The 132,225-nt window shown below is 45.7% G+C and overlaps 1 protein-coding gene across 3 annotated transcripts; it reads left to right on the forward strand.

The window, feature by feature from the left end:
* Positions 1 to 45,165: 45,165 nt before the first annotated feature.
* On the forward strand, positions 45,166 to 111,528 carry LOC141058191 (dispanin subfamily A member 2b-like). Of its 3 annotated transcripts, none has more exons than XM_073554341.1 (3): positions 45,166 to 45,261; positions 108,390 to 108,690; positions 109,952 to 111,528. In XM_073554341.1, exons 2-3 carry the CDS (start codon positions 108,448 to 108,450, stop codon positions 110,162 to 110,164), a joined length of 456 nt encoding a protein of 151 aa, XP_073410442.1. In that variant the 5' UTR covers positions 45,166 to 45,261; positions 108,390 to 108,447; the 3' UTR covers positions 110,165 to 111,528. The 3 variants fall into 3 exon arrangements, with proteins under 3 accessions (XP_073410442.1, XP_073410441.1, XP_073410443.1); XM_073554340.1 differs by lacking the exon at positions 45,166 to 45,261 and adding an exon at positions 80,886 to 80,972; XM_073554342.1 differs by lacking the exon at positions 45,166 to 45,261 and adding an exon at positions 98,032 to 98,131.
* The last annotated feature ends 20,697 nt before the right edge of the window (positions 111,529 to 132,225 follow it).

A 132,225-nucleotide genomic window follows, 5' to 3' on the forward strand; every position in this document is an offset into this window, starting at 1 on the left:
TAGATCACACATAAGGAAAGTCACAAACAGGGGAAATAGAAAACTTAGCTCTCTCTGTGCAAATGCTCCAGCACAGAGTCCAGCAACCGACTGCAGCCTTCCTCCTGAATAGCTGCCACCAAGTTCAGTAAGCGCTGCAAAGAACTCCCTTCGGTGACTCCTTCCACATCAGGACTCAGATTGAGCTGAGCAATCTCTCCAGCTCCTTCCACCACCAAGGTTGGTTGCAAATGAACAACTATCACCAACAATGATTGAATACCCTGAGACTCATTTATAGAGCCTAACACCTGATTTATAATTACTATTAAACCTACCACTAAGGTGCGATACCACTCCCCACCACCGGGCAACTTAGAATGAAAGACAGCACGTGTGATAATTCCAATGGCCACCGGGGGCAATCACGTCACACATTGTACTTGACAAAGTAAAAAAAATTCACTTTGTCCAATTTAAAACTGTCAGATCATGACAAAAACTATGCTACAGTTAGGGGTCAAAGAAGAGTCGCAAAGTGAGTGGGCCAGCCCAATAGTCCTAATACCCAAGCCTGATGGGTCTCTAAGATTCTGTAATGATTTTAGAAAGCTTAATGACATTTCAAAGTTTGACGCCTACCCCATGCCCCGGGTTGACGAGTTGATAGAGTGATTTGGGCAGGCATGGTATTTTACAACTCTGGACCTCACAAAAGGTTATTGGCAGGTACCCCAAGGCCTCTTTCACACATCAGGTTTTCTGCTTCAGGCGCGATCCGGCGCTTTTGACTAAAACCGGATCCGTCGAAATGCAATACCGGATCCGGTTTCCCCCCCATTGACTTGCATTAGAGCCGGATCGAGCCGGATGGCCATGCGTTTCATCCGATTTTCGCCGGATCCGGCAATGTGACGCGATCCGGCGTCTGGAAAAAACGGTGACTGTAACGTTTTTTGTATCCGTCGAAAAAGGCGGACACGCCGGATCTGGCGTGTCCGGCTTTTTCATACAATGAAAGCCTATGAGCGCCGCAATGCGCCGGATCCGGTTTCTTTGGTCTGAGCATGCTCAGTAGCTCTGCCCACAGGACATATATAAAAGCAAGACAATGGGACCCTCAGCCACACCCAACATGCCACCCAAGCCAAGAACCAGGAGCAGGAGAAGGCAGCAGACATCTGCAGCAGCACCATCAGCACCACCCCAAATTGAGCAGCATGCTGAACAACGGGAGGGGAGTCCAGCAGCAGATGAGACGGTAATTATCAAATCCCCCATTCCTCCAAACTAGGGCTATGGAATATCAAGATATTCATTGGCCCTTTGTTTCTCTTTATTCAACAGCCGCCCAATAGATGCAGCAGCAGCAGCAGCAATGGCAGCAGCAGAAACACCACCCACAGCCATGGAGTCTGGCCATGAGGAAGACAGCACATCTTCAGGGAGCCCTCCCTCGCATCGTCAGCGTTTGACGGTAAGTTTTTATTTCCAAAATCCATCATCTCTGTAATATATGTGTATTCATTGCCTTTTATTTCAAAACAGGAATCACAAGATGAAGAGGAGCTCCCAGAAGAAGAAGGAAGGGGTGGACAGACACTTGGAGTGGGCTCACAATTGGTAAGTTTTTTGCATCAAACGCAGAAACACAACATCACACTACACACAACACATAGAAAACAATGTTCTGCAGACCACACACAGCAAACAAATGCCTACATCCAAAGACATAACATTTTTTGTTTTCTTCTCTAGTCTTCCCAATCTGGTGCTCGGCCAAGAGGTCCTCGCAGTGCCTCCCAGGGTCGTCCGCGACAGCAACGCGGCGGTCACCAGCGTGTAAGTATAAATATTTTTGCTTTGTTTTTTTTGCACTTTTTATTTCATTTCTTTTGTGGAGGCTAATTATGTTATTTTTGTCTTTTTCTTTAACAGCCTTCACAGCGTGCTCCCGACTCTGACGGTGAGGATGGAGGGATTGATGTGGACTGCCTCATTGATCTCGTCAGAGAAAGGGAGCCGCTCTGGAATATGGCTGACCGACGCCACGCTGACCTGATCGTTACCCGACGACTCTGGGAGGAAATCTGTTCGCTCCTTGTGGACTGCTGGGAGGACCTCGAAGCTCGGGCCCAGATTAAAGAGCGTAAGTATATACAGTACCGGTTGCTTGATTTAAACCAGTGTTTCCCGAACTCCAGTCCTCATGGTCCCCACGGATCATGTGTTCAGGATTTCTATTTACTTTGGAAATCCTGAAAACATGACCCCTGGGGACCATGAGGACTGGAGTTTGGGAAACACTGATGTTGTATACTAACCACTTTGTCCTTTCTCGTTTCAGGGGAGAGAATTGTGAAGCGGTGGCGGTCTGTGAGGGATCGTTTCAAGAAGGAGTTCAATAAAGAGATGCGGGCCCCGAGTGGATCTGGAGGACGCAGGAGCAAGTACAAGTACGCACGAGCCCTGTCGTTCCTCCGGGAGACAATGCTCACCAGAAGGTAAATATTACACACCACATGTGACAAAAAAATGTTTAGATGTAACTTTCTTTTTTTCAGCCAGGGCCATACCATGTCACTATTTTAATTGTTTTTTTTTCTCTTTATTCCACAGCACGGTGAGCAGCACTCGGGAGCCTGCACGATTGGACCCTTCTGAGGCGATCCCTGAGGAGACCGGCACCGAGGGACACTTCGACCGCCCCGGTACATCTGCACCTTCCCAGCCTTCCCACACATTCGACCCATCTGTCCCATCCACCAGCACAGGAGCATTGTGGCCGCCTACATTACATGAAGCTGTTGGTGAGGAGATCGCTTTCCCTTTACCCCACCCTTCTGCCCCTGCCACCTCTAGTACACCTGCGGGTACTGGGCGGCAGCGGCAGAGGGGTCAGGAAAAGACTTATGCGCCAGAGTTCTTGCATCTGAATGCATCTTTCCAGAACTGTCTAAAAGTCTTGTCAGAGCAAATCTCCGCAGGCTATCAGCAGATCAACTCCAGCATTCTGGAGGTGAAGACACTTCTGCAAACCATGCATTCAGAAGCAAGATCTTCGCCAAACCACACCTTTTTCAGGTCTGTTGTGGAGCGCATGGAAACGCTCTCTCCTGCCCAGCAGATGCATGTAATGCATTCATGCCACGCTGCTCTCCAGCAAGTTACCTCCCAACCTCCTCCTCCCACCACAGTAGTTCCTCCACCTGCACCCCCTCCAGCCACTTTCCATCCTCCCCCTCCTATTACATCTACACCCCCTCCAGCCACTTTCCATCCTCCCCCTCCTATTACATCTACACCCCCTCCAGCCACTTTCCATCCTCCCCCTCCTATTACATACCATCCACCTCCCCAGCACCATCCACCTCCCCAGCACCAGCAACCTCCCCAGCACCAGCAACCTCCCCAGTACCAGCAACCTCCCCAGTACCTGCAAACTCCCCAGTACCAGCAACCTCCCCAGTACCAGACATCTCCCCACTTCCAGCAACCTGCCCCGTACCAGACATCTCCCCACTTCCAGCAACCTGCCCCGTACCAGACATCTCCCCACTTCCAGCAACCTGCCCCGTACCAGACATCTCCCCACTTCCAGCAACCTGCCCCGTGCCAAACTCCTTCCCCATACAACTTGCCATCAACATCATCTGCTCCTACAGTCCCTGCCCAACCCTCCACTCCACCACCCACCACCTCTTCTGCTTCCCACATGTCCACCCATTCTGTAGTTTTTTCCACACCTTCACCTCTAACTGTTCCTTCCCCACCACGATCCCAGTCCTCTCTCCACACTCCCAGTGTCGAAGTGTCCCGCAGCCCCTACAGCAGTATTTCCACCACACACTACACAGATTTATAATGTGTGTATTTAAATAAAAATGACCTGTTTTATGGTTTCAAAGCTTTATTAAACAAGTTTATTAAAATTTTAAAAAAGTTTACTAAAAAAAACATTTTTCAATAAAAGTTAAATTATTTTACACTGGTTGTCTGTCATTTCTTTCTGCGGTGAAAAAGGTTAAATACAGGGTATTTAAAAGGTGAAATGGTATTCAAAACCAGGTATATAACTGTGGGTAAATTTTAGCTTTTTGCCACAGTTGTGTTCCTGGTTGTGTTTGAAGCAAAGTATTTCACCTAAAAAGTTGTGTTTATTGTTGGTGATTTCATAACAATGTACACAACTTTTGTTAAAAGGTGAAATACTTTGCATAAAACACAACCAGGTACACACCTGTGGCCTAAAGCTAAAAATAGAGACCATGACAAGATAGCCAACTTTGGTTGGCAAAGGTATATACTGTTGGTACAGAAGGTACACAAGTTTGGTTGGGCACAAATCTTTCACACTCTGTCATCCTGCCAGTGTACTCTGCCTTGAGGTGACATAAAGTATAGTGCAAAATTGTGCCTCATTACTGAAACCGTCACAGAACTTCTAGTGGTAATGTCATGGTAATCTTGCAAGGTGGTTTCTTCAGAGGTGTCCTCAATGGAAATGGGTTCCTTGCAGATAACAAAATTGTGGAGTACCACGCACGCTTTGATCACCTCGTCCACAGTTTCTGTCTTGAGGTTGATCGCAGTCAATAGGACCCGCCATTTGGCTGTCAGAATACCAAAGGTACATTCAACCATTCTTCTTGCTCTTGTGAGGCGGTAATTAAAAATGCGTTTTGGTCTTGTCAATCCTCTGCTAGAGTACGGTTTCAAAAGGTGTTCTGACAGCTGGAAGGCTTCATCCCCTACACAGACAAATGGCATAGGTGGACCAGATGTTTGCGGCAGCGGTCTAGGTGGTGGGAACTGGAAGGTGTTTCCATACAGTTTACGCCCCATGGCAGACAGTTTGAAAACTTGAGAGTCATTGGAGCGGCCAAAGGCCCCAATATCAACCGCAATAAATTTGTATTCCGCGTCAGCGATGGCCATGAGGACAATTGAAAAATATTTCTTGTAATTGAAATATTCCGATCCCGATCCAGCTGGCTTTACAATGCGGATATGTTTCCCGTCCACAGCGCCCAAGCAGTTGGGAAACTGACATATCTGTTGAAACTTGTCAGCAATTTCAATCCACCTCTCTGTTGTGGGCTCTGGTAAAAACTCTTCAGCTAAGGAGTCCCACAGTGCACGGCATGTGTACTTCACTATTCCAGATATGGTGGAAATCCCGAATCTGTACTGGAAATGCAGTGACGAAAGGGATTCTCCAGTTGCAAGAAATCTGTGGGGAATTAAAAAACAATAAATTAGTTTTAAATCACAGCATTACATACCAAAACTGAGCTATAACACTTGGAGATACAAACTACCACCAACAAGATTGCAGTGAAAGTGTGCTCTGATGCGAGCATATCCAATAAATGTGGCTTACCTTAAAGTCACCATCAGACGCTCTGCGGGTGAAACAGAGAAGCGGCAATAGGTGTCCGCTTTTCTTATGAGGTGTGCAATGCGCTCCACCAAGTAATCAAAATTCTCTATTTTCATCCTAACATATCCAAAAAATTTATCCGGGTTTCGTCGAAGGTCCATGCAGAGTGTAGAATAGACCCCACGCGTCATTCTCTTGGCTGTGATGGGGTGGATCCACAAACGTCGTCTACGATGCCTGATGCGCTGCTGTCTCGCTCTCTCCTTCTCCAGAACAATCACCCTCAAACGATTCGCCTCCGCTATAAAATCCGCCAAATTCTTCAAAATATTTCCAATGACAACATCCATCTTCGCCAGTAACTTGCTCTTCTCTCCAACCTGCACTTTCTCCTCTACAACCTGTCAAAGAAGGGCTGTAGGAACATGCTATATATAGTTTTCCAGTAGCCAATCCCGTTCGGAAGGCCACAAGGGTCAATTTTAAAAACCGGATCCGGCGTAATCCGTCGAAAAACGGATAGAAAAACGGATGAACCGGATGAGACGGATCCGGTTTTGTCTGTCAAGAAAAAGACGGATCCGGCAGAAAACCGGATCCGTCACATCCGGTTTTACTAAACATTTGCCGGATCCGGCGTTCCGGTACGACGCCGGATCGCGCCTGACGCCGAAAACCTGAAGTGTGAAAGTAGCCTAACAGAGGAGGTGAAGGAAAAAATGGCTTTTGTAACACCCGAGGGGCTGTTCCAGTATAAGGTGTTACCCTTTGGGTTGCATGGTGCACCAGCAATGTTCCTGCGATTAATGGATATCGTTCTCCGTCCCCATCGCCGCTATGCCTCAGCCTATCTAGACGATATTATTGTGTACAGCACCGACTGGGAAAGTCACTTAGCAAAAGTACAAGCAGAGATAGATTCTCTGCGACAAGCAGGGTTAACTGCCAACCCAAAGAAGTGTTCCATAGGGTTGGAGGAAGCTCGGTACTTGGGTTACGTCATTGGGAGAGGAGTTCTCAAGCCTCAAGTAAACAAAGTGGAGGCAATTCAGAACTGGCCCCGTCCTCTCACAACAAAACAGGTAAAAGCCTTTTTAGGTTTGGTGGGATATTACAGGCGGTTCATTCCCAACTTTGCAACCCTGTCCGCGCCTTTAACAGACTGCTTAAAAGGAAGGAAATCTGTGATGGTCCACTCGAATGATCAGTTAAAGGGGGCCTTTACAAAGTTAAAAGAGGTACTGTGTGGTACACCAGTCCTGATCACTCCAAATTTCAAAAGAGAGTTCGTTGTGCAGAATGATGCCTCTGAGATAGGGCTCGGTGCCGTGCTGTCTCAGGAGGTTAACGAGGAAGAGTATCCCATTAGTTTCCTAAGCCGGAAGCTTACTCCAGCTGAAACCAGATACAGTATTGTGGAGAGAGAGTGCCTGGCCATCAAGTGGGCACTGGAGTCATTGCACTACTATTTGCTGGGGAGAACATTTCGGTTGGTGACAGATCATTCCCCTCTTACGTGGATGAGTCAAGCTAAGGAGAGGAATGCCCAAGTCACCAGGTGGTTCCTGTTCCTGCAAAATTTTAAATTTTCAGTGGAACATCGGGCAGGAAGACTACAGGGGAATGCAGATGCCCTCTCCAGAGTTCACTGTGTCATGTGTCCACCCCTCTAGGGTTGAACATAGGAGGGAGGTATGTGGTACAGTAAAGGGTGTTTTACTGGATGGGAGATATATTTCTCCCAGCAGATTAATGTTTTTTCCTAAAGACAGGACCTGCGATGATGTCATGGTCACGTGATCAGCCCATGTGATGTTTACCTCACTTGTAGGAGGGGTTATGGGCTATGTAATGGAGGTTGGTATTTGGCATATGGTGAAAGTAAAGGGGCCAAATAGTATTGCACGCCCCACTTTTCAGTTTTTGACTTTCCACAAAAATGTAAAATAACCAATAAATTTTGTTCAACTTCACAATTGTGTTCCACTTGTTGCCGATTCTTCACCAAAAATTTACATTTGGTATCTTTATGTTTGAAGCATGATATGTGGGAAAAGGTTGAAATGTTCCAGGGGGCTGAATACTTTTGCAAGGCACTATATATATATATACACACATGTTATTGAGACATATATATATATATATTTACATTTCATAGAGTTCTAGATAGCAGAATAGCCACTATTTCAGTTGCCTGCTTCTGTGAAATCATTCTAAAACCCGACATTAAATGCCACATGGTTTACATACAGTAATCCATTTCATTTTATGTATTTTTTTATATGTCCCTGACTAACAATTAAATTACGGCTTGTGTGTAAAATTTGGGACGTCTAGGTGTTAAATTAAGGGGTTAATTTGTTGGAAAAAAATGTGTGGGCTCCCACGGCAAAATCGCAACCAGAGAGGTAAAGCAAGTGAGGGCAGATTTGTATAGCTTTGAGAGAGACCATTGCTTTTGGCCCCCCCTTGGCTACCAAAATCTGCCCTGTTGTGAGTTCATTTTCCCCTTCACCATTGAGGTCTGATGAACTCCCTCTTCTGGTGAAGGAAGGTAGTGAGGCTGATCACCAAGCACCTGAGCAGGATGATGATGACTGGGTGACGGGAATTGCTGACTGGATATAAGGCAGCCGACGCCCTTCTACCTTGCTGGTGATTTCTCTGAGGGATTCTAGGAGACCAGTCTGATTCCTGCTCCTCAAAAGCTAAGTTTTCTGCTCTGCTTTTTGCATTTGTGTTTTGGTTTTGTTTTGCCTTGTTTTTCTGGATTTCTGCCATTCCCTGCTGGGGTGAGCTGAATTCTTCAGAAAATACCTGAGTACTGATATAGTCTTTTTGAAGCCTAGCGTCTTCAGGGCCTTTTTCCCTATCAGTCTGTTGGCTCTTGTTTTGATAGGGTTTTTGCGGATTGCAGACAGCAGCTTTTCTATCCTGTCCTATTTAGTTAGCTTGGGCCCCATCATTTGCTCAGCCTATCTTTCTATCTGTGTTAGTGTTTTTTTATCTTACTTCACCGTCATTATATGTTGGGGGCTGCCTATTGCTTTGGGGTCTGCTCTGGGGCAGTTTAGATTTCCCTTTCTGTCTTTAGGCTATTTAGTTCTCCGGCTGTGATCGAGGGGTCTAGGGCATCGTAGGAACCCCCCACGGCTACTGCTAGTTGTTGTTGATAGGTTCAGGGGTCTGCAATCCGATAGCTGCCAACTTCTCTGGTTTTCTGTACTTAGCTAGTATTTCTGTTCTTGCCTCCTACGGTGACTCATTCATAACAGAATCACCAGCCATACCGCAGATCCTAGGGTACTCAATAGCAGGAAAGAATTGTAAAAAAAAAAAAAAAAGTGTGTATATTTTTTCCTCTATATCTCTGAGGCCATAGGGGGAATTTTTTTTTCTCTCAATGGAGATAAAGCAATTGTCTGATCATGTGGAGCAGTTCACCGTGGAAGTGCAGGGAATTTCCGCCTACCTTGCTCATTCACATGCTGCTGAACCAAAGATCCCTACTCCTGATGTGTTTTTTGGGGATGGGTCTAAATTTTTGAATTTCAAAAATAATTGTAAATTATTTTTTGCCTTGAAGCCTAACTCGTCAGGGAGCTCCGCGCAGCAGGTTAAAATTGTCATCTCTTTGCTGCGTGGCGATCCCCAGGATTGGGCGTTTTCTTTGAAACCAGATGATCCTATTCTGACTAATGTGAACGCATTTTTTCAAGCCTTGGGGTTGTTGTATGACAAACCTAATGCTATTGATCAGGCTGAAAAGACCCTGTTGGCATTGAGCCAGGGTCGAGATTCTGCAGAATTGTACTGTCAAAAATTCCGAAAGTGGGCGGTCCTTACTACCTGGAATGATAATGCCTTGGCAGCTCTCTTTCGGAAGGGTTTGTCAGAAGCCGTAAAAGATACTATGGTGGGATTTCCTGTTCCCTCTGGTCTTGACGATTCTATGTCATTAGCCATTCAGGTTGATCGGCGTTTACGTGAACGCAGGACTGCACGAGAGGTGTTGCCACTTGTTGAACAAGTGTCTGAACCTATGCAATGTGATAGAGTTTTGTCCAGGGAGCAACGTCAGGAGTTCAGAAGGCGTAATAAGCTGTGTTTTTTTTGTGGAGATGCCTCGCATATTATTTCTGTCTGTCCTAAACGAGAGAAACGTTTTGCACACATGTTTTCTGTGGGTGGTATTCAACCTAAGTTTCTTCTGGCAATTACTCTGATCTGCTCCCTGTCCACATTTTCCGCCAAGGCTTTTGTGGATTCGGGAGCAGCCCTGAACCTAATGGACTTGGATTTTGCTAAACATTGTGGATTTCCTATGACACCTCTGCGGATGCCTATCCCTTTGAGGGGGATTGATGCTACTCCTTTGGCGAAAAATAAACCTCAGTTTTGGACCCAGGTGGTAATGCGGGTCGCCCCAGACCATCAAGAAAATTGCAGATTTTTGGTGTTGCATAATTTGCATGATACCATTGTTCTGGGGTTTCCCTGGTTGCAAATTCATAATCCAGTTTTGGATTGGAAATCTGTGTCTGTGGTGAGTTGGGGTTGTCGGTGTGCCCTTAGTGAGGCTCCGTTTTTTTCCACCTCTCCTCAGTCGCATGATGTTCCTGACTATTTGGCGGACTTTTATGATGTATTTAGTGAGAATGAGTCTGCGTCTTTGCCTCCTCATAGGACTTATGACTGTGCAAATGAACTGAGCCGGGGTGTAAATTTCCCAAGGGTCGGCTCTTCAATTTATCTGTACCCGAGTACAAGGCTATGCGATCCTATATTAAGGAGGCATTGGAGAAGGGTCATATTAGACCATCCTCTTCACCCTTAGGTGCTGGTTTTTTCTTCGTGGCCAAATGGATGGTTCATTAAGGCTTTGTATTGATTATCGTGCCCTCAACAAAATTACTATTAAATATCAGTATCCGTTACCCCTGATTTAGGATCTATTCTCCAGAGTTAAAGGTGCTTGCTGGTTTACCAAGCTTGACCTCAGGGGGCGTATAATCTTATCCGCATTAAGCATGGGGATGAATGGAAGATGGCGTTTAATACTCCGGAGGGACATTTTGAGTACCTGGTGATGCCTTTTGGGCTCACTAATGTCCCTTCTGTCTTCCAGTGCTTCATGAACGACATTTTCCGAGACTTTGTGGATACATTTTTGATTATCTATCTGGATGATATTTTGATCTTCTCCAAGGATTGGGATTCTCATGTGGAACATGTTCGGACTGGGTTCCGGATATTGAGGGAGAATTCCCTGTATGTCAAAGGATCGAAATGCCTTTTTGGGGTACAGAGGATTTCATTTTTGGGATTTATTTTGTCTCCGTCAACTATTGAAATGGACCCGGCCAAGGTACAGGCCATTTATGATTGGGTTCAGCCCACTTCTTTGAAGGCCCTCCAGAAGTTTTTGGGTTTTGCTAATTTTTATCGGAAATTTATAGCAAAATTTTCTAGTATTGCCAAGCCATTGACTGATCTGACTAAAAAGGGTGCTGATGTGTTGAATTGGTCTCCGGAGGCTGTTTCTTCCTTTCAGGAGCTGAAGCGAAGATTCACTTCTGCACCGGGTTTTGCGGCAACCTGATGTCTCACTCCCGTTCCAGGTAGAGGTGGACGCTTCTGAGATTGGTGCAGGAGCTGTTTTGTCCCAAAAGGATCCTGTAACATCTAAAATGAATCCCTGTGCTTTCTTTTCCCGAAAGTTCTCTCCATCTGAACGTAACTATGATGTGGGGAATCGGGAACTGTTAGCCATGAAATGGGCATTTGAGGAGTGGAGACATTGGTTGGAGGGAGCTAAATATCAAGTCGTGGTCCTCACTGACCACAAGAATTTGATTTACCTGGAGTCGGCCAAACGCTTGAACCCTAGACAGGCTAGGTGGGCCTTGTTTTTTACACGTTTTGATTTTGTGGTCTCTTTTCTTCCTGGCACTAAGAATGTCAAGGCTGACGCTCTCTCTAGGAGCTTCTTTGCTGATTCTCCTGTGGTGACCAAGCCTGCTACCATCTTAGGCGATGGGGTAGTTCTTTCTGCCATCTCGCCCGATTTGAGACGTGCTCTGGAAGAGTTCCAGGAGGACAAACCTGAGCGTTGTCCCAGTGGAAAGTTGTATGTTCCTGACCAGTGGAAGAAGAGAGTGATGTCTGAAGTTCATTGCTCTGCATTGGCTGGTCATCAAGGTATTTTTGGTACTAGAGATCTGGTGAGTCGGTCTTTTTGGTGGCCCGCCTTGTCTCGTGATGTCAGGAATTTTGTGCAGTCCTGTGGGACTTGCTCCCGGTCTAAACTTTGTTCTCGCTCTAGTGGGTTGTTGATGCCTTTGCCGGTCCCCAGGAGGCCATGGACCCATATTTAAATGGATTTCATCTCTGATATGCCTGTCTCTCAGAGAATGACTGTTATTTGGGTGATTTGTGATAGGTTCTCTAAGATGGTTCATCTTGTACCACTCCCTAAGTTGCCATCTTCCTGAGTTGGTGCCCCTGTTTTTGCAACAGGTGGTTCGCTTGCACGGGATTCCTGAGAACATTGTATCTGACAGAGGAGTTCAGTTTGTGTCTAGATTTTGGATGACTTTCTGTTCCAAGCTGGGAATTCAGTTGTCCTTCTCCTCTGCTTTTCACCCTCAGACCAATGGGCAGACGGAGAGAACAAACCAGACCTTGGAGTCGTATTTGAGATGTTTTATTTCCGCTGATCAGGATGATTGGGTTTCATTTTTGCCCTTGGCCGAATTTACTTTAAATAATAGAGCTAGTTCTGCCACTTTGATGTCACCTTTTGTTTGCAACTTTGGGTTTCATCCTCGATTTTCTTCAGGGCAGGTGGAGCCTTCTGCCTGCCCAGGTGTTGACACTGTGGTGGAGAGAATGCACCAGATCTGGGACCAAGTGGTGGATAAGTTATCTCTCTCCCAGGAAAAGGCCCAGTGGTTTTCCAACCGACATAGGACCATTGGTCCCCAGTTTAAGGTTGGTGATATGGTGTGGTTATCATCAAAAAATATCGCTATGAAGGTGGCTTCTCCTAAGTTTAAGCCTAGATTTATTGGACCTTACAAGATTTTGGAGATTATTAATCCGGTCTCTTTTCGTTTGGCTCTTCCTGTCACATTTAAAATCCATGTGTTTCATAAGTCCTTGTTGAAGAGGTTTGTTGAACCAGTAGTTCCTGGAGTGGCACCTCCCGACCCTGTATTGGTTGAAGGTAACATGGAATATGAGGTAGAGAAGATACTGGATTCCCGTCTGGCTAGACGGAGACTCCAGTATTTGGCTAAGTGGAAGGGTTATGGTCAGGAGGTTAATTCCTGGGTCTCTGCCTCTAATATTCATGCCAAAAGATTGGTGCGTGCCTTTCATCGGGCTCACCCTGATCGCCCTGGTGGCGTGGATGAGGGTTCGGTGACCCCTCCTCAAGGGGGAGGTACTGTTGTGAGTTCATTTTCCCCTTCACCATTGAGGTCTGATGAACTCCCTCTTCTGGTGAAGGAAGGTAGTGAGGCTGATCACCAAGCACCTGAGCAGGATGATGATGACTGGGTGACGGGAATTGCTGACTGGATATAAGGCAGCCGACGCCCTTCTACCTTGCTGGTGATTTCTCTGAGGGATTATAGGAGACCAGTCTGATTCCTGCTCCTCAAAAGCTAAGTTTTCTGCTCTGCTTTTTGCATTTGTGTTTTGGTTTTGTTTTGCCTTGTTTTTCTGGATTTCTGCCATTCCCTGCTGGGGTGAGCTGAATTCTTCAGAAAATACCTGAGTACTGATATAGTCTTTTTGAAGCCTAGCGTCTTGAGGGCCTTTTTCCCTATCAGTCTGTTGGCTCTTGTTTTGATAGGGTTTTTGCAGATTGCAGACAGCAGCTTTTCTATCCTGTCCTATTTAGTTAGCTTGGGCCCCATCATTTGCTCAGTCTGTCTTTCTATCTGTGTTAGTGTTTTTTCATCTTGCTTCACCGTCATTATATGTTGGGGGCTGCCTACTGCCTATTGCTTTGGGGTCTGCTCTGGGGCAGTTTAGATTTCCCTTTCTGTCTTTAGGCTATTTAGTTCTCCGGCTGTGATCGAGGGGTCTAGGGCACCGTAGGAACCCCCCACGGCTACTTCTAGTTGTTGTTGATAGGTTCAGGGGTCTGCAATCCGATAGCTGCCAACTTCTCTGGTTTTCTGGACTTAGCTAGTATTTCTGTTTTTGCCTCCTACGGTGACTCATTCATAACACTGCCCCCAGACACCGCAGAAAAGGCGCATCTATAAGATGTGCCTTTTCTGCCACTTATCCTCTCTATTCCCATTGCCCTGTAGCGGTGGCTAATGAGTTAATATTAATGGCTTAATGTCATCTTGCAATTGGAAGGTGACATTAAGCCGATTAATAATGGAGAGGTGTCAATTAGATACTTATCAATTATTAACCCTAGACTATTAAACGGTTAAAAAACACACACAGGTATTAATGAAAAATTATTTTAATGAAATAAAGACACCCAGTTTTTGACAAGATTTATTGCTTTGCTAATCCAAAACTAAACCATCGACCTGTAACAAAAATAAAACAAAAAAGCAACCATATCCTTACCTCTCCACTGCTCAGTCACGTCCCCCGCTGCAATCCATCAGAAAGGGTTAAGTGGTTTACACAGGGACCGGTGCTAATGTGACCAGCCCCATGTAAACCACTGCCAGAATGAATTATTTCATCTCTGCGCAGCCTCCCTGGCTGCCCTGAGATGAAATAATGAGCATGGGAAAGTTTCTGCATTTTTTCCCGCGCTCATTAGTTCACCTCAGGTCAGCCAGGGGACTCCGTGCAGCCTCACTGGCATCACTGGCTGACCTGAGGTGAACTGATGAGTGTGGGAAAAAAAGCAGAAACTTTCCCACGCTCATTAGTTCATCTCATGGCAGCCAGGGAGGCTGCGCAGAGATGAAATAATTCATTCTGGCAGTGGTTTACATGGAGCTGGTAGCATTAGCACCGGTCCCTGTGTAAACCACTTAACCCTTTCTGATGGATTGCAGCGGGGAACCTGACTGAGCAGCGGAGAGATAAAGATATTGTTGCTTTTTTGCTTTATTTTTGTTACAGGTAGATGGTTTACTTTTGGATTACCAGAGCAATAAATCTTGTCAAAAACTAGGTGTCTTTATTTCATTAAAATAATTTTTCATTAATGTCTGTGTATGTTTTTTAACCGTTTAATAGTCTTGGGTTAATAATGGATAAGTGTCTAATTGACACCTCTCCATCATTAATCAGCTAAATGTCACCTTCCAATTGCAAGGTGACATTAATCCATTAATATTAACCCATTAGCCACCGCTACAGGGCAATGGAAATAGAGAGGATAAGTGCCAGAAAAGGTGCATCTTATAGGCGGCATTATGATTAAGATTTTTTTTTTTCCAACAAAACTGTAAGATTAAGGCCAGGATCACACATGCTAGAAACTCGGACTAGTTTCACATGTCAATATCCAACACTGCCGCCTGCACTCGGGAGTGGCGCTATTGAGATGCGAGACTCGTCCGAGTTTCTCGCAGGTGTGATCCCGGCCTAAATCAAATTAATGCAAGCATATTATCCATCGTATTATGCCACAGCGCCGGTGCCTGCATGATGAATGTGAACTTTTTTGTCAAACAATATTCTATGCAGTATGTAAAATAAGGGGGCAGGTCAGTGAGGGGTCAATGACCTGTCATAAGCCCATACAGATGCATATGTAAGCAGTGCACGACCTAGACCCCCCCCCCCACAGGCCGCTCCGGAGCACGAGAATCACATTAACTGAAAACTACAAATACAGATTAAACAAAAACCACAAGACAGATTTCATCACCAGGTATTATTGTAATCAGTATAACGGCGCCAACATTACACTGTCTGTAATTTACTGAGCACAATCCTGCTTTCAGGTTTCCTTTAAGTAACATGTATTAAAAAATATATATTGCTTTGATTGTTTGCTAATGCAATTTCTTGTCACAGCAAGTTTTCCAGCTTCCAGCTCAGGTCACTGTGGTCATACAGTTCTCCTATCTGTTAAAGGTTGTCTTTAGTGTACGATAGTGTGACATTTTGACTACATTAAAATGCAGTACTAATGGTGCGGCTTTAAATTGCAGCATCCCTGTACAACTGCAGTCTTTTCATTGTTTCCCTGTACAATCACTTAAATGGCATCTGTCACAAGGTTTTTGTTACCTAATTTGAGAGCAGTATAAAGCAGTGGCAAAAATCCTGATTCCAACTATGTATCACTTACTGGGCTGCTTTCTGTAGTTTTGATAAAACCATGGTTTCATCAACAGGAGATGATCACAATAAGGACTATTTAGCAAGATGCCAGATAGTCCAACCACACTTCACCACTGATTGGAAGCTTTCTATCTATTGTGAGGCAGTGATCCCTGTTGCAGCAAGGGGGCGCTGTGTGTTCTCCCCAGGATACGCATGGAGGCGTATTGAGTCTATGAGGATGCATTGCAGTCACAGGTGTAGCTGGGATTGCAGTGGGGAAGCAGTGATCGATGTCACAGGTAGGGGTCGCTGTGTGTTCTCCCCAGGATGTGCATGGAGGCGTATGAAAGCGATACGTGTGCATGGCAGTCACAGGCGTAGCTATGACTGCAATGCAGACTGATAATAAAAGTAAGTGTTAGTCTTGGACATGTTAGTGTCCAAGACAGAGGTACGGAAAACCTGCTCTGGATGTTGTGTTTGAAGCAGACTGCAGGATAGTAGTTTGTGCAGTCTGTTCCATTCCGGACCCTGGCTTTCCATGTGGCTGAAAGCCACAGGTTTCTGTGATAAAAGCCCTGCAGGAAAGGGTTAGCTAAGGCCCTGTCACACACAGTGATCTCGCTAGCGAGATCACTGATTTTGTATTTTGTGATACCACAGCGATCTCGCCAGAGAGATCACTGTGTGACACGGGGATCAGTGACCCCCCCGCTGGGTATCGCTCATCATGCAGCATCGTCCTGGGCCATTTTTTGATCATTGCTCTCCCGCTGGCCAGCACGCATCGCTGCATGTGGCAGCGGGAGCCAACGATCAGCGACGCTCCCAGCGCTCTAAGTAGGCGCTGGGAGCTGGTCTCTAAGGTAAATATCGGGTTACTAAGCGGCGCGCATCACTTAGTTACCCAATGTGTACCTTAGAAACCTGCGTGCAGGCAGCTCCCAGCGCGAGCACGCAGGTTTCTAAGGTACACATCGGGTAACTAAGTGTCGCGCGCCGCTTAGTAACCCGATATTTACCTTAGATACCAGCGTCCTCGCTGGTGCTGATCGCTGGTGAAGCTGCCTGTTTGGCAGCTCACCAGCGATCATGTAGCGATGCACCAGCGATCCTGACAAGGTCGTATCGTTGTCGGGATCGCTGGTGCATCTTTATGTGTGACGGGGCCTTAAGTGCTGAGCAAGTCTGAGGAGTCTCAGGCATGTCAGGGCCGAAGTGAGTTGGTGCTTGTTGCAATGCAGAGCATTTGGTGTGCAGAGCACAGAACAGAGCAGAGCCATTAGGCCTGGCACCGACAGCATACTGAGTGGTGCTGCCATCCACGGTGACTGGAACCGGAGGCGGATATCCTGTGCCCGAATAAAGGACTAGCAACCAGGAGGATATCGAGGTCTGTGTACAGCTGTGAGCAGAGACTGTGATACAGTGGTGCAGGACACCCACGGGAACTAGTCAGTGGAGGACTAGCGTGTGTAGTGACTGCAATCTAAAGGATGCCGTGTACTATGTAGTGCTATGAACTGGTGCGAATTGAACTGATATTATGCACTGAAGTTTTATGCACTGAAGTTATATGCATTTGCATGGATTGGAACCTATCCTGTGTGAAGATAACACATTAAAGAGACTTTTATGTTTGAACTTTGTGGGTCACTGCCTCTTCACTGCGTACAGTGCTACTGCTGCCTCACACTATGGATAGTGCAGACAGAAAGCTGCCAATCAGTGGTGTGGGTGGGGTGATACAAAGCTCAGCATTTACAGAGCCGCTAGATCTCCTGTGGATATAACAGTTTTTAATAAAAACTACAGCACGCAGCAAAGTAAGCGATGCATTGCTGGAATCAGAGTCTCTGCCTCCACTTCATGCTGCTCTCAGATGGGGTAGCAAAAACTTGGTGACAGATTCCCTTCAGTCATCTCTAAGTAGTGTTTTCATTTTGCAAAATGTTTGAGAAATTACACATACTTTATCACTGCAATCATAACCTGTATAATACAATCCGCTAGTAATTTAAAGAGAACTTGTCAGCAGATTTTAGCCTGAGGAAGAAGTCCTATGTGACTCTGAAACGCGTTCACTTTAAAACCTGTTTGAATAAAAACGTTTTCAAGGATCTTTTCGATATCCTGGAATCTTCATCAGCAAAGGTATAGACGCTATTTTCCTGGATCAAGCATCTTCTATATTGATACCTTCTAAGACAATATGTCTCATTATTATTTTATTTATTTTACACATTTATACAGCCCCATTAATTCCACAGCACTTTACAAACATTATCATCACGGTCCCCATTGAGGTTCACACTCTAAATTCCCTATCAGTATGTCCAGGGGCGGACACTGACAGCTTGGGGCCCCTGTGCAAGAAATGTATCTGGGCCCCCTTTCTTTTATGGCGTCAAAGCTACATGTGTGTATGTGTATATATATATATATATATATATATTGATATTATACAGCCACACACACATACATGTATATATATTACATAGTCTCCTTTATTATGTATATTGCCATCCCTTACACAGTGCCCTCTCTTATGTACAGTACCGTCCCTTACATATTGAATTATATAGAGCCCTGTTTTTTATTACATACCGTCCTGTCTTGTTAGCTGTATAATGCAATATTGGATGATGGAGCATGGGAAAGCTTCCTTTCTAATGAAGGAGCTGATGGACTTGTAGTTTGGTCACCGGCTGCTCCATCAGCAGTCATTTTCATTTTATATCTAAAAAGAGAGGGGACTATGTAATAAAAGAGGGCACTGTAAATAACAAAATTAACAAGAATACACTATGTAAGAGACAGCACTATACATAACAGCAGAGGAAGCTATATAATAAGGGACGGCACCATATATACTAGAGAGGATGGTATGTAATAAGGGACGTGTTATACATAATAAAAGAGGAAACTATGTAACTAAGGATGGTGCTATACAGAATTATTGAGTCCACTATATACTAAGGGACTGTGTTAGACATAATAAGCGATAACTGGTGTTTTCCCCTCAAGCTTTAAACATGCCTCAATCACACCTATCCTCAAAAAGCCCTCTCTTGATCCGTCCTCTGTATCTAGCTATCGCCCTATATCACTTCTCCCCTATGCCTCAAAACTACTGGAACAACACGTCCATCTTGAACTGTCCTCCCACCTTTCTTCTTGCTCCCTTCTTGAACACTTGCAATCCGGCTTCCGGCCACACCACTCCCCTGAAACTGCCCTAACTAAGGTCACCAATGACCTACTAGCTGCCAAGGCCAAGCGACCCTACTCTGTCCTCCTCCTCCTGGAGCTGTCCTCTGCCTTTGACACAGTGGACCATTCCCTATTACTATAGACCCTCTCATCTCTTGGTATCACAGACTTGGCCCTATCTTGGATTGCGTCATACCTAGCAGACCGGATATTCAGCGTCTCCCACTTGCACACCACCTCCTCACTGCACCCCCAATCCGTTGACGTCCCGCAAGGTTCAGTCCTTGGGCCCCTGCTCTTCTCCATTTACACCTTTGGCCTCGGACAGCTCATACAATCTCATGGCTTTCAGTATCACCTCTATGCTGATGACACACAGATCTACATCTCTGGACCAGACATCACCTCCCTACTAAACAGAATCCCTCAATGTCTGTCTGCTATTTCATCCTTCTTCTCCGCTAGATTTCTAAAACTTTATATGGACAAAGCAGAATTAATCATCTTTCGCCCATGTCATGTGACCCCCCCAACGGACCTATCCTATTATCCTATTAAAGGAAACAGCTGCCCACTCTCTCCAGTCCCACAAGCTCGCTGCCTTGGGGTTATCCTCGACACTGATCTCTCTTTCAAACCACATATCCAAGCCCTTTCCACTTCCTGCCGACTTCAACTTAAAAATATTTCACGGATCCGTACATTCCTCAACCAAGAATCTGCAAAAACCCTAGTCCATGCCCTCATCATCTCCCGCCTTGACTACTGCAACCTCCTGCTCTGTAGCCTCCCCTCTAACACTCTCGCACCCCTCCAATCTATTCTTAACTCTGCTGCCCGACTAATCCACCTGTCCCCCCGCTATTCCCCGGCCTCTCCCCTCTGTCAATCCCTGCACTGGCTCCCTATTACCCAAAGACTCCAGTTCAAAACCCTAACCATGACATACAAAGCCATCCACAAACTGAGTCCTTCATACATCTGTGACCTCGTCTCGTACTTACCTGCACGAAACCTCCGATCCTCACAAGATCTCCTTCTGTACTCCCCTCTTATCTCCTCTTCCCACAATCGCATACAAGAGTTCTCGCGCGCATCCCCCTACTCTGGAACTCTCTACCACAACATATCAGACTCTCGCCTACCATGGAAACCTTCTAAAAGAACCTGAAGACCTACCTCTTCTGACAAGCCTACAACCTGCAGTAACCACCGTTCCACCAAACCGCTGCACGACCAGCTCTACCCTCGCTTACTGTATCCTCACCCATCCCTTCGTAGACTGTGAGCCCTCACGGGCAGGGTCCTCTCTCCTCCTGTACCAGTCGTGACTTGTATTGTTTAAGATTACTGTACTTGTATGCATTATGTATACCCCTCCTCACATGTAAAGCGCCATGGAATAAATGTGGCTATAATAATAAATCATAATAATAATGTCTTCCTCCACCTCCCCCTGTTCCTAAGGCCATTATAAGTCCCCCTTCCTAACATCCCAATCCCCCACACCCCTCATTGTCCTCCTCCCCTTGCATCCCATTATTGTCCTCTCCCCCACCCCATCATTGCCCTCTTCACCACCTCCATCATTTTCTTCTCCCCCACCACTAGCTTTGCTTTCTCCCCCACCACTCCCATTATTGTCCATTCCACCACCTCCATAATTTCCTCCTCCTCCACCACCCCCATTATTGCCCTTTCCACCACCATCAGTGCATTCACTCCCACCACCCCATCATCATTTCTTTTTCCCCCACCACCCCATCATTGCCTTCTCCCCATCACTCCCATCATTGCCTTCTCCCCATCACTCCCATCATTGCCTGCTCCATCACCCCATCACTCCCATCATTGCCTTCTCCCCATCACTCCCATCATTGCCTTCTCCATCACCCCATCACTGCCTTCTCCCCATCACTCCCATCATTGCCTGCTCCATCACCCCATCACTCCTATCATTGCCTTCTCCCCATCACTTCCATCATTGCCTGCTCCATCACCCCCATCATTGCCTGCTCCATCACCCATCACTCCCATCATTGCCTTCTCCCCATCATTGCCTGCTCCATCACCCCATCATTGCCTTCTCCCCATCACTCCCATGATCCCATCAATGCATTCTTTCCATCACCCCTCATGGCCTTCTCTCATCACCCCGGGCATCATGGCCTTCTCTCCTCATCACAGTCTTCTCATGTGCGCATCTCCTCCAGGGCCAGGCTCCACCTACACACACACAGACACACACACAAACATACATACATACACACACACACACACACACAGACACACACACACAGACAGACAAACACATATACATACACACACACATACACACAGACACACACACATACATACATACATACTGTGAGAATCATGTGGGAATAGTGGATGAGGGCAGGTATATCTCGCCCAGATACCTTTCCTATGTGGCCTAGTCTGGTCAGTATTTCACCTGGTTACTAATGAATAATGGGAGGCGGATATAAAAGTATGCCAGGTGGTTGTGTGAGTGTCTCAGCCTGGGGACACAGAGAGCCTGTCTGTGTGAGAGACACACGTGAATGAAAGCAGTGCCCACTGTAACTGTGGTTTGGCTGGACGGGAGAAGCCCGCCAGTTGGTAGTTAGGTTTTACCTTGTTTAGTTAGTGCCGGACAGGCAAGGATTTGTTTTATGTTTTTTTTCCTTTATGCATTGCTTTCACCTTTAATAAACCTGACCCAGTGTCAGTTATATCCGGACCCCGGCTGTGCGCCTGAGTTTCATGCTGAACGCACGTGACCTTTGACCCCAGCAAAGGCGATCCCGGAGTGTTTTATCACAATACACACACACATACACACAGACATACACACCTACATAGACAGACATACACACAGACACACACACACATACACAGACATACACACACAGACATACACCCATACATACACACAGACACACATACACACAGACACACACACATACATACACACACAGACATACACACACATACATACACAAACATACACACACACATATACACACATACCTATACACACACATATACACATACACACACAAGTGACTGTCTGATCAGCAGCTGCAGCCACCGTCCAGCCGGTGCCACAGGCACAGTGAGTGAGACAGTCAGGCTGTGTGCCCACGATGCGATTTTTAAGCATTTTTGCCGTGATGTTCGGCGCGAAAACGCTGCAAAAACGTTTAAAAATCTTGTACAGAACGCACCCCATGCATTCCTATGGCATTCCGCACATGCTGTGCTAATGCTACGCTTTTTTCCGCCACGGAAAAAATCGCAGCATGCTCATTCTTTTGTGCGGAATCACAAAGAATTGCCGCGATTCCGCACCCATAGGAATGCATGAGAATCGCTAACTTCCCGCATGTGGCTATGCCCACCATGCGCGAAGTTAAGCGTCTCATGTGCGGTTGGTACCCACGGTGTGGAGGAGAGGAGACTGTCCTCCAGGCCCTGGGTACCATACCCCTGTAAAAAAAAGAATAAAAAATAAAAAATCGGGGTATATTTACCTTTCGACGTCCTGCGCTGCCTTCCCGGGCCACAGCGTTCCCAGTAATGCTTTGCGGCAAGGTCCTGTGATGACGTAGTCTCACGTGACTCTAGCGGTCTCGTGAGAGCGCTATAGCAATGCGAGACCAACGTCATCACAGGTCTCGCAAGGCATCGCTGGGAACGGGAGTATCGCTGAGTCTGCGCGGGACGTCAGAAGGTAAATATACCCCGATTTTTTATTTTTTAATTATTTTTTACATTCTTTCTTTTACTATTGATGCAGCATAGGCGGCCTCAATAATAAAAACTTGATCACACTTGTCAAATACTATGTTTAATGAGTGTGACCAACCTGTCAATCACATTCCAAGCGATGCTTCAAATCGCTTGGAAAGTGCTTGAATATCGCACGTGAAAATCGCGGCAAAATCACGAACATAATCGCGGTAAAATCGCACCATTTCTGGGAAGGAGTCCGGTTTTCAGTGTCCGGATTTAAACGCAATGTGGGCACATAGCCTCAGTCTGTCTCCTCCTCTCCTCCCCCACAGCAGCAGCGCAGCACAGCGTGACTGACGCTGATATCATCTCACCTCACGGCTGGCTCCTCTCCTCCTTGCGCCTGGCTCTGCGGCGCTCCACATGGCTAATTTGAATAATTAGCCATGCGGTGCTGGAGGGGCCCCCTCTCCCACCGGGGCCCCGTGCAATGCACGGGCGGTAGGTCCGCCCCTGAGTTTGTCTTTGGAGTGTGGGAGGAAACCAGAAAACCCAGAAGAAACCCACACAAGTATGTGGAGATCAGACGAACTCCTTACAGGTGTTGTTCTTGGCGGGATTTGAACTCAGGACTCCAGCACTGTAAGGTTACACTCCTAACCACTGAGCCCTCATGCTGCTACTTGAATTTGAAGCTTTAGTGCATCCCCCAGCCTTACCAAATAGGTCAGGCATCTCGGTTCATCTTCTCAGAGCTTGTATTGTGGTGAATATGGTCCTGAGGATCTTTCTCGATAATTTAATAATTCCTTTAAATTGGCTTAGAGATTAGCTGTTGAGAAAGGGAATTAGGATTTTGGTGAAAGGGAAGAGTCAGATTGTCATATAATAGGACAAGGATCAAAACACAAAGCTTGGACTGTCCAGTGGCTCTCCTGACCCGAGCATGGTAGCATGTATTTCTACGAAGCTGTCATGCTCAGGTCAGGAGAGCCGACGGCGAGTCCTAGCATCGCGTTGTGATCCTCTTCCGAGTTATATGGGTGCCTGACTCTTCCCTTGTGCTGCTTTGTTGTTCTTTGGTCATCTAGGGTGTGCAGGGCAGTAATCATGGGTGAGGGGTTGTTGTTCTCCCACACCCTGACACCCCACAAGTAAATAATGTCCTGTCTGTTATGGTGTTTGCTGTTATGCTGTTTTGTGTAAAGTGTATAGCACTCACTTTTGGTTCTGAGGACTCCGCTTGTTCCACAACTCCGGATCCGGATGCAACCACACATTCAATGACAGACTCTTTATCCATTTTCAACAGTTCAACATTATTCTCCAGTTCAACCTTAGTCATGGATACAGCACAGCATGTTAGATTGGAAACAGTTCCTTCAGCCTGCTCAATCCCTTTCCTCATTGGCATTTCTTGCTGCTGGGATGTTCCACCCGGCTCCACAACTTCCCAGATTCACAACCCATTGTGGATACCTGTCCATTTTCCCCTTTGGGGACAAAAGCAAGTCTGGCTCAGCCATACCATTTTCAGGCCGTTGGCCTCGGATATTACAGAATGGACCATTGAAATTTGTTGCGGCCGTTCTCATGCTGTTTCCTCAGTATTCATGTGACCTTCAGCCCTCTGGCCCCAGACCGCTGCTTCAATAACTTATTTACTTCAATCAACACAATCTCCATCTGTGAAGAATATTGAAGATATAATAGCATGTCAAATCATTTGAATCCTATTTGGCAGGGGATTACAAAACCCCCTTCTCAGGTGCAGCTATAACCGGACACCAGGTGGTCAAGCTGTGAGTGACATATCTCACACCTTGAGTAGCTAAGCTCAGAACAAAAGGCTTTCTTGCAAAATAGATGCCATGTGGTCTAACTGCTTTGTTGAGTCAACTATGATTTCATAGGGAGAATATGGACTTATTGCATGTCCTAGTCGCATCGTTTACATTTTCGAGATCTCTGGACCAGACCAAACGCCTTCCAGGGTCTCGATCCGTTCTAGCATCACAGGGTTGGAAGATATGTAGAATGGCTAGTAGGAACCAGATAGCAAATATTTGTTTAGTCTCAATGCATAGCAGGGGCCTAGCCGGAACTGATGACACCAAAATCACCTCCTTAACCGTCCATTAAAGAGTTATGACCCAGGTTAAGTTTTGGCGTTTTTAGCTGCTAGAGACAAGGGGAGGGGATTTTGGTTCATTGTTGAGGGCAGGAGAGGAGTGACCCAAAAGGAATAAAGGCTTGTGTAAGGCTGGTTTCACATTTGCGTTAAAACAACGCTGCGCCCTGCGTCGTTAAGCCCCGCCCCGAGCCGGCTCCCTGCCCGCCCCATCCGGGATCACCGCCTACTTTCGCATTTGCACGCATGCGATCGGCGCACCCTATCTTTAGCATAGGGTGCGCAGATCATGCGCTGCCAGTGTGAAAGTAGCGTGCTGCGCACTTTTGACGGTGCGCCGTGCGCGCCGAAATGCAGCATGTTGCATTTCGGCGCGCACGGCGCACCGTCAAAAGTGCGCAGCACGCTACTTTCACACTGGCAGCGCATGATCTGCGCACCCTATGCTAAAGATAGGGTGCGCCGATCGCATGCGTGCAAATGCGAAAGTAGGCGGTGATCCCGGATGGGGCGGGCAGGGAGCCGGCTCGGGGCGGGGCTTAACGACGCAGGGCGCAGCGTTGTTTTAACGCAAATGTGAAACCAGCCTAAGGCCATGTGGTGTCCCTCTTTGTTATTCTTGTGGTTTACTTCTAAAGGGGGGGCCATTTCGAGTAACATGCTGTGAAATACTTGGGAACCAGTTGGCAGCCCATGCTCCCTGCAGCCCAGCACACACATTGTATAACATCAAACCAGTAATTGACATGATCCTTCTGCTTATATTATTTGTCCTACTGCTATTGTATTTGCATATCTGACCATTGTATATGTAAAACTATTGTGTATATAGTGTATTGTCTAGATGTGTAGTGTGTCATTACAGCTATTAAATATATAATTTAACCTTGGGCTGCTCTTTTATCTCAATCCACATGTCCTGTTCTTGATTTAACTTTCTATGCTACCGGGGCTGGTTTCTGGCTTAATATAATCCCATTAATGGATTGGACTTATATCTAACGAGAAACTGGTGGCAGTCCTACCGGGCTGACAAGGCGCTGTTTCACTGGTGCTAGTGAAAGGGGCCTCTCAGCCTGTCAGGGTTGTGGGCGAGTGTGGTGCCACGTCATTGACTGCGTGGGCCACATCCTCTCACTCACAGGGCCTCCCTGGGCCGTGTGGACAGGGGGGGTGGCTGTGTAAAACTGTACCAAGCTGACTTATGTGTCCCCAGGGGGTACAGAACATCACGTTGGTGAAAGTGGGGAGACTGCATTACGTGATCCTTCTGATGTTATAGTGACGTTAGGCAGGGTGGCGAGGTGCAGGTTCATCACACCAACTCAGGAAATTCTTACCCTTATATTACTGTGCCTTTCCCTAACTGGAGCCATTGTTATCTATGTTTATTATTGCTTTGCGCTACTTAACTACATCCTGATTCTACTGTTCCCTCCACTGCACTTCCCAATTCTAACTGTACTTATCACACTATCTTCTTCCTATTCTTATACTTTCCCTATACCTAATACAGTAACACATCGTCACAGTACCTTTGAGTCATCCACATGTTAAATACTTATAACATCCTATAATAACATTATACATGAGTAATCTATAATAAAACCGTTATAAAAATATATAAGCATGCTACAGAATTATTCGCATTTTTTGCAAAAAGCGTACCTGTTTTATTAGGAAGGGGCGAAGAACATGCTTGTCTCTGACATACTCTTACAGTCAGGTCACCCCCCCACATTAAAACTTACTTATGAACATGGGAGAAACCAAGCAATAAATGTTTGCGTTTCCCAAATTTCCTTGCTTGGAATGAGAAAATCTGTCATAAAAATGACATATGTGGAAAAATGCTAATTATTATTATTATATTTTTTCAGCTCTTTTGTAACAAATCAATACAAACTGATGGGGTTAAAAAACTCACTACATCCCTAGATAAAAACCTAAAGGGTGCAGTTTTTAAAGTGAGGCTTCTTTTGGTGTTTGTAACATTCTACAACTTCTCATCTGCTACCGAGATCTCAACTGCACATATGCCGCTTCCAGCAGCCATTTTCACCGAGTTCACCACATTGAAAAGCATGGAAAATGCGGGGCTCCAGGCTTTCACAAAATTTTGGAGATTTCATCTCAGTAAATTTTTCATGGACCGGAAATCTGGATCTGCATAAGTGCCGTCCCTGGTGCCAATTTATTGAAGTCCTGCACACAGGACGCTGACTCACACTGTGGACTCGCCGCCCACACAATGATGGCGACGGTGTGGTATTTTAAGGAGTCAGGTCACTGAATGATCATTGAACAGAGCAAATAGCAGAGGAGGCTGGTGGCGGTGGAGAACCAAATGAAGACCCTGCCCCATGTCCCGCCCTGAAGCACACAAGATGTCATTTTCTAAAAACTTCACAAGATGAGTATTCATTAGCCACTGAGCGGATCTCTTTACATCAGGTATCAGATTAATCAGCAACACAGTGCCATTATGGCCATGCCTTTCGCTTATAGGGCTAAATCCTGTTGACAGGTTCTCTTTAAATATTGTCTCCACATTATCCACCCTTATGAACTATAACTACACTGTCCCCACTTCAGGCTTTCCTTATCTCCACACTGCACTTCATGCTGCGCCCTCCTGTTTTTTTTCCCTCACGTGGGCCATCTCTACAATACCCCTGTGGTACCAGCAGGTACGCAGGATGCAGTGACGAGACACGAGACGGTCTTGTGTTTTTGGCAACAACTTTTATAGGTTTATAGGTAACTATCCGCAGGGATAGTCTAAGCAACCGAACAAAATAACAGGGATTGTCCTCGCAGGGACTCAATACAAGCAAACACGGAAATATAAGAACACGACTAAGTCAGTCAAAGCCGGTCACTATAGGGCCGCGGTATGGCCGACTACGGGTCCTTATCTGTATAGTGTCACTCAACCGTTTCGATGTCCCTCGGCGTCCTGGACGTTGGTTCTTCGACGTAGTAGCCACTGGGCCCAGCCGACGAGGATCTGAGGAAGACTTCGGGCGTTCCTGTGCCCAGGCAAGGTGGGGGCACAACAGGCCCCGGAGGAGTTCTTGGACAGATGGGCAACAGCCCCCGGATCGGGGCAAACAGCGGCGATGCGGGGTGGCTTCTGGCAGGCCACCTGCGCAGCCAGCGGCTGCAACGGAGGACCCGCGGCAAGCAACGGCCCGGCCCTTGCCGTGGGCGGGAGCAGGACAGTGGTGGCCACCGACGGCACTGAACTAGCCGCGGCCACGGGTGGAAGCAGGGTGGCTGCGGGCGGCGGGAGACAGGCCACAGCCGTGGGCTGAAGTGAGGCGGCAACGGCCGCTGGTTGACGCGGAGCAGCGGTTCTTGGACGGTCGTCTCGGCACCGTCTCACTGATGTCCCGGGCGAGCGTCTCTGCTGCCTCTGTTCTCCTTCCTGACTCCAGTAAGTTGCCCTGGCTCTCAGTCGCTCCCACGGTCTTCTGCTCCCTCTGTACCGCTCTGCTGACTCATCGTGACTCCCTTTCCCCGCCCCTTTTATATAGGCTCCTCCCCCATCCCATCTGTCAGTCTCACTGGTCCGTTTCTGAACTCTGTCCCCCGGAAACAGTTTTCCCCGGAACCTAGGTGACGGTCCCCTTGTTTCCGATCCGGACACTCGGCGGGGACTCTCTCTCCCACACTCCCCCACCCTGTATGCTCGCCAGTCCTCGGGCGAGGGCTTTAGTAGACTTGAGTTAGTCTTTTGAGATGACAATTCTTGTCGCCATACAAACTGATCCTGTTTGAAGCGTTCAGGGGGTTTGCCGGCTGTTGACCACTCGGAGCGTCTAAGTTCAGTTGTTGTGGAGTTTTCTGGGGTGGTGGATGGTGGTAGGTCAGTTGATTCTGGTGGGGTGGTTGGGCCCACTGCGATGTCACCACTTGGATGGCCCGGGGATGCGGCTGGGAAGTCCTTCTCCTCATCCAGATCCCAGACCGTTGATGGGGGGTCGGGAACCAGAGGGATTGGCTCGGATCACAGGGGATCAGTGGACGTACAAGGACGTAGCATGTTACGGTGCAGAACACGAGTGACAGGCGCACCCTTTTCTTTGGATTGTATTTCATACACAGGCCCCTCGGGGCTTAATCGGCGCAACGCTTGGTACGGGCTTTCCTCCCACCGTGGTTCTAGCTTGTTTTGGGGGCGTCGATCTAGTACGAGTACCCGATCCCCAGTTTGAAAGTCAATAGGTGGCGGTAGCGCTCCCCCCTGGTGTTCTAGGTCCTGGAGCTTTGTATGGATGATTCGGTGGAGGGTTTGTAGTCAGTGCCGGTGGCTCCGGACCCAAGAGGATACTCCGGTCCAGGGTTGAGGTTCCTCCGGGTTTAACTCCACTTCTGTGATTCCTTTGCCTTCTCGTCCAAACAGCAGTGAATAGGGGGTATAACCGGTCACCCTATGCACCCAGTTGTTGTAAACCCTCACCAGTTCAGGGACATACTCAGGCCAGCGGGCCTTTCGGTCGCTTTCCAGGGTATGCAGCTTTTGAATTAGTGTCCGATTAAGTCGTTCGCAGGCCCCATTCCCCTGCGGATGGTATGGCGTAGTCCGAGACTTATCGATACCGTAGAGATGATGTAATTCTTCCATGACTCTTCCTAGGAAGCACGCTCCCTGATCCGAATGTATTCGTTGCGGGCAGCCGTACACTTGGATGAAGTTTTTACAAATCGCATAGGCGGCCGACTCTGCAGTTTGGTCTCGGGTGGGGGTGACCATAGCGAATTTGGTGAAATGGTCCACCATAACGAGACAATGTTCATACCCCTGGTATGCGGGACCTATGGTCAGATAGTCTACCGTGAGGAGCTTGAGGGGAGCTGATGTTACGATGGTTTGCACCGGGGCTCGTTGTGCCGGTGGTTTAGTAAGCTCGCATGGGCGACAGGTTCGGCAAACTTCTTCCACAGCAGCGTGCAAGCGTGGGTGGTAGACTATCTGCTGTAGCCATTGCAAAGTCTTTTGAGCCCCGAAGTGAGCCCCTTTTTCGTGGGCTTCATGCGCCAGTTTGCCAAGGTGGGCTCCGGGCACGACCACCTGCCACGTTGTAGCAGACGTCGTCCGGGACACGGCCTTTCGATATAATAGCCCCTTTTTGATGACTAGTTTTTCCCATTGGTGCAACATCAGCAACATATCCTGGGTCAAAGTCTGTCTCTGTGAACCAGTGGGCAATTTACCGGTGGCCATCCATCGGCGTAGGAGTCCAATTTCTCCATCTTCCTGCTGCTGTTGGATCCACCTGTCACGTGGATGTTCCAGCATCCCCCGAGGGGGTCCTGGCTGGGGCGCTCCCTGCACGGCAGCTGTAAGTGCGGCAGCGGTGAGGGCGAATGGCGTCTCCTCTCCTTCCAATTCGTCGTCTCGATTTTTCCCTGGGGTGGTGTGTCGGATCCTGGAGAGGGCATCAGCGTGCACATTTTCAGCCCCTCTCTTATAGATGATCTTATAGTTGAACTTAGCCATCCGAGCCACCCACCGCTGCTCCAGAGCCCCCAGCTTGGCATTCTCTAAATAGGCTAGCGGGTTGTTGTCCATCCGCACCACTACCTCAGAGCCCACCAGGTACTCTGCGAACCACTCCGTCATTGCCCTCACTACCGAGAGGAGCTCGAGCTTAAAGGAGCTGTAATTGTCAGGGTTGCGTTCAGAGTCATGCAGCGACCGGTTACCATAGGCGATCACTTTTTCCCGGCCGTCCTGAACTTGTGATAACACAGCCCCTAGTCCCTGGAGGCTCCCGTCGGTATGCAGTAAGAACGATTACGAGAAATCCATAAACACCAACACCGGGGCTTCCGAGAGTGCAGCCTTACGATCTTGAAACGTGTCCTCTTGCGGTTGCTGCCACTGGATCTTCTGCCCATTCGTCCCGGCAGGAGCCCCCTTTAGCAGGTCCTGCAGGGCTCGGGCTCGGCGTGCAAAATTCTTCACGAACCGACGGTAGTAGCCTGCCAACCCCAGGAAGGCTCGCACGTCTTTCACCGACTCGGGGGTAAGCCACCCCTGGATGGCGGCAACCTTTTCCAGGGATGGTCTAACACCCTCGACATGCCCCAGATATTCGATCTGAGTGCGAAACAGGTGGCATTTCTGGGGCTTTACCTTGAACCCATACTTCTGCAGCCGGCCGAGCACCTGCCCCAACCGCCGTAGGTGGTCCTCGAACATGGTGGAATAGATGATGATATCATCCAGGTATATCAGCGTGGTTTCGAAGTTGAGATCTCCTAGACACCGCTCCATCAACCGTTGGAAGGTTCCTGGGGCATTGGCCAGCCCGAACGGCATACGATTGAACTCAAACAGCCCCATGGGAAGAATAAATGCCGTCTTGGCTCTGTCTTCTTCTGACATCGGCACCTGCCAGTACCCACTGGCCTGGTCTAGAGTTGAGAAGAATGTTGCATTTCCTAAGGTGGACAGACTCTTCTATATGGGGCAGTGGATATGAATCCTTGATGGTGCAGGCGTTCAACTTTCGATAGTCCACACAAAAACGCAGGGTGCCGTCTTTCTTGCGTACCAACACAATGCGGGCCAGCCAAGGGCTCTGGCTTTCTCATATGACCCCCTTTCGGAGCATTTGGGCCAGTAGGGTTTTCACCTCTTGGTATAGCTGTGGAGGGATTTGCCGATATCGTTCCCGGATGAGGGCCGCTCCTGCCGTGGGGATTCCATGCGTGATGGCCGTGGTGCATCCAAAGTCATCCTCATGGCTGGCGAAGACACTGTAATACTGTCTGAGAAGTGTCTCCACCTGGAGAAGTTGGGCTGGCGTTAGGCCGGAGAGCTCGGCCCGCATTCTCTCCAGGATGGTTCGACCTTTCTCCTGGGTCGAGGATTCGGCAGTCTGTAGGGTCTGTATGGTTACTGCCCAAGGATCCTCGAGCAGCACCTTCAACTGGACCATAAGGGCTGGCAGCACCTCCTCCATAGGCCTTACTAGTTTGGCCATTTAGGCTCGGGGCTTCAAGACGATATGTTGGTCTTCCAGGTTGACGCAACGCACCAGGATGGTCCCTTCCCGCACGGTGGCCAGGGAACGAGCTACCAGTATGCCAGGATGCAGGCGCTCCGAGTAGCATGGCTCCACCTGCATCTCCACCCCCTCCAATGGCATTGGGGCACGGATCGGCAGGGCCACCACCATCTGCCCTGGGGGAAGCACGAGCAGGGGAGCCGCTGGTGCGATGACTTTTGCCAGCACCTCGCCCTCCTGGCAATCCTGGAGCACTCGTGCCTGCCACACAGACTGCTGGAAGACCCGCCCTTGGGCCGTGCAGGAACCCCACTGGCTCAGGGTCTCCTGCGTGGGGTCATTGAGGAGTATATTGCCGAACTCCCGTAATATGTCCATACCCAAGATAACTGGATGGCGGTCGCTAGTTTCTCCTTGGGTCAGGACCACTCCCCGGCGGCCGAGGGGTGTTGTGTGTTCATTTTTCCCTTCACCGGTGAGGTCTGATGAACTCCCTTTTCTGGCGAAGGAAGGTAGTGAGGCTGATTACCAAACAGCTGAGCAGGTAGATGATGACTGGGTCACAGGAACTGATGACTGGATATAAGGCAGCCGATGCCCTGCTGCCTTGCTGGTGATTTCCCTGCTGGATTCTTGGTGACCAGTCTGATTTCTGCTTCTCAAAGCTAAATTTTGCTCTGCCTTTTGTACACTTTAGTTCTGGTTTTGTTTGCCTTGTTTTTTTGGAGTTCAGCCATCCCCGGCCGGGGGTGAGCTGAATTCCATTTTTGTCTCTGATCTGTTGATCTCTGGCTCTGTTTTCAGAATATACCTGAGTGCTGATATAGTCTTTTGAAGCCTAGCGACTTCAGGGCTTGTTTCTCCTATCAGTCTGTTGGTACATTTTTGGATAGGGTTTTTGCGGATTGCAGACAGCAGCTTTTCTATCCTGTCCTATTTAGTTAGCTTGGGCCCCATCATTTGCTCAACCTATCTTTCTATCTGTGTTAGTGTTTTTCATCTTGCTTCACAGTCATTATATGTTGGGGGCTGCCTATTGCTTTGGGGTCTGCTCTGGGGCAGTTTAGATTTCCCCTTTCTGTCTTTAGGCTAATTTAGTTCTCCGGCTGTGATCAAGGGGTCTAGGGCACCGTAGGAACCCCCCACGGCTACTGCTAGTTGTTGTGGATAGGTTCAGGGGTCTGCAATCCGATAGCTGCCAACTTCTCTGGTTTTCTGGACTTAGCTATTATTTTTGTTTTTTCCTCCTTCGGTGACTCATCCATAACAGAATCACCGGCCATACCGCAGATCCTAGGATACTGAATAGCAGGAAAGAATTGTAAGAAAAAAACAAAAAAAAGGTGTCAGAATTTCTTTGTGTATATTTTTTCCTCTATATCTCTGAGGCCGTAGGGGGAATTTTTTTTTTCTCTCAATGGAGATGAAGCAATTGTCTGATCGTGTGGAGCAGCTCGCTGCGGAAGTGTGGGGAATTTCCGCCTATCTTACTCATGCACATGCTGCTGAACCAAAGATCCCTACTCCTGATGTGTTTTTTGGGGATCGGTCTAAATTTTTGAATTTCAAGAATAATTGTAAATTATTTTTTGCCTTGAAGCCTAACTCGTCGGGGAGCTCCGCGCAGCGGGTTAAAATTGTCATCTCTTTGCTGCGCGGCGATCCCCAGGATTGGGCGTTTTCTTTGAAACCTGATGATCCTATTCTAAATAATGTGGATGCATTTTTTCAAGCCTTGGGGTTGTTGTATGATGAGCCTAATGCTATTGATCAGGCTGAAAAGGCCCTGTTGGCATTGAGCCAAGGTCGGGATTCTGCAGAGTTGTACTGTCAAAAATTCCGAAAGTGGGCGGTCCTTACAACCTGGAATGATGATGCCTTGGCAGCTCTCTTTCGGAAAGGTTTGTCAGAAACCGTAAAAGATACTATGGTGGGATTTCCTGTTCCCTCTGGTCTTGACGATTCTATGTCATTAGCCATTCAGGTTGATCGGCGTTTGCGTGAACGCATGACCGCACGAGAGGTGTTGCCACCTGTTGAACAAATGTCTGAACCTATGCAATGTGATAGAGTTTTGTCCAGGTCGCAACATCAGGAGTTCAGAAGGCATAATAAGCTGTATTTTTTTTGTGGAGATGCCTCGCATATTATTTCTGTCTACCCTAAACGAGAGAAACGTTGTGCTCACATGTTTTCTGTGGGTGGTGTTCAACCTAAGTTTCTTCTGGCAATTACTCTGATCTGCTCCCTGTCCACATTTTTCACCAAGGCTTTTGTGGATTCGGGAGCAGCTCTGAACCTGATGGACTTGGATTTTGCTAAACGTTGTGGGTTTCCTATGACGCCTTTGCTGACGCCTATCCCTTTGAGGGGTATTGATGCGACTCCTTTGGCAAAAAATAAACCTCAGTTTTGGACCCAGGTGGTAATGCGGGTCACCCCAGACCATCAAGAAAATTGCAGATTTTTGGTGTTGCATAATTTGCATGATACCATTGTTCTGGGGTTTCCCTGGTTGCAAATCCATAATCCAGTTTTGGATTGGAAATCTGTGTCTGTGGTGAGTTGGGCTTGTCGGTGTGCCCTTAGTGATGCTCCTGTTTTCTCCACCTCTCCCCAGTCGCATGATGTTCCTGACTATTTGGCTGACTTTTATGATGTATTTAGTGAGAATGAGTCTGCTTCTTTGCCTCCTCATAGGAGTTATGACTGTGCAATTGAGCTGAGCCCGGGGTGTAAATTTCCCAAGGGTCGGCTTTTCAATTTATCTGTACCCGAGCACGAGGCTATGTGATCCTATATTAAAGAGTCGTTGGAGAAGGGTCATATTAGACCATGCTCTTCACCCTTAGGTGCTGGTTTTTTTTCGTGGCTAAAAAAGATGGTTCATTAAGGCCTTGTATTGACTATCGTGCCCTCAACAAAATTACTGTTAAATATCAGTATCCGTTACCCCTGATTTCTGATCTATTCTCCAGAGTTAAAGGTGCTTGCTGGTTTACCAAGCTTGACCTCAGGGGAGCGTATAATCTTATTCGCATTAAGCATGGGGATGAATGGAAGACGGCGTTTAATACTCAGAAGGGACATTTTGAGTACCTGGTGATGCCTTTTGGGCTCACTAATGCCCCTTCTGTCTTCCAATCCTTCATGAATGATATTTTCCGAGACTTTGTGGATAAATTTTTGATTATCTATTTGGATGATATTTTGATCTTTTCCAAGGATTGGGACTCCCATGTGGAACATGTTCGGACTGTGTTCCGGATTTTGAGGGAGAATTCCCTGTATATCAAGGGATCGAAATGCCTTTTTGGGGTACAAAGGATTTCATTTTTGGGATTCATTTTGTCTCCGTCAACTATTGAAATGGACCCGGCCAAGGTACAGGCCATTTATGATTGGGTTCAGCCCACTTCTTTGAAGGCCCTCCAGAAGTTTTTGGGTTTTGCTAATTTTTATCGGAAATTTATAGCTAACTTTTCTAGTATTGCCAAGCCATTGACGGATTTGACTAAGAAGGGTGCTGATGTGCTGAATTGGTCTCCGGAGGCTGTTTCTTCCTTTCAGGAGCTGAAGCGAAGATTCACTTCTGCTCCCGTTCTGCGGCAACCTGATGTCTCACTCCCGTTTCAGGTAGAGGTGGACGCCTCTGAGATTGGTGCAGGAGCTGTTTTGTCCCAAAAAGATCCTGTGACATCTAAAATGAATCCCTGTGCTCTCTTTTCCCGAAAGTTCTCCCCATCTGAACGTAACTATGATGTGGGGAATCGGGAACTGTTGGCTATGAAATGGGCATTTGAGGAGTGGAGACATTGGTTGGAGGGAGCTAAACACCAGGTCGTGGTCCTTACTGACCACAAGAATTTGATTTACCTGGAGTCGGCCAAACGCTTGAATCCTAGACAGGCTAGGTGGGCCTTGTTTTTCACACGTTTTGATTTTGTGGTCTCTTTTCTTCCTGGCACTAAGAATGTCAAGGCAGACGCCCTCTCTAGGAGTTTCTTTGCTGATTCTCCTGTTGTCAATAATCGTCTAATTCACCGCACACTCAGAGGGATTTATACAAAAAAATAAGTGCTCATTTTATTATATACAAAACATGTGGGAGCCAAACAAGAATATATAGCACGAAGTAGAAGCGATATAATTAACACGACGTTTCGGCTCAGTCCGAGCCTTTATCACTTTTATCGCTGCAAATAAAAAGAAATCCATCAGAGAATGTAAACATAGAGAGAAGAGATTACAACACCATACAAAATCCAAAATAATCCCAATATATTACAGTAGTAAAAATATATACAAGATATATACAAATATACATTGTGATAGTACATGGAAAACATGGATATACAAGAAGACAAGGCTCAGTAAACTAGCACCATCTTAGGTAGAATAGAAGAAATTAGGATTACCTGAATTGAAATTCGGATCTTTGAATAAAGAGGAATAGAACTCCCAAGAGAGTAGCCCAAGAAAGATGGCTGAAAGGAATTGTCAAAATCATGATTAGTCGACTCATATGTGTAAATGTCCTACTGTCTCTAGAAGGTCATACAAGAAATCAGCATAAGGGGAGTATAGTGTGTTGCTATAATACAAATGTGCTATAGAGGGGATGTGATAAGTAGATCCCTGTAATGGGCAGTATGTAGTCCATGATGTCCATATAATCCTAAGTACGCAATATAATGTGTAGTATGATACAGCACCTAAGGAAATAAAAGTTGCTACATGCATGTTTAAATGGTGGCATTGCTCCCATGGGATAACATGTGCTATATAGCTTGTACCTTATTTGCTGACTGTTGTTTGCTAAAGCGTCCCTACATAGCGCTATCAAAAAAGGGGGGGGGACCTGTGTACAATACCTGTTGATAGGGTGCTATACAGCGGCGCTCCCACGCCTAGCTGCAATGGCGTCATGCTAAATCCATCAGGGTTAGGTGGTATTTATATGAGAACCCGGTGGCAGCGCGCGACCGGAAGTGGAACATTTACACATATGAGTCGACTAATCATGATTTTGACAATTCCTTTCAGCCATCTTTCTTGGGCTACTCTCTTGGGAGTTCTATTCCTCTTTATTCAAAGATCCGAATTTCAATTCAGGTAATCCTATTTTCTTCTATTCTACCTAAGATGGTGCTAGTTTACTGAGCCTTGTCTTCTTGTATATCCATGTTTTCCATGTACTATCACAATGTATATTTGTATATATCTTGTATATATTTTTACTACTGTAATATATTGGGATTATTTTGGATTTTGTATGGTGTTGTAATGTCTTCTCTCTGTTTACATTCTCTGATGGATTTCTTTTTATTTGCAGCGATAAAAGTGATAAAGGCTCGGACTGAGCCGAAACGTCGTGTTAATTATATCGCTTCTACTTCGTGCTATATATTCTTGTTTGGCTCCCACATGTTTTGTATATAATAAAATGAGCACTTACTTGCATAAATCCCTTTGAGTGTGCGGTGAATTAGACGATTAATGGTAATAGGACCTACTGGTCCGTTACACCTGCACCTCGCCATTGGACTTGAGTGCACGCTAACCTCCTGGTTACGATTCTCCTGTTGTGACCAAGCCTGCTACCATCTTAGGCGAGGGGGTAGTTCTTTCTGCCATCTCGCCCGATTTGAGACGTGCTCTGGAAGAGTTTCAGGAGGACAAACCTGAGCGTTGTCCCAGTGGAAAGTTGTATGTTCCTGACCAGTGGAGGAAGAGAGTGATGTCTGAAGTTCATTGCTCTGCATTGGCTGATCATCCAGGTATTTTTGGTACTAGAGATCTGGTGAGTCGGTCTTTTTGGTGGCCCGCCTTGTCTCGTGATGTCAGGAATTTTGTGCAGTCCTGTGAGACTTGCTCCCGGTCTAAACCTTGTTCTCGCTCTAGTGGGTTGTTGATGCCTTTGCCGGTGCCCAAGAGGTCATGGACCCATATTTCAATGGATTTTATCTCTGATATGCCTGTCTCTCAGAGAATGACCGTTATTTGGGTGATTTGTGATAGATTCTCTAAGATGGTCCATCTTGTACCACTCCCTAAGTTGCCATCTTCCTCTGAGTTGGTGCCCTTGTTTTTGCAACAGGTAGTTCGCTTGCACGGGATTCCAGAGAACATTGTGTCTCACAGAGGAGTTCAGTTTGTGTCTAGATTTTGGAGGACTTTCTGTTCCAAGCTGGGAATTCAGTTGTCCTTCTCCTCTGCGTTTCACCCTCAGACCAATGGGCAGATGGAGAGAACAAACCAGACTTTGGAGTCGTATTTGAGATGTTTTATTTCGGCTGATCGGGATGATTGGGTTTCATTTTTGCCCTTGGCCGAATTTGCTTTAAATAATAGAGCTAGTTCTGCCACTTTGATGTCACCTTTTTTTGTAACTTTGGGTTTCATCCTCGATTTTCTTCAGGGCAGGTGGAGCCTTCTGCCTGTCCAGATGTTGACACTGTGGTGGAGAGAATGCACCAGATCTGGGACCAAGTGGTGGATAAGTTGTCTCTCTCCCAGGAAAAGGCCCAGCGGTTTTCCAACCGGCATAGGACCATTGGTCCCCAGTTTAAGGTGGGTGATATGGTTTGGTTGTCATCAAAAAATATCACTATGAAGGTGGTTTCTCCTAAGTTTAAGCCTAGATTTATTGGACCTTACAAGATTTTGGAGATTATTAATCCGGTCTCTTTTCGGTTGGCTCTTCCTGTCACGTTTAAGATTCATAATGTGTTCCATAAGTCCTTGTTGAAGAGGTTTGTTGAACCAGTAGTTCCTGGGGTGGCACCTCCTGACCCTGTATTGGTTGAAGGTAACATGGAGTATGAGGTAGAGAAGATACTGGATTCCCGTCTGGCTAGACGGAGACTCCAGTATTTGGTTAAGTGGAAGGGTTATGGTCAGGAGGATAATTCCTGGGTCTCTGCCTCTGATATTCATGCCGAAAGATTGGTGTGTGCCTTTCATCGGGCTCACCCTGATCGCCCTGGTGGCATGGATGAGGGTTCGGTGACCCCTTCTCAAGGGGGAGGTACTGTTGTGAGTTCATTTTTCTCTTCACCAGTGAGGTCTGATGAGCTCCCTCTTCTGGCGAAGGAAGGTAGTGAGGCCGATTACCAAACAGCTGAGCAGGTAGCTAATGACTGGGTCACAGGAACTGATGACTGGATATAAGGAAGCCGACGCCCTGCTGCCTTGCCGGTGATTTCCCTGCTGGATTCTTGGTGACCAGTCTGATTTCTGCTTCTCAAAGCTAAGTTTTGCTCTGCCTTTTGTACACTTTAGTTCTGGTTTTGGCCTGACTCCCCACCTCAGAGAAAGCTATACGTGGGTTCACTCGGATCTGCTCCTGCAATGCCTGTTTTATTAACGGGTCCCGGAGTCCAGTCACTAGCAGGTCACGTAGGGTAATGTCGATAGGTCCTACCCCTACTCTGTCCTTCTGCTTGATGGCTGTGTACAACTCCTGGAGGACATTCATATATTGGGTGATGGTCTCCCCCTCTCCCTGCATTCGACTGAACAACCGGGTCCTCAACTCTCCCACGTTTGTCGGATCCCCATGGGTTTCTTCCAGAATCTGCAAGACCCTAGCAAGGGTGTTGCGGTGTCCCGGGGGTCTCAACATTACTGAATTCCGGGCTTCCCTATCTAACGCCATGAGAGCTACCTCAGCTTCCAAATCAAGGGTCATTGGATGCATGCGAAAGAGTCCCCGCATGCATTCTGTCCAGCTCCACAACAGGGTACTGGAGCTGGAAAACCGTGGCAGGTTGCTTAGCATAGCCCCCAGAGAGAACACGACAAAGCCGGTCACTATAGGGCCGTGGTATGGCCGACTACGGGTCCTTATCTGTATAGTGTCACTGAATCGGCTCGACGTCCCTCGACGTCCCGGACGTTGGTTCTTCAGCGTAGTAGCCGCTGGGCCCAGCCGACGAGGATCTGAGGAAGACTTCGGGTGTTCCTGTGCCCAGGTGAGGTGGGGGCACAACAGGCCCCGGAGGAGTCCGTGGACAGATGGGCCGCAGCCCCCGGATCGGGACAAACAGCGGCGATGCGGGGTGGCGTTTGGCAGGCTACCTGCGCAGCCAGCGGCCGCAACGGAGGTCCCACAGCGAGCAACGGCCCGGCCCTTGCCACGGGTGGGAGCAGGACAGCGGTGGCAGCCGACGGCACTGAACTAGCCACGGCCACGGGTGGAAGCGGGGCGGCTGCGGGCGGGGGAGACAGGCCGCGGGCTGAAGTGAGGTGGAAACGGCCACTGGTTGACGCGGAGCAGCGGTTCTTGGACGGTCGTCTCGGTGCCGTCTCACTGATGTCCCGGGCGAGTGTCTCTCCTGCCTCTGTCCTCCTTCCTGGCTCCGGTAAGTTGTTCTGGTTCTCAGTCGCTCCCACGGTCTCCTGCTCCCTCTGTACCGCTCTGCTGACTCATCATGACTTTCTTTCCCCGCTCCTTTTATATCGGCTCCACCCCCAGCCCATCTGTCAGCCTCACCGGTCCGTCTCTGAACTCTGTCCCCCGGAAACAGTTTCCCCCGGAACCTAGGTGACAGTCCCCTTGGTTCCGACCCGGACACTCGGCGGGACTCTCTCCCACATCCCATCTATTTTGTGTCCCCTCCCTATACTATGCTCCATGACTTATATCATACCCCCTCTCTATACAGTCTCCCTTCTTGCCCTTCTCTATATTGTCCCATGTCTACACTGCACCTCCTCTCTGTACTGCTTCTCTCTATACTATGCCCTTCTCTTTATACTATTCCCTCTGTCTGTACTGATCTCCCTTTTTATACTGCCTCATCTATACTATCGGCCCCATACTGCCACTTTCTATACTATGCTCCCTCTACTCCTTCTTATACTGCCCCTCTCTACTGTGCCCTCTTTACCCCTTCCCCTCACCTATAATAAATGTCCATTGAGTATTCAGTTCTATAGAGTACGTATGTTTCCCATCAACGTCAGCGTTGTTTGCAAATGTGGGGGCTTTGGTGCTCCCTTGGCATAGCCAGTGGCTCAATGCATCATTACGCCTCCTCAATTTGCATACTGATCACTATGTGACATCCTGATTGACAGTACTCAAGTGAACTCAATCAGCAGCTGTGCACTTCAGCATGGACATAATGCTATTGCGGGCTCTCATCACCGGCTCCTGTCTGCAGTATAGTACCAAGTGGCAGCTGCAGACAGGATCCAGCGATGAGCGCGTGCACTGACACTGTGTGATTGGCACGTGGTTAGGCTCCTGCAGTGTTGATGCTGAGGTGCAGAGCTAATTAGGTACTGTCCATCAAGATATGATAAAGTGCTCAGTATGCAAATTGAGGGAACACAGGGGTACACCAACGCTGGGTCATGCCAAAGGTGCGCCAAAGTCCCCTATTTTGCATAATAAATAAATGGCCTTTTTATGGCAAGTAAACCATGAAAATCTATACTACAGGAAAGATTTTTCTAGGATCTAATTCTCCTACATACTTGTATAAGAGGTTTAATTAGCGATTTGGGGGTGATAAACCCCTTTTTAAGACCCAAAAGTGGCAAGACAAGAAGGGGTTACACTACAATAAATACTGTATGTCAGTAATGTAATTGAACATAAATATTTGCATGTATGTTGGCCCATGCTTGAATCTGCATGGATGACTGGAGAAAAGAAAACAGCTCTGGTAAATGATTACACGAATCTTGCTCCAGGATGCGAGTCTCCAAGAGCTGCTCATGGGGTAACTGTATAATAAAAGGTTACACGGCGGGTTATAGCTGCGCACACACATTTAAATAGATACACTGCTCAAAAAAATAAAGGGAACACTTAAACAACAGAATATAACTCAAAGTAAATCAAACTTCTGTGAAATCAAACTGTCCACTTAGGAAGCAACACTGATTGACAATCAATTTCACATGCTGTTGTGCAAATGGAATAGACAACAGATGGAAATCATTGGCAATTATCAAGACACCCTCATAAAGGAGTGGTTCTGCAGGTGGGGACCACAGACCACATCTCAGTACCAATGCTTTCTAGCTGATGTTTTGATCACTTTTGAGTGCTTCTTTTGCTTTCACACTCGTGGTAGCATGAGACAGACTCTACAACCCACACAAGTGGCTCAGGTAGTGCAGCTCATCCAGGATGGCACATTAATGCGAGTTGTGGCAAGAAGGTTTGTTGTGTGTGTCAGCATAATGTCCAGAGGCTGGAGGCGCTACCAGTAGACAGGCCAGTACTCCAAGAGATATGGAGGGGGTCGTAGGAGGGCAACAACCCAGCAGCAGGACCGCTATTGTGCCTATGTGCAAGGAGGAAAAGGAGGAGCACTGCCAGAGTCCTGCAAAATGACCTCCAGCAGTCCACAAATGTGCATGTGTCTGCACAAACGGTTAGAAACCGACTCCATGAGGATGGTTTGAGGGCCCGACATCCACAGATGGGGGTTGTGCTCACAGCCCAACACCGTGCGGCCCTCTAAAGAAATGCTACCCCACACCATTACTGACCCACTGCCAAACCAGTCATGCTTAAGGTTGTTGCAGGCAGCAGATCGCTTTTGCCCCAGAACACCAGGATTGGAAAATTCGCCACTGGCGCCCTGTGCGCTTCACAGATGAAAGCAGGTTCATACTGAGCACATGTGACAGACGTGACAGAGTCTGGAGACGCCGTGGAAAGCGATCTGCTGCCTGCAACATCCTTCAGCATGACCGGTTTAGCAGTGGGTCAGTAATAGTGTGGGGTGGCATTTCTTTGGAGGGCCGCACAGCCCTCCATGTGCTTGCAAGAGGTAGCCTCTCTGCCAATTAGATGAGATCCTCAGACCCCTTGTGAAAGCATAAGCTGGTGCGGTTGGCCCTGGGTTCTTCCTAATGCAGGACAATGCCAGACCTCATGTGGCTGCAGTGTGTCAGCAGTTCCTGCAAGATGAAGGCATTGAAGCTATGGACTGGCCTGCCCGTTCCCCAGACCTGAATCCGATTGAGCACATCTGGGACATCATGTCTTGCTCCATCCACCAACGTCAAGTTGCACCACAGACTGTCCAGGAGTTGGCGGATGCTTTAGTCCAGATCTGGGAGGAGATCCCTCAGGAGACCATCTGCCGCCTCATCAGGAGCATGCCCAGGCATTGTACAGTAGGGAGGTCATACAGGCATGTGGAGGCCACACACAATACTGAGCATCGTTTCCTTGTCATGAGGCATTTCAACTGAAGTTGGATCAGCCTGTAATTTGATTTTCCACTTTGATTTTGAGCATCATTCCAAATCCAGACCTCCATGTTATATTCATTTTGATTTACATTGATAATTGTTATGTTATATTGTTCTGAGCACATTGCACTATGCAATGAATAAAATTTTGCAACTGGAATATTTCATTCAGAGATATCTACGATGTGGTATTTTAGTGTTCCCTTTATTTTTTTGAGCAGTGTATATATATTACATAGTCTCCTTTATTATATATATTACCATGCCATATTACACAGTGCCCTCTCCTGTTATGTACAGCACCGAACCTTACATATTGGATTATAGTGCCTTGTTCTTTACTATAAACCTCTCCGTACCTTCCCCCAAGGCATCACTGCTTCTTTCTTCTTCGCCGGCAGCTTTTTAAATGACACTGGTGTAAGCTGCATGCTGGCATCATCAAGGCACACGCGGCTGTGTCACTGAGAAAGCGCTGGGCAGGAAGTCGAGGATGGTTTCTCCTGTAGGCAGGGGAGCTGCAGGAACACTCTATTCCCAGCACGCCACACATGATGAAGATGCCCTCATTATTAGTGCCCTTCAAGGGTCCCTCTGCACCTCCGGGCCCCGGTGCAGCTGCATATGTCTAAGGGGTTAAACAGATATGGACGGTGCCAACACTAATCATTTGTGATACAGCAAGTTGTCAGCTATAGTGGACCGCCGACAGCTGCTGGATTGTCACCTGTATGGGGATGATATTCTCTTATATCTCAGGTCAGTAAAAAGACGTATTGGCTGTCATGAAGGGGTTAAGGGCGGTGGCGATAGGTCATATAGGAAAAACGTGGTGACAGGTTCCCTTTAAGAGGAAAACCTGTTTAAAATAGTGCCTCAGGAGCTGTGCAGGAGCAGTGACACCACACACCTACTAATAACGTCATTGATGGACTTGGCTGTACGCTGAATAAGAATATCACAATATCTACCAATACTTCATGTTTATTAGATCCATATTTTTGCACGTTATTTTTATTCAGGGTGCAGCCAGTCCCATCAGTGTTGGCCTTATAAACCAGGGTGTCTGTCCGGGTGGGGTGCACTTATGTTCACACTAGGTATTTTTTCAGCGTTTTTTTTTTTTAACGCAAACTTTCAGCTGCGTTTTACAATACCACCAAAGTCAGATTTCCCAAATGTCATGCACACAACTAGGTATTTTTGTCTTCAGGATTTTGTGCTTTCTGTTTTTTTTTTTTTGCACAATAGAGCGTGTCACTTTTTTTCAGCCTTTTTCACCCATTGGAAGTATTAGATGGTGAAAAAACACTAAAAATCGCAGGTATCAGGTTTGGCAGCGGTTTTTTTTTTGTGCCAAAGCCTGATTAAACAAAATGAGACTTTTTTTTGCGCTAAACTCTAAACTTTATCAACATGCACAAGAGACAAATGAAGCGTGACAAAAAAAAACACTAAAAGGCGCAGAAAAAAAACACAAGAAAAACATAAACAAAACCTGCCTAGTGTGAACATAGCCTAAGGGTACCGCGATCTCTGCGCTTTGGACGGAATGGAAAACCCGCTCCGCCCAAAGCCCCGCCCCCTTCTGTAGGCTCATTGAACACATCCGGAATCGCTGCATCGTATACATAGAGTAGGCTATGTACCTTGCGGAGACTGAGCGTCTCCGCAAGGTATACAGACATGCTGCGGTCTAAAAAGACTTGCCGCATGTCTGGTTTAGCGGGTGTGTCACCCGTGTATTAGGACGCATAGTGGAGACGGGATTTCATAAAATCCCCTCCACTATGCTGGAACATCCAGATTAACAACCCTGCGGATTAAACGCTGCAGCTGTACGCAGCATTCAATCCGCAGCACATACTGAATGTTTCCGCTCAGTGGAAGCATGCCCTAATAGTACCGGGCATCACTACTAGGCTGTAAACCAGACACTGTGCATTACCGGTATGTCACCAACGACGTATACAAGCCTTTTTTATGTGCAATTTTAATACTAAGCAATCATCCCCCTCCGTGAATCGGTAGGCCGTGAGTGGCGGTCTCATCCGTATTTTGCACCTGCGTTGCCTCCATCTTTATTGCATGGGTTTGCTGCCTCCTGGGAATGCATTATTTCTGTGACTTGGGCAGGTAAATACTGCTGCCCTTTTTTTTTTCTGCGTAAATTCTTGAAATCTTCTCTGTCAGTAATGTGTACCTGTCCCTTTAAAAAAAAAAAGCAACACTTCCTGCAGAGTAGGAAAACCCTTATCAGAGACTGGGTGTGCTCACTTCATCTGCAGCAGCCAGCAGGAAACAAGGTACAGGAGAAATCTCTGCTCTCTCCATGATGAATACTGCAAATGCATGAGATTATGTTATAGGGCAGTTTCTATTGCATTTTTTATATTTAAAGAAGAGACACCATGGCCATGTATTTCTATCTATCTAATTTTTTTTTTTATTCCTCTTGCTTAAAAATGGGAAACCAACCCTGAATGAAACCTCTAAAAACAGCTGGTGAATGCATCACATGAGCCCTATCAGTATAGTGTGTTAAATAGATGAATTCCCTATATAATTAGTATGGCTTCTCATTGGGGCATATTTACTATTATTCACCTTAATTTAAAGGGAAGGTGCCATCAAAAAATTTTTTTTTTTTTTTTAAATGTTGAGAACTAATGTTTAAATTTTGTTAAATAGTATCATTCGTTTATAATTTTAGGAAAATATGAACAATAACGTTAAAAGGTTTAGTATTTCCACTTGTGAACACTAGGGGGAGCAGCTACTGAAATTTGATAAAACCATAGCATACAACTAGCTCCCATCACAGCACTGCAGCAATCATGGGCAGAGAGTGTGTGTGTGTGTGTGTGATGTCATGTCACTCCTCTCCTCCTGGGTGACTGCTAAGGCATAAGGCTGGGTTCATGCTGCGTTCATGCAGTCCATTTAATGAATTGCATTACACCACAGCAATATATGATGTAACACAGTCCGTTAATGCTGCCATTAACGAGTGCATCGCTAACGCATGCCATAATCGTCACTCTGTGACGCACCCTCGGACACGATCTGCAGCATCTGAGGGTATGTCACTGCTCGCACAGATGAAGCATCTGTGCTAGCGGTATAGCATAACACGATCACGTTATGCTACAGTGTTAATGCAGTCTGTCAACACTATGCGTTGAACGGACTGCATTAATGCCATATGAACCTGGCCTAAGAGAGGATGAGATTTAGGAACACAGTGAGCAGCGGTTTTTTGTTGGTGACTGCAAAGATATACTGACAATTAGACAGAGGATTGCAGGCAGCAAGGATTCTGGGAGATGTATGGGGAAGGAGGCAGGGTAACAGCAGCACAGAGTATTTCAGGAGAGCAGTGTGCTGGTCTATGGGGGGGTCACAGAAGGAGATGTATGGGGGAAGGAGCAGGGTGACAGCAGCACAGAGTATTTCAGGAGTGCAGTGTACCGATATATGGGGGAAGGAACAGGGTGACAGTGTAGGGTCGGTGGGCTGGGGGGGTGGGTGGTCCCACTGTATACCACGCAGTGATGCACAGACAAAAGATGGAGGCAGATTTCGGGTGCAACAGGTCCAAGTTTATTTCCCGCCGTCTGACTGACGGCCCTCAAGGTACACCGCAAATTCTCTTCACGGCCCTCAGTGTCCAGGCCCCGTTACACACACTGTACTTATCACCAGGGACATAAATACACGTACCGTCCCCTTTTCGCTTAACGACGTTCCTGTCAGCTCGGTCACTGTGGCCGCCTTAGGCCCGTACACCAACAGTAATTTTTCTGGTCAGGTATCGCCTTCAACTCGGTATATGCTTCCCCGGGGCCTCGTCTGTACTGTGGTACTTCATGTCAGGACCACCCCCCTGACTTTCTTTCTCCTCACTCCCCCTGGTTGGGTTTTCCTCACAGTGCAGCAACTGTCACAGTCTCCTTGTCACTTGAGCTCCCCCTGGGGACTGGAATCTTCTGGAACCCTCCTGTCAAATTTATAGCTTTCCCGATTCCCTGTAACTCCGCCCCCCCATGACCAATGGTTCCTTAGCCCTAAGCTGATGTCAAGTCCTATGCTCACACTCCTCTCTGCCCTCTAATGTCCATTCCAGGTAGTGCACGTCACCTACACTTTCCTTGCTGTTTCCCCTCCTGTCATAACTGACATCCTGCCTGACAAGTGCAAACCCCTTTGAAACCTGACCAGTCAGTCTGTCCGTCAGGTCACATTCCCTACACTCCCCCTTCCTTTGTCTATTGTCATCCTCGACAATCATCTTCCCCTACCAGATAATTGCCAGCAACCTCCTTCCTCTTTCTGGGGTGTCCGTGGTGTCGGGGACCTGACCTGGGACTGTCTGCTTCACATCTTCCATCTCTCTGTCTCTCTCTTGGTTACCAGTCAATGTCGGCGTCTCGGTCTCCCAAACCTTCTCAACTCTTAAGGTACTGTCACACTTAGCGATGTACCAGCGATATGACGCGGTCAGGATCGCTCGTACATCGCTAAGTGGTCGCTAGTGAGCTGCCACATAGGCAGATATCACTAGCGACATCGCTGGAGACGGGGGTCGCTACTTACCTGTCACACCAGGCGATCCTGCGTCCTCCCGCCCGGCTCCACGCGTCGCTCGTCGTCACAGCATGAAGCGCCGCATGAAGTTGACGACGAGAAACAGTCCAGCCCGTTCTCGCGCGATCAGCGATAACCGGGGGGGGGGGGGGAGCCGGTCGTAGGTAAGTATCAGACATGGCGATATCGCTAGCAATATCGCTATAACGTCACTAGTTATAGCGATATTGCTAGCAATATCTCTTAGTGTGACAGGCCCTATAGACCCTTTGGTCTCATGTTTCCTTCGCTCACAGACAGACCTTCCCTTACCCGGACCTGTTGCATTTTCTCATGCCTAGTATACTTCAAAACAACTTTATACCAGCACGAGTACCCCTTTTTTTTTTTTTTTTATATATTTTTTTTCTTCCCTATTTCTTTAAAACCATTACACAACAAAAAACAATAAAACATAACAGATTTTTCTCCCCTTCCTTTGACATGGACACTTCCTTCCTCATTACATCCCTGCTTTGCCAGGCTTAATACAACAAAAACTTCAACTTTTATATAAAATTTTTTTCATTAACTTGGACGCAAACTGTCCTTGTAATCTGCACAACGGTGCAACGAAGTCTCAAAAGGTCAAGCCACTTCCTGGTGGCCGGTAGCGAGGGGCCCCACAGCCGTGGAGCTCCCAGGATGTAGGGCGTGTCCTATGAGTCTTTGCTACGGGGGCTCGCGGTCCTCTAGTTCGGCGAGCACGGCTACCGCATAATAGCCGCGGGGGAAGTACTCCTTATAGTAGGCCACCAAGTCCTCCTCGTGTAGAGCCCGGCCGTGGCGAATAGAGGCCACGTTGATATAAACTTTCTGGCTGGTAGTCAGATCACGTATGAACCCGTATCCTTTTGGTATATTGGTGTACACGAGCCGTCCCAAAGATCGTGTAGCCGCCATGCCAGCCTCCCCCTTTGCATGGAGTAGGTTCCATACCTCCTGCTCCCTGGTTTTCTTTTTCACCATGTCTGCGACCCAAATGGAGGGTCAGGTGGGAGTCCGGTGGGCGGGACTTAGCCAGGGGTGAAAACAGGGCAGAGGCGGCGGATGATGTCAGCGGCCCAGCAGCCGCTGGGGCCAGGTGGCGGATAGGGGCAGTCGGGTTTTCCAAAGGTTGGGCAACAGGGCCTGACAAATAGGACGCAGCCAGTCCCAACGCCGGCATGGCCGTGGCCGCAGGGTGAACTGCATCCGGAGCCGGCATAACCGGAGTAACGGCCGGTTTCGGGGAGAATGTCGCCACTCGCAGGGGGAACGCAACAGCGTCTTCTGGAGACAGGCTCCGCACCGGCGACACCGGGCGTGGCGTCACCGGGCGGGGTGGCTCGGGGCTAGGAGTGGAGACCTCACTCAGCTCCGCATAGACAGTGGGGGTTTCCTTGGCCAGACTTTTGGGATCACAGGAGGCCGCGTGCTGCGGCTGAGTGGTGGGGGCCGCTTGCGGAGCCGCTGGCAGCCGGGGGAACGCTCACCTTCCCCGGCGCCTCGGTCTCCGTCACTTCTTTCTGAGGCTGCTCCTGCAGTCTCAGCTCTTCACTCCACTGTCCGGTGGGGCTGCAATCAAATGGCGCCAAACAGCCGTAGCCAATCCTTTCCTCGGTGCCACTCCCTCAGCTGGGTGGGGCAACGGCAGGCCTTTCCACCCACCTGCCAGGGTCCAGTATGTGGGAGCGTCGGCCTCCTGGTACATATCGCTGTCCCCCAGGGGTACGTAGGAGGGGTCCCAGTCCATCCAGAACGACTGCAAACACCCGGACCTCTCCTCTGCGCTGAAGCAGTACCGCCATCTTGCTCCAAACCTGGTACCGCCCCGGATCCTCTGCTGGCAACGCAGATACGCCACATCGCTCCCAATTTGTAATCCACAGGTGTTTATAATCTAAACAGTGCAGTCCAAGTCCGTTTCCATTCCTCAGAGGCAGGCCTGCAGCAGAAGATATTGTATTAGCGGCATTGATCCTGCCGACTATGCTGGGCTGGGGGGGGTGGTCCCTCTGTATACCATGCAGTGACGCACAGACAAAAGATGGAGGCAGATTTTGGGTGCAACAGGTCCAAGTTTATTTCCCGCCGTCCGACTGATGGCCCTCAAGATACACCGCAAATTCTCTTCACGACCCTTCGTGTCCAGGCCCCGTTACACACACACACACACACACACACACACACACACACACACACACACACACACACACACACACACCCCCACCCTGGTTTTTCCTCACAGTGTGGCAACTGTCAGTCTCCTTGTCACTTGAGCTCCCCCTGGGGACTGGAATCTTCTGGAACCCTCCTGTCAAATTTATAGCTTTCCCGATTCCCTGTAACTCCGCCCCCCTATGACCAACAGTTTCTTAGCCCTAAGCTGATGTCAAGTCCTATGATCACAGTCCTCCCTGCCCTCTAATGTCAATTCCAGGTACTGCACATCACCTACACTTTCCTAGCTGTTTTCCCTTCTGTCATAACTGACATCCTGTCTGACAAGTGCAAACCCCTTTGAAACCTGACCAGTCAGTCCGTCCGTCAGGTCACCTTCCCTACAACAGCAGCACAGAGTATTTCAGGAGTGCGGTGTGCCATTATATGGGGGAAGAAGCAGGGTGACAGCAGCACAGAGTATTTCAGGAGGGCAGTGTGCCGATATATGGGGGGGCACCCTGTTCGGAGCGTGGATCAGGCAGGGATTCTACATAGAGCGCTGTGTTTTATACACTTGGATGGACCGCCTGCTTGTCTGCGTCACAGAAATCCAGGAAACGTTTCTGCTAATTGATGGCTTGTTCTGATCCACACTTTGCAAGCAAAGACTCCATTCCCCTCCTCCAGATCCTGTCCTGGTGATGTGTGAAAGCGAGGCGACAGGCACAGGCTGGGGGGAAATGTAGCCATATAGTAACGATAAAAATGAGACCGCTCTCTTCAACTGCCTCACCAGCCCTCCCCTGACTACACCTAATTGGAGGTCATGCTGCCCCCTCTATTACCCCAGACCCATTACAGGTGCTCAGCCAGAACCTCCCTAGAATTGGTCCCCTTTCTGCACATACCACCATAGAGATCACACATAATACCACCATAGAGTTAACGAGCAAGGCCGAATATTCCATCAGAATAAATCCCCAGGTCTACGTCCTTCTAAAGAACCTAATAACTATAACATAACAGAGAAAAAGGAGTACAACAAGAGAAATACTTTTTTGTATAAATATAAATGTTTATTGTACATACAAAATATATAAAGGGTAATACATAATAAGATAATAGTGCACCAAGGAACATGCGGGCAAAATACAAGGGCCACCCCTCTGGGAACACGATCCTATGCAAGCAATTACTCCGGTCAAGTGGCCAGGAGAGAAATTTATATGAAAGGCTGGTCAGAAAATTCCCATCATGGGTCGCAATAATAACATAGTATATCTCAAATAGCCATGATAAACAAAATGACAATTAAGCTTACCGGGATCGGAGAAGCCAGAGAGGGAGCCCCTGGGCCAGATGTCCACCCCCGACGCGCGTTTCGCAGGTCCCAAAGCCTGCTTTCTCAAGGGGATAGTAAATGGTGAGGAATAGGACCTTAAAATAGCTCATGTGATAGGTCACGTGATGTAAAAGAGCCAATAGCAGTGGTTTGTAACGGCGCATGCGCGGTGTGCGCGCCAGGTCCTCAGCACAGCCCGGGCATCATGCCATCTCATGCACAGACGGGACAGAAACTATCCCGGTGTGCATGGAGGCATAGAGACGCCCTGCGGCCAGAGAACGCAGGCGCCCACCTCCGCGGACGCGCACAACCACCATGGCTCAGCAAGATCTGCCACCATACAACATAATAATAATAAATGCAAAGCAGCCATAAAGTACATAATACATATAAGGACAGGTAATCCGCCCCAATAATAATATTACAGATAAACATCCAAAAAATAAGAAAAGACCACAATCATAATATAACAAAACTAAAGATATAGAGGCAGACTAAATTCTAAGGACAAAAATAAATACAAATGTATCCACCAACATGACAAAAACACAAAATAGACAATGAGAACGTAGTACAAAGTGATATAAGGCTCAATACAAAAATAAGTAAATAAGTAGAGCTGCAGAAAAAGTGGGGAAGAAATCATCACAGTATGTCCATCTGTTAGGTATTTTTCCAAATTTCTGCAGCCGTTTCAAGTATGAGAGTTCTAAGTATATCACAGAAAGGGAAGGGAAGAATCCTATAATCACACAAAAATTGGAGAAGTGAAAGGATAAAAACAAAATGAAATAAAAACAAGGACATATGGCAATGATAGAACCAACAATTGATGGACATAAACCAATATTTCAGGAACTAGATCTCCTAAGAAAGGTGCAAAACTGAGATGTTCATTTAAGCCTTTAGGGGCCATAGTATCCAATAGAACAATCCAACGAGTCTCCATCTGGGCCAAGATCTTTTTATAATTACCCCCTCTAATCCCCAGATGGAGAATGTCAATGCCACGTATTCTGAGAGACCCAGCATCACAATTGTGATGGGTTTTAAAGTGGCGAGGGATTGTTTTAAGTTTCGAGGGATCCAAAACTGCTCTTGCAGCGCCAATATCACGGACGTGTTCGCGTACTCGTACCCGTAGCTCCCTTGTTGTCAAGCCAACGTATATTCTGGGGCAGCCACAAGTGGCATAATAAACCACATTGGTGCTGCCACAGGACATACGCTGGCGAATGTCGAAGGTACGCAGACCATCCGAAGCGGTAAAATTGGTACTACGTTGGACATTGGCGCATGCAAGGCAGTGGCCACAAGGAAAAAAACCCGGAATCGGACCACGAAAGCCAAAAACGTTGCGGATTGCCGGAACATAATGGCTTTTAACCAATAGATCACCCAGATTCTTAGAGCGTCGAGATGTCATAGCGGGGAGGTCACCCAAAATGGACTCAAGGACCGGATCAGCTTTTAGAACATCCCAATGTTTAATGAGAATCTGACGCATGTTTGTCCATTGGTGGTTATAGGTAGTGATAAACCGGATAGGACCGTCAGATCCAACCTTATCTGGACCCTTCTTGGAGTGCAATAGGGTATTACGTGGAGTTCTCCTCGCCCGATCATAACCTTGTTTGATGGATCTGCCACTGTAAACCCGGGCCCGAAAGCGTTGTTTAAGGTCGGCAGCCTGGGTCTCAAAGAGGGCATCGGAGGAGCAGATGCACCTCACTCTTAGGAACTGTCCGACCGGGACAGCCCTAATGGTGGCCGGATGATGTGCAGATTCCGCATGAATCAAAGAATTAACCGAGGTGGGCTTCCTGAACACCTCCGTCCTGACCCGACGCAAGTGGTCAACCTCCAGGTATATGTCCAGGAAGTCCACTCTAGTATTACTATGATGGTAAGTTAACCGAATATTAAGGGAGTTATGGTTAAGTTGATTCATGAAGTCCCCGAGCTGCTGCACCGTCCCGTCCCACAACATCAAGATGTCATCAATATAGCGGAGCCAGCACAGCACATGGGAAGCGGCCGGCACGCCCGCGTCGCCAAAAATAAATCTCTCCCAGGAACCCAGGAAGAGATTTGCATACGCGGGTGCACAGGCCGCGCCCATGGCCGTGCCCCGCTTCTGAAGGTAAAAAACATCCTTGAATACAAAAAAGTTGTGGGACAAAACATAGTGCAGCAGCTCGAGGACAAGCTCACACAACGGGCCATCCAGATCGGAGGCCCCCAAGAAGAGACGCACCGCATCCAAGCCATGGGTATGGTCGATGCAGGTGTAAAGTGACTCCACATCAGCAACAACAAAAATGGCCTCATGTTCCACAAGGATGCCGTCAACCCGTGCCAGTACGTCCGTTGTGTCGCGAACAAAGGATGGCAGGGTCTCTACGATAGGTTTCAAATAGAAATCGATAAACTTACAGACCACATCACATAAGCCACCAATTCCCGACACAATAGGACGCCCCGGAGGGTTGAGGGCATCCTTGTGGATCTTAGGTAACAAGTAAAACGTCGGCACCTTTGGATTAGAGACAACCAAACCATCAAAAACCTTCTTAGAAATAATATTGGATTCATAGGCCCCAAATAAGATCTTTTGAAGCTCAATTGAGAAGGAAGCCATGGGATTTGATGTTAGTTTAATATAGGTACTTGAATCACGAAGCTGCCGGAAAGCTTCACGTTCATACTTTTCACAAGGCCAGACAACGATGTTCCCTCCCTTGTCTGCAGATTTAAAAACAACGTCAGGAAGAACCTGCAGTTGTTGGATTGCTTGACGCTGTTTAAAAGTTAAATTATCAAAACTCTTTCTAGTAGATAATTTCTTGAAATCATCCATAACGAGTTTTGTAAAAATCTCGATAGCTGGACTCAGACAAGGGAGGGAACTTAGCCGATCTGGGCAAGAGTGCAGCAGGAAACCTACTTGTCTGGGGTGCTGCCTGTTCCTCAAGTAGATCCTCGAGATTCCGTAAGGCTTCCATCTCAAGAGTATTCAAAGGTGCCGACGTTTGACCACGATGATGTAATTTCCTCAATAATTTACGAGAAAATAATTGTAAATCTTTCAAAGCTGTAAAAAAATTAAATTGGTTAGTGGGTGAAAAGGAAAGACCTCTACTGAGTACATCAATCTGTGCCTCAGTCAGGACATGTTGAGAAAGGTTCAGTACCTGTGGTTTATTGTGAGATCCAGTTTGAGTAGACCTCCCACTCGACGTCTTGCTCTTTGTAAATAGGCGTGTGGCTACACGTTGATTCAAAGAATCACTGGGTGACAATCCCTCATTGGGAATAAGTTTACTAGAAGATTCACCCTCAAATGACTTATTTGAATGTATCGAAGTAGACCTTGACCTAGAGAAAGATGTCTTTCTATATCTCGATCTTGAACGTTCATATCCATGACGCCAATGATAAACACGGGACTGCTGTTTGTCTTTTCTTTTTTGGATGTTTATCTGTAATATTATTGGGGCGGATTACCTGTCCTTATATGTATTATGTACTTTATGGCTGCTTTGCATTTATTATTTTGTTGTATGGTGGCAGATCTTGCTGAGCCATGGTGGTTGTGCGCGTCCGCGGTGGTGGGCGCCTGCGTTCTCTGGCCGCAGGGCGTCTCTATGCCTCCATGCACACCGGGATAGTTTCTGTCCCGTCTGTGCATGAGATGGCATGACGCCCGGGCTGTGCTGAGGACCTGGCGCGCACACCGCGCATGCGCCGTTACAAACCACTGCTATTGGCTCTTTTACATCACGTGACCTATCACATGAGCTATTTTAAGGTCCTATTCCTCACCATTTACTATCCCCTTGAGAAAGCAGGCTTTGGGACCAGCGAAACGCGCGTCGGGGGTGGACATCTGGCCCAGGGGCTCCCTCTCTGGCTTCTCCGATCCCGGTAAGCTTAATTGTCATTTTGTTTATCATGGCTATTTGAGATATACTATGTTATTATTGCGACCCATGATGGGAATTTTCTGACCAGCCTTTCATATAAATTTCTCTCCTGGCCACTTGACCGGAGTAATTGCTTGCATAGGATCGTGTTCCCAGAGGGGTGGCCCTTGTATTTTGCCCGCATGTTCCTTGGTGCACTATTATTATCTTATTATGTATTACCCTTTATATATTTTGTATGTACAATAAACATTTATATTTATACAAAAAAGTATTTCTCTTGTCACCGCGTACTCCTTTTTCTCTGTTATGTTATAGTTTATTGGAGTTGGTGAATTTGCTTGCTGGGAGGCTCACCAGGTGGTGATGTCATCCCGTGCATTTTTATGCACACTGGCTTTGTTTCTAGAACCTAATAACTGTAAGATACAATATTTTTACGCTCCAGGAAGACATCCAGGCCTCTCTTGAACCCCTTGACTGAGTTCGCCATCACCACCTCCTCAGGCAAAGAATTCCAGATTCTCACTGCCCTAACAGTAAAGAATCCTCTTTTATGTTGGTGGAAAAACCTTCTGTCTTCCAGACGCAGAGAATGCCCTCTTGTGACCATCACCTTCCTTGGTATAAACAGATCCTCTGAGAGATATTTATATTGTCCCCTTATATACACTGTTCAAAAAAAAATAAAGGGAACACAAACAGAATATAACTCCAAGTAAATCAAACTTCTGTGAAATCAAACTGTCCACTTAGGAAGCAACACTGATTGTCAGTGTTGTCAATCAGTTTCACCTGCTGTTGTGTAAATGGAATAGACAACAGATGGAAATTATTGGCAATTATCAAGACACCCTCAATAAAGGATTGGTTCTGCAGGTGGAGACCACAGACCACATCTCAGTACTAATGATTTCTGGCTGATGTTTTGGTCGCTTTTGAATGTTGGCTGTGCTTTCACACTCGTGGTAGCATGAGACGGACTCTACAACCCACACAAGTGGCTCAGGTAGTACAGCTCATCCAGGATGGCACATCAATGCAAGCTGTGGCAAGGAGGCTTGCTGTGTCTGTCGGTGTAGTGTCCAGAGGCTGGAGGCGCTACCACGAGACAGGCCAGTACACCAGGAGACGTGGAGGGGGGGCCGTAGGAGGGCAACAACTCAGCAGCAGGACCGCTACCTCTTCCTTTGTGCAAGGAGGAACAAGATGAGCAATTCCAGAGCCCTGCAAAATGACTTCCAGCAGGCCACAAATGTGCATGTCTGCACAAACGGTTAGAAACCGACTCCATGAGGATGGTTTGAGTGCCCGACATCCATTATTGAGTGTGTCTTCATAAATGCCAAAAATTTCCATCTGTTGTCTATTCCATTTGCACAACAGCATGTGAAATTGATTGTCAATCAGGGTTGCTTCCTAAGTGGACAGTTTGATTTCACAGAAGTTTTATTTACTTCGAGTTATATTCTGTTTTAAATGTTACCTTTTATTTTTTTGAGCAGTGTACTTACACATGGTTATTAGATCGCCCTCAGTCGTGTGGTGTGTGGGTTTTTTTTTTTTTTTTTTTTTTTTTTTTTTATAAATCCTAATTTTGCTAATCTCTGGGTATTGCAGTTCCACCACTGCTCAGTATTACAGGTCAGGATTAGATACACTGGCTGCAGGTGCAGTGAATGATAGGGTTTGTCCTAGTATATTGGGACCCCTGAGGCTCCGTGGTGTGGATGGCTATGCGGAGCTTCAGGGACGGACATGATGAAAGCGGCGCCTGGAGTGTCAGGGCTTGGCTAAAGCGCGGTGGCGCTGCCCCTGGACGTGATCAGTCAATTACGGCTGCCCACGCTGGTGAAACTGCCCCCCCCGATACTTACCTCACCGCTCCACTGCCTGCACTATTTCTCCCCCCCCCCGCCTTCCATCCTCTGTCTCCCGTCCTTCATCTCCTCCTATAACTGCATGGCTTGTGCAATTATAAGGGGAAAGTGGGGCTCACAGTATACACTGTGGGCTCCACAAAAATGGCACATATCTCTTCCCTCTGCTGTGATCTGGACAGCCCAGGGTGCATGCCAAGATGACAGCAGGGAGCACCTCAATGTGAGGTGTAGGGTTAAAATTCAACTGCTGTCTCCTATGCCCAGGGCAGCCATATTTGCAGAGATTACATGTCTTACACTCCTGCAAAACAAAATGGCAGCCCCCAGTGGCTGCAAAAATAACTAATATTTTTCTCACTTTAATATTTTCTTATCAAAAATGATTGTTTACATAAACAATCACTTAATACAAAATAAAAAAACTGACACCTTCCCTTTAAAAAGCTCAGACCTAGACAAGATCAATTGTATCAGCGACACTTTTTCATAAACTTTTGTCGTATAAAAACATCTGGAAAATTTACGTCTGCATAGAGTAAACCTCACGACAGCTCTCAGATAATGTTGAGCTGTGAAACATTGGTGAATGATATCAAATATATATAGAACTTTTTTTTTCCCAATTAATACAAGATGACTGAGTTCAGCAAGAAATGTTACCTTTGGGGGAGGGGAGCGGGTGGTCCTAGAGCCTTAGAGATCATGGCGCGCACAATGTAATGTGTCGGGCTTGACAGGTGTGTGCAAATAAAATGTAATTGCTTGTATAGCTTTGATTTCCACACCAAACCAGCATATAATTACATGTTTTCGTGGTGATTTGGCACATAGTCTACTTATCTGGAACGTGCTTAAAAGGGCAAGAAAATTGCATTCTATGAACACACAATATATTCTTTTCTGAAAGGGAACCTGTTATACTGGAAGCCCTCCCCCCACAAGAAATAAAATAATAAAGGGGGGGTGTCTCTTGGCATCATAGACCTGAAACAAATTGTTTTATTCAAGTTGCATAATCTATTGTGGAGAGTAATCGAGGGGTCAAATAAAGGTCTGCAAGTTAGCTGTGGCACTGCCATGAGCTGTTTAAAGGATTTCATTGGTGGATGTGGAATTTGGTGGGCGTCTTTAGTATATTTAAACCACATCTTGCAGTGAATTCTCCCATATCGGAGTTTTGGAAGAAAAGGTGATTACCTGCCTCCGGAATGGAATATTTGCTGCATCAAATCGTGTCCCGGGTCGGAGAAGAGGATGGAGTGGACTGGCTGAGGAGATGCCTTGCTATAAAATCTTTAGTGGCAGCCTCCAATGCTATCCCTCCTCTTCATGATCCTCGCACCCTTCTACAGCCACCGTGTCATGAGCCTCTGGCGTTGCAGAGTTCAAGCAGCGGCACCAGGAATCGGAAGCCACGGACCTCTTCCTCAACCCCGCTGACTTCACCGCGACCTGGAAATCGCGCAGAGGCAGTGTGCGCAAAGTCTTGCAGCCTCTGGTCTCAAGTCTCACAGCCTGGTGCGAGACTTCGACCGATGTCATGCGCCGACCCCGTCATCTAAGGTCGCTGGCAAAGCCCATGATCGCTGCAGCTGTAAAAGCGCTGCAGTGGCTTTGACACATCAGGCTGTGGCGGCCTCTTTTGATCAGAGCCATCCTCCCAGGATCTAGCGCCTTACACCGGATATCAAGCTTCCACGTCGGTCGAAGATGAGGACAGGTCAGCTGCACTCGCCCTGTGCTCAGGGCTCAAGTGCTGGCTGCAATGCCGATCAGGACCTGGACGCTGGAGCTTCCGACAGGGGTGAGATATTCAACGTGCCCCTGCTGTCCTCCAAACACAATTCAAACCCTTATTTAAAGAAGTTTTAACTGAAGCCTTGTGGGAAGCTTTTATTTCCCCTTCAGCCCAGAAAGATTACCTGGAAAAGGATTCTGTCTCTATCAATACGAATGTAGCTCCTCAAAATCCTTTTAAGGAGGTGCTTGAGTGCGAGCTCTCTCCTCTGAGCTTTCACTTAAATGTCTCTACTAAGGAGCACATTTGGGAAAAATCAATATGTTGATATTTGTTCTTTATTCGGACTCCCATGACAGCACCACGAGAGAGGGGATCCGCCCTTCGGGAAGAGGAAACCTACAGATACAAAAGGGCGGCACCTCTCCCACGCATCAGTTGGTTTCCTGTACCTGAGGGGATGGGATCCTACAGAAGACCGGATCGCCGGCCGGTACAGGTAGCGAGGGGGTCTCCTACCTTGGCCTGGTGCGGAGCTCCTGGAGGACGCCACGGTGGCCCAGGATGGGTGGCACGGCGGTGGTGGATACAGCAGGGAGCAGCTTCCGGAGGAGGTCCGTCTCCATATGTGCGCCGCCGCCGGTAAGTATGCCCCCGGGGGCTCCCAGCTCCGGCGGCGCGATCGCGGTGGATTGAGGGGGGCCGGCACAGCTGCAGGGCGCTGGGGCCGGGGAGCGCTCCATGGTGGAGTGCCTGGGCGTCCCGCGTGACTTCCGATCACGTCGGAGTCGCGGTGACGTCAGGAGGCGGAGCCTCGGGGCGCCTCGGGTCGGCGGCGCCACTGCGCAGGCGCGGGGACCCAAGATGGTGGCACCCATCGGGAGGACGGCGGTTCCCCTGCCCAAAGCAGCGCCAGCTGGGGAGGGGGGCCCTATTAGTGGGGAGGGCGCGGCAAGAGGAAATCTGCTGTCAGGAGGAGGGGTATATAGGCAGGACCCAAGATGGGTGCCTTGCCTTGGCCACATTATTGCAAGCCAGTAATGGAGAGTGATCAGGAGCAGCAGCAGCAACGGTGGCAACAGCGACAATCTTCACTGCCGCCCCTAGATGACCTTAGGCAGGTCAAACAAGAAGAAAGAGGCCCATGTCAGTAAGGCGTGTCCGGGACGAAGTGACCAGTCCAGTCATAAAAGCTCCTCTAGGCAAACAGGAGCAGCGACTGAGAAAAATCCCCCTCATTCTCCGGTACTTGATTGTGGCACTGGTAAGTGATCTTCGTGAATGTTCACTCAGTGACGGGGCCTCCTTCTGTGTTTTTATTCTAGGGGAAGAAAGCTACGAGTAAAACCAGACACCGGGAATGCGCACTCTGTGCATGCCCGTTACCAGATTCATGCCCCAAAAAGTTATGTTCCCCCTGTATCCAACAGACAGTGGTGGAGGAGTCGCCCGCAGTAGCGGCGTGTTTAAGGGATATCGTAAGGGCAGAGATGAAGGAAACCCTAAAATCCCTGTCCCAACCAGAGAGTGTAAGGGGTGAGGACCTGGTGGAGTCGGATTCCTCGACTGAGTGGAGGAGAAGTAAGGGCTCCCATATATCATCTCCCTCATCCTCCTCAGAAGAAGACGACTCTGGTCTGTTTTGCCTGCCGCTCGACCGAGTAGACAAATTGGTAAAAGCGGTCAGAGGAACAATGGAGGTGGAGGAGCCGAAGCCTCAATTATCCATGCAGGATGTGATGTTCGGGGGGCTGGAGCAGAGGAAGCGTAGGGTCTTCCCACTAAACGAAAAGATCCAGGATCTCATCTGCAGAGAGTGGAAAAAGCCAGATAAAAGAGGGTCGCTACCACCAGCCCTCAAGCGGAGATAGCCCTTTGACGATTCAGCAATGAATACTTGGGACAAGGCCCCCAAATTAGATGCAGCTATTGCGAAAGCATCGAAAAGATCCTCGCTACCCTTTGAGGACATGGGGTCCCTTAAAGATCCTCTGGACAGGAAGGCAGATACCTTCCTTAAAAATACCTGGGAAATGGCAGCCGGTTCCTTAAGACCAGCAGTAGCATCGACTTGCATGGCCAGGTCCATGATGGTCTGGTTGGACCAGTTAGTCACAGTTAAAACAAGGAACATCTAGACAGGCAATCCTTGGGGCCCTACCAATAATCCAGGATGGCGCAGCCTTCCTAGTGGATGCCTCGGCTGATGCAGTCAGAATGGCCGCCAGGGCAGCAGGACTCTCTAATGCGGCTCGGAGAGCCCTGTGGCTGAAGTGCTGGCCGGGAGATATTCAGTCCAGGGCGAAACTCTGTACTATCCCGTGTGAGGGGGAATATTTATTCGGAGCAGTCCTGGACGAATTACTGGAGAAGGCCGGGGATGATAAAAAGAAATTCCCAAATCTTTGGTCCGCATCTTACCGACGTCCGTTTAATAGGAGATTCGGTCAGGGTAGAAGGCGTAACCCTTCACCTAATAGAGACCGTCCCAGATGGGAGGATAGGAGAAGAGGTACGGGCTTCATGTTCAGACGCTCGTCGAGAGAGCGAAAAAGACAGAACCAATGACTAGCAATTCCCGTGGGGGGTAGACTGTCCTTCCTCCCAGCATGGCTACAGGTCACCAATAGTGACTGGGTGCGGAATGTGATTGGAGTTCACTCAAGTCCCACGGGATACCTTTAAACCAACACCCTTAAGGTCTTCACCCTTCGAGCAAGCGGCTTTAGAAGCAGAGGTCTTGAACCTGTGTCTAAAAAACATTCTGACAGAGGTTCCAGAGTCTGAGAGAGGAAGAGGATTCTACTCTCCCTTATTCCTAATCCAAAAGCCGGATAAAACATTCAGAACGATTATTAATTTACGTTTCCTTAATGAAGTTTTGGTTAAACGCACCTTTAAAATGGAATCCATTAGTTCTACAATAAAGATGCTGTTTGAAGGGTGTTTTATGGCGGTAGTGGACTTAGAAAAAAAAAAAAAAAAAAACATACTATCATGTGCCCATCCACGCAGATTTCCAGCAGTTCCTGAGAGTGGCGGTATCAATAGATGGTATAATCCGTCATTATCAATATAGAGCCCTTCCCTTTGGTCTCTCAGCAGCGCCCCGGATATTTACAAAAATAGTGGCCGAAGTTATGGCTCATTTACGGGACGTTGACATCTTAGTTATCCCATACTTGGATGATTTTTTGATTGTGGGAAATTCAGTGGACCATTGTCTATCTCAGATAAAAAAAAAAAAAAACTAAGTCCAGATTAGAGAACCTCGGATGGATAATAAATTACGAGAAGTCCCGATTTCAGCCCTTAAAGATCCAGAAGTTTCTAGGCTTGCTGTTAAATTCATAAACCCAGCAGTGTCTGTTACCCGTAGATAAATTACAGCAGCAGGTTCTTCAGGCAATCTATAGACCCTCCATGACCCTCAGGCAGGCCATGTCCCTGTTAGGCTCCCTAACCTCATGTATCCCAGCGGTTAAGTGGGCACAATTCCACACTAGGGCCCTTCAGAATGACGTCCTGGTTAATAGCAGAACCTTAGAGGGCTTCTTGCAGGGTCAGGTATGGCTAAGCCCCTCAACTATTACATCTCTTAGGTGGTGGCTCGATGTCAGAAATTTAGCCTCGGGGGTGCCCTGGGTGATACAGATAACCCGCGTAATAACCACAGACGCTAGTCCTTGGGGTTGGGGGGGGCCCATATGGGGGACATAGTGGTACAGGGACAGTGGGACTCCGATGCTGAGATCTCATCTAACCAGAGGGAGCTGCTGGCGATTGAATTGGCCATTAAAAAACTCATTATGTATCTACAGGGCCATCATGTGAGAATACTCTCGGACAACCAGGTAGCGGTAGCCTATGTCAACCACCAAGGTGGAACCCGCTCCAACGCCCTGATGCGGATAACGGAACGTCTCCTTCAGACAGCAGAGAAAGATTTTCTATCTTTAACCGCGCTCCACATCAGCAGAAAAGACAACATGAAGGCAGACTTTCTAAGCCGCAGGGCCCTAAGGCAGGGAGAATGGGCCTTAAACTCAGACATCTACAACCAGATTGTCCGCAAATGGGGTCAACCGGAGGTGGACCTCTTTGCCACCAAGGAAAACAGGAAGGAAAAAACTTTCTGCTCCCTAAATCCCAGGGATAATCCACTGGCCGTGGACGCCCTCCTAATAAAATGGGACTTCTCGCTGGCTTATGCCTTTCCGCCTTTGAACCTTCTACCTCTGGTAGTGAGGAAGATCAGGGAAGACGGGGCAAGAGTCATATTGATTGCCCCCTTCTGGCCCAGAAGGACCTGGTTTGCATGGTTGAGGACCATGTCAGTAGGCGATCCTTGGGTACTGCCGAACCTTCCAGATCTCCTCTACCAGGGGCCAGTCAACCACCCACAAGTAGCGGCACTCCGTTTGATGGCATAGTGTTTGAGAGGACACTATTGAGGGATAGAGGGTTCTCAAAAAATGTAATTGATACACTCCTAAAAAGTAGGAAACAAACCACCACAGGTATATATGCTAGAACCTGGAGGCGATTCCTGTCCACCTGTGAGTTTAATATCAGGGATGGAATACCCGTAAAACAGATTCTAGAATTCCTCCAGAGGGGTCTCGAGTTGGGCCTTTCCACTAGTACAACATCCAACACTGCGGAGACACCATCACGTGTTGCTCAGTGCAGTGATTCTAGAGCACTGCCCCCATCCCTTATGGGAAATATGCAAAACAGAAGCCGCGGAGACACCATCACATGTTTCTCAACGCAAGCAATGACTAGCCAGGTCTTTACCTGGGAAGGAACAACCACGGGAAGGGCAGTCTCCAATGAAGGAAACCACCTATGCCAAAACATGGTATCCATCCACAGACAGCGGTTTCGCGGTATTTGCCCCTCATCAGTGTGGAGTAGGAAACTGGCTAGTAGGAGCAATGCCTAGGTTTCCTTCATTGGAGACTGCCCTTCCCGTGGCTGTTCCTTCCCGGGGAAAGACCTGGCAGGTCATTGCTTGCGTTGAGAAACATGTGATGGTGTCTCCGGCTTCTGTTTTGCATATTTTCCACTAGTACATTGAAAGTACAAGTTTCAGCTTTAGGGGCCCTATTTGCATGCGACATTGCCGGTAACCATTGGGTAGCGAGATTCATTAAGGCAGTTACCAGATCGAGACCCATACTCAAAGATAGGTGTATGCCTTGGGACTTAAATTTAGTCCTGACAGCCATGACAGAGAAACCGTTTGAACCTCTGGATTCTGCTTCACTAAAAATGATATCACTTAAGACAGCCTTTTTGGTAGCAATAACATCTGCACGTAGAATAAGCGACATACAGGCACTTTCCAGATTGCCCCCTTACACAGAATTCTTACAGGATAGAGTAATCCTAAGACCAGACCCGGCATACCTTCCCAAGGTAGCATCTCATTTTCATAGGACACGAGAGAGTTCTGCCTTCCTTCCTCCCTAATCCAACCAATCCTAAAGAACAAAAACTTCAGGCTCTAGATGTTAAGAGATGCCTACTTAAATATTTAGCAGCCACAGATCCTTGGAGGAAGGAGAACGCATTATTTTTATACTTCCAAGGTCCCCGGAAAGGGTATAGTGTGTCAAAGCGCACGTTAGCAAGGTGGATTAGGGAGGCTATCTCTCTTGCCTACACAGCAGGTGGCGGTCCGGCTCCACAGAACCTGAGGGCGCATTCCACTCGTGCCATGGCATCATCCTGGGCAGAGAGATCGGGAGTATCAATTGACCAGATATGTAAGGCGGCCACCTGGTCATCTCCTTCCACCTTTTTTAACCACTATCGGTTAGACATGGGTGCCTCCTCAGATCTCACCTTCGGGCTAAGGGTGCTGCAGGCTGTAGTCCCTCCCTAAATTAGTTTACATCTCAGTAATTCTCTCGTGGTGCTGTCATGGGAGTCCGAATAAAGTATTAAGTTACGTACCGGTAACGGTATTTTTCGGAAGCCAATGACAGCACCACGAGAGAGGGGATCCGCCCTTCGGGAACAGGAAACCTACAGATACAAAAGGGCGGCACCTCTCCCACGCATCAGTTGGATTACAGAGCTTGAGAGGCTACCATGGTTAGTACACCGCATATACACAACCTATGTGGGAGATAGGTTGTGTATATGCGGTGTACTAACCATGGTAGCCTCTCAAGCTCTGTAATCCAACTGATGCGTGGGAGAGGTGCCGCCCTTTTGTATCTGTAGGTTTCCTGTTCCCGAAGGGCGGATCCCCTCTCTCGTGGTGCTGTCATTGGCTTCCGAAAAATACCGTTACCGGTACGTAACTTAATACTTTTCTCCCACAAAAGGAACGGCTGTATAGGCTTGAGAAGAGGGAGGATAAGTCCAACGCTGAAGATAAGAAGCGCAGAACTTATAAATCTTTCAATAATTGGATTCAAGCCTTCTCAATCTATTCCGCAGTCCTGGGTGAAAGGTGTCCTAATCTATGCAGTAATTAATTTCAACCCATAGATATAATTTTAGAGGACTATTGTAATTTTGGAGGCGTTGCCTGGCTGAATTACGACGAAGCATTCAGGCAAAAGTTAGCGGTCCATCCAGAGGTCAAATGGGGAGTTAAAGATGTTGGCCTTTGGATTAACCTTATGCTTCCACAAAGACATTCATTGGCTAGACAAAATGCACAGCTAACTTTTCAAAAAAAGTCTTTTGCTTTGCTTTTAACGAGTCTTCATGTAAATGGTCAAGTAGCTGCAGATTTTGCCATGAATGCTCTTTCTGTGGAGATTCACATCCCATGGCAAAATGTTTTTAAAAAAACAATCTTCACAACAATCATCTCCTTGGTACCCTAACTGTAAAAGCACAGACACCAGTTAAGCTGGAAAAATCAATGTTTTGCTTTGCTTTTTTTTTTTTTTGGCTAAACATTTATCCTGATCGGGCGAGCAGTGAACTATTTAATGGTTTTTCTAATAGTTTTTATATCCTCCCCCACACTTAAGGGGTTGGGTTGTAAAATAGTTGTCAATCTACCTTCCCTTTTAAGATTTCCAGAAGTGGCAAAGGAAAAGATGTATAATGAAATCGAGCTAAGTAGAGTGGCAGGTCCCTTTTTTTTTTTTTTCCCCCCTCTCCCTCTTTCTGGTTTTAGAATTTCTCCACTGGGCATTGTACCAAAAAGGACTCTGGCTCTCTTCGGTTAATTCATCATCTCGGTTAATTCATCATCTATCTTTTCCTCACGGCTCATCACTGAGTAATGAGGTAGATAAGTCTGTGTTCAGTAAGCTAGTCTTCATTTGACACAGCAATAACTTAATTAAAAAATTTGGTCATAATGCATTAATGTCTAAATCAGACATGAAGTCGGCATTCAGACTCCTTCCTGTACACCCGGACGGATTTAATTCCCTAGGTCTTTATTTTGACACTAAATTTTTTTTTCTTTGATCAATGCTTACTTATGGGATTCTGTCTTGTTTGAATTGTTTCTTGTCATTCCTATACTGGGTGTTGGAGTCTAAGGCTGCAGTCACACTAGCGAGAAATACGGACGAGCATTATGCAAGAGAAAATCACATAGCACTCGTCCCAATATTAATCTAAGGGGCAGCTCCCATCAGCTTTTTTTTTTTTTTTTTTTCCCCCCGGCCGTATTATACATGCTGAGAAAATCGCAGAATGCTGCGAATGTCACCGTATTACGCCAATGCAAGTCTATGGGGGCGAGAAAAATGTGTGACTTGCGAGAAATACGCACCGGTGTCCTCTAACAAAAGCCGGCAATTCAGTGCCTGATACAGTAAAATCTCACTAACATGTTTAATAAAGAATATATACATGCATAGACACACATATACATGTCATTTAGAGAGAAAAAATAATATACACGGTGTTCCAAATTATTATGCAAAAAATATTTCCTCATTTTCTCTAAATTACCTATATGAATTGCAGTCGTTTTCCAGTCATCTAATATTCTAGTATAATTGCAATGTTTTTGAACAAACTGGCTATGAAAACAGTATATTTTTAAAAATAAGAAACACTCAAAATGCATGTTCCAAATTATTATGCACAGCAGAGTTTTCAACCTTTTTATTGCTATTTTGAACAAAAAAAATGGTCAATTGTGAAATTATAAGCATTATCAGCTTATTACAAAATGAAATCAAACAGTTTTCAAGTCAAAACTTTATTCTAGGTGATGTTACATTTGCACATAGGACCCCTTGTTCGAAAGAAGCTTCTGAACGCTCTCGTCCATTGAATTTGTCAGTTTTTGGGAGGTTTGTTCTTCAATTGTTTTGCATGTGGACAGAATACCCTCTCAGAGCTGTTGCTTAGATGTGAACTGCCTCCCGCCATCATAGACACTCCTTGTGATGATGCTCCAGAGGTTCTCAATGGGGTTGAGGTCAGGGGAAGATGGTGGCCACACCATAAGTTTGTCCTCTTTTATGCCCATAGCAGCCAGAGATGCAGATGTGTTATTTGCAGCATGAGACAGTGCATTATCATGCATGAAAATGATCTTGCTGCGGAAAGCACAGTTCTTCCTCTTGAACCATGGCAGGAAGTGCTGTTTTTTAGAAACTCCACATAGATTATGGAGTTCATCTTTACCCCTTCAGGGATCCTAAAGGGGCCAACAATCTCTCTCCCCATGATTCCAGCCCAAAACATTACTCCACCTCCTCCTTGTTGGCGCCTTAGCCGTGTTTTCATGGGGTGTCCATCAACCAGCCATCCTCCACTCCATCCATCTGGACCATCGAGCGTTGCACGGCACTCATCGGTGAACAAAACAGTTTGGAAGTCAGTCTTCATGTATCGTTTGGCCCACTGGAGCCGTTTCTGCTTGTGTGCAGTGGATAGAGGTGGTCGACAGGATGGCTTACACACAGCTGCAAACCTCTGAAGGACCCTGCATCTTGTTGTTCGGGGGACGTTGGAGGCACCAGCAGCTTCAAAAACTTGTCTGCGGCTATGACAAGGCATTTTTGCAGCTGCTCTTTTATCCTGACGCAATTGCCTGTTGGAAAGAGTCCTCAATTTTTCCTTATCAGCACGCACAGGTGTGTGCTGGGAATCAGCTACATACTACTTGATTGTGCGATGATCACGATGAAGTGTCTTGGCAATGTTGATTGTAGTCATGCCTTGACTCCACAATTTGTTGCTCCTCAGCAGCCGACACATCCTTTTTCTTTCCCATTTTGGCAAAAAATGTAGGCTGCTTAATAATGTGGAACAGCCTTCTTAAGTAGTCTTGCCTTTATTTGGACACACCTGCCAAACTAATTTGCACAGGTATCTGCAATTGCTTTCAGTGATATAAAGAGCCCTGACACACATCACCATCAATGAGTTAAAATGACAAACTTTCTAACCTTATCACTCCTAAACTCTTTTGGCATAATTTGGAACACAGTTTATATATATATATATATATATATATATATATATATATATATATATATATATATATATATATTACTGTTGTGAGTTCATTTTTCCCTTCACTATTGAGGTCTGATGAACTCCCTCCTCTGGTGAAGGAAGGTAGTGAGGCTGATTATCAGACACCAGGGCAGCTAGATGATGACTGGGTGGCTGGAATTGAGGACTGGATATAAGGCTGCCGACGCCCTTCTTCCTGGCTGGTGATTTTCCTGCTGGATTCTTGGAGACCAGTCTGATTCCTGCATCTCAAAGCTAAGTTTTTCTGCTCTTCTTTGTACTCTTCTGTTTTGTTTTTGTTTTGCCTTGTTTTTTGGGAGTTCTGCCATCCCCGGCCGGGGGTGAGCTGAATTCCATTTTTGTCTCTGATCTGTTGATCTTTTGCTCTGTCTTCAGAATATACCTGAGTGCTGATATAGTCTTTTGAAGCCTAGCGACTTCAGGGCCTGTTTTTCCTATCAGTCGGTTGGCTCATTTTGATAGGGATTTTGCGGATGGCAGACAGCAGCTTTCCTATCCTGTCCTGTGTAGTTAGCTTGGGCCCCATCATTTGCTCAACCTATCTTTCTATCTGTGTTAGTGTTTTCCTCTTGCTTCACCATCATTATGTTGGAGACTGCCTATTGCTTTGGGGTCTGCTCTGGGGCAGTTTAGGTTTTCCCCTTTCTGTCTTTAGGCTATATAGTTCTCTGGCTGTGATCGAGGGGTCTAGGGCACCGTAGGAACCCCCCACGGCTACTGCTAGTTGTTGTGGATAGGTTCAGGGGTCTGCAATCTGATAGCTGCCAACCTCTCTGGTTTTTCTGGACTTAGCTGGTATTTTGTTTTTTCTTCCTTCGGTGACTCATCATAACATATTACACGCACACTATGAACCCATTCTGGCAAGCACTTTTATTGCTATATGGTCTTCCATCCTGGTATGTGCTGCCCCCCTCCTATCCTGGTATGTATGGTACCCCCTCATCCCTATGCTGGTATACATGGTACCCTCACCCCCCCCCCCCCCCCAATCCTGGTATGCATGCATCCCCTCACCCCTATTAAACTGCACACATACAAAAAAAACAGACATTTATACTCCTTTCTTTCCTGTGCTCCAGCGCTGTCCTGTTCTGTTGGAGGCCGGGGGAAGAGCGCCGAAGTACGTGCATGCCCATACCACGCTGTCTGGCGCCATATTGCTGAAGACACACTGCAAATGTCTTCAGTAAAATGGCGACGGATAGCGCTATGCGAATGCGCGATTCTCTCGCACACTCCTGCTCCGGAAGAAGAGAAACACTGCGGCAACACTCCTCCCGGTGAGGTAAGTATGGTGCCGGAGATTGCGGTATGCAGTGTCTATGCATACGGCCATCTCCAGTGCCATACTCGTTACCTGTAATGCTGGATGCCTCATACTGTCTGGAGCCAGACTGCGCAGTCTATAAAGGCTTCAGACAGAGTGACGCTCCCAGTGTGTGTATATATATATATATATATATATATATATATATATATATATATAATATATATATATATATTGCATATTTATACTTCATAGTGTTCTACATAGCATAATAGCTGCTAAATCAACTGCTGGCTTCTGTAAAATCACTACAGAACCTGACATGAAATTACACATGATTTACATATAGTAAACCATTTAATTTTTTAATGTCTTACACTAATCTAATTAGTCAGTGTGTAAAATTTGGGACATGTAGGTGTTAATTTGTTGAAAAAATTGTGTGGGCTCCCATGTCTTTTCTGGCACTTGGCCTCTCTATTCCCATTTAGTGGTGGCTCATGGGTTAATAATGGGTTAATGTCACCTTGCTATTGAAAGGTGACATTAAGCCTGGTTGTTAATGAAGAGGTGTCAATAAGACACCTATTCATTATTAATCCTGAAGTTGTAAAGGGTTAAAAAAGACACACATTAATTACAAATTCTTTTAATGAATTAATGACATCAAGTTTTTGACAATTTAGTATGCTGTCAATCCAACAAAAGCCCTTGCTCAGTGTAAAAAAAAAAAAAAATAAATAACACTAACAATCTAACAATATCATTAACTCTCTGCCGCTCAGTCAGGTCCCCCACTGCAATCCATCACAAGGGGTTAACTAGTTTACAAAGGAACCCTTGCTAATGCTACCAGCCCTGCAGTAAACCACTGCAGATTGAATTAAATCATGTCTGCGCAGGCGCCCTGGCTGACCGGAGATGAACTGATTAGCGTGGGAATGTACCTGAATATTTTCCCACGCTGTCAAGTTCACCTCAGGTCAGCCGGGGACTTTGTGCAGCCTCAGTGACGTCAGCGGTTGTCACCACTCCATTATTAACCAGGCTTAATGTCACCTTTCAATAGCAAGATGACATTAACCCATGAGCCAAGGGAATGGGAATAGGGAATGGGAATAGAGAGGCTAAGTGCCAGAAAAGGCTCATCTTATAAATGCGCCTTTTCTGGGGTGGTTGGGGGCAGATGTTTGTAGCCAGGGGGGGCCAAATACAATGGTCCCTCTCTAGGCTATTAATATCTGCCCTCACTCACTGGCTTTCCCTCTCTGGCAGAGAAAATAAAGCGGGAGCCCACACAGTCTTTAAACTAATTTACCTGTTAATTTAATACCTACATGTCCAAAATTTTACACACATACACTAATCAAATTATTAGTCAAAGACCCATAAAAAATGAAATGGTTTACTGTATGTAAACTGTCATTTCATGTCGGGTTTTGTAATTTTACTGAAGCCGGCATTTGATTTAGCGGCAATTATGCTATGTAGAACCCTATGAACTATAAATGTGTCTCAATGACGTGTGTGTGTATCTTTTGTGTTTTAACCTGCCATTGGGATCCATTATGTCCATTTTGCAAGCTGACGAAAAATCTCATCATACGGCTGTCACACGGAAGCTTGAATGTGAGAAAATCGCATCCTGGCTTTACAATCGGTTGGCATACGGATCACTGCTCATGAAACATTTGTGCGATTTCTGGTCCGTGAAAAACTGACTTTTATACGTTGTGCGTGACTCCAGCCTAATCTATTTCTCAAAACATTGGAATTCTCCACTACCTGGATGATTTTCTTTTTATTGGCCCCAACTTCCAATGATGGTCTGCAAGCCATTAAAAAATTAATTTTAATGTGTCATAATTTGAGTCCGTATTGCACGCGAAAAGACATTTTTTTTTTTTCCAACTAATGTAATAGAATTCTTAGGCATAACCCTCGATTCCTGCAAAATGGAATGCAGACTTACTGAAGAGAGAGATTTCAAATTGTGCAACGCCCTTCCACTTTTTCTATCAAAAAAAGTAAGATCACCCTGAAAGAACTACAATCTTTATTAGGACTTTTTTAAATTTTGCTCTGCGGATTATCCCAATATGTCGTCCTTTCTCTCTCTAGGTGCCTTCATGATGCGACAAAAAGGCCTTTCTTCACTAGGCTTGCATATGAGTCAGTTCAGACCTGAAAGAAATACCAAAATTTGGCATTTTTCTGAATTTAACGCGAAATCATGCTGACAAACCCCAGTTGCATTAGCAGACACTTTTCCTTTTTAACCCCTTACCTACAATGGACGTAATATTCCATCCATGTGACCCTGGACCTAATTACCATGGACGGAATATTACGTCCCAGCGATCAGCGGTGCCCACGTGGTGAGCGCCGCTAATCGCGGCCGGGTGTCAGCTGATTGTGCCGGGTGTCAGCTGTGATAATGTGTCAGGGGCGGTCACGGACCGCCCCTGACACGTTAACCCCTTGCACACCGCGATCAAACGCGATCGCGGTGTACCGGGGGTTAAAGGGAAGCATCGGCAGGGAGGGGGCTCCCTCCTTGCTTCCCTGAGCCCCCCCACAGCAGCGCAATGTGCAGCGCTGCTGCGGGGGTCTCTTTCCCTACAGGCCCCCGGATCCAAGATGGCGACAGGGGCCTTCGGGGGCCTGTAGGGAGCTGACTTCCTCACTGCCTGCAAAGCGCAGGCATGAGGAAGTCTGCAGAACTGCCTGTGACAGATTGCTGATCTGTCACAGTGATCTGTGATGTGACAGATCAGCGATCTATCACAGGACAGTGATGTCCCACCTGGGACAAGGTAATAAAGAAGAAGGAAAAAAAAAAAAAGTGTTAAAAATAATTTAAAAAAAATCGCTAAATAGTAAAAAAAAAAAAAAAAAAAAATTCCCCAATAAATTCATTTTTTCAAAATAAAAAAAACAAGTACACATATTTGGTATCGCCGCGTCCGTAGCGACCCGCCCTATAAAACTGTCCCATTAGTTATCCCCTTTAGCGAACCCCTTAAAAAATAAAAGCAAAAAATGATTTATTATCATACCACTGAACAAAAAGTGCAATAACACGCGATCAAAAAGACGCATATAAATATCCATGGTACCGCTGAAAACGTTATCTTGTCCCGCAAAAAACGAGCCGCCATACAGCATCATCAGCAAAAAATAAATTATAGCTCGCAGAATAAAGCGATACAAAAATAATAACTTTTTATGTAAAATTGTTTTCATTGCAAAAAACCGACAAAACATAAACGACCTAAATGAGGTATCGCTGTAACCGTACTGACCCGAAGAATAAAAACGCTTTATCAATTTTACCGCACGCGGAACCGTGTAAACGCACCCCCCAAAAGAAATTCCTGAAACGCTGGTTTTTGTTCATTCTGCATTCCAAAAATCGGAATAAAAAGCGATCAAAAAATGTCACGTGCCCGAAAATGGTACCAATAAAAACGTCAACTCGTCCCGCAAAAAATAAGACATCACATGACTCGGTGGGTCAAAATACGGAAAAATTATAGCTCTCAATATGTGGTGATGCAAAAACTATTTTTACAATAAAAAGTGTCTTTTAGCGTCTGACAGCTGCCAAACATAAAAACCGCCATAAATAGTAAATCAAACCCCCCCCGTTATCACCCCCTTAGTTAGGGAAAAATAATAAAACTAAAAGAAAATGTATTTATTTCCATTTTCCCATTAGGGTTAGGGGTGTGTTGGGGTTAGGGTTGGAGTTATAATTGGGGGGGTTTCCACTGTTTTGGCACATCAGGTGCTCTCCAAAGGCAACGTGGCGTCTGATCTCAATTCCAGCCAATTCTGCGTTGAAAAAGTCAAATGGTGCTCCTTCCCTTCCAAGCTCTGCCATGCGCCCAAACAGTGTTTTACCCCCACATATGGGGTATCAGCCTACTCAGGACAAATTACAAAACAACTTTTGGGGTCCAACTTCTCCTGTTACCCTTAGGAAAATAAAAAATTGGGGGCATTTTTGCTGAAAAAAATGATTTTTTTTATTTTCTCACCCAGGCGTTATAAACTTCTGTGAAGCACTTGGGGGGTTCAAAGTGCTCACCACACATCTAGATAAGTTCCGTGGGGGGTCTAGTTTCCAAAATGGGGTCACTTGTGGGGAGTTTCCACTGTTTAGGTACATCAGGGGCTCTCCAAAAGCAACATGACACCCGCAGACCATTCCATCAAAGTCTGCATTCCAAAACATCACTACTTCCCTTCCGAGCCCCGACGTGTCCCCATACAGTAGTTTTCTCCCACATATGGGGCGTCAGCCTTCTCAGGACAAATTGGACAACAACTTTTGGGGTCCAATTTCTCCTGGTACTCTTGGGAAAATAAAAAAAATGGGGACTAAAAGATGTTTGTGGCAAAAATACGATTTTTTTCATTTTCACGCCCGGGCGTTATAAACTTCTGTGAAGCACTGGGGGGTTCAAAGTGCTCACCACACATCTAGATAAGTTCCTTGGGGGGTCTAGTTTCCAAAATGGTGCCATTTGTGGGGGATTTCTACTGTTTTGGTACATCAGGGGCTTTCCAAACGCGACATGGTGTCCGATCTCAATTCCAGCCAAAAACGTCAAATGGCGCTGCTTCCCTTCCGAGCTCTGCTATGCGCCCAAATAGTCGTTTACACCCACATATGGGGTATCAAATTGCACAATAACTTTTAGGGTCCTGTTACCCTTGGAAAAATAAAATAAAAATTGGGGGTGAAAAGATCACTTTTTTTTTTTTTTGAAAAAATATTATTTTTTTTAATTGTACCGCTGTACGTTATAAACTTCTGTGAAGACCTTGTGGGTTCAAAGTTCTCACCACACATCTAGATAAGTTCCTTGGGGGGTCTAGTTTCCAAAATGGGGTCACTTGGGGGGGGGGGGGGAGGGGTTTCCACTGTTTAGGTACATCAGGGGCTCTCCAAACGCGACATGGCGTCCGATCTGAATTCCAGCCAATTTTGCATTTAAAAAGTCAAACGGCGCTCCTTCCCTACTGAGCTCTGTCATGCGCCGAAACAGTGGTTCCCCCCCACATATCAGGTATCAGCGTATTCAGGACAAACTGCACAATAACTTTTGCAGTCCAATTTCTCCTGTTACCCTTGGTAAAATAAAGAAAATTGAACCTGAAGTATTTTTTTTGTGAAAAAAAAGTTAAATGTTCATTTTTTTTTTTTTAAATATTCAAAAAATTCCTGAGACGCACCTAAAGGGTTAATAAACTTCTTGAATGTAGTTTTAAGCACCTTAAGGGGTGCAGTTTTTAGAATGGTGTCACTTTTGGGTATTTTCTATCATATAGACCCCTCAAAGTGGCTTCAAATGTGATGTGGTCTCTAAAAATAAAATGGTGTTGCAAAAATGAGAAATCGCTGGTCAATTTTTAACCCTTATAACTTCCTAATAAAAAAAAAATTTTGGTTCCAAAATTGTGCTGATGTAAAGTAAACATGTGGGAAAGGTTATTAAGTTTTTTTTGTGTGCCGTATCGCTGTGATTTAAGGGCATAAAAATTCAAAGTTGGAAAATTGCGAAATTTTCGCCAAATTTCCGTTTTTTCACACAAATAAACGCAAGTTATTTGAATGCAATTTTACCACTAACATGAAGTACAATATGTCACGAGAAAACAATGTCAGAATCACCGGGATCCATGGAAGCGTTTCAGAGTTATGACCTCATAAAGGGACAGTGGTCAGAATTGTAAAAATTGGCCCGGGAGTTAACGTGCAAACCACCCTTGGTAGTGAAGGGCTTAATATCACCATCTTTTTTTTTTTTTTTTTTTTTTCCGCCAGTGGTCCACATTTAGTCAAAACGCACCAGATGCGGAATCAACATCCTGGCCAGTCTTTATGGGACATAATTCTAATTTAATCCCCTACCTTATGGAGCATTCACTAGCAGAAAGATCATGGGCCGATTTACTTGCCTGCATGGCAACAATGGATACATTTTTGTAAAGAGAATGAAAAATTTTAATTTTTCAACTTGTAGGTCTATGTCTGGTCTAAAATTTGCGGAGTTCTTAGGCCTTAGTTTATCTTATTTAGCGGTGGCCAAGATGTTTGCCAGAGTCTTTTTAAAATTATTGGGGAAAAATCTCTTAATGGGATTATTTCCAATAAAACTATTTTTAAAGGGTTTCAAACAGAACAATTTTAAGCCAGATGCTAGACACCCTATAACTATTTCTCTTCTAAAAGATCTTTATCACTAAGGAAAGTATGATTCTTCGGCATTAAATCAATCTTGTTTTGTTCCGATTTTTTTTCGGTGCCCTTAGAATAGGTGAACTAGTTTCGGTAAAGAAAACTGATCCATCTGGGCTCATGCCATCCAACATTACATTGCATGATTCTTGCGTTACTCTATTCATAAAATCTAAAACTGACCAAATGGGTAGATAGTCAAGATTAGTAATAGAATCTAAAACCGACCCAGTTGTTTGCCCCGTAACAAACATAAAAAAGGCTACAGAAGAGAACTAGTCTACCTGGCCCACATTATGTTTATAAAGACAGACTGTTGTTGGTGTACTGTCAATTCACCTCTATACTCAAGAAATGTGTAATCATTTTAGGAAAAGAGAACCTCAAAATAACATCTCATTCTCTTCGTATCGGAGCAGCCACAGCGGCTGCCAGATCTGGTTTGTCCAACTATAAAATTATGGAATTAGGCAGATGGGATTCATCTAGGTTTAAACTTTGTTAGATGTGATTTTATACAAATGCTAACTGTTAAATTCAATTTCAGGTCCGCTTATAGTCTGGATAGTTGGACATTCCTTTTATTTTTTGGGCACAGAAGAGTTAGCCAGCGTTCATATACCGAAAACTTGTCTTTCAGTCCAAGTCTTTTTTGGCATAGTATTGTTGTCATTAAATGGTGGCGTAATTTTGTTAACCCCTTACTAACTGCTGACGTGATGGTACGTTAGCGGTCAGTATCCCTTGCTTTGAGGTGGGCTCTGGCGGTGAGCCCACCTCAAAGCCGCGACATGTCAGCTGTTAACAAAAAACTAGCACATCGCCGACCCCCCCCCTTTAATGATTGGGGTTTAGCAACGCGTTGCCTTGACAACCAGAGGTCTTGGAGACCTCTATGGTTGTTGCCGGCAGATTGCTATGAGCGCCACCCTGCGGTCGGTGCTCATATCAATGCTGTATTTATGCTACATATAGGCGATCTGATCATCACCTCTATGTAGCAGAGCCAATCAAGTATGGCATGCCAAAAGTAAAAAAAAGTGTTTAAAAAAAAATTAAATAAAAAAACAAAGATTAAATCACCCCCCTTTTTGCCCCAATCAAAATTAAAACCTTAAAAAGATCAAACCTACACTTCTGGTATCACAGCATTCAGAGTCGCCCGATCTATCAAAGAAAAGGATTAACCTGATCGCTAAACGGCATAGCGAGGAAAAGAAATCAAAACGCCAGAACTTTTTTTTTTTTTTTTTTTTTTTTGCCGTGACATTGTATTAAAATGCAATAACAGGCTATCAAAAGAACATATCTGCACAAAAGTGGTATCATTAAAAATGTCAGCCTGGCACGCAAAAAATAAGCCCTCACTCAACCCGAGATCATGAAAAATGGAGACTCTACGGGTCTCAGAAAAGTGCGCTTTTATTTATTTTTTTTTTCAGCAAACTTTGGAATTTTTTTCACCAGTTAGATAAAAGAGAACCTAGACATTTAGTGAACCTAGCAAAAAAGTCAAACAAAAAACAAGTGTGGGATTGCACTTCTTTTTTTTTTTTTTTTTTCCAATTTCACCATACTTGGAATATTTTTCCTGTTTTCGAGTACAAGACATGGTAAAACCAATGGTGTCATTCACAAGTACAACTCGTCCCGCAAAAAATAAGCCCTCAAATGGCCATATTGACTGAAAAGTAAAAAAAAAAAGTTATGGCTCTGGGAAGAAGGGAAGCGGGAAATGAAAATGCAAAAACTGCTCCAATCATTAAGGGGTTAAAGAATACAGAAAGCTGTTTAACCAGCTTCCTCATCCTGATTTAGTCACTTTTCCATTTAGGTGGGGAGCGATCATGGTGAAGTCAAAACCCTAGATTTATTAGCTTTCATGAGAATGGATGTTTCTAATCTTAAACAATCTTGTCCAGGTTGTTTTTTTATGAAATTGTTATCAGATTAATTTGGAAAGGAAATAAATTATCATTCTTAGAAAAAAAAATATGCAAGAGAATTAAGAGGCATGGTGAAATTCTTGATTTTATTAAATTGTTTCCTGTTTAGACGTATGGAATTAGGTTTTCTACCAGGGATATACAGGAACGACATGGTGCATTTGTCTGACATCGGACTGGACATATTTAACCTAGGTTTATAATCAATAGTGGAAAAATGGCTGTGAAGTGGGGGGGGGGCATGCCTTGGTAAGGCATGGCATTAGGGTAAATCGCCCTATATCAGGGTGGATTGGTTATTGGTTAAAGTAATGATTATTCAGAGAATTTATTGCATATTGTTCTAAGTAACCCTAAATAGAACATCACGGCCATTTCTTCCAAGTTTCTGTGTCTCTTGTTTTTATTTATGCATGAATGGGTCTTGTGATGCCATGTTTCCTGTTTCTGGAAAACGAATTCCAAAATCTGTACATTGCACTCTCCCTGTATGGTAGTCTGTGCTGAACGATCTGATGGTTGACATTGGACCAACCTCAATGCCTGATGTACACTTACTGTAAACTTGCTAACCAAGCCTTAGTGTCTTTGAATTCATGAAATTATGGCAGAGGTGCTGAAGTTGAGCCATACAGACATATCCTCAATTTGGAGGTATGACAGGCAGCAATGGTACACAACAGATCTTTTAGAAGAAATATAGTATGCTGGAAGCAGGGTAAAGGGGTGGTCTGGTCTAAATCGATAAGGCTAGTTTCACACTAGTATTTCCTGGAGCTGCGGAGGGATGCACACGACTGCTGTCAAGCTCCACCTATGGGCGCATGACTCTGCATGCGACCTGCGTACCCCATCTCTAGCACTGGGTGCGCAGGTATGTGTTTGCCGGCACGTGCGTCCTTTTGATGGTGCGCCGATCGCACCAAAATGCCACACTGTGCGTTTGGCGCACCGTCAAAAGGACACATGCGCCGGCAAACACATACCTGCGCACCCAGTGCTAGAGATGGGGTACGCAGGTCGCATGCAGAGTCATGCGCCCATAGGCGGAGCTGACCAGAGGAGGCATGGCAGGGGCGGAGCTTCACGACGGCTGTGCGCATCCCTCCGCAGCTCCAGGAAACGCTAGTGTGAAACTAGCCTAAGTCTGCAGTCCCTCTGTATGATTGCAGACTTATGAATCCCCCGGTGCTTGCACTGCAGGAATTCACCAATTTGTGACCAGGGACTGAAGGGTATGTATGTGTTTAACTATTCTCTTTTCCATTAGGTCTATGACATCATGTGATTAAAAAACTGTGTAGCTGAATCCTTTTACCCTCCTGTGTTTAAACAGGAAGTCTATTTTTCCCTGCATGAGTCATCACTGCAAAAGCCCACACGGAAAGGAGGGAGCAGCTGGGTCAGGAGATGGAAGAGGGGAATGATAAATGCAGGGAAAAGAGACTTTCTGTTTCTACATAAAGACTAAACTAGGTGGAAAGGCAAAATGAGTAATATAAAATGACTGCAATATATTAAGAGGACAAAAATTTTGATTGGAGACCTTATTTAAGCATCGCTCATGTATGTTCGGCCCACTCCATGTAATTTTTATCACCAAAAAAATACTTATGACCCCATTGATCAGTCCAAATTGACTAGAGAACACACTTCAGAACCACTAAACAAATACTAACAGCTCACATGCAGAGGCATAAGTCACTGTATACTATCATAAGGGAGGGCACTATATAATAAAGACACTACTGTATCTAAATATTAAGGAAGAACGCTATATAAAATAAAAGGCAATTCTAAAGATACTACTGGAGAATGCTGTATATAATTAAGGACTATACTCAGAGGCGGAGATACCATTGGGGCAACAGGTGCGTTGGCACAGGGGTCCAAGGCTTAAGAGGGCCCACTTGAACCTCCAAACCAGCAATCTGCTTCTGTCACAGACCTATTAAATTACAAGGGGGCCCTCTTCTGTGTCAGTACTTGTCAATGCTATACATTCTACTGGAGGACACAGTATGTACTAAGGGAAGACCTGATGCATGCTATTGTTGGACACATGCTTTACAGGATAAGGGCAAGCACTGTATGGAGTAGTGTACCTAGGAATTCAGCAAAGGGAGGGGATGTGACAAACACCTGAGTGGGCTCCCAACCCAGATAGTGCAGAGACCTGTTTATATAGTATATACGTTTTCACTGTTTAACTACACCTACCATTATATACTAAACAATAGTAGAGGTATGCAGGGAGTCGTCATTGCACCATCAAGATTGTTTTCGCAACTGCTACAGTGCAGATTTTCTTCTCTTACTGTCTTAAGCCCCCGTCACACATAGCGATCTCGTTAGCAAGATCGCTGCTGAGTCACAAGTTTTGTGACGCAACAGCGATCTCACCAGCGAGATCACTGTGTGTGACACTGACCAGTGACCGCCCCCCCCCCCCTGCCGGTTATCGCTGATCATCCTGGAATGGCCAGGACTTTTTTTTATCGCTGGTCTCCCGCTGGCCAGCATGCATCACTGCGGGAGACCAGCGATCAGCGCGCTGGTAACTAAGGTAAACGCATCCATTTTTTCCTCAAACATGGAGAAATTTTAAAAAAAATCCTCCCCCCCCCCCCCCCCCTTCTCCTGTTTAACAGTCTCTTAAAAATGACCCACACCCTGATGTCGTCTGACCAAATACTAAACATGTGAACTTAGCATTAGGGAGCGCAAATTCTCCACTGCTAAAATTCTCTCAAATGCTAAAGCTACCGCCTGCCATGCTAGAGGTTGTGAGTTTGAATCCTAGTCAAAACCATACTTCAAGAGGAGCAAATGAATTTTAAGGACCGTTTCACACGTGTGTGTAATTCTTTCGGCACACGTGGCAACTGTGTGCCGCATCAGTACCTCATGAACGGGCACCAGGGACGAAGCGCTACAGAAAGTGATATTCTAGGTGCGGAAGACTCTCTTGTCATTCTCCCCTGCTAGAGATGCGATTATCGCGAGCAGCGAGAGAATGATGAGGGTTGTAGACAAATGATACCAGTGCCTCTTGCCAAACAAAAGTTCTTGCATCAACAGCTCTATGCAGACTGCCCTATGATGTTGGGGTATTTTGCAGAAAAGTTCTTAGGAATGCTATGTAAAAAGCAGGTGTGGCATTTTCTTAAACTTTGTCAATGTTTGCCAGCTGCAGGTGTGTTCGTTACACGATATGTACTCATTCAACTAACACTTCCTCGTGGAGAAGACTGGTTAGTTCAGTAATGGTGTTCCTTTAATGTGTATTGACACGTCTTTGTGTTCATGCTTCTATAGGCAAAGGTTTGGCAGTCGTGGGCGGGGAGAAGCCGGGGAAACGCCTGTACAACTAGTGCAGTCTCAGGCCTCGGAAGCTTGCAAAAGGTATATATATATTTTTTTTTTTCCTCTAATAACCCAGCACGACAGCATACAGGAGGATGTTGCCTCACCCTAATAGGGACAGGCAATGTAAAAAAGTCAAATGGCCCCTCCCACATCCCCTCATCAGTGTTTTTTCCTGTCTCTATGGAGATGAAGCTGTCATCCTAGAATCCACTATGCCACCAGCAGACACTGGGGGAAGATTACTAGCCTGGCAGCAGGAGATCACTTCGTCCTACCTCTAACTTGCAGATGCTGCTCCTGTCTCCTGTGGACTCTCCCCTCCAGTCTGTGCTTTTGGGTAAGGTCTGGGGGTCTTCAGGCTGGAGGCCTCTCTGAGCTCTATAGCCCATCTCCTCCCTCCTCCTCATGCTCCGGACTTGAGAAGCATGTGACACCGTGTGCTGAGACTTCCAGCTTGTGTCCTAGCTGGAGCGCATGTGACGCGGTCTGGTCACCGTAAGTGACGTCAGACAACAAGCATCTTTTGATGAGGTCAGTTCTGGTTTCTGAGTTTCACGGTGGAACACAGATGTGCAAGACCTGGAGGAGGCAAGCAGTATAACCGCTTGTGATCGCTGCCTTGCTCTCTCACCTAGATAAGGGGAGGAGTCCCACTAATGTAGAGGAGGTGCCGGGTCCGGTTGCCTATATAAGAGCCCTGGACAGGAGACAGACTAAAGGTGGGTCCATGGAGAGTTTGGTGGGATGGCTAGTGAACCACCAGAGGTCAGATATGCTTCCATCTACAAAGACGTTCCTAGGGGTTCTACTGGATTCTCATAGGCAGATATTCTCTTTACCAAAGCAAAAACCGATCCAGGCATCCTACAAAGCAAAAGATCGATATCTGTAAGGTTTGCTAGATCTGTCCTCGGCTCCATGACATCTTGCATCCTGACAGTAGCCTAGGCCCAAGTGTATATGGGACGCCCTCACACCCAGGGCTGTGGGGTACTCGGTACTGGGCCCGGTGAATCTCAGTGGGAGTTGTCACGGTAGCTGTGACCCGGCCCGTGGCCCTGGGCGCCCATTGTAAATGTTCAGTGTGAATGAGTAATTCGTGACTCCACCTGTGGTGTTCGGCAATGTAGATGTTAGGCCGACGCTGCAGACAGATCCTCTGGGACAGATGGTGTGGTGCAGCAGTGATGGTATAGCCCTCTACAGGCAGGGCTGTTGTCCCAGGGCAGAGTAGATGTGGTGACACTTAGATGGTGTAGTGTCAGGTGCAGGGGATGTAGCAGTGCCGGGCAGGTTGATGCAGGAATTAGTGGAGGACACCAGGGCATGTAGTTCCAAAGCTTTACTCAGTCTGTTGTACAAACAGGTGCCCACTTCTGTGCCGGGTCCTCTGGGTCTGGGACTTGGTCAACCCCCAGGCCAGATGGAATACTCCTTTCCAACACTCCGCCAACTTGTGCCTTTCTGAACGTCTCCTCTTATAGCGCCTTTAGATGAAGTACTCCTAGTACTGAGTTACACTGGATTTCCTCTTGTCTGATGTTCCTATCAACTCTACTTGTACGGCAGACAGCTGTAGCCTGCTTCGGGGACTCCGTGCTACTGAGTCCTGGCTCACTATCCAGTTGCTGTGGTGCCCCCAAGTCTTGTGTGGGAATAAAGTGGTCACTACTACTATTCCTCCGGTGTCTGCTGCAGGACCATTAGTATCCGTACAACCTCGGGGACCGGGCCCCAGCCTTGCGCTTAGAACTTCTAGGAAGGGTTCTCTTCTCACCCACGTCCTCTGTTCTCTTACTCCTCACGTTCCGTACTAATCCTTTCTTTCTATGGAGAGTCAGGCTTTCAGTCTATGTTGTCTCCCTCTCCCGCAGACCCAGGTCACTGGGATCTGCTGCAGCACTTCCATCCATCCCTCTCTCTAGGGATCTTCTCTCTCCTTCCAACTACTGACTAACTTAAACTCTTCCCGCTCCTTGAAATGTAATCTAACTCCACTCATCTCCCAGCACGTTTCGTGTTCCAAGCAGGGAGCCACCAATGGGTGCATTGTTGCACTCCAAGCAGGGAGTCGCCAAAGGTGCTTTGCTACACTACTTTGTGGTGTGGGGTGCAGGTGTTGGAGCGTGGTCAGGAGTCTCCACCTTACCTGGATGGTGGGATACCACACCTCAAGAGGAGGTGCAGTACCTCTGTGGCGACTGAGCCTCAGGGGCACCACACATACTATAACCCTCCAGACCCATATTCCTACAAATTGTGATGGATCCCCAGAGTCCCTGAACAGACAAGGAAATCCCAATACCTGCCTAGGTAAAAGCCTCTCTATCATGGTGGATAAGCCCAAGTAACCTAAACAGGGAAGTCCCTTGGATCCAGGACCCTCTGGTGACTATACTGGTAGATGCCATCAAGAGGATGAGGAGCCATTGTCTCCCAAACCTCCTTCCAGGGACTCTGGTCAGCAGAGATCAGCCAGCAATTTCTGATCCAAGACTCCTATGTGAAAGTCTATTCAGGCAACGTAACTATAGTCACGCACTTCTGTTACCAAGGAATCATGAAACGCGAAGACCTGAGGGCATTCTCTGCAAGAATATTCCTCTGGACCAAAGAACATCTTCTCTCCTAATCAGCCCTTCATATAAAGGGATCAGTCAATGTACAAGCCAACTTCCTGAGCAAGAGAGATATTCACCCTGGAGAATGGAGTCTAAATTCATAAGTCTTCCAGGAAGTGGGGTTACTCAGAAGTAGATCTTTTTGCAGGATGCCAGAATGCAAATGGATCGCCTTCCCAGGGCTGTGGGGGTGCTCTGCATCGGGCCCGTTGATCTCAATGGGAGTTGACCCGGTCTGTGGCCCTGGGGCTCCATTGCAAAAGGGGGTAAAAGAACAATGAAATAGGATTGATGAATGGTTCGTGACGACACCTGTGGTGTTCGGCAAGTGAGATGTTAAGCCGACGCTGCATGCAGATCCCAGGGCAGTGTAGTTGTAGGGGTAGCTGAGAGGCGCAGGCAGTGTAATAGCTGGTACTCGGATGTAGCAGTGCTGGTTGTGTGGGCGCAAGAATCAATGGAGGACACCAGACCTTGTAGTTCCGAAGCTTTACTCAGTCTGTAGTACACACAGGTGCCTGCCTCTGTACTGTGTTCTCCGGGTCAGAGGCTCAATCAACCTCCAGGTCAGATGGAATGCTCCCTTCCAACGCTCTGCCAACATGTACCTTTCTGAGCGTCTCCTCTTATAGCGCCTTTAAGTGTGAAGTACTCCCAGTACTGAGTTACACTGGAGTGCCTCCTGACAGATGTTCCCAAGAACTCTACTCGTACGGCAGACAGCTGTAGCCTGCTTCGGGGACTCCTGAACCCCCGGCTCACTATCCAAGTTGCTGTTGTGCCCCCAAGTCTTAGATGGGAGTAGTGCATTTACAGCCCACTACTCCACCGGTGTCTGCTGCAGGACCATTAGCATCCATACAACCTCGGGGACTGGGCCCTGGCCTTGCGCTTAGAACTTCTAGGCAGGGTTCTCTCCTAACCCACGTTCTGTGTTCCCTTTTACTCCTTCGTTCCGTATTAATCTCTCATTCTTATGGAAGTTCAAGTTTCAGTTCAATGTCTTTCTCCTTCTTTCCTTTCCCGTGCCAGCAGACCCAGGTCACTGAGATCTGCTGCAGCACCTCCTTCCTCTATCCCTCTCCCAGGGATCATCTTCCCTCACTCCTCTCTGAGTGACTTCCTCTCGAGACTGACCTGTAATCCGCTCTCATGTATTCTAAACTCCACCCGCCTCCCAGCACGTTTCGTGCTCCAAGCAGGGAGCCGCAATGTGGCTTTGCTGAACTATCGTGTTGTGTGGGATGCAGGTGTTGGAGCATGGTCAGGAGCCCCCAACTTACCTGGATGGTGGGACACCACACCTCAGGAAGAGGTGCAGTACCTCTGTGGTGACTGAGCCTCTGGTGCGCCACACAAAGGTTACCCAGTACTTCTCTTTCAAGACAGATGATGGCTGCCTAGGCATACGCCTTCCCTCCAGTCCCAATTCTGCCAAGAACTCAGCAGAAAATAAGAGTGGACCAAGGTAATACTGATGACACCAATCTTGCTGAAAAGCAGGTGGTTTAGCACCTTAAGCAACCTGAGTGTGGCTGGTCACTTGATCCTTCCACCAATCGGAGACCTCCTTCACCAGGAGCCAATCTACCATCCAGACCTTGAGAGTTTATATGTGGCGCCCCTGAAGGTTGTCGCCACAGAGGTACTTCACCTCCTCCTGAGGTGTAGTATCCCACTCCCAAGGTAAGATGGTAACACCTGACCAGACTCCAGCACCTACATCTAGCACAGACACCTTAGAACAGCAGAGCACCCTTTATGGCAGCTGCTTTGGTTCATGAAGGGTGTTGGGTGGAGCTTAGAAATACTAGAGGGGGAAAGCTGACAGGAAGTTGGAGCAGAATCCTCTTGGAGGGGAAGGAGGGAGAATCCCCTCAGAGGGGGAGGAAGACAGAAGTTCTCTGCAGGGGGGGATCTGAGAGAATCTCTCGTCAGTGAGAATCCCTGGCTGGGGACTGACTGAGGACGTGCTTGCAGCAGTCTCCTGTGAGCTGGAGCTGTTGACATGGAAAGAGAGAGAAAAATCAGTTGTTCAGAAGGAAGATGGATAAGAATGGCACGTGAGGAGGAGACAGACTGGGAATTAGGGCTAGTGCAGAGCCCTTTCCTAAGTTCAATGCGCCAAGGTCGGACGCCGGTATCCGAGGCTGTTTGTGATACTAATAATCCTGCAGCAGAAACTGGAGGAATAGAAGCTGTGACCACTTTATTCCCACCTAAGACACATTGGCAACGTGTGTGAGCCGGGACATGATTGTATGGAGTCCCCGAAGCACGCTACAGCCACGTGTCATACGAGTGGAGTTATAAGGAACATCAGCAAGGAGGAACTTGTGGAGCTCAGCACCGCAAGTACTTCAGATAAACGCTAGAAAGGAGACATTCAGAACAGGCAGACGAAAGGGAGTGCTGGAGGGGTTAATTCCATCTGCCTGGGAGTTGGCTGAGTCCCTAATCCAGAGACTGTGGCACTGAAGCGGGCACCTGTCTGCACCAGAAACGTGTGTAAAAGAATTGCCTTCTTCCTACTCAGCACTACTACATCTCTGTGCCTAACACTACATCATCTACCTCAACATCCATTACTACTGCCCTGGGGATACAGCTCTACCTGTGGAGAGCTATTCAATCTTTGCTGCCTCATACCATCTGTCCCAGAGGATCTGCACTGCAGCGTTGGTTTAACACCTTCATTGCAGAGTACCACAGGTGGCGTCACGAATTATCTGCCTATAAACTTTTATTCATTCCACCTATCTTACATGGATGCCCAGGGCCACGGACCGGGTCACTGCCACCGTGACACATCTCTTTTGAGACACCGGCCCGGTACAGAGTAACACCACAGCCCTGGGGGGGTGATTCATATACCTAGCAATGTGGCTTCTGAATTCTAAATTATAAAAGCCAGGGCCTCTCAGACAGGGTCATTAAGATCCTTCAGAAAAGTAGGAAACCAATAACGAATGCTATATCTATCCCACAACCTTGAAGACTCATATCGCGGTGTCTGAACATCTAAATCCTCGGTAATCAAACATCGCTCAGATCCTTGACTTTCTGCAAGAAGGACTTGCAACGGGTCTGAAACACAGTACCCTCAAGGTTAAGGTGGCAGCACTAATGTCCTATTTTGACCAGAGCCTGGCTGAACATCGTTGGGTGGCAAGATTCATGACAGCAGCCTCCTGCCTGCATCCCAGAACGATCAATCTAGACCTCTCCTGGGACTTTTTTTAAATATCGTCCTTAAGGGGCTGACACTGCACCATTTGAGCCCTTTCAATAAAAATAGACTGTCTTGGAAAACCGCTTTCTTATTAGCAACCACTACAGCCAGACAGGTGGGTGAACAGACTCTCTCCATAAAATGAACCATACTTAAGAATACTGGAAGACTGACTTGTACTTCATCTCGACCCGTTGTTTCTGCCTAAGGTAGTCTCAGAGTTTCGCAGATCTCGGGAGATAATTCTACCCTCCTTCTGCCAGAATCTAACAAACAAGAAGAGGAATTCCACACTCTGGACATAAGAGAGGTTCTTCATTATCTCCAGGAGACGCAGTATTGGAGGAAAGTTTATTCAGCTTTGACCAGAAAAAGACTTCCAAGATGAGGGAGATTTGATGCATTTTTTTTTTATTACTTTCTGAAAAGTCAAAAGTTTACATACACTTCATTAATACTTGGCATCATTGCCCTTCATCTGAGTGACTAGGCTTCCAAGCTTTTCCCTTTTTCCTCCAAACGTAACAATAGTCATTATGCTTAAAGTTCAATTTTAGTTTCATCAGACCACAGGAGATGTCTCCAAAAATGTAGGGCTTTGTTCCTGTGTGCATTTGCAAACATTAATCTGGCTTTGTTTCTTTTGGAGTAATGGCTTCTTCCTGGCAGAGTGGCCTTTCAGCCGATGTTGATACAGTACTTGTCTCACTGTGGATATTGACACAATCTTACCAGCTTCCGCCATCTTCACAAGGTCTTTTGCTTTTGTCCTTGGATTGATATGCACATGTTGGACCAAAGCACGTTCATCTCTGGGACACAGAACCCGTCCCTTCTTGAGCGATGTGATGGCTGGACATTCCCATCTTGTTTATACTTGCATTTATTTGTGCAGATGAAAGAGGCACTTTCATGTATTTTGCAGTTGTAACCAAGGACGAGCCACACTTGTGCAAGTCAGCAATTCTCTTCCTGATATCTTGGCTGATTTTATTTAGACGTTTACATGATTCTATATTAAAATACATCCACAGGTGTGTTTTTCTAATCAACTCAGATGTTGCCAAAAAAATATTTATCTAAAAACATGTGACTTGCTATCCCGTCCACAGTACCTGGGCCCCTATGACCGGGGATGGGATAGTACGTCTTCGCTATCAGCGGCGCCCCCAGGGGAAGCGCCACTGGTCGCGGCCGGGTGTCAGCTGATAGTGCCGGGTGCCAGCTGTGATTATGTCAAACATGATCGCAGTGTACTGGAGGATCAGGGAAGCATTGGCAGGGAGGGGGGCTCCCTCCGTGCTTCCCTGAGATCCCCGGAGCAGCGCGATGTGCACCGCTGCTGCGGGGGCCTCCTTCCCTGCAGGCCCCCGGATCCAATATGGCCACGGGGCCTTCGGGGGCAACTCTCAAACCCCCGGGACAAAGTAATAAAGTTAAAGTGTAAAAATTATTAAAAAAAAAAAAAAAAAAATCGCTAAATTAAAAAAAATTCCCTAATTCATTTTTTTTTTTTTTTAAATAAAGAAACAAGTACATATATTTAGTATCGCCGTGTCCGTAACGACCCGCCCTATACAACTGTCCCACTAGTTAACCCCTTAAAAAATAAAGCATTTTTTTGCTTTTTTTTCATCATGCCATCGAACAAAGTGCAATAACGCGCGATCAAAAAGACATAAATAACCTTGGTACCGCTGAAAACGTCATCTTGTCTCGCAAAAAAAAAGCCGCTACAGTCATCAGCTAAAAAAGTTATAGCTCGCAGAATAAAGCGATGCAAAAATAATTTTTTTTTGTATAAAATTGTTTTTATTGTAGAAAAGCGCTAAAACATAAGACATAAATGAGAGCGCTGTAATCGTACTGACCCGAAGAATAAAGCTGCTTTTTCAATTTTACCGGACGCAGACCAGTGTAAACGCACCTCCCAAAAGAAATTCATGAAATACTGGTTTTTGTTCATTCTGCGTCCCAAAAAGCGATCCAAAATGTCACGTGCCCGAAAATAGTACCAATAAAAACGTCAACTCATTGTCACGTGACCCGTCCTGTGTGACGCGACCCACAGGCCGGTAACTAATACAACAAGACACGGGGAAAGGGGAAACTGTTACAATGGTGGGCCCTGCGATAGGGAACGGGGACGCGGAGACCTCCTGCACTCCCCTGAGTCAGTGTCCCTAACACTCCTAATGTTCCCTATGCCGGTTTCGCACCGGGCGCCGATCAGGAACCTATCGCCCTAGCATACCCTACACCTATCCCTTACTAGGGAACTGGGTGGCGCAGGCACTGGCCCCACCGCTGTACTAATACACACTAAGGAAAAACACAAACAGGGACACACCACTTAGCTTTACTCTGTTGCTCTTGCTCCTAGCAACAGAGTCCACCACCAGAATGCAGCTTTCCTCCTGAATGGCTGCCACCAAACTTTCAGAGTTGTCAGGAAACCCCCTTTGACTCCTTCCACACCAGCGCTCAGACAGTCCTGCAAGGAACGCTCTCCAGCTCCTTCCTCCACCAAGGATGGTTGAAATGAACACTCTCTCCAACACTGATTGCAACACCTGAGACTCTTTTATAGCAGAGCCAGAGCAATCACACCTGTTGGTGATAATCACATGCAATGACACTCGCCACCACCGGGGGCAAAAACCCAAACTTAAGCACAGCTTAAGAAAAAAAACTTACCTGTGCTTTTTTTCAGTCATGATCCAGCATGGATCATGACACTCGTCCCGCAAAAAAGACCTTACATGACTCAGTGGGTGAAAATACGGAAAAATTATAGCTCTGAAAATGTGGTGATGCAAAAACTATTTTTACAATAAAAAGCGTCTCTTGGCGTGCGACAGCAGCCAATCATAAAAACCCGCCCCCTATCACCCCCTTAGTTGGGGGAAAAATATTTAAAAAAAAAAAACGTATTTCTATTTCACCATTAAGAAATGACGTGGAAGTGCAATAAGGACTGCGCTTGCTTCTGGTAGAGTAAAGGGTTCTTTATTCAGCCAACGCATTTCCTGAGCCTGCTGGCTCACTTCATCAGGGCAGATTACATTGGAAGACAGTGAAACATACTTATAGAGAAAAAAGGCGCCAATACAGGGTCAAACAGAATCAGCAAAGGTCAAAAAAAAAAAACCAAACAATGAAACTTTATTACAAGCATAAAAAACACAACAATAAGAGTATATATAGAAAAGAAAAAATAAATAAAAATATGTAAAAGTACAAAAAATTAAAATATAAAACAGAGTGCTATGGATCACGGGATTAAAACATGGCTATAGTTAAAAAAAGGTGAGTCCTCAAGGGGTATTAGAACCTGGCTCATAAAATGCAAATGGAAGGTATTAGTCCACTAGACCATTAAGCTTGACTGTGGTGGTGTGAAGAATAAATTGAGGGGTTGTTTGTCACTTTATTTAGAGAGCAAAAAAAAAAAAAATATATAAGCAAAGGTCAAAAATGGTAAAGAATAAAAACAATGAAATTTAATCACAAACATAGAAAACACAACAATAAGAGTCTATATAGAAAAAAAATAAAATTATGTAAAAGTACAAAAAAATATGAAACAGAGTGCTAAGGATCACGAGGTTGAAACATGGCTATAGTTAAAAAAGGTGAGTCCTCAAGGGGTATTAGAACCTGGCTCATGAAGTGCAAGTGCAGACTATGAAGTGCAAATGTAAGGTATTAGTCCACTAGACCATTAACCTTGACTGTGGTGGTGTGAAGAATAAATCTTTTCCCCCTCTTCTATCAAATAAAAGCATCATTGATAATATTGAGACCATAGGGACCAATTGTCTTTAATTTATAAATCCAATAGACCTCTTTTCTATTCAGTGCTTGGGTTCTATTGGAAACGTGTTCAGGGATGTGTTCTATAGGAAAAATGATAGCTTTAGAAAAATCTCTTTGGTGAAATAAATCAAAGTGACGTGACAAACCGTGTTTTTGGTACCCAGTTTTAGTGTTGTGTCTATGAGAATTCATTCTACAGTGAAGGGGTTGTGTGGTTCTGCCAACATACAATTTAGGACAAGGACAAAGAATGACATAGATGACAAAGGAAGACACACAGGACAGGTGGTTAGTGATGGTGAATTTTTCTGAGGTGAATGGATGTGAAAAGATGAATGTATTATGAGCAATATTACTGCATAGGCTGCACCTGGGTTTCAGGCATCTGAAAATGCCTTGTGTCAAGCCAGTGCAGTTATCAGGAGTACACTGGGTCAATCTGCTAGGGGCCAGATGGTTTTTTACTGATCTGGCCTTCCTAAAAGTGACAGTAGGTCTATCAGGCAGAACTTTATTGAGTATTGGATCTTTTTTGATAATATACCAGAGGTCACCTAACATATTTTTTATCTCTTTATGATTCCTTGCTCAAAAATACCCCTCCCAGTTGGTTCATTCTACTTTTAATAATGTTTTTAAAAATTTTAATCAGCAAACTCTTAAGTGAGAGATCTAAAGAAAAGGATGCACATACTGTAACTATCAGGCCAACTTCATCACTACTTATAACTCCCAACATAAAGAGATGAAAAAATGGCTTGACACCAGGCATTTTCAGATGCCTGAAACCCAGGTGCAGCCTATGCAGTAATATTGCTCATAATACATTCATCTTTTCACATCCATTCACCTCAGAAAAATTCACCATCACTAACCACCTGTCCTGTGTGTCTTCCTTTGTCATCTATGTCATCCTTTGTCCTTGTCCTAAATTGTATGTTGGCAGAACCACACAACCCCTTCACTGTAGAATGAATTCTCATAGACACAACACTAAAACTGGGTACCAAAAACACGGTTTGTCACGTCACTTTGATTTATTTCACCAAAGAGATTTTTCTAAAGCTATCATTTTTCCTATAGAACACATCCCTGAACACGTTTCCAATAGAACCCAAGCACTGAATAGAAAAGAGGTCTATTGGATTTATAAATTAAAGACAATTGGTCCCTATGGTCTCAATATTATCAATGATGCTTTTATTTGATAGAAGAGGTGGAAAAGATTTATTCTTAACACCACCACAGTCAAGCTTAATGGTCTAGTGGACTAATACCTTATATTTGCACTTTATAGTCTGCACTTGCACTTCATGAGCCAGGTTCTAATACCCCTTGAGGACTCACCTTTTTTAACTATAGCCATGTTTCAACCTCGTGATCCTTAGCACTCTGTTTCATATTTTTTTGTACTTTTACATAATTTTATTTTTTCTTTTCTATATAGACTCTTATTGTTGTGTTTTCTATGTTTGTGATTAAATTTCATTGTTTTTATTCTTTACCATTTTTGACCTTTGCTTATATTGTGTGTTTTTTTTTTCTTTTTTTTTTTTTTTTCTAAATAAAGTGACAAACAACCCCTCAATTTATTCTTCACACCACCACAGTCAAGCTTAATGGTCTAGTGGACTAATACCTTCCATTTGCATTTTATGAGCCAGGTTCTAATACCCCTTGAGGACTCACCTTTTTTAACTATAGCCATGTTTTAATCCCGTGATCCATAGCACTCTGTTTTATATTTTAATTTTTTGTACTTTTACATATTTTTATTTATTTTTTCTTTTCTATATATACTCTTACTGTTGTGTTTTTTTATGCTTGTAATAAAGTTTCATTGTTTGGTTTTTTTTTTTTGACCTTTGCTGATTCTGTTTGACCCTGTATTGGCGCCTTTTTTCTCTATAAGTATGTTTCACTGTCTTTCAATGTAATCTGCCCTGATGAAGTGAGCCAGCAGGCTCAGGAAACGCGTTGGCTGAATAAAGAACCCTTTAATCTACCAGAAGCAAGCGCAGTCCTTATTGCACTTCCACGTCATTTCTGCAATTCTGTCCTAGGACCCTGTGCAGACTTGCTGCTGCTTCTTAAGCGTTCATGGGTGTTGTGACTTCCTCACAACCCCAATAGGTGAGCACCTTCCTTACTGTTCCACAATTTTAATTGTTTTATACGGATTTCACACAGTGGATGCGCCCTGTATCTCTCCTTTTATTTCACCATTAAGGCTAGGGTTAGGACTGAGATTAGGGTCGGAGTTAGAATTGGAGGGGGGGGGGTTCCACTGTTTAGGCATGTCAGGTGCTCTCCAAACGCAACATGGTGTCTGATCTCAATTCCAGCCAATTCTGCATTGAAAAAAGGTCAAACAGTACTCCCTTCCAAGCTCTACCATGCGCCCAAACAGTGTTTTACCCCCACATATGGAGTATCTGCCAACTCAGGACAAATTGGACAACTTTTGGGGTCCAATTTCTCCTGTTACCCTTGGGGAAAATAAAGAAGAAAAAAAAAGGGGGGAAAATCATTTTTGTGGGGAAAAAAAAATGATATTTTTATGGCTCTGTTATAAACTTCTGTGAAGCACTTGGGGGTTCAAAGTGCTCACTACACATCTAGATAAGTACCTTGGGGGTCTAGTTTCTAAAACAGGGTCACTTGTGGGGGGTTTCCACAGTTTTGGCACATCAGGGGCGTTCTCCAAAGGCAACATGACACCCGCAGACCATTCCATCAAAGTCTGCATTCCAAAACGTCACTACTTCCCTTCCGAGCAATGACGTGTGCCCATCCAGTGGTCTTCTCCCACATATGGGATGTCAGCGTACTCGGGACAAATTGGACAACAACTTTTGGGGTCCAATTTCTCCTCTTACCCTTGGGGAAAATAAAAAAATTGAAATGATCATGTTTGTGGAAAAAATGATTTTTTTTTTTTTTTTTTTTTTTTTTTTTTCCACGTCCGGGCATTATAAGCTTCTGTGAAGCCCTTGGGGGTTCAAAGTGCTCACCACATATCTATATAAGTTCCTTAGGGGTCTAGTTTCCAAAATGGGGTCACTTATGGGGGGTTTCCACTGTTTAGGCACATTAGGAGCTCTCCAAACGTGACATGGCGTCCGATCTGAATTCCAGTCAATCTTGCATTGAAAGTCAAACAGCGCTCCTTCCCTTCTGAGCTCTGTCATGCGCCGAAACAGTGGTTGCCCCCACATATCAGGTATCGGCGTACTCAGGACAAATTGCACAATAACTTTTGCAGTCCAATTTCTCCTGTTACCCTTGGTAAAATAAAAAAAAAACTGGACCTGAAGTGGTGTTTTTATTGTGGAAAAAAAGTTAAATGTTCACTTTTTTTTTTTTTTTAAACAAAAAATTACTGTGAAGCACCTGAAGGGTTGTTAAACTTCTTGAATGTGGTTTTGAGCACCTTGAGGGGTGTAGTTTTTTGAATAGTGTCACTTTTGGGTATTTTCTATCATATAGATCCCCTCAAAGTGACTTCAAATGTGATGTGGTCCGTAAAAATAAAATGGTGTTGTAAAAAATGAGAAATCGCTGGTTGACTTTTAACCCTTATAACTTCCTAATAAAAAATGTTTTGGTTCCTAAATTGTGCTAATGTAAAGTAAACATATGTGAAATGTTTGTGTGCCATATCTCTGATTTAAGGGCATAAAAATTCAAAGTTGGAAAATTGTGAAAATTTTTGCCAAACTTCTGTGGTGTTTTTTTTTTTTTTTCTTCACACAAATGCAAGTTATATGAAAATTTTACCACTAACATGAAGTACAATATGTCATGCGAAAACAGTGTCAGAATCACCAGGATCTATGGAAGCGTTCCAAAGTTATTACCTCATAAAGGGACAGTGGTCAGAATTGTAAAAATTGGCTCGGTCATGAACGTGCAAACCACCCTTGGGGGGTAAAGGGGTTAATATTGTGTATGTAAACTTCTGGTTTCAACTGTAGCATGATTATTCCATAGTACCTTCATCAATGATTAACACTCCACAGTACCCAAACACACTAGGACAGTGGACCCCAACCTTTCTGACCTTGAGAGGCACATTCAGCACTGAGGGTCGCAAGCCACATCTAACTCCCATCCCCTTCAAAGTAGTGTCAACCAAAGCCCCCCATTACAGGTATAATGATCAAAGCTTTTCCACAGAAGTACACTGGGATCAAGGGGTTCCCACAATACCCCAATTCAGTGTTCTCCCATCAAGGACTCCCAACACACTGTCAAATCTAGCTTTGAGCACCTCCTCTAACAGGTAGCACCATCCTCCAGCGTACCATACCTAAAACATCTCTAAACCCTTAAGACCAGTATATGTGCATCCAGATCTGCTCTTCTGTGCAGGGCTACTCATAAAAATCACCATTTTGAGATGTACCTGTTAGCTAGACCTGGACCCAATGCACCAAGCTGACAGTCACGAGCCACAATTCATGGGACCGCGAGCCACATGTGGCTCCTGAGCTACAGGTTGAGGACCGCTGCACTAGGAGGATTTTGTTGTATTATTATAAAGTGCCTACCCCCTATATGAATCATAGAATCATAGAATCATAGAATCGTAGAGTTGGAAGGGACCTCCTGGGCCATCTGGTCCAACCCCCTGCTCAAAGCAGGATTCGCTAAATCATCCCAGTCAGATGTCTGTCCAGCCTCTGTTTGAAGACTTCCATTGAAGGAGAACTCACCACTTCTCGTGGCAGCCTGTTCCACTCATTGATCACTCTAACTGTCAAAAAGTTTTTTCTAATATCTAATCTGTGTCTCCTCCCATTCAGTTTCATCCCATTGCTTCTAGTCTTTCCTTGTGCAAATGAGAATAAAGTTGATCCTTCTACAATGTGACAGCCCTTTAGATATTTGTAGACAGCTATTAAGTCTCCTCTCAGTCTTCTCTTTTGCAAACTAAACATTCCCAAATCCTGCAACCTTTCCTCATAAGACAGGGTTTGCAGACCGGTCACCATTCTGGTCGCTCTTTTCTGAACTTGCTCCAGTTTGTTGATGTCTTTTTTAAAATGTGGTGCCCAAAACTGGACACAATATTCCAGATGAGGTCTGACCAAAGAGGAGTAGAGGGAAATAATGACTTCACGTGATCTAGACTGTATGCTTCTGTTAATACATCCTAGAATTGCATTTGCCTTTTTTGCTGCTGCATCACACTGTTGACTCATATTCAGTCTGTGATCTATTAGTATACCCAAGTCTTTTTCACATGTGCTGTCACTTAGCCCTATTCCTCCCATTCTATATATGTTTTTTCCATTTTTATTGCCCAGATGTAGTACTTTGCATTTCTCCCTGTTAAAAACCATTCTGTTAGTTGCTGCCCACTTCTCCAGTTTATTTAAATCTTTTTGAATCCTCTCTCTCTCTTCTCTAGTATTAGCTATCCCTCCTAGCTTTGTGTCATCAGCAAATTTAATCAGTTTACCCTCAATTCCTTCATCTAAATCGTTGATAAAGATGTTGAACAATACAGGGCCCAGGACAGAGCCCTGTGGTACCCCACTTGAGACATTCTTCCAACTGGATGTGCAGCCATTTACGACCACTCTTTGGGTACGATCACTAAGCCAGTTATGAATCCACCTAACAGTTGCCTTGTCCATTCCATACTTAATCATTTTTTCAATAAGGATTGTATGAGAGACTTTGTCAAATGCTTTGCTGAAGTCAAGATATACTATATCTACAGCATTTCCTTGATCCACCCAATCAGTGATACCGTCATAGAAGGAAATTAAGTTAGTCTGACATGACTTATTAGTTACAAACCCATGCTGACTCTGTTTAATCACTTCATTCTTATCCAGGTATTGACATACATGTTGTTTAATAATTTGTTCAAAGATCTTTCCTGGTATAGAAGTCAGACTCACTGGCCTATAGTTACCTGGGTCCACCTTCTTCCCCTTTTTGAAGATAGGAACAACATTTGCTCTTCTCCAGTCTTCTGGCACTTCTCCTGTTCTCCAAGAATTTTCAAAGATTATAGAGAGGGGTTCAAAAATTTCTTCTGCTATCTCCTTCAGTACTCTGGGGTGTAATTCATCTGGACCTGGAGACTTGAATTCATTTAGGCTAGCTAAGTGTTTCCTCACTATCTTTCTGTTTATAGATATCCTGGATTCTTCTATTCCCTTAATAGGACAGTGTATAACAGTTGATGTTACATTTCCTTTCTGAGAGAAAACAGATGCAAAATAGGAATTTAAAAGTTCAGCCTTCTCAACATCCTGTCTTACCATTTCATCATTTTCATCCTGTAAAAATCCTATAGCATCTTTGACTTTTCTTTTACTTTTGACATATCCCCAAAATCCTTTATTATTGCTTTTGACATCTCTTGCAAGCCTCAATTCATTTTCAGCTTTAGATAATCTGATTTGTGCCCTGCAGGTTCTGCAGACAGCATTATATTCTTCTTTAGATATGCCTCCCTCTTTCCATTTTATAAACATTTTTTTCTTCCTTTTTAGCATGTGCTTAAGTTCTGTGTTCATCCATGGTATATGGTATAATGCCCACCTTCCAAGTATTGACATTTAACAATAAACACTACTTGCCTACCTTAATTTCTTTAGAGTTCTGCTCGGGTCAGTACTATGTGAGGACTGGGGCTCCACACTGCTGGCGCGATGTAGTAATGTCGTCATGCCTGCAGTGTCAAGTCTTATAATCGTAGGTGGAATAATGGACCAGGGAAACATTTGCTCCCTGATCCACTACTCTATTCAATGGTATCTGTGCCTGAAGGATGTGGATTCCCCTGAAATTGAGAGCCCCGTGCCTTGCGGGAACTATAGCGGCCACCTCCTTGAAGTATGCCCTAAATATCCCATTATGAAGGTGGCCTAATCCTGCATCTCGCTGTGTGGGTAGACTACTAGTCTAGTGATGAGAAAGTATACTCGTTACTCGGGTGGTCTCCGAGTATTTTGGCATGCTTGGAGATTTAGTTTTCATCCCCTCAGCTGCATGATTTGCAACTGCTAGACAGCCTGAATACATGTGAGGAATGCCTGTTTGTTAGGGAATTCCCACACGTGTTCAGCCTGTCTACAAGTCGCAAATCATACAGCTGAGAGGACGAAAACTAAACCTCCGAGCACGCCAAAATACTCGGACATCACCCGAGCATGCTTGAGGAGACCCGAGCCACGATGCTACTTGCCCATCTCGAGAGTCCTGTGTGAACTTGGTCTTTAAGATTTTTCTCCCTGTAAACATAGTGGAATTCTTTGTATGCAGGAGTTACATTACAGTACTAAAATGAGAGCAGCACTGTGTAGCTTGCTGAGGCGAAGGAAAAAAAACAAAACCGTGATGTGGAACAGATAAGCTGTTGCCAGGGATGGTTTACATAGCTGAGCGCTGAGGCCATCTGCCAAGGATCAAGTTTCATCAGGCATTAACAAACTCTGATATTGTGTGAAGGGAATACTGTGAGCAAAATTCATACGTGTATTGGCGGCCCTGAGAAGGAGGTATGTGTGATGTGTTCTTATGGGTGCATTTTTAGGCATACCGGTAGTTTGTTCCACCATCACATTTAGCATTAATGTTTGTTGGAAGTTTCTCCATTTTATTGTCCCGTTTGAGAACGTGGGATTCTGCAGCTTTCTTCTATCCTTCTGTGAAGCCCCAAACTGATTCATATTCCGAAATGGTCTCTCAAGGAATTTGTAGAGGGGTAATATTACATTGAGAACAGCCTAAAATCTTACTTGCTTTTGCAGTTGCTGGCTGACATTGAGCACTGCTGCTTGGTTTACTCCTGGCTAGACTAGAATACCAAGTCCTTCTCCTGTTCTGTAGTCCAGAGTATACTCTCATTTAATGCATATGCAGCAATACAATTACTGTGGTTTAGGAGCATTTTACACCTATCTACATTAACTCCTTAATGACTAGACATCTATTTGCTTTTCCTAACCACAACCCCCCCCCCCCCCAAAAGCCTTCAAAGACGTGTGTGTGTGTGTGTGTGTGTATATATATGTATATATATGTATGTGTGTGTATATATATATATATATATATATATATATATATATAATTTTTTCTAGACGAATTGTAGCTTTTCAGATGTTTCTTTCGATCCAGTTTATGGATTAAACTCATCCATTTCAAGTGAACGTGTATGTGAAAGTAACTACTGGCATTCGAATACCGTCTGTGTATCATGGGATTGCGTTCAAATTTTTTTACTCTACAGTTAATTAGTAACAGCTTTGAGAAAAATCTCGCTTTTTTTATGTAATTTTTATTTGGACCTCCTACTGCATGGAGGAGTAATGTAGGAGAGGTGTACCCATTAAAAAGTCAATTTTCTGAGGACAGTTTCTACTGGCAGGTAACATTTATCAATATCCTGTTTACCTCTAATACTACTGGTCAGGGGCGGACACTGACAGCTTGGGGGCCCCTGTGCAAGAAAAGTGTCTGGGCCCCCCTCCTTTTATGGTGTCAAAGCTACGTGTGAGGAAAAAAAAAAAAAAAAAAAAATATATATATATATTATATAATAAAGGAGTCTATGTATATTGCTGTCCCTTACACAGTGCCCCCTCTTATGTACAGTTCCATCCCTTACATATTGAATTATACTGTATAGAGCCCTGTTTTTTGTTACATACGTCCTGTCTTGTTAGCTGTATAATGCAATGATGGCTGATGGAGCATGGGAAAGCTTCCTTTCTAATGGAGGAGCTGATGGACTGGTAGTCTGGTCACCAGCTCCTGGATCAGCAGTCATTTTATATCTAAAAAGACTATGTAATAAAAGAGGGCGCTGTGAATAAAATTAACAAGAATACACTATGCAAGAGACAGCACTATACAAAACAGCAGAGGAAGCTATATAATAAGGGACGGCATCATATATAACTAGAGGATGGTGCGTAATAAGGGACAGTGTCATACATAATAAAAGAGGAAACTATGTAACTAAGGATGGTGTTATACAGAATTAGTGAGTACACTATATACGAAGGGACTGTGTTAGACATAATAAGCGAAAATGTCTTCTTCCACCTCCCCCTGTTCCTTAGGCCATTATAAGTCCTCCCCTCGCATCCCATTATTGTCCTCTCCCCACCCCATCATTGCCCTCTTCACCACCTCATCATTTTCTTCTCCCCCACCACTCCCATCATTGCCCATTCCACCTCCTCCATTTCCTCCTCCACCACCCCCATTTATTGCCCTTTCCACCACCACCATCATTGCATTCTCCCTATCACCCCCCATCATTGCCTGCTCCATCACCCCATCACTCAACCCATCACCCCCATCATTGCCTGCCCCATTACTCCCTTCTCCCTATCATTCCCATCACTGCCTATTCCATCATTGCCTTCTCCCATCACTCCCATAATCCCATCACTGCCTTCTCTCCATCACCCCAGTCATCATGGCCTTCTCTCCCCATCACGGTCTTCCCTCATGTCCCCCATCTCCTCCAGGGCCTGGCTAACAGACACATGTGCGCACAGAGGGGGCACACACAGAGGGAGACAGACGCGCACCACCTCTCACCTGTCCGCAGCATCGCCAGCGCTTCCTTGCTCTGACACAGCAGTGGCTGCTGATGACGTCATTCAGCGGCGCTCCTCTGTGTCAGAGACGGGAAGCGCGGGCAGGGACTGGAGCAGGATGGATCCTTGCAGCTCCGCTCCTGCAATTTTCTCTTGCAGGCAGCAGAGCTGCTTGAATCGCTCCCTGCCCGCCGCTACACATGAGGCCAATCTAGCCAGGGGCCCCCCGGAGCCTCGGGCCCGAAGAGACCGGCCAGATTGCCCTCATTATTAGCTGCCTTGAAGGACCCCCTGGAGGCGCTCTGGGCCCCGGTGCAGTTGCACCTGTTGAACTGGCGGTATGTCTGTCCATGCTACTGGTACTGAAACCATAAAACCTGTGGGCCATTAATCACCTGAATCCCCTCTGTTGTATGGTATTTTAGAATTTACAATAGATATCACTCATGTAATGTAAGAAGTGAAATCTTTGCCATTGTACTATACCTATATTTCTCTCTATATATCTGTGCATCATGAATTGTGGTATATGTTAAGGAGGCCCACTGAGACTTTCTCCCGGGGCCCAAGAACACCAGGAACCGGCCCTGCCGGAACCCATCTTCTGAACTTCTGATCATGTGTGGTGCGCCTCTGAACTGTCTTAATATGGGAAGAGGGTTAACTAATGCCCTCATTAGCATAGGAAACAGGGACAACATAAATACTTACCCCCCCCCCCCCAAACCTCATTTTTACAGAAAAATGTTATGCAGGGAATTTAGGCATACACAAGTGACTACTACAGGCCATGGAGGACCTGACAGGTTCTCTTTAAGTCCCTTGGCTCTGGCTGTGCACTCTAGATCGCCTATCATAAGGGATCCCAGGGGGGAATGGCCAGGGGAGGTACCAGGGGGCACGACCAAGGCTGTGCTCCCGATGTCCATTGGCCTGGCTCCAGCATCATGCCGCATCCTCAGTGACAGAAGAGAAGCGAAAGGGGAGAGAAGAGATTCCTTTTACCTGCCGGTGCTCCTGGCACCGTGCGGCGTTCTCTTATAGAACAATCGCACACACGTTAAAATGCCAAACAACAAACAATTAGTCATATGGTTCAATAGAAAATATATACTTTTTATATTGCATAGTTAATAAAGTAATATGTACAGAGGTGGGGGAGGGGGAACCTACACACTCCAATAACCACATAAAAAAAATAAAAAGGGCTAGAAGGACCACACTCCTCTGCATCAAACATTCCTTTGGCTAAGTAAATTTCATAACATGACCTAACCACTATAATCAAGCAAGTGCTGCACTAACCAATAGTATATACTAACAATGGCGGTCATGAACGGAGCAATAGAAGGTAAATGCCTGAAAGATGCAAGGGATGAAGGTCCATCAGCCCACCGAGCACCTGTCGCATGCGCTGCGTGACAGGGACGTCATATGCCGGTGACGTCACTGTTATGCTCTGCCTGCAATGGGAGCGCACACGTCGGCCTCTGCTAGGACGGCGGCCTGTTGCGACGAGGTAATAAACTCAGTTGAAATATGTCCTCGGACGCACATTCACTTGAAACCAGCGGTCCCCCTCTGTCCTGCTTTCAATGTTTTTAGTTGATCACGCTTTCCTTTTCCATCTGGCTCAGACCACTATGATGACTTCTTCCTTCCAACCTGTAGTCTATGCAGACTGTAATGCACAGACAATTTTTGGATCTTGGGGTTTTTTTTTTTTTTTTTATATGAAGCAAAATCGAAATGGAACCAGGTCAACACACCGGAAAAATTAAAAAATGCAGTTTTTTTGTTTTTTTTTTGTTTTTATATTGGCAATCCTTTAAAGTGGTGGAAAGAAAAAGCTGGGCATCTCAGACAGCAAAGCAATAGAGAGGTGGTGTGTATAGGAAATATCAATCCATTCGCGTTTCAAGCTACCTGAAACACTAGATTGATCTGTTATACACACCACTCCTCTCTATTGCTTTGTTTGAGATGCCCAACTTTTTTTCATTTTTTTTTCTTTAAAGGATTTCCAATAAAAAAATTTGCATTTTTTTTCTGTTGTGTTAAGCTGGTTCTATTTACGGTATATTTTCCTTAATCAACTTCAGTGCTGTGCGGCAACAAGGATGCCGTGCTCCTCCCGGATTGGAACAGCATTTTGGGGGTGAGCTGAATTATTATTTATTATTATTTTTTTTTTTTTTTTTTTTTTCTTATTCATTGCCACTGCCATATACTACCTACCAAGTGGGAGACCCCAGAGAAAGTGGTGGAACATGAAAGTGCTAAAATCCTGTGGGACTTCAAGATCCAGACAGATGAGCAGGTGTTGGTTAACCAACCAGACATTGTGATAGTAGAGAAGAATCAGAAGACAGCAATGATAATAGATGTGACAGTGCCAAGTGACAGCAACATCAAGAAGAAGGAATGAGAATCTGGAGAAATGCCAGGGCCTCAAAAGAGAACTGGGAGAAGATGTGGAAGGTGAAGGCAACAGTGATTTCAGTGATGATGGGAGCAGTGATCCCTATGTTGGAAGAATGGCTACAACAGATCCCAGGAACAACATCTGAGCTCTCTGTCCAGAAAAGCGCAATGCTGGGAACAAATAAGATCCTTCGCAGAACCCTCCAACTCCCAGGCCTCTGGTAGAGGACCCCCCGAGAATGAGAGGGTACAACAAAGACCACCCACATTGAGGGGTGAGAAGGAGATGTATAGTAATTCATCATTTTCCTTTTTGCTCTTTGTGCCAATAAAGAGGGAGGGGGGGGGGATAAACACAAATTCTCCTTTCTCCGCTGCCTTGCGCAAGTGACAAGGTGAAGTGAAGCATCAGTCTGATGTCTTGTAAGAGCCCTTCACCTCTAGTAAGCGGCAGGCCTGAGGATGTAGATACAGTTGAAAGTGTTGTCTCTCTGGGAAACCTGCCAATTGACACTCCAGAAGATTTGGCAAGTATGACTTGGACATTTTTATATAAACTTTTTTTTTTTTTTATTCCTCCAACCCCACCCCCCCAAAAAAAAAAAATTCTGCATTTTTAATATTTGTCATGTGAGTTTACCTCATTGTGGCTTTGATCAGACCATGCACTGTTACAGTTGTAAGCGATGTCCAGGTTATATGTTGCTTGAATCTGGACCTTCTTATTTTGGCCCTGTTTCCCTGTAGCTTATGAAGACTTGTGCTTTGTTTCGTTGTTGGGCACTGACATTGGCTACTGTCTTTGAGATATATATACTAGCTGAAGAGCCCGGCGCTGCCCGGGCATAGTAACTAACTGTGGTTAGTTATAACAAATCCATAGTTATCCACCATCCCATAGTCCCGTGCCCATATACCTATCATACATATTCGCCATCCCATAGTCCCGTGCCCATATACCTGTCATACATATTCGCCATCCCATAGTCCCGTGCCCATATACCCGTCATACATATCCTCCATCCCATAGTCCAGTGCCCATATACCCGTCATACATATTCGCCATCCCATAGTCCCGTGCCCATATACCCATCATACATATCCTCCATCCCATAGTCCAGTGCCCATATACCCGTCATACATATTCGCCATCCCATAGTCCCGTGTCCATATACCCGTCATACATATCCTCCATCCCATAGTCCAGTGCCCATATACCCATCACACATCCTTCATCTCATAGTCCCATGCCTATATACCCATCATAAATATCCGTCCCATGCCCATATACCCATCATACATATCCTCCATCCCATAGTCCAATGCCCATATACCCGTCATACATATCCTCCATCCCATAGTCCCGTGCCCATATACCCATCATACATATCTGCCATCCCATAGTCCCGTGCCCATATACCCATCATACATATCCGCCATCCCATAGTCCCGTGCCCATATACCCGTCATACATATCCTCCATCCCATAGTCCAGTGCCCATATACCCATCACACATCCTCCATCCCATAGTCAACCATTATGACATCATAATGAGTGGCGGGGCTTGCAACCGATGACATCAGCGTCGCCATGGCAACCATTATGACATCATAATGAGGGGCGGGGATTGAAACGCACATGCTTTTTCTCCAGTATGTAGATTTCGCCTCACAACATAGCCTATGACGCTCTCGGGGTCCAGACATGGGACTGTGCAAAATTTTGTGGCTGTAGCTGTAACGGTGCGGATGCCAATCCCGGACAGACAGACATACATACATACCCACATTGAGCTTTATATAATATATTATATTATATTCCTTGAGGTAGGTCATAAATATCAAATTGCAGATCGTAGAATTGGAAGCAAGGCCAGACTGGCCATATGGCAAATGCCAGAAGGGGCCTGTCTGGTTGTGGGCTGCTACGTTAACAGAATCCATACTGTTAAGAGTGGTGACGGAGCACAAAGTTGCTCGCTCCATCACTCCAGCAGGTCATGGATATAATTAGAAATATTGGTCTTGTAGTACACCTTGCTTTCCTACATCCAGGGTAATATTGGTAATGTATCCCATCTAGGGTTCAGAGGTGGGGACAGCATGGGTCTGTGATTTAAAATGCCAGGGCTGAATTTCTGTCTCGGTCCATACCTGGTTGGAAGGGGACCTCCTGGGCCATCTGGTCCAACCCCCTGCTCAATGCAAGATTCACTAAATGTTGTCCTCGGTGGGACTTGAACTCAGGACCTTGTTGCTGCAAGGCTACAGCTCTATCCATTGAGCAGGGTAACCTGGTTAGTGAGGAGCGAAAACAAAAATCTGCAAAGCGCGTGCCAATCAGGGTGCAAGATGGCAGATATAGGCCTGTTGATGCTCTTGAATCATCTGCACTAAAGACCGAACATGATACAGTAGGGTTGCAGGTGATGAGGGTAGGCTGGGAGAATCTCATTCTCTCAGGTCTCCTGCCCTTTGTTTGCCCAGGGACAATGTGGGGGCAGGGATGCCATCAGTAGGAACACGAATGAGCTGATGAAAGTGCAGGGTTATAATGGAAAAAATATAATTTCAGCACTGGCGGACAGACAAGATCCCAATGTGCAAGAGCAATGCATGGGCCCTTTGCAGTCCAAGAGTTCATAATCATGCACAATTCCACATGCTTTGGAGGTAGAAATGGGCCTATTGGACCCCTGTGCATCAGCAAAAGTTGCACCAATGATTTGTCCACCACTGGATTTCAGATCTTCAGCAAATGTCTGCCTCCTGCTCTGTGTAGCTAGTAGCAGCCATGTCAAGTTAAATTATTTAGTAACTGCAGAAGTGCCAGATGTTGGGTTTTACTTGCAGGGAGCATTTTTCAAAATAAATGTGTTAAGACGGGCCGTTCGTCGTACGGTAATGGTATCCTTTATATGTAGGAGAAGGAGGGGAAAAAATCCAACACCAGAATCCTCAGTTAAAAACCATGAATTTGCTACGTATGTCTAAAGATCATTATCTGAAATATGTTTGCTTGATTTTCATACGCTTTCTATGGTGATGGTATTGACTTTTTTTTATTTTCATTTTTGAATAAACATGTGGGTCACCCTCCCAGGGCTGTGGGGTACTCGGTATCGGGCCGGTATCAGTGGGATGTGTCACGGTGGCGGTGACCGTGGCCCTGGGCGCCCAAGTAATAGGAAGATGTGGATGTTAAATGTAATAGTTCGTGACGCCACCTGTGGTGTTCGGCAAGGGAGGTGTTAAGCCAATGCTGCATGCAGATCCTCCGGGACAGATGGTATGGTGCAGCAATGATGGTATAGCGCTCCACAGGCAGGGCTGTTGTTGCAGGGCAGTGTAGATGTGGAGACACTTAGGTGATGTAGTGTCTGGCGCAGGGGATGTAGCAGTGTCAGGCGGACGGATGCAGGAAGGAATGGAGGACACCAGGGCATGTAGTTCCAAAGCTTTACTCAGTCTATATTGCCCGCTTCTGTGCCGTGTCCTCCGGGTCAGGGACTCGGTCAACCTCCAGGTGAGATGGAAAGCTCCCTTCCACACTCCGCCAAATTATGTGCCTTTTCTGAACGTCTCCTCTATAGCGTCTTTAAGTGTGACGATCTCCTAGTACTGAGTTAAACTGGAGTTCCTCCTGACAGATGTTCCCAAGAACTCTACTTGCACAGCAGACAGCTGTAGCCTGCTTCGGGGACTCCCTTCTCCTGAGTCCCGGCTCTCTATCTGTATTGCTGTTGTGCCCTCAAGTCTTAGATGGGAGTAGTGCATTTACAGCCCACTACTCCACCGGTGTCTGCTGCAGAACCATTAGTGTTCATAGAAACTCGGGGACCAGGCCCCGGCCTTGCGCTTAAAACTTCTAGGCAGGGTTCTTCCTCTCACCCGCGTCCTCTGTGTTCCCTTTTACTCCTACGTTCTGTACTTGTCCTTTCCGTCTATGGAAGCTCAGGCTTCAGGTCAACGTCCTTCTCCTTTGCTTTCCTTTCCCGTGCCAGCTGGCTCAGGTCACTGAGGCAGCTGCAGCACTCCTTCCTCCATCCCTTCTTCCAGGGATCCCCACTCCTCCCGAGTGGCTTCCTTCCTCACTGACCTCCTGTCAGACTGTCCTGTAATACTAAACCATCCTATATTATATTATCCACCCACCTCCCAGCACGTCTAGTGTTCCAAGCAGGGAACCACCAAAGGTGCTCTGCTTCTCTCTAAGCAAGGAGCCGCAATGTGGTTGTGCTGAACTACTCTATTGTGTGGGGTGCGAGTGTTGGAGCATGGTCAGGAGCCTCCAACTTACCTGGATGGTGGGGCACCCCACCTTAGGTCTGTGTGTGTGTTTTTTTTTTTTTTTTTTTTTTGCGGATCCGTTTTTTTTTTTTTCCCATAGACTTGCATTAGTGGCTAAAGCGGATCCGTCCAAAAAACGGATCCAGTAGCATCCGTTTGTGGCAAAACAAACGTATCCGTTTTTTAACACTTTGGAGGACGTCAAAAAACGGATGTGCGAAACAGGCCTAAGGAGAGCGGAAGGTGCAGTACCTCTGTGGCGACTGAGCCTCAGGGGCGCCACATATGTTTTTTTTAACTGAAGATTCTGATGCGAGAATGTATCCTCCTTTCACAGAAAACCCTAGCAGTGCCCCCCACCTCACGTGGTCCCACTCATTAAGGTAATGAAAATGCACGCCTGTCCACTCCTATAGGCATGGAGGGCATATTCATTACCTTGATGAGCGGGGCCACGTGATCACTGTGCCGGAAGAGCTGCTGGCACTGGAACGAGATGCAGTGCGAATGAGTGCACGCAGGCAGGTAAATAGATGATGGTTGGCTTTTTTTTTTTTTTGTTTTTTTTGCTTAACTGGAATGATGCATACAAGGATAGTGGATAAATAGCCATACGTACAAGGATATGGGATAAGGAGGCATGCATACAATGACGGGGATGGAGGAGCCATGCATACCAGGATGGGGATGAGGGGACAATGCATACCCAGCTTATACTCGCGTCAATAAGCTTACCCTGTTTTTCATGGCAAAATTAGGTGCCTCGGCTTATACTCGAGTATATACAGTAAGTTGTTTTTGAAAAGTCGCTACTTGGAGTTGCGTGAAATTTTTAGCATTTTCACATCGGTTTCACCCAGCTTCACCAAAATGAGCAGGGCTGGATGGAGTTGATGTATGCCAAAGGCACGGCAGTGCTATGTGGTCTTGGCTCCTCTAGTTTATGATGAGCTGTGGCGTGTCATACATCAGAAATTTTACCCCAGTCATTGACTAGTTTAATATTCCTGGCGTGGCGCACAGAGGTCTACTCTAGTCCACTCATGAGTTGCTCCAGATTCATGGAGAGACGCATACTGCTTCGTGAATCAGGAGCGTTTGGCTCGGCACACCTTCTCGAGACTGGCAAGAAAAATTCTGCTCTTGACAAAATGGGGAAATAATTTCAATGTTAAGTAAGATGTAATGCTCAAATATTAATGTTATATTCCTTACTCCCTGGTGTATAACAAAGTGTTGGAGGTGGAAAAAGGGCAATAGATCCTTTTGCCGGATACATGAGGTATGACGTTGACCCCTACAAATAATTCTTCCCCATTTCCAGTAAATGTTTGTCATTCCTTTTTCAGTCGTCTCCTTCATTTTTCCTTAAAGTGAAACTGTTTGTCAGGGAATGTAGAGGAGAAATGAAACTAATCCTATTATTTGGAACACCAGGCTCCTCCTTCCTCTCCCATCATAAAACAGCTCACTGTTCTTTCCCTCTTCATAGAGATACGTTCTCCAAAACGCTCCCGGAGAAGACTCCTTGATCTATATTTCAAAAAGTCATGGAAAATCGTAACTTCGAACGGGAACTAAATAATCCCCCTCGTTATGAGGCCCAATCCTATCAACCCCTAAAGGAAGAAATGGAGTTTGGAAGTTATCCTCCCCAGAGTGTACAGTCCACAGTGGTAACAATCATGCCTGAGAGCCCTCCTGTTCGGGATCACATCATCTGGTCGCTTTTCAACACCATGTACTTGAATTTCTGCTGCCTGGGACTACTTGCCTTTGTGTTCTCCGTCAAGGTAAGACTGTTCTGGTAATCTGTATTGAAATTGTCCAAAATGGTTTCATCGTCTACCGATCTGTTTTATCCTTTGTCCCCCTTTTTGAAGAATTTGAAATGTATTTTTGCTTTGCATCCCCTTTACGTGGATGACCTAAGGACACATTATCTGGCTGTGCCTTACTCCCACACTCCCTCCTGTCTCTTCCCAGACTAGTTACACTCCTTCACAGAAACACCAGAAAAATCCTTAATTTGTTTTGTGAAAAATTGCAAAAAAAAAAAATGTGAAATCCATAGATACAACTGTACGCCACATATTTTGTTATAAAGGGACTTTGAAAAGTAGGAACTGTCCAAAAACCTTACAGCTAAACTATTTGCTCTGTTTCTATGTGGTTACGTTAATTATTTCCAGATGCTGAACTTTAACTTCCAAAGAGGCCAACTGCAGGGGACATTGAGTCCAATCATCGGGTTTCTAAACAGGCATAAATTTACAGTGCTTAAAGGGGGGTGGGGGAGGCAGAGAAGACTGGATAAACTTGTTGTGCAAGACTTTTGTTCTGTTCTGCTGAATTCTGGACGCGCTATAAGCAGACAAAGAATCAAGGGATGCCAATTGCCCGAAAACTAACATAGAAGAAAAAGTGGCTGACAGCAACTCCTTGATCCAAGAGAGGCACGTTCAAAGTCCAAAGACACAGTTGGACACGAAATCCAAATGATGAAGAACAGCATCTCATCCGGGTGAAAAATATATAAATGTTTATATATTTTTCACCCGGATGAGATGCTGTTCTTCTTCATCAATTGCCCGAAAACTGTCACGCACAACCGATACAACTACAAAACCTTTAACCAGTTTACCAGTCGTCAAAATAGGGGGTAGGTTATAAACTGGCATGACAGTAGTTGTGCCAAATGACTGACAAAGCCATGCTGTTGGATTAAATGTTTTAACCTTTGAAATATTTTATTTTAGAGAAATTGATTAAATTTTTAATCCCCTTCCCTTGTTTGTGAGCTCAGTATCCTCCATATGGATTTTCTCACTGGTTGTCTGGAAACGTGTGTACTATTGACAAGGAAGTGTAATTCTTTGGTTAAGAGAAGGGGGGAGGAGGGGGATGAAGCTGCAGAGGCTCATAAACTTCTGTGAACAGGAAATGGTGATCTAATCTGGAGTTATGATGATAGTATCCCTTTTATTTTGCTTGAATTTTGTGCCAATGACTGTATAGGTCTTCCTAATTATTTGTTTTTTATTTTTTTTACAGTCCAGAGACCGAAAGTTGCATGGGGATAGAAACGGTGCCGCCAGCTATGGTTCCACCGCACGGTCTCTAAACATTGCCTCCACTGTCCTGTCCGTCCTGTTTACTATTGTTGTCATCGTCATCATCATCATACAAGTACAATACGCTGTTCAAGTTTTTCAACAAGTGATGGAAAGGGAAAGGGAAAAAAATGATTATGGATTTGGAAAGTGATGCAAAACATTCCTGGAGTGATCAGCACCTCTTTGCCTTTAACTTTGTTTTTTTTTTCTCTTGCTCTTTTCTCAGTGTAACTCAGGGGGGGGGGGGGGGTCATAAAGTGTTTAACACTTTTAGTATTCTTTATGATTTTCTTGTTTCTGTAATGTAGGTTTTTTCCTTCTGGAGTTTTAAAATTTGGGAGTGTATTACACTATAGGCAAATAAGTTACTGTAAATTCAAATACAATTTATTGCTATTAATTGAGCCAAAGATGCTCTCTATCATAATTTCCAATAAACATGGTGTCAGCTTTACATGCACAGATCTCGCATAGCCTCTTGCTTTTCTTCGGAACATTGCAATGCTTTTCTGAATAGATCTGGTGCCTGCTATGAAGTTCCCTTCCATTCCCCACCACAATAATTAATAAGGAATCTGTCGCCACATTTTTAATATCTAATCTGACAGCAGCATGATGTAGGGGTGAGACCCTGATTCTAGTGACGTATCACTTACTGGGCTGCTTGCTGATGCTCGCTATCTTCTCTGCTCAGATCTAGCATTACTCAAAATTCTGAGCCCAGTATAACCCCGCCCACACCACTGGCAGTTTTTTGTGTACACTGACAACTGCCAATCAATAGTTGGGTTAGAGTAGTTGACTAGGGGGCACAAGGCACCGATCTCCTGCTGATATGACACTGATTTTAATTGAAAGGGCAACATGCAGCCTAGTAAGTGATGCATCTCTGGAATCAGGGTCTCAGAACCTACATCATGCTGCTTTCAGATTACATGGCAAAAACCTGCTGACAGATCTCTTTAAAGATATCTTTTCATAGAATTTGCATATTTCCAGTATATTCTTACATGCCTTCTTCCTCTTTCTCAGAGCCACTGATGGTCACAATCCTACTGTGCCTTTAGCCCTGAGCCTTCATTGCCATGACAGTGGCACCTAAAATGTACTACTACTTCCAGTTATTATTCATATACAAGATACAAACAAGTTCCCATTTTATACATAGCCTTCTATATTTTTCTTATTACGGTTATCTTTACCATTTTTTTATGGGAAAGTTTAATATCTAATATTCTTGGGACATTCATATATCAGAATGTGCATTAAGCTAAGTAATCTGTATTTTCTGGTGAGTCATAATGGAGGTGTCTGGACATTACGAGAATGTTTTGGTCTGGTGATATTAGCTGTTTATTGTTTGCTTTATTACTTTTTTCCAGTCTGATTACTGCTGTTTGCCATGTTGGTTTGTTCACATGCTTTTCTTGGTGTATTACAATTAAAGGAAGTTAGTCTTAGAAACAGTTGAAGTGATGAGCACTGTTAAGTGAAATAAAAAAAAAAATTAACAAACTTTTGTGTATTAATTTTTTTCCTATGAAATATTGGATAATTTTTCTATAAATGAGGACAAAAGTTCTAATAAGTTTAAATATCTTTTTTCATATATGGTCTTAATCTTGGCAGCTTCATTGACTTGGACTGATTCCACTTTGCCCTCCATACCAGTAAGGCTGGTTTCACATTAGCGCTTTTTAAGCGCACGCACGGCCGGGGGTAGCTCCGCCCCCGAGCCGGCTCTCTGCCCGGCGTGCCCGCCCCTTGCTTGTAGCGCCGCCTCCTAGCGCACAGCGGCGCCTGCGATCGGCGCACCCTATCTTTAGCATAGGGTGCGCAGATCGTGCGCAGGCCGTGCGCTAGTTGCGCTTTGACCTGCGCTGCGCACTTTTGACGGTGCGCCGTGCGCGCCAAAATCAAACTTTTCGGCGTGCTCGGCGCACCGTCAAAAGTGCGCAGCGCAGGTCAAAGCGCAACTAGCGCATGGCCTGCGCACGATCTGCGCACCCTATGCTAAAGATAGGGTGCGCCGATCGCAGGCGCCGCTGTGCGCTAGGAGGCGGCGCTACAAGCAAGGGGCGGGCACGCCGGGCAGAGAGCCGGCTCGGGGGCGGAGCTACCCCCGGCCGTGCGTGCGCTTAAAAAGCGCTAATGTGAAACCAGCCTAAGTGACTGACGATATGTTGCAAATGTCAAGTTTTAGGGTTTGATGCATCATGGAATATAATGCACGGTGGCTCAGTGGTTAACATTGTTACTTTGCAGCACTGGTGTCCTGGGTTCAAATCCAACCAGGAACAACATTTGCAAGGAGGTGTTTTATGTTTTTGTTTGCCTGGGTTTCCAGCCACACTTCAAAGACATACTGATGGGGAAATTAGATTCTGAGCCCCAATGGATGATGGTGAGATCTGTAAAGTGCTGCAGAATTAATGACGCTCTATAAGAAATGCATTATTTATGCTTTTATCAAGGTATTGTTTGCTACATGTTTTATATTTCTAAGAATTTATCAAGGAGTTGCCAGGTTTGGCAAAAGTCTACAGTTAGGCTGTGTGCCCACGTTGTGTGTTTTATTCGTTTCTGCCGCAGCGGAAACGCTTAAATGCTAATAAAACGCACCTGTGGCGCCCTGCGTCTTAATCACCACAAAAGGGTTAAATATGTACTGTTATGTATGTGTTTTGTGAGCAATGGGAGTTATGCTTTCTCTGCTAGACACACAAACACACAATTTGCCTCATTCCCTCATTTGTCCGAAGCTGCGAGCTTTGTAGACATACCCTAACTGGTAGGGGCCGACTTGTTCTCAGTGTGAAGGAGGAAGTATGCCTGGACACCATGATGACATGTGGCTGATCCAGGAGTGAGAGCTAAAAAGCAGGGATCCAGCCCCTAGATCATCCATGCTTTCAGAGCAAGGTGGTAAGCTGAGAGACTGCGTGGGATTACACAACCAGCACAAAAGTGTTTTCCCTCAGAAATACTGCAATAATCTGGAATCAGTGAAGGACAGTGCAAGTGGGAACTTGAGCTGCATCACAAAGCATTCAAACTGCAAGTTGCTGAAGGCAAAATACACAGTGAGCAAAGGTAATACTGGGAAGTTCTAAACTCCGGAAAGCCTTGGTCCCAGAAGGGATTAGAATGGCAGGAGGTACACTGAGTCACAGCAAAGAGAAAGTGAACTCCCATTCTCCAGAGCAGAATGTCACCTGGTGAGAGTTATAATATCTCCTCTGAACTGCACCTGAACTACAGTAAATGATAAAGTGACTTTCCTGGTCTCCTGCCTTATTACTCCGTGCTTTCTACTTCCATCACAATCTCTGGGGGTCTGCCCTGGTTAGCAGTGCAGATGTTAACCCTCTCCATCTACTCCCCCAGGGATCATCTGCAGTGCCGGCTATACCACAGTCGAACACTCCAACTGGCGTCACGAATCACTACATAAACTTTATCCCCATTTAATTCTACCCCTTTACATGACCGCCTGGGGCCACGGACCAGGTCACCGCCGCTGTAACATCTCCCATTGAAGTTAACGGGCCCAGTACCGAGTACTCCACTGCCCCTCGGGCGCTTCACACCCCCATGCAATCCTATGGGATTCCGCAGTTGCTGTGCCCATGCTGTGGATTTTACTGCTGCGGAATTGCATAGCGGTAAAATCCGCAGCATGTCCATTATTTCTGCGGAATCGCGGCGATTACGCCGCCATAGGATTGCATTGAAGCGCTCACTTTACACATGTGGATATGCCCACCATGCGTAAAGTGAGCGCTTCATGTGCGGATGGTACCCAGGGCCTGGAGGAGACTCTCCTCCAGGCCCTGGGTACCATATTCTTCTACAAAACAGAATTAAAAAAAAAAAAAAAAATAGGGATATACTCGCCCTCCGGCAGCCCCCGGAGTTCTCCCGGCTCTCATTGTTCCGTTCCCAGGGATGCATTGCGCAAATGACCTCTGACATAGCGGTCTCGCTGGCAGTGTGGCTGAGAGGTGGGAGGACTCCGGGGGCCGACAGAGGGTAAGAATATCCCTATTTTTTATTTATTTTTCTTTTATTAGAATGTTAAATATCTTTTATTATTGATGCTACATAGGCAGCATCAATAGTAAAAAGTTTGTCACACTTGTCGTGCACTATGCTTGACAAGTGTGACAAACCTGTCAATCACTTTTCCAAGCGATGCTTCAAATCGCTTGGAAAAGCGCAAGCATTCTGCAAGCTAAAAACGCTGGCAAAATGCTTGTGTTTTGAGGGAAACCACATGCGTTTTACCCGCGGTGGGGAGTTGTGGAAATACTGAGACACTTCCGCAGCATTTCTGCAACGTGGGCACTTAGCCTTAGGCTGGAGTCACACTTAACGTATAAAAATACGATCTGTTTTCTATGGACAAGAATCACAGAAATGCTTGATTGGAGATGAACTGATTAGCGTGGGAAAGTTTCTGAACATTTTCCCATGCTGTCAGTTCACTGCAGGTCAGGCAGGGAGTCTGCACAGCCTCAATGAATACCGCTGACATCAATTAGGCTGCTCTGACTCCCCGCCCGACCTGCGGTGAACTGACTAGCGTGGGAAAATGTTCAGAAACTTTCCCACGCTAGTCAGTTCACCGCAGGTCGGGCGGGGAGTCAGAGCAGCCTAATTGATGTCAGCGGTATTCATTGAGGCTGTGCAGACTCCCTGCCTGACCTACAGTAAACTGACAGCGTGGGAAAATATTCAGAAACTTTCTCACGCTCATCAGTTCAGCTCCAGTCAGGTGGGGAGGCTGCGCAGGCAGCTTTTCCTTCGTTCCTCCGTGGTTTACAGCCTGGCTGGTCTCATTAGCGCTGCTCCTGGTTGTAAACTATTTATCCCCTTGAGATGGATTGCAGCATGGGACTTGACTGTATGGCGAACAGGTATGGGATATTGTAGCTTTTTTATTTTAAATTGTTTTTTTACCGGAGAACGATGGCTTCGATTTGGATTGGGAGTGCAATAAAGATGTGTGATTAATTAAAACTCTTAATTCTTATTTTTTTTAACCCTTTAAGACTAGTGGATTAATAATGCATAGGTGTCTTATTGACACCTCAATTACTAATCAGGTTTAATGTCACCTTACTATAGCAAGGTGACAATAACCCCTAATTACCCCGTATGCCACCTGCTACAGGGTAATGGTAAGAGGAAGGGTAAGTGCCAGAATTGGTGCATCTTACAGATGCGCCTCTTCTGGGGTGGCTGGGGGCAGATTTTTTTTTTTTTTTTTTTTGCCACGGGGGTCCCAAAAACAATGGTCCTTCTCTAGGCTATTAATTTCTGCCCTCAGTCACTGGCTTGCCCTCTGGTGGAGAAAATTGTGCGGGAGACCATGCAAGTTTTTTCCATGAATTAATCCTTTAATCTCACTCACAGGATATGCAATGGTTTACTGTATGTAAACCATGTCTCATATCCTATCGGGTGCTATAATGATTTTACAGGTGCTGACAATTGAATTTTCACCTATTCTGCTATCTAATCTCTATGATGTGTCTACTGTTTTTTTTTTTTTTTTTTCTTGCCCCCCCCCCCCCCCCCCCCATAGACTTGCTATGATTTCCTCCGCATGTATAATATAGGTGATGGAAAAAAAACGCATGATGGGAGCTGCCCCATAGATTAATACTGGTCCGAGTGCTATATGATTTTTTTTTTTTTTTTTTTGATCACATAGCACTTATCAGTATTTTTCTCTAGTGTGACTCTGGCCTTACTCTGACTACAGAATTGTGAATCTTTACAGTGCGCACGTTGTGCGCTGTCAGGATTCTTCGCTGCCAGGCCCAAAAGCAGGAGGTGAAGTGACTGGAAATATGCGATATGTATGCTCCCAGCCACATTCATACTGGACATGTATGGCCTTTCTCAATTCACTTGTACCGAATGAGTCTGGGGCCAGGAGTCTGCATATTGCATATTTGCGGCCATATGACCACTCGGTGTTGCTGTCAGGACCGGAGAATCCTTACACTGCATGTGTTGTGAAGATTCACTAGTCTGCAGTCAATCTGACTAGTGATAGATCTGACCAACATACTGAACCCACTTTGCACCTGAACCCACGATAATCACACCATTTCTAGGCAAGGAACTTCACATTTTCCCTGGTTCTGCTGCAACCCCCTTTTAAATAGCTGCATAGGATGGGGATATTCTTGCAGGAAGGGGCCAGGACTGGGAACAATTTTGAACCTAGACCCAAAGGATTATTGTTACACCACTTCTGACCAAGGAGCTTCATATTGCCCTGGTCCAGCTTCAACATTACACACTTAATAATTCACCCTAATTCACATTAATAGGTGTTGCTATGTGATTTTTGTATGGGTATATGGTTGCCCAGCTTTAATTTACTAGCTTGATATAAGAGGTCAAAGCTAGTTTTAATAATACACTTCGCACTTTATACTACATTACACTTATTAACAGGCACTAAGCACTTTCACTGCTGGTTTATGTGCGCATGCGCTGCCCGGATCACCCTGAATCTCCCTGTCCCGGCACCAAGATGGTAGCTCTGAACTTCTGACCGGATGTCTGCGGTCCATTGTCTGGAAGTGGGTGGTTCCATGAGGTGCGGTCTCAGCGCCGGATGCGCCGCTATATTACCCGGCTTATTAGCACACTCGCTGTGGATTAATGTGTGGGCCATTACTTCTTATATGATTGGTCACTGGTAATATATAAGGGCTTCCAGCCTCCTCTTAGACACGCCCCTGGAAGAACAGGCGAAACGCGCGTCGGGGTGGGTCGCGGTGACAGTTTGGACACACATTCAGGTATCGCTACCTATATATTTAGTAGCGTTTTCTATGGTTCATCACCCATCATATTGAAAGGATGTTGTTTGCCGTGTAGGAATCCAGGCATTATGTTTAGATGTAAATTGGTGTTACATGGGCACCTTATATAATATGGATTTTCAGCGGCAATTATTTTATTGAATGGGTATTTTTTGCCTTCTATGCACTAGTAAATGGTTTATTTGGTGGATACAGAAGTGTTTTTTGTTGAAGCTGCAAGCGATTTTTTTTTTTTTTTTTTTTTTTTGAGGCATCTATGTGTGATTGTATGTAATATGAATATCAGTGAGAATAAAATTTTTTTATATTTTGTGCTATACATTCCTTGTGCCATTTATTATCTTGTGGCATTTAGTATAAATTGGTCATTGCGGAGTGTACCCATGGTTGGTTTTGGGTTTTAAGGACTAATATGTATGCATGTGATTACTAATGTGGATGCTAGCAAATCTGCTAGTGCAAATCTTTTAGCTCATCTCTATCATCTAAATCTTTGGCAGTTTTTATAGATACATTGAAAGCCTTAAGTCATCGAGATTTTAATTAATGCAAAATTATGATCTGATGACATGAGCTATACTATAAAATTACGATAATTAGTCATAAAAATTTGTACAAATTGTCGACTACAAAAGCATTATGAACACGTGCTACATTTTTTTTTTTTTTTTAAATTCTTTTTAGTTCTATGGACTGTCCAGGAATTTTAGGATAGTTGGCAACTCTGTCATGATCCATGCTGGATCAGGACATATAAAAAGCACAGGTAACCTTTTTTTTTTTTTTTTCCCTTAAACTGTGCTTAAGGTTGGTTTTTGCCCCCAGTGGCCATTAGGATTATTGCACTGTGGTGTCGTTTGTTCTAAGTTTGCCCCCCGGTGGTGGTGAGCTTCATTGTACTCTGGCTTCTTTAGCACATGATTATAATGCAGGTGTTATTGCTCTGGCTGATATAAAAGAGTCACAGGTGTTGCAATCAGGGTTGGTGATAGTGTTCATTTCAACCATCCTTGGTGGAGGAAGGAGCTGGAGAGCGTTCCTTGCAGCACTGTCTTGGCCCTGGTGTGGAAGGAGTCATAGGGGATTTCCTTGTAGCTCTGACAGAGCTTGGTGGCAGCGATTCAGGAGGAGAGCTGCCTTCTGATGGTGGACTTTGTTGCCAGGAGCAAGAGCAACAGAGTAAAGCTAAGTGGTGTTTCCCTGTTTGTGTTTTTCCTTAGTGTGTATTAGTACAGCAGTGGGGCCAGTGCCTGCGCCACCCAGCTCCCTAGCAAGGGATAGGTGTAGGGTGTGCTAGGGCGACAGGTTCCTGATCGGCGCCCGGTGCGAAACCGGCATAGGGAACGTTAGGAGCATTAGGGACACTGACTCAGGGGCGAGCAGGAGGTCTCCACATCCCCTTTCGCAGGGACCACCGTTGTAACGGTTTCCCATTTCCCCGTGTCTTGTTGTTTTAGTGTCACACAGGACAGTATCATGTGCCGCGTCTTGTTGTTTTAGTTACCGGCCTGCGGGTCGCGTGACACAGGACGGGTCATTGTGACACTCTGGTCTGTAATCCCAGCAGACATAATGGCACAAATAATGTACACTTTGGCTACTATGAATGCTGAAAGAATACACTGGACACACAGTTCAAATGTGGTCTTTTCTTGATAGGGGTGCCCTCCCTGCCTCACCTTGTCCCTTTTTTGCAGTGACTTACACACTGCCTGGGTTACATGTATTCAATGCAGCCTGTCAATCTCTGCTGTAAAACTGCTAGATGGGCTCATAAATTACCACACTTTATCATTCCCTTTACGTCAGAAAATTGGTGTAAAAAAAAAAAAAAAAAATGGATGAAACAAGCTAAAGAAAGAGGTCATGATTTCCCCCCCCCCCCATGCTGTATCAAATTTTTACAAGGAGCTCAAGAAAACTGGCCCACATTGGTACTAACATATGGCAGGGGGTATAGATTTTGATTTCACATGGATAGCCCAAAGATGAGCCAAATTTATTAGGTGTGTGTCTCTTATTAAATTTTGTGCACAGGTGATGGGTTGAAGACTTGATAGTGTATCTGGCAAATACATTGAATGTCGAATCAGTAAAGACCCCACTGCTGCAACCTCAGCCAAAGGGTATAGCTAAAGTTGCAGAGATGCTTGGGGGAAATGCACCCAACCACTTTCAGCACCTGTCTGCTCTGCCTACTGCTCTTACCATGCCATCTTAGTAAAATGCTAATTGTGTAAACTTTGGGGATAAAATAAAGCAAAAAGGTGTCTACTCGTATGATCGTGAACATTTGGCAGCCATCATGGGGCAGGTTCCATGTCCTCCTGAAGACTCGCCATTCATTGTATAGTTCTTACTGGCAACCAATCGCATTGAAGAACTTTTCCTGTTACGGTAACTTTCTAGAGAAGTGTTTAATATGATCTGGTATCCATTACTAAAAGTGTATCCCTCAGGAATATGTCAAGATATATATATATATGTGTGGCCAATTGTATATGTGTATATATATATATGTGTGTGTGTGTGATTGATATATATATATATATTACTGCTCAAAAAAATAAAGGGAACACAAATAATACTTCCTCGATCAGAATGAATGAAATATTCTCATTGAATAAATTGTTCTGTACAAAGTTGAATGTGCTGACAACAAAATCACACAAAAATCATCAATGTAAATCAAATTTTTTAACCAATGGAGGCCTGGATTTGGAGTCACACACAAAATTAAAGTGGAATGTAATGTCCTTAAAACAAGTCAAAATGATGCTCAGTATTGTGTGTGGCCTGTATGACCTCCCTACAACACCTGGGCATGCTCCTGATGAGGTGGCAGATGGTCTCCTGAGGGATCTCCTCCCAGACCTGGACTAAAGCATCCACCAAATCCTGGACAGTCTGTGGTGCAAAGTGACACTGGTGGATGGAGCGAGACACGATGTCCCAGATGTGTTCAATTGGATTCAGGTCTGGGAAACGGGCGGGCCAGTCCATAGCTTCAATGTCTTCATCTTAAAAGATATATGAGAGAAAAATCACGAAAAAAGTCCCACTCAACAAATTTTACAAAATTACCAAAGTTTTTTCATTAGAATATAACAGGAGTACAGGAAAAAAGGTGGTATATGAGTCAGTTATGACCATAAATAGCACATGGGCCAAAAAAGACAAGGGGTATACCACAGGTAATGGACAAAGGGATATAAATAATGTTATCAATACATGGTACAAAGATTAAATGTTCAACTTCATCCCATATTAGTATATACCAACCAGTCAAAGTATGTAAAAGATAAGCCCAAATTTGGCCATAACACCTGGTGGGACCTGCCACCAATGGGGATGAATACAAAAAGTGTAGTAAGCACACCGAATAAGTTCACTGCATAATGTTACCTTTTAGGCTGGTCGATAGTAGGAGTCCACCAAGGCGTACCCTCCCCGATGCACGTTTCGGCTAAATGGCCTTCATCAAGGGGTAAAGGGAAGTAGGAAGCGGGAAGTATTTACAATACCAGACCACCAATGAAATTATAAGACTTATGCACATGATCAAAACCAAATAAGATCATGTGACATATTTGTGTAAAGTCCCTCCCATAAAATGGCATCCAACGTCATGGAGAATGAAAACAATCCACCACAGATTTATTTAAGTGTCAAAAAGAAAAAAGAATAATACATATATATCTCCACAATCCCCATTATGTTATCACAAGTCATCCACCACTAACTCACACAGAAAATCACAGAGCGCTACCCATCAAAATCAACAGTATCAAGTAGTCATGGTAACCCAGATCATGCTCAATTCCCAGCGCGCAATATATTCATAAGCGCGTCACATCCGCCCCACACACAGGTGGTGCGCTAAGAAATATCAGCGGCGGGTAGTCAGTGACATCAACGTCACATGGTGATTCAACCGACATCCCCACATATATATATAGGCCGCCAGATGCGCCTAACAGTATGGCATAGATGGCACTCTTTTTATTTTCAACAGGACTGCCAGAGATAGCCGAACACAGCTCAAATGTCAACATTCCTATAGACAATGAATGGAGCAGTGGTGCACATGCCCAACCATCATTCTATTTAGACAGGGATCTGCATAGCTCAGTCTTGTGATGACTTATGCTATGATGTCTAGTCCAACGTTCATGTTTATGAGTGAGTTGGGAAAGATAGCTGATGACTAATGAATGTTAATGTGTATGGTGAGTTGGGAAAGATGATGAACATTAATTTCTATTTCTATAGAATAGTTAGGAGAGATAGCTGATGTCCTATGAACGTTCATGTGTACGGAGGTCTGGTCCTCGGCCCAAAAGGGTGAGAGATATGAATTTTCATCCGTACAAGAGGATGCAATTTAAATCACCTGAACGAAAGAAAAATAGTCATAAGGTAATTAATCTAAGTTCTTATCAATTGACTTGGCGTCTTTTGCCCCCTTATATGCTAATTTATTCCTGGGGCTGTGGGAGAGGGACCTCCCCTGTCAGATCAATGTCTGTCGATGGACCACATCCCCCTTAGGGTGCGGTACATCGATGACATTTTCTTAATCTGGCAGGGGAATGATTCACAGCTATGCAACTTTATGGCAGGTGTCAACTCTAATGATAAGAACATCCATATTACATACAGCTATCATGTAAACAAAATTAGTTTTTTGGATGTTACTGTATGGAGGGATGAAGATGACAATCTTCAAACCAGCATCTTTAGGAAGGAAACATCTTCAAATACGCTCTTGCACGCTACATCAGCCCATCCTAAACCAATGATAGATGCCATCCCAGTAGGGCAGTTCCTGCATCTCCGCAGGATCTGTTCTACCGAAAGAGATTTTGAGATACAGTCAAAGGAACTTTCCGACAGGTTCCGGGAGAGAGGGTATAGTGGGCGATCAATTAAGAGAACTCTCAATACGGTCAAATGGTCCACTTGACAGTCTCTCCTATTCAAGAAAAAGGAGATAAAATCTGATAAGATAAGATTCATTACTAATTACCATGCACAGTTTTCCCGCATGAAAGATTGCCTGGCCAATTCTTCACACGGCTCCGATTCTAAATCAGATTCTTCCCCCAATGCCTAGTATCACAATTAGACGGTCAAAAAATCTTCGTGATCATCTTGTTCATAGTCACTACCATTCTGAACCGAAGACTACTTTTCTCGATGCTGGTCATCCTGGGTGTGGTTGTGCTCCTTGTGGCCACTGCGTAGCCTGCCCCAACATTGATCGCACTAATGAGTTTTTTAACTCCTCAGCAACTAGGAGGAGATATGACATCAGGAATTATATTACCTGTACGTCACGTTACGTGGTGTACTTTGCTGTATGTCCATGTAACTTAACATATGTCGGAATGACCACTCGACAATTAAAAACACGAGTCCGTGAACATGTGTTGACGATACAGGCGGCAGCTGACCACGAGGACCTGACTACACTGAGTCAGAACGTTACCGAGGCATTTCAAACTAAAACACAAATGTGATAGCTCATTGCTTCGGGTAAGAGGTATTGATATTATTAAACCTGGTATTCGCGGTGGTAGTCTGACTAAGAGATTATCACAATGTGAAACTCGTTGGATTTGGTCTCTTGACACGGTACAACCAAAAGGACTGAATCAAGCTATTAGCTTTGCTCCATTTTTGTAACCATCTTCTACGGCTCTAAGCATCTTTTGACCATTTTTGCCTATGGGTTTGTTTTTAATTTTTTATTGTTTATTTTGTTTTTAGAGTTTTGTCCACTGGTGTTTCTTTGTTCCTCCTGCTCATGACCTGGGATGTATGCTGAAAGGAAATCCAGCCTGGAAAAATTTGATTCTTCAAGTGGCTGAAGATGCTACATATTTGCATATGACATTTTTCTTATCTTTGTGAAGGTCCCATGAATTATGTATATTTGTGCGTAGTACTATTATAAGATGGGATGATTGTCACACAGATTTCAGCAAAAAATATATATTTCTACTGTTATGTATATCTGGTTTTATTTAATTGTCATCATTATTTATTATATAGCATATTATTGCTACTCCTAGGTCCTGATATTGTATTTTTGTGTGTTATTCCACTATGTGTCTCATCTCTTCTAATAATTTAATTATGCTTTTTAGCAATTTGTTCATTCTGGATGGTTTATGCGTAATTTATCTTTGAGAATTGGGTTTCTTTTGGGTAATTTTATGTATATGTGTGTCTCTGCTCCCATGACCTTTCATCCACCTCCTTTCCCCTGTGACCTCTCTTCAGAGCAATTCATGTTCTCCTGCTACGCACACGCGCCGCTGCTTCCTACACCCGAGGCGGCTCTCGGCGTCTTCAGTTGCCTGGTGAGCGGTCACCTGATGTGACGTCACCTGTCACGTGACGCCGACGCTGCCCCGGGTCCTGGTTGCCGCGGTGACGCGCACGTCAGCGAGGGGGGACGTGACATGTCTCTGTATACCTGGCGCGCCATCTATGCCATACTGTTAGGCGCATATGGCGGCCTATATATGTGGGGATGTCTGGTGAATCGCCATGTGATGTTGATGTCACTGACTACCCGCCGCTGATATTTCTTAGCGCACCGCCTGTGTATGGGGCGGATGTGATGCGCTTATGAATATATTGCGCGCTGGGGATTGAGCATGATCTGGGTTACCATGACTACTTGATACTGTTGATTTTGATGGGTAGCACTCTGTGATTTTCCGTGTGGGTTAGTGGTGGATGACTTGTGATAACATAATGGGGATTGTGGAGATATATATGTATTATTCTTGTTTCTTTTCTGACACTTAAATAAATCTGTGGTGGATTGTTTTCATTCTCCATGACGATGGACGCCATTTTATGGGAGGGACTTTACACAAATATGTCACATGATCTTATTTGGTTTTGATCATGTGCATAAGTCTTATAATTTCATTGGTGGTCTGGTATTGTAAATACTTCCTGTTTCCTACTTCCCTTTACCCCTTGATGAAGGCCATTTAGCTGAAACGTGCATCGGGGAGGGTACGCCTAGGTGGACTCCTACTATCGACCAGTCTAAAAGGTAACATTATGCAGTGAACTTATTCGGTGTGCTTACTACACTTTTTGTATTCATCCCCATTGGTGATGGCCAAATTTGGGCTTATCTTTTACATACTTTGACTGGTTGGTATATACTAATATGGGATTAAGTTGAACATTTAATCTTTGTACCATGTATTTGTGGCACCCCTGAGGCTCGGTTGCCACAGAGGTACTGCACCTTCTCCTAAGGTGTGGTGCCCCATCATCCAGGTAAGTTGGAGGCTCCTGACCACGCTCCAACACTCGCACCCCACACAGTAGAGTAGTTCAGCAAAACCACATTGCGGCTCCTTGCTTAGAGAGAAGCAGAGCACCTTTGGTGGTTCCCTGCTTGGAACACTAGACATGCTGGGAGGTGGGTGGAGTTGAGCGGGACAGTTCCAGGATAGAAGTTAGTCTGAAGAGGGTCAGTCTGAGGAAGGAAGCCACTCGGAGAGGAGTGGGGATCCCTGGAAGAGGGATGGAGGAAGGAGTGCTGCAGCCGCCTCAGTGATCTGAGCCAGCTGGCACGGGAAAGGAAAGAAGGAGAAAGACATTGAACCGAAGCCTGAGCTTCCATAGAAGGGAAAGACAAGTACGGAATGTAGGACTAAAAGGGAACACAGAGGACGTGGGTTAGAGGAAGAACCCTGCCTAGAAGTTGTAAGCGCAAGGCCGGGGCCCGGTCCCCGAGGTTGTATGGACACTTATGGTTCTGCAGCAGACACCGGTGGAGTAGTTGGCTGTAAATGCACTACTCCCAACTAAGACTTGGGGCACAACAGCAATTAAATAGAGAGCCAGGATTCTGGTGAGAGGAGTCCCCGAGAGAGGCCACAGCTGTCTGCCATACGAGTAAAATTATTAGGAACATCTGACAGGAGGAACTCCAGAGTACCACGGTACTGGAGATCTTCACAATTTCAGGCGCAATAGAGGAGTCGTTCAGGAAAGGTCGAGTAGTGGGCTGTAAATGCACTACTCCCATCTAAGACTTGAGGGCACAACAGCAACACAGATAAAGAGTCCCCGAAGCAGGCTACAGCTGTCTGCCGTGCAAGTAGAGTTCTTGGGAACATATGTCAGGAGGAACTCCAGTGTAACTCAGTACTAGGAGATCTTCACACTTAAAGGCGCTATAGAGGAGATGTTCAGAAAAAGCACATAAGTTGGTGGAGTGTGGAAGGGAGCTTTCCCTCTTGCCTGGAGGTTGACTGAGTCCCTGACCCGGAGGACACGGCACAGAAGCGGGCACTACAGACTGTGAGTAAAGCTTTGGAACTACATGCCCTGGTGTCCTCCATTCCTTCCTGCATCCGTCCGCATGACACTGCTACATCCCCTGCGCCAAATACTACACCATCTAAGTGTCTCTTCACCTATCCTGCCCTGGGACAACAGCCCTGCCTGTGGAGGGCTATAACATCTTTGCTGCACCATACCATCAGTCCCAGTGGATCTGCATGCAGCGTCGGCTTAACACCTCCCTTGCCGAACACCACAGGTGGCGTCACGAACTATTCATCTAACTACATTCCACCATTCACATCTTCCTATTACTTGGGCGCCCAGGGCCACGGTCCGGGTCACCGCTGCTGTGAGACATCCCATTGATACCGGCCTGGTACCGAGTACCCCACGGCCCTGGGAGGGCGACCCAAATTGATAACATTATTTATATCCCTTTGTCCATTACCTGTGGTATACCCCTTGTCTTTTTTGGCCCATGTGCTATTTATGGTCATAACTGACTCCTATACCACCTTTTTTCCAGTATTCCTGTTATATTCTAATAAAAATTCTTTGGTAATTTTGTAAAATTTGTTGAGTGGGACTTTTTTCATGATTTTTCTCTCATATATCTTATATCTGCGATTGTCCCATTATGTCCTTAGTAACACCCATTCATGCAGTGATATACTTGAATGTCTCTACTCTATTCATATAAATGGGGTGTTTTTTCATAAAACTATTATAATGTCTTCATCTTGCAGGAACTCCTGACACACTCCAGCCACATGAGGTCTGGCATTGTCCTGCAATAGGAGGAACCCAGGGCCAACTGCACCAGCATATGATCTCACAAGGGGTCTGAGGATCTCATTTCGGTACCTAATGGCAGTCGGGCTACCTCTGGCGAGCACATGGAGGGCTGTGCAGCCCTCAAAAGAAATGCCACCCCACACCATTGCTGACCCACTGCCATGCCGGTCTTGCTGAAGGATGTTGCAGGCAGCAGATCCCTCTACATGGCATCTCCAGACTCTGTCACATCTGTCACATGTGCTCAGTGTGAACCTGCTTTCATCTGTGAAGAGCACAGGGCGCCAGTGGCGAATTTGCCAATGCTGGTGTTCTGTGGCCAATGCCAAGCGTCCTGCAAGGTGTTGGGCTGTGAGCACAACCCTCATCTGTGGATGTCGGGCATTCAGACCATCCTCATGGAGTCGGTTTCTAACTATTTGTACAGACACATGCACATTGTGGCCTGCAGGTCATTTTGCAGGGCTCTGGCAGTGCTCCTCCTGTTCCTCCTTGCACAAAGGTTGAGGTAGCGGTCCTGCTGCTGGGTTGTTGCCCTCCTACGGCCCCTCCACATCTCCTGTTGTACTGGCCTGTCTCCTGGTAGCGCCTCCAGCCTCTGGACACTACGGTGACAGACACAGCAAACCTTCTTTCCATAGCTCGCATTGATGTGCCATCCTGGATGAGCTGCACTACCTAAGCCACTTGTGTGGGTTGTAGAGTCCATCTCATCCTACCATGAGTGTGAATGCACAATCAGCATTCAAAAGTGACCAAAACATCCAGAAAGCATTGGTACTGAGATGTGGTCTGTGGTCCTCACACCAGGATTGGCAAATTCTCCACTGGCACCCTGTGCTCTTCACAGATGAAAGCAGGTTCACACTGAGCACATATGACAGATGTGACAGAGTCTGGAGACGCCATGGAGAGTGATCTGCTGCCTGCAACATCCCTCAGCATGACTGGTTTGGCAGTGGGTCAGTGATGGTGTAGGGTGGCAGTTCTTTGGAGGGCCGCACAGTCCTTGTGCTTGCTGGAGGTAGCCTGACTGCCATTAGGTAGTGTGTGTGGCCTCCACATGCCTGTACAACCTCCTTTCAATGCCTGGACATGGTCCTGATGAGGCAGCGGATGTTCTCCTGAGGGATCTCCTCCCAGACCTGGATTAAAGCAACAGACAAATCCTGGACAGTCTGTGGTGCACAGTCCTGTGGGTGGATGGAACTAGTCATGATGTCTCAGATGTGCTTGATTGGATTCGGATCTGGGGAAAGGGCAGGCCAGTCCATAGCATCAATGCCTTCAGCATGCAGGAACTGCTGACACACTTCAGCCACATGAGGTTTAGCATTGTCATGCATCAGAAGGAACCCAGAGCTCAGTGGACCTGCATGTGGTTTCAAAATGGGTCTGAGGATCTCATCCTGGTACCTAATGCAGCCAGGGTACCTCTGGCTAGCACATGGAGGGCTGTGGTGCCCTTCAAAGAAATGCCTCCTCACACCATTACTGACCCACTGCCAAACCAGTCATGTTGGAGGATGTTGCCGGCAGTAGAACATTCTCCGCGTTGTCTCCAGACTCTGTCATGTCTATCACAAGTGCTCAGTGTGAACCTGCTCTCATCTGTCAAGAGCACATGGCGTCAATGTCAAACTTGCCAAACACTGTGTTCTCTGGCAAATGCCAATCGTCCTGCACGATGTTGGGATTTGAGCACAACCCCATCTGTGGACGTCGGGCACTCAGACCGACCTCATGGAGTCGGTTTCTAACCGTTTGTGCAGACACATGCACATTTATGGCCTGCTTGAGGTCATTTTATAGGGCTCTGGCAGTGCTCCTCCTGTTTCTCCTTGCACAAAGGCTGAGGTAGCGTTCCTGCTGCTGGGCTGTTGCCCTCCTACAGCACCCTCCATGTCTCCTGGTGTACTGGCCTGTCTCCTGGTAGCGGCTGCAGCCCCTGAACACTACGCTGACAGACACAGCAAACCTTCTTGCCACAGCTTGCATTGATGTGCCACCCTGGATGAGCTGCACTATCTAAGCCACTTGTGTGGGTTGTAGAGTCCGTCTTATGCTACCACGAGTGTGAAAGCTCAACCAATATTCAAAAGTGACCAAAACATCAGCCACAAAGCATTGGTACTGAGATGTGGTCTGTGGTCCCCTCCTGCAGAAACACTCCTTTATTGAGTGTGTCTTCATAATTGCCAATAATTTCCATCTGTTGTCTATTCCGTTTGCACAATAGCATGTGAAATTGATTGTCAATCAGTGTTGCTTCCTAAGTGGACAGTTTGATTTCACAGAAGTCTGATTGACTTGGAGTTATATTCTGTTGTTTAAGTGTTATTAATTTTTTTTTTTAGAAAATCTGTCAAGCCGTCTATATGGACATGTAGGTCATGGGCATCTGAATAAAATGATAGCTTGATATCTGCAATCCAATGTCTTATTTCAGAGAAATCAATGTTTTTCTAAATATGTAAATGAAGTGGTAAGATCTATGGGTTGGACATAGATCTCCCTGAGAATCTGCCTATAGAACACATTTTAAATAAAAGGGGCACTACCAGAGAGACATGCAGATAAAGAAAGCAGATAGTCAGTCATTTGCATGTCTGTATGAAAGACAAAAAACGCTGGGTGCACCACAGTGGGATAATACAATCACTTGAATAGCAAGGTGCTACTACATGTATGGAAAAAAAACGCAATCAATGTAAGAAAAAAGGGCCATAAAATATAAATAGTGCACACTTGAAAGTACAAAATGTAAATAATCCTTCGTCAGGGGAAGTGCACTTTTCGACTGATTGTTAACAATTTTTTTCATTTGGTCCGGTCCCCTTGTGGGCTGGTGGCATTTTTTGCACAACAATTTATATTATTCAGGGAGGCGGACAACCCAGTGCTTCAACATTTTATGTTTTTCCATCAGGTTGGTTATTTGCAGCTCATAGGGACGCCCTTGACGGCTATATGCTCATTTGGATTAAACTAGGGATACTTGCTTTTACATTTTCTTGAGGTTTTTGATTTATCTTGTATGTATTTCTAGACTGGTAACTCAGCCTTTTCTCATTCCCCTTTATTGGGGTGCATTACTATTTACTAAAAAAGGAAAACCAAAATATCCCACGGTCATATGTGGCGCCCACTGGAGTATGGTCGCCACAGTGGCATTGCTTTCCTCCAGGGAGGGTGATGTCAGGCTTGGAGGCAATGAAGGGTCTCTCTGACAGTTAACCATGTCATGCAACACAGTTCCCACTCCAGGCCAGCAGAGGGAGCTCTGAACCAGAATTGGGGGAGGAATGCTCTCTGAGGGCCAGGAAGGGAAATGTGGAGTTAGTGTGAGGAGGGCAAAGAGTGTAGACGTGTGGAGAGAAGCTGGAGGTTGTGCTGGATATAGAGAGCTCCCTCCCAGTGATAGCGCATGATCTGGAGCCTGGTCTCCACGGTTGTATGGATACTGAAGGTCCTGCAACAGAAACCAGAGGAATAGGAAGCTGTAAATGCTCGATTCCCAACTAAGGCTCGGAGGCACAACAGCAACAGGTGAGCCAAGAGAGATAGAGGGCTACAGCTGTCTGCCATACGAGGTAGTTCTAAGAGAAGATAAGGAGGAACTTCAGTGTAACACGTACTGCATGTACCTCAAGCCAGCGCTAGGAAGGAGACTACACAACCCATCTGATAGAGAGATCCCTGAGTTGCTTCCAGGCTAGCCTGCTCCTGTGCCATCTGTAACCAGGACCCTGGACTGCGTTTGCCAAGTAAAGGTAAAGAAACTGCACCTTGTTGTGTCCTTACCTCCTTCCTGCAACATCCCCAGCACTGCTACATCTCTGTGCCAAACACTGCAACCTCTTCCTAAACATTCCGCTACACTGCCCTGGGACCAACAGCCCTACCTGTGGTGCTTGCAGCATCGGCTTAACACCTCCCTTGCCGAACACCACAGGTGGCGTCACGAATCACTTATAAACTTTATTCCCAACTCAGCCCCTTTTACATGGGCGCCCAGGGCCATGGACCAGGTCACCGCTGCTGTGACAATCCCCTCTGAGAGACCGGCCTGGTACTGAGTACCCCACAGCCCTGGGAGGGCGATCCACATAAGTATTCAGACCCTTTACTCAGACACTCATATTTAAGTCACATGCTGTCCATTTCCTTGTGATCCTCCTTGACATGGTTCTACTCCTTCATTGGAGTCCAGCTGTGTTTAGTTAAACTGATAGGACTTGATTTGTAAAGGCACACACCTGGCTATATAAGACCTCACAGCTCACAGTGCATGCCAGACCAAATAGGAATCATGAGTTCAAAGGAACTGGCCAAGGAGCTCAGAGACAGAATTGTGGCAAGGCACAGATCTGGCCAAGGTTACAAAAAAATTTCTGCAGTACTGAAGGTTCCTAAGAGCAAAGTGGCCTCCATAATCCTTAAATGGGAGAAGTTTGGGACCACCAGAAGTCTTCCTAGACCTGGCCGTCCAGCCAAACTGAGCAATCGTGGGAGAAGAGCTTTGGTGAGAGAGGTAAAGAAGAACCCCAAGATCACTGTGGCAGTAGAGAGATGGGAGAAAGTTCCACAAAGTCAACTATCACTGCAGCCCTCCAGCAGTCGGGCCTTTATGGCAGAGTGGCCTGACGGAAGCAAGACATATGAAAGCCCGCATTGAGTTTGCTATAAAACACATGAAGAACTCCCAGATTATGAGAAATAAGATTCTCTGGTCTGATGAGACGAAGATAGACCTTTTTGATGATAATTCTAAGCGGTATGTGTGGAGAAAACCAGGCACTGCTCATCACCTACAATCTCAACAGTGAAACATGGTGGTGGCAGCATCATGCTATGAGAGTGTTTTTCAGCTGCAGGGACAGGACTACTGGTTACCATTGAAGAAAACCTGAATGTGGCCAAGTGCAGAGATATCCTCTATCCTCTACGCTCTAGCTCTACCCTCGCCTACTGTATTCTCACCCATCCCTTGTAGATTGTGAGCCTTCACGGGCAGGGTCCTCTCTCCTCCTGTACCAGTTATGACTTGTATTGTTTAACATTATTGTACTTGTTTTTATTATGTATACCCCTCCTTACATGTAAAGCGCCATGGAATAAATGGCGCTATAACAATAAATAATAATAATAATATCCTGGATGAAAACCGCTTCCAGAGTGCTCTGGACCTCAGACTTGGCCGAAAGTTCACCTTCCAACAAGACAATGACCCTAAGCACACAGCTAAAATAACAAAGGAGTGGCTTCAGAGCAACTCTGTGACTATTCTTGACTGGCCCAACCAGAGCCTTGACCTAGGAAAAAAAAAAAAGAAGTTCCAGCGCCAGGAATGGAAAATTAAAAATCCATTTTATTGTGCCATTGCATATTAAAATTCCAGCAGGTACAGCATATCTGTCGGATGACTACAGAACAACGCGTTTCGACGCCTCAGGTCTTAATCATGTTCTTGAGCCTTTACCTAAACCCAATTCAGCATCTCTGGAGAGACCTGAAAATGGCTGTCCACCAACATTCACCATCCACCCTGACAGAACTGGAGAGGATCTGCAAGGAAGAATGGCAGAGGATCCCCAAATCCAGGTGTGAAAAACTTCTTGTATCATTCCCAAGAAGACTCATGGCTGTACTGGCTCAAAAGGTGCTTCTACTCAATACTGAGCAAAGGGTCTGAATACTTATGACCATGTGATATTCAGTTTTTCTTTTTTAATAAATCTGCAAAAGTTTCTACATTTCTGTTTTTTTCAGCCAAGATGGGGTACAGAGTGTAAATTAATGAGAAAAAAATGAACTTTTTAGAATTTACCAAATGGCTGCAATGAAACAATGAGTAAAAAATTTAAAGAGGTCTGAATACTTTCCGTACCCACTGTATAAAGAAAAACATGGAATTCTATGGAATAAGACTTCGAATCGCAGAGATCGAGGTATAATTTTATTAAACTTTCGCACAGGGTTGATCCTACTTACAGATGCCCTTTAAACATGTTATTGTTGCTGGTAAATGTAGATAAATGACATCAGACATAAATGAATTACTTGCTTCTCTCCCCACTTAGGTTTTAATACAGAGAAGCATAGCTGGCTGTCAGGAACAGATGGAAATGTATTTCAGTAGCAGCCATTCTTTGGTTAATTATTACAAGGTGACCTTGACAACCAGGAGGCTCCCTTAACCAAATCATACAAGTTATTATCCTGATGTTCTCTGTAATTC

This window comes from Dendrobates tinctorius, unplaced genomic scaffold (genome assembly GCF_039654945.1).
Source record: "Dendrobates tinctorius isolate UK_male_01 unplaced genomic scaffold, ASM3965494v1 ptg000211l, whole genome shotgun sequence".
NCBI lineage: Eukaryota > Metazoa > Chordata > Amphibia > Anura > Dendrobatidae > Dendrobates > Dendrobates tinctorius.

Excerpts from the sequence above, each read along its gene's own strand:
- LOC141058191 (XM_073554341.1), top strand. The coding sequence starts at position 108,448 with ATGGAAAATCGTAACTTCGAACGGGAACTAAATAATCCCCCTCGTTAT. Across the intron at positions 108,691-109,951 it reads CCTTTGTGTTCTCCGTCAAG|TCCAGAGACCGAAAGTTGCA; the intron begins GTAAGACTGTTC and ends TTTTTTTTACAG.